The sequence below is a fragment of the Hemicordylus capensis genome, chromosome 1 (genome assembly GCF_027244095.1).
Source record: "Hemicordylus capensis ecotype Gifberg chromosome 1, rHemCap1.1.pri, whole genome shotgun sequence".
Classification (NCBI taxonomy): domain Eukaryota; kingdom Metazoa; phylum Chordata; class Lepidosauria; order Squamata; family Cordylidae; genus Hemicordylus; species Hemicordylus capensis.
Window position 1 is genome coordinate 191,750,811 of NC_069657.1, and position 123,218 is coordinate 191,874,028.

Below are 123,218 nucleotides of genomic sequence, written 5' to 3' on the forward strand. Positions count from 1 at the left end.
CCTCTGACAATCCAGCAGCCCCTCCTGTCATGAAGGACTACTGGGTTAACACAGGTAGGCTCTGTAGCGACGTACATCATCGCAATTCCGACAGCACTCCGATCATTCTGTGCGTGCATACCATCACACACTCCTTAGGAGCCACCAAGCCACCCTGACTTTGGAAGCAGTGTTGGTGGCATTTGAAGGGACTAAGAAGCAGCAAGTGCACCTGTTCCTTACATCAGTGGCTCACTGTGGAGAATGTAAGCCTATATCTATACCACGGTTAGCCCTGTGACCCAGAGGTGGTGAGGGGAAACATCATAGGGCTTGATGCGTGATACAGGCAGTTTGCTGAAGCTAAGCCGGTATAGGTCTGGTCAGTGGATAGAAGACTACCTAGGAACCCCTGTATGATGCCCTGAGTTCCACGATGAAAGAAAGGAGGGATAACAGTAATTGAAAATAAAACTTGTGATGAAGTTTGACACAGAATAGCCATTTTTCTTTGTAAAATGGACTGGTATGCAAATGATAAGTTCCAAGAATGGCCATTTTGGCTGACTCAGGTTCTTTTTGTTTCTCACCCCTGAATGAATGTGTGTGTGAAAAACTTAAAATGGCATTTGTTAAACTGAGAAATGGCTTAAGTGTAATGTGTTTGGCATGCCTGACTGCTATACATTTTTCATGTTATGTCTTCCTCTATATGCGCCAAATCTCTTTCCTGCAGCTGAGATGCATGTGATTGCCTTCTCTCCTGGGAGATGGTAATACACTTCAATTTACCCTGCTTAGGCTACTGCAATGCAATTTATTCCCTTCCTCTGCCTAAGATTCTGACAATGGGCTATTTCTTATCAGGAAAAATGAAGTATTTAATGTTACGTGAGCGAAGATACCACTCTGTATTAGAGCGGGAAGCAATACTTGTGCTCTGAGGCATCTGGCCGTGATAGATCAACACATCAAAGAGCACTCCCTCCTCAAAGTGGCTTTAACTAGCTGGAGAATGATTTTCAATAGGTTCTAGAATAAAATAGGAAGGTCATGACAAGCAGTGGTTGAAACTTAATTTTTTTTTTAAAAAAATTGTCCGCATCTACTGCCTGGCCCGACAAGGAATGAGACTACCACAACAGGTCATAGGACTGGATACAAGGGTTCCGATGCCAAAAGTGGGAGACTGAGCCTTGTAGTATAGTAGGTTGCCCTCCCCCAGTTCCAGTACAATGTCGGAAGATCACATGAGGCCATAGCAGCGGCCACTGGGAGGCGGGGCAGAGCGATACCTGAACAAGTGGGGGCCGGGGGAGATGGACCAATGTCCCTGGGCCTCTGAGGACGAGGGGGCCCACCAGCTGAGTGACACCTTGCCTTTTGCTCTCCCTCCCCCCCCACCAGGCAGGGGGAGGGGAAGGGGATCATCTTCACCTTTTGTCCCAGGGCCCACTTCAATCTTGCTGCCCCCCCTGGTGGGAGGGATGCTGTACTAGCACGGAGAGGGACAGTGGTTCTCTTCCTGCTGACTACAGGGGAGGTTCCTGAAAAGCTGCCTCTTTACCCAGTTTGCAGGAGTTTGTAATATTTAGAAACTATGTTTATAAAATATGATAAATAAAAAGTATACACACATACACTATAATAATATGTACGTAATATGATATATTTGTTAGCCTTGAAGGTATCACAGGACAGGGTTTGGTTTTGTAAATGCAGCTTGTATTTTGTATGGTAATAGCAACTTCCTTCATGCAATTCACTAACATGTGAAAGCCTTGCAAAAGGAAAAGAGGCTTCATTTACTTTTAACTCATGTATAAAATAGAGGTATTCCCAATCTGATTTATACCCATTTGCCATTTTATAGGGCTGCTTTATAGGGTAGAGCTGGTCATGTGGAGTGCCAGGATCAGGACCAATCCTGATGCTCCCCCACTGGTTTTCTACCCAGGCTCAAAGTGAGGTAGGAGGATGCATGTACGTCCTCCTACTTCACGGCCCGGTTTTGTGGCAGCATGGACAACAGCCAGTGCAACCATAGAGGCTGGGGGAAAGAGTGTCTCAGCCTCTAGAATGTGTCCCAGCAAGTGCTATGCTGCTTGCGCAGAGCATTGTGGTATTCCTGGAGACTGGGACGCTCTTTTCCCCAGCCTCTGCATTGGCATGCCACTTGTTATGTGGGCATGCAAGTGATACTGCCAAGGAAGGAGTGCTGGTCATGTGGGGGAAGGTAAGCAGGAGCCTGCCTCCCCGCCCTCCCCAGCCCAAATGGTCATGTGAACCTTTATTCTTGGGAAAACATTGTGTCATAAGGTGACCCTCGCCATTTGCTGATCTGACATCTGCAGTTTTGCGTTTCTGCAGTTGGATAATTGACACCAGACCTTGGCATATGTGCCGGGGCGGGGTTCACAAAGGGTTAATTTTGCATATCCACGGGTTTGGCGTGGCTAGAAATGACCTTGGAGGTAATTTCCAGCTTCCATTTTGAGGAGAGGAGCCAATTTGTGGCTCATTTGTTCTATCTATCTGGTGCTTTTTTGCACACAAACACCAGATATGGGACTTTTGGGGGGCATTGCTGGACATCTGGAGACCTGTGTAGCATGGTAGGGCACTTTTGGGGAGAGTTTTGAGTGCTCTTTCCCACCGATTTTAGAGTCTCCAGGAACCTAACCTCCGAGTGTCACTGACTCAATGACTCGGTATCCACGGTTCCATTATCCGCGGTTGTAGCAGAGAATGGCACCCCCATGGATAACAGGGTTCACCTGTATTGCATTTTGAAGAGGGTTCGTACAATATGTTCCAAACAATAAGAGCAGATGAAAGGAATAAAAACTTGAAAGAAATCAATGATGTCCTACCTTAATCTCATGTTTAAGGTAGTGGCTGCAATCCACTAAGTAGCTCCCACACACATTTACCTGTAAGTTGAATGTGTTGAGAAGGGGGATGTGGCTCTTTGGAACACAGCCTTGCCTTTTATATACACATATTCTTTCATGACATACTGTCTAATAAAAAATTGTTATTAACTAAAATAATCAACCAATTTTAATTCATTTCTTTATTTTTTGTGTTTCTGTGTTCGTAGAGGTCTTGGTTGAAAGTTACAATGAATGTAAAGTAAACAAAGTGACTGTGGAAAAGAAAACTACATGAATCTGAAGATAATTTTATGTACATAAATGCTGCCAATTTTTTTAACATTATTTATATATGCTAACCACATTGTCAACAGGTTAAAGAGCTTGCAGTATTCCCTATACAGTCTTGGTCTATGCCATATAGTGGCTACTTGAAATTTTCAAAGGAAAAAGGGGGGAAAAGAGCTCATAAATAATTGCAAACTATTGCTCAGTGATATGAAGAAATGAGGCAATTTCATTCACTTCACCACTTCTTATAGGAAAAAAAAAAGGACAGTGGAAGGAGCAAGGTATAGTAGTAGCGAATGCAATATTCACATGTATCAACACTCTCCAGATTATCTATAATGGTATGTAGCGCAGCAGGGAAATGCTTTACTAACAAGCAGAAGGTTGCTGGTTCGAATCCCCACTTGTACTATACTGGGCAGCAGCGATAGAGGAAGATGCTGAAAGGCATCATCTCACACTGCGTGGGAGGAGGCAATGGTAAACCCCTCCAGTATTCTACCAAAGAAAACCACAGGGCTCTGTGGGTGCCAGGAGTCGAAATCAACTTGACAGCACACTTTACCTTTACCAACTACTAGATTTTGAGACTATTCACACATGCATGCAAAACCGGGCTAAGGGAGCCCAGCCTGGTTTTGTATGTGCATGTGAACGATCAGGTTTGGGCCTGATGCTTGTGGCTGTACGGTGGCAAACCCACCAAAGTAGCCTCCTCTAAAATTAGATTAAGGGAGCAAGAACTCGCTTAACTTCATTTTTTTTAATTGTGTATCAACTGTGGCTACTTGTAGCCACGTCTGGCACACTTGGGGGTGGGATCCCAAAAATGCACCGCAGATTTGCGCAGTGCATTATTTGAGCTCGGGGGAGAGGGGAGGGGTGACGTGCAGCAGTGCGTCCTGCCACCCCAATCCCCGGAGCTGTTGGGTGAGCCGCCAGGCGTCTAGGTGGGCAATCCGTCCACCCAGGGAAGGCACAGGGATGGTCTGCGGGGAAGGTGAGTTAAACCTGCTTTCCCTGCAGACTGCCCCAGAGCTCTTCTCACTCATCGTGAGAAGAGCTCCATTACCTGTCAAGAGCTTGCAAGATCGACCCATGGTGGCACATTCGCAGAGATACAGTATATTATGGCCAGACCATCGTTTGTATGCTTAAATATGTACAAATGTAAAATGAGTATTTACATTACATTTAGAACTAGGTTTTACTTTAGAATTTAGGCATGAACTGTACTGAAAGCAGATGAATATTCCATATCTTAAGACAAAGTAGAACTTAAGCCCCTACTTCCCCATTTCTTTCCTTCTTTTTCTCTTCAGGTATTTATGTGCTGTTTAGATAGTGGCCAACTTCCTGAAGCACTGGCAATTTGCATGCACACTGCTGCTGTCTTCCAGGCTAAGACCGCATGTACACTCATGCGCCTAGGGTGTGTATGTGATATTTGCTGATCTCCCTGCCCCAGGAAACATCTCTGTGATCTGGAAATGGGTCCCTGAAGGACACACACCATCAGGGATCCACTTCCAAGCCACAGGGAGTGCTTCCTCAGACAGGGTTGCCAACATTCCACAATAAGGGACACAAGGTGGGGAGTATGTAGGAGTAACTGGGAGCCTGAATTCAGTATGGGTTTTTACCACTTTCAGCTTAAACTATGGTATAAGTTACAACTTAGATTGCATCTCCTCTGCTTATTGATATAACCATGTTTAGCCAAACTGGGTGTGATGTAATTTTGTTTTCTAGAAAGAGAAGCATTATTAGCCAGTAAAGATAGGTTTCACACATGAGCACCATCTAGTAGTCATCACTTGCATGATTTTCATGATCCTGATATCTGGATAATACTAAGTTAGCCAGTCATTGATGGCTGTTAATGTTTTGTTAATGTCCCCAATATGGGACTTCTGGCATCCCTAGGCCTGCTGCCCACCAGAACCACAGAGGACACTGGTAGGGAAGGAAAAGGGCAAGGAGTTGGAGGTCATTAATTATTTTGTTATTAGTGAAAATAACTGGTTTGATCAGAGCCATAGGTTCTTCCCATTAACTTAAAATAAGGTACAAATGGCATCCTATAAGGAACAGACAATTTTGTGCTAAAATAAGGAGTGTCCCTGCTAAAAAGGGACTGTTGGTAACCCTAGCAGAGAATTAGTGCTTTGTTAGGATGTTGGCTAGTATCTGTGCATTATCTTAGTCCCAGACCATTTCCTTAATGTCTTGAATTGCAGGCACCTCTGGTATGGGGCACCTTCTTTCTTCCTGCTTGATTGCATGCTATAATTGTGATTCTGTGGATTAACTGATACTGGAATTAACCTATGATGTAGGGGATGCTCAATATAAAGTCAATTCTGCCAAGTAAGAATCTAGAGACAGACAAATCTCTAGAACTAAGACTGTCCATGGATTTAGTGATCTGCTGAAAGAACAACACATTTGGGAATTTTTAGAAATTGCAGGCACAAGACGATTTGCCCGATCTGTCAACAGAAGGGTGTAAAACTGCTTTTTAAAAAATCACTGCCAACCAGAAATACAGAAGTGGTTCAAAACTCTGCCTGATGATGTCACGTTGATTCCATGCATGATCGGTAAGTGCAGCATGCCTTCATGCAAACCGCTTCTCTGTCTGTATGTTATAAAGAATCAGAGAGTAGAACACCTGTTCCTGGTAACCCTGCCCCCAACCCCACTCCCACCACAACGTAAAACCCATTTACAAAAATAGTCACATATAATAATAAACACCCTGTGAATTTAAAAAAATGATAAATTCACTAACACTTCTTTTTTTTGTAAAAATATGGCAAATGTGGCAGTTGAAATACACACAGTGGAAACACTTACTGAACTAAGTGTCCTGCAATATATTAAACACACAGGTTGTAGCCTCGCACACCTTATTCCCCATGGTCTGTGCCGCTGTACTGTCATCTCCTCTTCTGCAATGTCAGCCACAGTGAGAACAGCAACTTCCTGCCAAGGCAGTTACCCTGCTTTACAGAGTGACAGTCTGATGACGAGGAGTCACCGTCTTGTTATAGGCACTGACCTTTAGAGAAGATTATCTGTATATACATCATATATATATATATATTCTGTATAAAGTAAACACTGACAGTTTGGCATAAATCTCCATCAACTCTGGAGTCCTGCTGACAAATACATCCCTTTCAAAGGCTATAAACAAGTTTTTCACAAAAAACAGAATTGGAACAGTCACATTTTGCTAACCCTGACTTCTTTACCTTTATAGTCCCTGTCTCTTTTGCCCTTTTCATAGGTCTCTTTCTCTGGGTTTGTAACACTATCATAGGAGGGTGGGGAAGTTGTGGAAGAACTCTCGTCCGTCTTCTCTGGAGTGGAGTTCTCATTAAACTTGTCAGTGATCATGTCTTTGATAGGGAGAACCACACCATCTTTGCATTTATCTTTATTATACATAGAGGTCACTTTTTTAACTTTTTGTTTCAAGAGGAACCTCCTGATGGTCCGCTGAATGACAGTAGCAGATACTTCCTCTTGCTTTCGTTTCAATGTAGTTGTAATTGGTTCATATGAAACTTTGGAAGGATTGGCTGCCATAAACCGATCTTCCATTTGTACCCGAAGTAAATCCATTTCTTCACTTTCTCCCAGAACACGCTTTGTAAAGGCAAACAAGATGTCAAGGCAGTGAATTCTGTCACCACTTACCATAGGCAGATCCATTGCAATAAGCTGAACACGGTTTGGTTTTGCAATGAGAAGAGGAGGATCCAGTGAAGCAGCAAAATCAGAGAGTTTACTATACTCTATAAACTGAGATGCATCTGGATCAAACTTTTCCCAGACTTCATAGAACATCTCAAAGTCATCCTCACTCAAAGGCTCAGCGCTTTCTTCTGTAGCAACGCTGAAGTTCTCCAAAATAACTGCAATATACATGTTCACTACAACTAAAAAGGATATGATAATATAACTGACAAAGAAGAAAATCCCAACGGAAGGGTTGCCACAGTCGCCTTTGACTGAGCTTCCTGGGTGGTCTGTCTCAGGGTCACAGTCTGGCACGCCACTGTTCAGAATGGGTGCTAGCAAGCCATCCCAGCCAGCAGAGGTGGTAATTTGAAAGAGGCAGAGCATACTGTTGCCAAACGTTTCAAAGTTGAACAAGTCATCAATGCCAGCTTCCCTTTTGACATAGGCAAAGTTGGACATTCCAAAGATAGCGTAGATGAACATGACCAGGAAAAGGAGGAGGCCAATGTTAAACAAGGCAGGAAGAGACATCATCAAGGCAAAGAGCAGCGTGCGTATCCCTTTTGCACCCTTGATTAGACGCAGGATTCGACCTATCCTGGCAAGTCGGATAACGCGGAACAAGGTAGGGGACACAAAGTATTTCTCAATGATCTCAGCCAGGAACATACCTGCAAAAGAAACATATTTAAACGCACCACTAGTTTTACAGCCCAGTTGCTATCATTTGGGGAACGCGATCTGGCATTAAACCCAAGATTCAAGCTATGACTGTAAGAAATCTACAGCCAAATTATTCCCTTTTCTAGATTATCAATTGCCCGGGAGAAATAGAACACTGCACAGACACTAGTGCATGGAAATAATTTAACAAGCAGAAAGCATGGACCACAAAGCATGTGTTTGATTTGTTACAGATCTTCAGCTAATCTTTCAGGTAAATTTTAAAGCACTTGATATATCAAAACAAAATTAGTAAAATATCCTGGTTCTCTGAAAAGGAATGAGACTGGCACACTAAGAAGTATTATAAAAATTAATAACAGTAAAAAAAAAGTCAAATGAACTGCTTTGGGTCACACAATAGTGCGAGTCAAATTGTGGCTGGGACATTTCAGGAGCCAAAACTGTTTTCTCTATGCCCCTTCATACATGATGATTTTCCTACACAGATATTACTTGAGGCTGTGCACATGAGCAGCCCTACCCAGGTTAGGGCTGTCCTACCTGGGTATGGCTGCTCGTGTGCAGCGTCAGGATCGAGACCGATCACGGTGCTGCCTCCCCCGGCAGCCTGAGTTTTTTACCCAGACTTTTACCTGGGTTAATGGGCACGAGTGCACCCTTTACCCCAAGTTCAGGTAAAGGGCGTGCAGCCCTTTATACATCCCGAGCATATGCAGAGATACATGCCTAGAGCATACATGGATCATACATGCCTAGGGCGCCTGACTCATGGGGAAATCCCTAAATGCTTGGGTGATACATTTAGTGATTGCTGTAGGGCGGGACTCATTATCCCGGCCTGCAGAGATCTGTGCTGGCAGGAGCAGCAGGGATCATGTGGGTGGGCGAGCAGGGTCCCCCACACATCAGGCAGGGTTATCTGGGGAGAAGGTAAGCTTGATCTTGCCTTCCCTCTACTCCCTCCCTGCCCGCACTTGATGGCCACGTGTACAACCTTCTTATATGTCAGAAAAGGGGCTCATATCATCATGTGCGACTATCTGATATACATGTATTTCAGTGCTTGTAGTCACAACAGCCTATCATGTCTTCCTGTGGCATTTATATACTATGAAACAGGTGTGCATTCATCATGCACAACAATGTACATATGGTATAAACATTTTCCCAATCTGAGTAATATAGTCTCATGAGAAGGGTTCATCAGGGCATATCTGCATGAGGTTTGCTAGGAACCAGATTTGCAGATGTGCTGCCAGCATTGCCGTTCTGAAGGCTCCCAGAAGCCTCTCTGCTTATGTTTGGGACTACAGGCATGTAGTTCCCACTCTTAACATATTCAGGGAGTCTCATGGGATTGTGGGCTTCCTATTTGTTGGTATATTGGTGACAGGTCACTTGGCAGGCAATGGGACAATTCAACAGCCCCCAGATTCAACAGCTGCCAAGCAAATTGAAAGTGGATAAGCTTTGTGCCTTTCCCTATATTAAGGAATGTCTAAGCAAACCCGAGTTAGCTTGCTAGTTAACTTCACTTTCAAGGTCTTTCTGTCTGAAGACTGACCCTTTACTTCCCCTCATCTACAGTTCCTTCAAACAAGCTAATGCTAATCACCTCAGCAGGAAAAGCCAGATAAGGCACTGCAAACGCAACTCCCTTCCCATCACAAAAGAGCTAAGTGGGCAATAGGATCTCAGGAGGTGTGCTCATTAAAATTACTGATTGGTTTACTGGGTCCTTCTAACCTAACAAATACCATCCATTTAGTCCATTTACATACAGGTTGTTCTTGACCATTCATGCCATTGTGTTTTACTCAAGCACAGCAAACAAAGACAGTGGATCCTTTGGAGATCCACCGGAACTTCCCTCCTCAAGAAGAAGGAAGGGCTGGTATTTTGTCTCAGGGCCCATTTTGGGCTTCTTGAACCAGTGTGCTTCATTTGGTCTCTATACCATGGAGTCACCCACTGTATGGACGATAGACTTGACATCTGCCATAACACCAGGCCGTGTCTTGCTCTTCACGTCACTCACACTTTCAGCCTCCAGATTGGCCTTCCTCACTGGCCTGATATACCCAGCTCTCCTCGCTGCTATGAGAAGTTGGCTGCACAAAACCAGACACCTTTTGGATTTACCCTTGCTGCCTAACCCCCAAGCTGTTTTTAGTTCTCCACTGCTGCCTGGTTCCATCCCTGAAGAAAGAGGTCCTTCAGTTGTGCCTGAGCCACAAGGGTCCAACTAAAGGAAGAACAAGGGTGTATGATAATCACTGCGCCCCTTTGGGCTCTTCCTTTCCCTGTACTTTCTTAAATCCAAAACCTGTTTCTCTACAGCCTTCTTTAGGCTACTGCCCCAAGATTGTGGAATGCGCTCCCTGCTGAGATACAATCCTCCCCATCTCTGGCAATTTTCAGAAAACACCTGAAAACACATCTCTTCAACCAGGCCTTCTCAGCTTTTTAAAACTTGTTTTTAAATTGTTCTGATTATTTAATTGTTGTTTTATGATGTTTTTAATTGTTAATCACTGTTTTATGCTTTATAATTTTTGTTTTAATTATTAACTGATTTTAATGGTGTTTTAATGTAAACCGCCCTGAGCCTTTTGGAAGGGCGGTATAAAAGTTTTAATAATAATAACAATAATAACAATAACAACAACAACAACACACTGGCCCCCCACCCGTGCCACCAAATTGCACTATTAGGAAGCAACAACAGAACTCTTCAGACTTCAGGTACTTTACCCCCTGCAGAGACTTCATGTTCTGATATGATCATATTGAAAAGGGCAAGAGTTCTTTTTCTTGCTGAATTCTTCCCAATACCCCAGTCCATCAAGGGACATGTATATTTACATCCTCTTGCTCACTAGGAAAAAGCATGTGTGGACCAAATGTGAAATTACTTCCAGATGCAAAGCATTTAATGTGCTTCCCAGACAGTGGGTGGTGGCCTGGGGCACCCATTCCCACAAACACTGTGGTGCAAACTGGGACAGATATCCACAACCACTGGCTTGACCTGCATGCGACCATGAGCCACTTCACATTCAACTACAAACAATGGCTTGGCCTTACAAGCATGAGCTAGCTTCAGGCTTGTGGGCTCCCTCCTCTTCCCTGACTCGTCATACTCCCCCCTGACACTCAGATTCATTTAATTCCTCTTTAGCACAAAACATAGGGTGGGTTCACATGACCAAAGCAAAACCAGTTAGCTGGGAGCTGGAGGTTCCCATGGTGCATACACTTGCTCAGGTGTGTCGTGTGAAACCACATGTATGTTAATAGATAGATATAAGTATATACATTAATTCTAGTCTCCATTTATTCTTGGAAGCAAATGGTTCTTACCTACAATGGAGAGTATGACAACTACAAAGTCAAAAATGTTCCAGCCAATGGTGAAGTAATAATGACGAAGTGAAATCAGTTTGAGTACACATTCTCCAGTGAAAAGGATAATGAACACCAGGTTAATTCTATATAAAATTATTTCCATGTCTTTACTTTGGTCATCTGTTTCCACCATCATGGTGACCATATTAAGGCAGATAAGAATCATGATGCTGATGTCAAAGGCTTGTTTTGTTACAAAATCAAAGACGACACCTTGGAATTTATTCTGTAAACACCAAATAAAATGTTAATAAATATAAAAATACATCTCTGTAACTGTGTCAATAGCCCAACCTTTAAATGCTTTTGTTTAAAAAGTTAAATTCCCAGGCCCTTTTCCTTTGAGGGTAGGGCACTGAAATCTGCCTCCCAGTATTTTAGTTTTTGGCAAACATTGATTACTGTAGTTTTGGCTTCTTTGAAAAAACTTTGGAAGCAACCAGAAAAGAAATCAACAAACAATTCCCATGACATCTGGACTGCCCTGAAATTCAGGCATATCATGAACAAATATATTAAACTTGATATCATTATCTATGGTTTCATACATTTAATTGTCCAAATATGAATTATAGTAATTTTATCCTATATTCAGTCAAAACTGTAGGGGGAAAATGGCATTGGACAGGAAAAAGGCATGGAACAAACAGAGAAATCTGAAAAGAGATGAAGTAGAAAGGAATTCTTACCCCTGGTCTAGGTATTGGTTTTTGTGGTTTTTTAGAGCCTAATTTTTTCATTGCATTGTAGTATTTCTTTTGTTCCTCTGTCATAAAAATGTCCTGCCCTCCAAAGTAAGGAAATGATATCAAAAATAATTATAACCATGTTGATGGATTAATTTATGCCACTCGGTTATTAACATTAATATCAATTGTGCATTATGTAATAATACATATTATTTTGTTTTGTGCTTTAATAATAATAATCTGGGGGAAACAACACATAATTTTGGATCTATATTCAGGTGGAGCTACACATTACAAGATATATCCGCACAGTCAGGAAAACCCAGAGCCCTATAAAATGACATCATAGCCCTTTTCAAACATTACTGTATATTGAACACTAGCACCATAAATGTGAAGTGTAGGTACAGATCTGAACAAAGGTACAATAATTAACATACTGTGTTGAATACAGGTACAAAAGTACACTTCTGATCTGTATCATGTATTTGAGGGACCTGTACCCAGTTCACTTCTAAAATGAATACAGGTACAATCATTCACACACACACAAAAAACATGTGCAAGTGTATAGACATTTGTACACTCATACAGCATAATGTCTGAATAGGTCTCATACGTTCTTTTTTATTGTGTGTCACTTGGATAACGGTGAAGGAAATGTTAGCTTCCCTGAATGGTAATGGTGAAAGACATCTTCCATTTTTGTGACAGCCACACACGTTATAATGCAGAATTCCACCCAAAGATATCAATATAACTTTGGGGATGACCAACAAAAACATTGTGAAAGCAATCTGGCTATTTACTAACCTGTGTTATTTATTAACCATGTCACCTTTCCATCTTCTCCTCTCCTAAGAAATCAGTCTCCATATACAAATGGGTACCAGTGTTGGTTTAGTCACCCCCCTCTCTCCATCACAGCCCACTTATCTTCAGCCTCTGGAGATCAGCTTGATAATATGGTAGTTGTGAGATTGGGTTGTGAGACCCTTCCTCCAGCCATAGGCTGGCATTCCACTCCCCATAGGTTGTAACTGGTGCCCCTATGCCCATAGTCGTGTCTACACTGGGCCAGCATGTGCCTAGGCTACACACAAATTACAATATTGCACCTGAGCTTTCCAGCCAGTGTCTTGTGCATGAAAAGATTCTTTACTTTTCTACTTGTTTCTGTGCAGTAGTAGAAATCCTGAATGTTATGATGTCACTTTGGGAGATCCAAGTATGGCCAAAAGCAGATGACATTGCAGAAATAAATAAATAAATAAATGCTTAAAAATTAAAAAACAACAACATTACAGTTACCACAGAAACAGGAAAACCTGTTTGAAACTAGGATACGGTAAATGGCAGCTGCTTTGTTGAAGTTCAATGGAAAATAGAACTCTAATAAAGGGATTCATAAGGTATTTTATCTATGTTATTGTTGGGAGCCACCCTGAGTAGTAGTGTACCAGAGGGACAGGGTATAAATATTTTAAATATTTATACTTATTTTTATATATTTATATAAATATTTATATATTTCTCCTTGGAGGAAGAGCGGGATATAAATGTAAAAATAAATAAATAAATAAATAAATAAATAATCACATGGCCTGTGAGCAAATGGAGGGGAAAACAGGGTCCAACTCACCTTCCCCTCAGATAATGGTGTGCCTCCAGGTAAGCTGCCGTGTACCCACATGATCCACGCTTCGCTGATCTCCAGAGGCCGGGATACTGCGCCCTGGTCTCCGGGTATCCCACAATGTGCCACACAATGAGCGTGGTGCATTGGGGGATACCCCCATGAGATGGGCTTTCTAGACACCCGTCTCTGGGTGCGCTCGGGGTGCAAGCACACAATCCTGGCAGCCGGGTTAAGGATACGCTCAAGCCCTTAACCTTGGCTAAAGGCTGGATCCATGTGGGTCCCAGTGTTCCACATGAGCAGCCCAGCCCAGACCTGGCTGCTCATGAGAACAGGCTTAATATTTTAAGCTTATTTCTTCACATTAGGCAAGCTTAGGTTTGGCCCATGTATAGGTTTACTTACAAAATATAGGGGGGAAATACTTATCTTTTTTTTTTGCTGATTGAAGTTATCTATGATGACACCAATGAAAAGGTTTAAGGTGAAAAATGATCCAAAGATGATAAAGATAACAAAATAAAGATACATATACAGGTTGTCTTCATATACAGGCTGTTCTTCTACCTACAAACCATAAAAAGTTTTACAGTAGCTTAGTGTTGATACCTGACATGCAGCAATCCATTTTCTTCATAAAACAGACAATTCTATGCAAAAGAGAACCTATCTTTACGCAAGCATTGTACTGCATTGTAAATCTCAAGCCAAGACTTCAATTTAAAAAAAAACAATTGAATTGACCAACATGTCATATCATATTCATTTTTAAAGTTCATTAGCTTAATAGACATCAGTTAGGTTTGCCTATGTGCTACAGAAAAATTAATCAAGTAATACTTTGACTGTAAGTATTACTTGCTGGAATCCTAGTACAGAATAGTACTAGGTAACCTAATACCGAAATCCTAGTATAATAATGTTGCTAATGTACTAGTATTATGTACTAGGATTTCTGTACTAGTACTAGACCTACAGAATGCAATGCTCAAGCATAAACTCAGGAAATATTGTTTACAGCTGGAATGTATAATGATACTTACATCCCGTGAATCCACAGCAGCATACATAATATCCATCCAACCTTTAAAAGTGGCCTATAAGTAAAATACAAATATTAATCATAGTTGTAAAAATACAGGTTTACATAACTTGTAGCACTAAATGTAGCAATTCTACTTGTACATCGGAAATCATGGTTTGTCTAGAGTTGCATCATACCTTACAGCCTAATTCTATGCCTTGCTGTGCTATAGAAGCACATATAATCAGATTCAAAGATCCCAGAGTTGGTGAAAAAGGTACAATGACCCACATCCTCTGCAGCTTTATGGGGCTGGAGGAAGAGTTCCACTCTTGCATGGAGCCAGGGCACTGTCTGCTCTGCAGGTTTCTCTTGCAGCCCTGTTTGAAGGTGGGGGTAGAAAAGCAATTTCCATTTCTCTCATCTCCCTGAAAAAATCCTGTTCGCTTGTAGAAATATATTCTTGAGGATCATGCAAGGGAGGTGAGCCACTCTTGTGGTAGTGAGCATGAATTGTCCCTTTTGCTAAGCAGGGCCTGCCCTGGCTTGCATTTGGGTAGGTGACTCCATATAAGCACTGTCTGCTATATGATATTCCCCTTAGAAGATGGAGCTGTAGCTCAGTGGTAGAGCATCTGCTTGCATACAGAAGGTCCCAGGTCCATTCCCTGGCAGCAACTCCAGGTAGGGCTGGGCAAGACTCCTACCCGAAATCTTGAAGAGCCATTTCCAGTCAATGTAGACAATACTGAGCTTGATGTATCTGGCTTGGCATAAGGCAGCTGCCTGAGTTGCTATGTGCTGGGCTGCAAAATGTGCAGTGATGCAAAATGTGGGCTGCAAAATGTGCGCTGCACTGCACACCTGCAGTGCAGCTAGTGTTCTGGCTCCATGCAAGAGCAGAACAAAAACTGTGCAGATGTGGGCCAATGTCTCTGGCTACAGTGATGTGGCTCAGTTATTGGGGGTGGTGAATAACCACTGGTGCAGCTGCACTGGCATATTGGTTCTTTCTGTACAGCACATCACAATGGTTTGGGAGACAAGAAGGGCAGATAGGGCCCTTAAGCATCTTAAGTCTGGATCAAACTTGTACCAGCAGAACATTATATTAAGTAGCTTCTGGGTTTTTAAAAGTGGGACAACTGGACAGCTCAAACTGCCTGCAAGAGACTGTATGCCTCTTATGCCACAACAGCTAAAAGCATCAGCTTAGAGTTAGGATTTGTTGTCTTCACAACTAGGCATTAGATTTTCCAGCAGCAGTCAAGTAATATATATCATATTTCCATGTCCATTAGAGCTGGTTCAATGTTGGGCCCCCATGAAGGGGTCACCAAAAATACTTCCATGTAGCCGTGTCCACATGGATCCATACCACTTGAAAATGTGGACACCCCACCATTGAGTATTGTGCCCAATGGTACATCTAGGTATTGTACTATATATGCCAATAGAACACCTACCATATTTTCATAACAAGGGAGCAGAATAGTGAGTCAAGAGGTAATTTACATTTAATTTGCCTGATTTTGCTAATAATGTTGCTAATGCAGGGGTCCCCAGCCTTTTAAAAACAAGTGTACTCCTTCTGCCACAAACATTCAGCTCAAGTATCCCACTGAGGGGTGTGTGTGTGTGTGTGTGTGTGTTAATCAGGATGCAAGCCAGTAACTAGACTAGCCCATCTCATAACTGCAACATTTTAAACCCCTCTCTCTCTCTCTATGTGTGTGTGTGTGTGTGTGAGAGAGAGAGAGAGAGAGAGAGAGAGAGAGAGAGAGAGAGAGAGAGAGAGAGAGAGAGAATATCTGTGTTTCTATATGAATATATATATATTCACATAAAAACACAGATTTAAGTGTTACAGTTGAGGAGACTGGCTCACATCCACATTAAGTTACTCATAAGTAACCTTAGCAAGGGGAGTACTCTGTGCTAATTTTCTGAAGTCTATCAGACAGCTTGAGGGGAGGGGTATGCTGGGCTTCAGTATATAGCTAGCCAATCAGGAGCAAAAGAGGAGGGACTTTTCTCCTCCTTTTCCTTTTGCAGCAGAAACATAGCTGAGAATGCGTCAGCTTCAAGCCAGAGATCCTCTGATGGGGAACTAATAGCAGGGCTGCAGCAGGCAGGAGGGCTCCGAGTACGAGGGCCCCTACACGCTTTTCAAGTCCCCTAGGGGTACTAGTACACCCTGTTGGGAACCTATCATAACAAACAGCCTGATCGGGAGGCTAGTTCAATGTAGGTATGGAACTCCAGTACTCACAAGGACCTTTGCCCACTGCCACTGACTTTAATACTGGGGCCAGTTTTAGGCAAACACCATCAGAATGAATGCATATGGAGCATTGGACTGAAAACCAAGGAAGTTTTGCAGCAGTACACTTGCATTGTCTTAAATTACTAAAGCTGCATCAGGTGAAAAATTACTTACAACTTGAAGTAGAGCAAGATAACCAGCTCCAACATTGTCGAAGTTTACTTTCACATTTTTCCACCGGGCAGATTCATTATTGTTTGCCAGCTGCTCACACTGAGTTTTATTCTCAACCTCGCTGGTATTAAACATTTCACCCGTCACAGTGTTAACACAGTGGTAGAACTTGCCAGCAAACAGATTTACGCCCATGATGCTGAAGATTAGCCAGAATATGAGACAAACAAGAAGCACATTCATGATGGAGGGGATTGCACCAATCAGGGCGTTCACAACCACCTAGTGTGCAAATTTAAGGGGTGGGGGGGGAGAGAAAAAATAAATCTCAGTTTATCTTTTAAACCTGAAGAATACAGCTTCTTAACTTTTGTTCACATTTTTATAACCCAACATTTAAGCTATGCTTTATCCATACACACGCATGTGGAACAACAACACATTAACAGGAAATTCTATTGTTCACGAATAAGTGTAAAAAAAAAAAGAACTAAATGCTACAAGAAAAGCAAGTAAATGCAAAAAGTAAAAAAAAACCTGGTAGTAGATAAGATGGAATCATAAAATTTGTGTGCTCTAGAAAAAAAACACAGAAAGAAAAAGTTAAATATTCAGAATATAACTCAAAGAACAGTACAACATACATTTACTACAAATAGAGAATACCTGAGATGTCAACACTGAATAAGGAATGGACATTCGCCCATAAAGGTTTTGTCAACTGCCTGGGCTTCAGTGGTAACAACAAAAGATGCACCTTTGGTTGTGGCAATGCTGACAAAGCTTCATAACAGTGGAAAGACAATTGCTTTTAACTTCCTCCCTAGACAGTTGTCTAAAACTGCTTAAATGTTTTAAAATTTAAAACATTTTTAAATAAGTGTTTTACATTTACAAAAGGATGAAGGAAAGAATGCATATTTCAGTTAATCTATTATTTCTTGGCTATGTTAAATAGTTCCTTTTTGTTGAAAAAGGAAACATGTGCCACAATTTGACTTTTCCCTAAAATGAAGATAAAGCTTCTGAGAAAAAACTTTTTTGGCTACATTTAACAGTTACACTCTTCTTTTTGTAAAATATGTGCCATTATTTGACTTTGTTCTAAAATGAAGATAGAGACTTTGATTGATATCTTGACTAACGAAGCGTGGGCACTCCTAGTATCAGTGTGCATGCAGTGCTAGACCCTGAACTGGTCTCTACACTTTCTGAAGTGCAGGCACTCTTACACAAAAATGCCAATACTTCCCAGTGCTTATTCATGCTCCAGAACTGCTCAGTTGGAAGAGAAACATGTCATGGCCCTCAGTGATGTGTTTCTACTCTAACAGAGCTGTCCTGGAGGTCAAGAGAGCCCTGAAAAATACAAGAGCACCTACATCAGAAAACACAGAGGCCAGCACTGTGTGGGCACCAATGCTAGGAACGCCAACACTTCGCCAGTCAGAACATCAGCCTTCAAGTGCCAAGTCCCATTTTAAGTTTGTGGAGCTTAATATCTGGCCTATTCCCAACAGGTGCATAACATCTAAGGGAATGTGAGAAATAATTTCAATGGGCATGCTGAAGCCAGATAAGAGAAACCTTGACACAGCCCCAGTACAATGCATACAAGAAGCACCCTATGGCCATGGCTTACAGTGTCCATGGTGGCATGGCAAACCCTATCTACCTCACATCCTGGGCAACTAGAAGCCCACCCCCTCACATGCAAGTTGCTCCTGACTGGAGCACACAGGTGATTTGGAGGTTGTAGCATGATCCCAAAAAGTTGCAGTGTGGTCCAATATCTAGCCATGTTTGCCACTTCCATTATCCTGAGTTCTTCAAAAAGCAACCAAAGTCTCCCATCCATCCCAACTAAACCAAACCTTAAACCTAAATAATTTACTGACAAGAAAACCGAGATTGAACATTTAAGTTGTTGAACAAGTTGGTGAATTCAAACTGGGATAGAGAGATCCTAAATATATCTATCCTTAACCTTTTTGGGCATGAATACAGTTTAAGAGAACCGGTTTCTTTTCTATGCTCCTTACCACAGACCCTCTTTCCCAACTGATGTGAGCACTTTCAGTCTCATACCATACTTTTCTTTCATTACTACTCTCTTTAATATGCTGTTTCAATCTGTCGCTGTAATTTTTTAAATGTTTTTGGAAAGAAAGATTACATACTAAGGATTACTTAGATCAAAAAGCAGTTTCTTATCTTCACTTGGTCCACAAGTTGTGTTGAAGCTATGAATTTGAAAACCTCCAAGGGTTTGTAGACTGGAAACCCAAAGAAAAGCACATCTAATACCAACATGGCAAATTTCAATAAGGAAAATTCAGTCCAATCATTTGTTTCCAGGACAAAATTAATCAACCATTTTGAGGCTCTAAATATCACAATTGTGTCATTTTCATTGATGTATTTTCAGGTTCCCTTTCAGGTTTGTGCCAAGTGTGGCTCTAGGGGGCACAAGAGAGGCACACACACCCTCAGGCAAGTAGCCCCCCACCCCGACTTGCTTCCCCATGTTTGTTTCAGAAATCTAACATGTGGGACACAGCTTGTCTACCCAAAAATGCACTTTGCTACTTCTGTGCTCCCTCTCAATTTTCCTTCTGGTGCTGCTACTGGTTTGTATTCTCAATGTCCTGCGCTTTATGCTCTGGAATATTAACATTGATATCACTGAGAAAGTCTCTGGGGGACATTTGGTCTCAGAGCCATGAAAACCAGAACTGCACTGGTAACACAAGCAGTGTGTATGTGGACACTTTCCCATACACTCCCCTTCACTCCCCTGTTGACATGACAGTAGTATATCTGCATTGTATAAGGCAATGAATTTTACTGTTTTAAAGTGATATATAGAAAAATCCCTTCAATTTGCAAAATTTAATCAAGTTCAAACATGTGGATCATCTGACCTCAGGTTTTTATTTATTTATAGTGCAGAGCGCCCTCAGCCTTGTGTGTATATGCTCACACATATAAATACACACTCATGCATCTACATCCATGCATCTAGTACTTCTGTAGTGTCTGAATGCTACCAATGCAATCCTAAAACCACTTTAACCAACTAACATGCAAGGGATCAAAGTGGCTTAAGTAGTTTGAGGATTAGCTGAGAGGGAAACTTCCAAAAGTGTTCATAGAACTGGGTTGTCTTTTAGAGAAACTGAGAGCAGTGGCATGCAGTAGAAAAAAGTGCAACACTTCAGCAGGGATTTGTCATTCCTTATTCTGCGTGAACAGCCTCATTTCATGCACATATAATTTCAGGTTTTCATTTGTTAGTGTCTCACCCTCATTCCTTCAAATCGTGACAGAGCTCTTAAAGGCCTCAAAGCTCTCAGTGTTCGAAGTGATTTAATGGCACCAAGCTCAGAATAGCCCAAAGCATTGGCTACTAAACTAACCAAAGAAACCTGCAGGGGAAAAGAGTTGTTGGGATTTAATTATAGCACAGATATAAAGAACACAGCTCTGCTGCCCACTTCTGATTATGAACCAGGATTCAAAAAGTCTCAGAACTTGTCTTCAAATTGAGGCTCAGGCTGGATAGACTAAGAAGCGAAAACCAGGCCTGCACAACTTGTGACACCCCCCCCCACCAAACAACAACAACAACACGTGGATTGCTAGAGAATCCTCCTGGCCTTCTGCCCTTCCCTAATCAACAGAGCAGAACCTCCTGCCTTAGGCTTCCTGCTCCAGTTTAAACCCCCAGTTTCAATGCCTGCTGAAGTCCCAGCTCCAGTGTCTCCAGCCCAAGCTCATGTTCCCCACCTGCAGCCCCAGCTCCAGCAACTGGCTGTAGAGACCCTTCAGCTGGAGAAAAATACACACATTCAGGTCTGATTAGTGATTGGAACGGTTGCCACGGCCTCAGCCCTGACACAGGGAATCCGAGACAGGGTAGTTCTTCAGCTAGTTGCCTAGTAACTGCTAATCACTGCTGCTCTTTGCCATTCTCTGCGGGGGAAGAGTTTTCTCCCAGGCAAGCTGCCATTGGAGTGTGAGGAGAAGAGTGTCTGAGGGGTTTTGCAAAGAAAAACTGAGAAGAGGGAGCCTGGAATGGTGGGGGGAGAGGGGACCTATCCAAACATGAAGGAGACACCCCACTCACCTTCATCCAGTTCACAACTTGACAGGCAGGCAGGCAGTGACTGACAGATTCGGAGGCCTACTGTTGTATCTAGCCAAGTATCTAAAAATTTCACACAAGTACAGTTCTGACTGACTGAGGGCCAACCTGCTGTCAGCTCAGAGAAAAGACTAGCCCGCAGCCACTCTAATACGCTCAAATAGTCTCCTATAACTAATGTTATTTATTTATCTTATCTTTATCCAGCGTATATTTATTGTGCCTCTTGATCCCTCCCCATCTTTCTGTTTTGTTAAATAAATGCTGTTCTTTTAGTTATGAAAGTCAAATGAAAGGATTAAAATTATAAAAGCGGCATCAGGAAACTGGGAGCTAGTGGTCTAGAAACACTGTGTGTTAGTTTGGGGCCCCTAACATCATGCACCCTACACATCCCACTTGGTGTATGAATCCAGATGCTATAGTTCCCCATATTTTCTCTCCAACCCCCACCCCACAATAGAAGATGGTGGAGGAAAGTGGATATAGAGGAAGAAAGCATGTTTGTCCATTTCACCAAACCTAAACCTACTTAGTTTCCAAAATCAGATGAGACTAGATGTGTCCAGGGTAGTATGTTCAAGGAGGGATGGGGAGGGAATGGATCCAGGTCTTTCCAAAACATGCAGAAGAAAGTTAGTGGGTGTTTAGCTCCCCATTCTGCTCAGGATAAAGCAAGATGGAATCAACACTTCACTCTCAACTCTAATCTTTCATTGGAGCTATCCAGTTCTGATACCATACAGTCTAAGCAAAAACTGGGACATCAACACAAGTTTCAGATGACACATCCCAAAATGACAATCCAAGAACCGGAATACCTAGCTCAGTTATTATTGCTGTTTAACTCAACAGATCAATCTATCTGGAAGAAGTTTAGCTATTTGTTCAGTCACCCAGTTAATTCAATTCAAACTTTATTTTGGTCTCTGACCAGCAAAAGAAGAAATGTTTTTTAAAAAAGACATTTAAGCATTAAAGCATTTTTAGCAATCCATCCTGTATTATACCAGTTAAATTAGATGTTAACATCTGTCTAATTCTATTGGCCACCACACAAAATTTGGCCACATTATATGAAATGCCAGAATCCTGGTGAGAGAGAAGGAAGCAAACATAAAACTCCTCTAAACAGCCTGGGAAATTTCTTAATAAAGGAAGTATAAGAGAAATACAAGAATCTCTATAAAAGGTACAGTATAATAAAACATTGGCTATCGATTTGACAGCTCCATCATAGGCATAACTGCTCTGCATAAGGGATCCTATTAAACCTGACCTCCAAAACCACTGACAGAAGAGCACTGGAGAGTGCCAGCAAGAACATTCTTCTATACTTAGGCACCTTTGGCATAAGACACCTTGATGGTTTGGTGTTATATATTTGGATCCCAAGAAAGAATTTATTTGTAACATAGCTTAGCTCACTTTGGCGTGTGACATCTAGCAGCCTTTGTTTAAGGGCTAACTTGGCTTGCTCATAGCCCCACGCCATCAATAGCTCAGGAGAAGTAAAGTAAATCCAAGTAAATTCAAATTTTCCACTATTAACTATTTCCATCATGACTGAAAGCCATCCCTCAATATCAGAGGTGCCAAACCCTTAAGATGGAAAATGAGCTTTAACCATAAATTGCATACCGCTAGCCTGAACCTGGTTTCCACTCTTAATACGCCTGTTTCTAAACATAAAAGCACATTGGGCACACAGCATGGCACTTGAAATAAACTCAGAAACTTGGCTTGAGTTGTTTATAATGCTGCAAAATTTGTATATAAAGTGTTGGGCTAGCACTTTGGCCTCATACAATCTGATAGCTGCCAGAATAAACTGTCCACCTCTAGATCGGGAAAAAGCCAGGATTGCTGAAATGCTTCCTTGGGCTTTTTGCATTACATACTCTTTATGTGCATTTAGACTACTTTTTGCTTTAAAAACTACCCCTAAATATTTGGAGCAACCAACTTGCTCAATTTTAAATCCCTGATAGTCCAGTTCAACTTCTTGGGGGACTTTGAAAACATCATAATTTTGGTTTTAATAATTAACCTGCATAGAATCTTCACTGCAGTAACAAGCAAGAGCCCATAATGCTCTTCTTAACTCAATAGGGGGACTGGGATGGAATCATGGCATCATCATAGAGAACTGGTATGTGCTTAGATGCTAACTTTGGAGGATGATTATCTAAGTTACTTAACCTCTCCACCAGGGGGCTTATATACAAATTAAACAAAAGTGGTGCTAAAATGCAGCCTTGCTTTACACCCCTCTACTTTTACACTACTTTTCAGTTAAATTATGTGTATATTAAAATCCATTTTTTACTCAATAAAATAAATCCGCCTTGGATAATATGTAAGACTTAAATAAGTTAGTCCTATAAGCATATTAAGAAGGAAATCTTATTGCCAACTCTTCAGCAATGTAATATAGTATTATTACTTCTTGCTCTGCAAAGTGGATTTAACTATCATGGGGAAATAACTTTTATACTGCATCACTGTTACCAGATTATAAGCATGACACAATGTTGAATGAACATTACTTAAGAAACATTTTTCAATCTAATTCTGTTAGCAAATACATATTTAGAAAAACACAGCTCTTTTGACATAGAATCTACAAACTGATGTACTCTTGGTTGGTTAGTTGGCCAATTCAAGATTTAGAATTCAGCCTATTTTGGATGGGTTTTTAACTATCCTTCAAAAATCAGGTCGAAATTTGGAGATGCTTTTGGGTTTGGTGCTGCTATTAGAGTCTCAGGTGGTGGCGGTTGCTAGGAGTTCCTTTGCTCAGCTTCAGCTGATGTGCCTGCTGTGCCTGTTCCTGAAAAGGCCAGAGCTGAACATGGGAACACAAGTTTTACTTACATCAGGGTTGGACTACTGTACACATTCTACATGGGGCTGCCCTTGAAAAGCATTCAGATACTTCAGTGGATACAAATGCTGTGGTGAGGCTGTTGACTGGAGCCAGTTTAAGGAAGCATGTGACTCCAGTACTATCTTCACTGACTGCCAGTCTATTTCTGGGATCTGTATGAAGTGCTGGCTATTACCTATAAAGCCCTAAAAGTTTTAGGGCCAGGATATCTGAAGACCACCTCTCCCTTATAATCTTGCTGATTCTCTGTGATAAGCTGGGAGAAGGCCTATCGCATGTCTTACCACCGGTCAATGTTGGCTGATGGAAACAAAGAAAATTGTCTTCTTTGTGGCAGCTTCCTACCTTGTGAAAACTGCTTTGTGAAGGTCATCCCTCTTAGTCTTCGGGTGACAAGATGAGATCTTCCCATTTAGGCCTGTCATATTTGATAGTTTATTCTCCTGGTAAATTACTTTCTCTGCTATGTGCTGTTTGTGATTGTTTATGATTTCATGTACTTGAATTTTTTAATTATATATTTTATTTACTATTATTTTTATATACTTTGTATGTTGCCTTGAATGCTCTTCTTGAGTGAAAAGGCAGAATTCAAATGTGGAAAATTAATAAAATATACTTTACATATAGCACTACATGAAAGGACATATCAAAGTAGTGTCTGGGGCAGAAATCACATTGGTTTGCTTCCACTCTCCTGTGCTACCCTATTAGCTGATGTGGACCTCTGCTTGAGTGTATTTGTGTCTAAGAGACAGAAAATGAGACTGAGGGAGATGGAGAGAGACACAGCATTTTAGAATGCTGTTAAGTACATTTATTTTCTATACACTTTGCCTTTTACCCAATTTCACAAAACTTTACAGAAGCGCAATACATTCTCCTGGAAAGGCAAACAATATAATTGATGACAAAAAGTGTTCTGGCACTTTACTGACTGACTGGCTTAACCACTCAGACACAAGATTTTGTAGGGAACAACTGGAGATACATATTAAGGGTCAAACTAAATGAAATATATACTATATATACTATGTACAGCACTTGCAGATCTCACCCCCCGCCGCTACACAGCAGCTGGATAACCCAGTGTTGTTAATAATAATAATAATAATAATAATCTTTATTACGGTCGTTGACCAGCACACCCAGTGTTGTTGTTTTTAACAGACCTGGTGACCAAGGACATTTTGCTTTGTTGCTTGTGGATAATTGGATAATCAAACTGAGTGATTATTTTGCCCCTGTGATCTTAGGGGGTGATCTCATGCTGCAACCTTATGATTGCTTACTCAAGAGTCACCAAGCTCATGAAAATTTGCTGAAATTTGAACATTTCTACTTTTGTGCTGAAATGGAGACATAAATTAGGAATATCTTGGTATACCTTTTCATCAGACTTCCGCCCATAGTTCTTTGAGAACTATACTTGTTTTCTTAGGCTGCATCCCTGTGTACTTGCCTGAGGACAAGACCCATTTAACATAGTGGGATTTGCTTCCAAATAAACATGTGCAGAATTTTGACAAGATGATGAGGAGGATTATGTTTGTCTATGAAGGAGCTCCCATCTGGGAATGGATGATTTAATGTCATCAGTGCAGCCACTCCAAAATTAGTGGTTTCACAGACATGGTTAAAATTGCCTTCCATATAGATGCCACTTCACATATTCAGCTCCCAGCCACTCTTTGGACTTCACACAATCTGCATCGGCAATCAGACTGCCCAAACGACATGTGAACTTTGCCCAGACAAGGGTGGCTCAGGCTTGGGGCGGGGGGGAAGCACCCCTCAGAAAAGTGGTTGCTGCCTGTTTCTGTAACACAGAAGTGCACTTCGCACCTGATGTGTTCCCCTCATTTTTTTTCTGGTGCCAAAAGGATCCTACAACTGAGCCCAGAATATGGTAGGATCCTGCTGGCAGAAGCACCCTCACTTCACAAGAATGGTTGCTTGGCTGTGATTTTATACAGTTCCAAAGCAGAACTCTGTGCTGTGAATTCTTTTACCTGCTTCACAGCTTTAAAGATCTTCAACAGACTTGTCCCAATTGTGCTCAAACTGTAAATATTAATGATTTTCTTTGTGCAGATACATAGATAAAATTATACAAAGCATAGCCATATAAGGAGCCATAGGAAAGTAGGTTATCTTGTAAACATCTCAAAAATGTTTGTTGGTTTTCTTAATTACTGCGAAAACTACAGTGATATCAACTTTATTGTCAGTTATGGTCAAACTATGAGTGAAATATGGAACATTTTTATGACTAAAAATAAAGCCATTATGAAAATATGAGCTATTTTCTTTAGAGGTAGTGAAAAAATCATTTATCTTGGCCAATCTGATCACCTTGCAATGCCACTCCTCAAGTCTGTGGTTGGCCTTAACAGTCACTATCATAACTTGTAGCAAAAGGAGTGTGACAGGTGGGTTTTGTTCTGTGAGCCTCAAATACAAAATTTCCAGAATAACATGTTGCCTGTGGCACTAATAAATCACAACCTCTGGACAGGATGAGTAAACTGATATCAGTAAGTACACTCTTATATTACGTGGCTGCCTAGGCAGAACAAAAACAGCATGCTTTAATTCCCCACATCTAAGGGTTTTGTCATCCTGAAAGGAGAGAAAGTGCTAAGTGGCAGGGCAAGCCGGCACATTCTATGAGGCAGGCAGCAAAAACATGGAGTTTTCCAAGATCCTGGTGGGCTAGATTTGGCTTTAGCGCTGGTAGAGGATAAGCCACAAAGTGTAGGAGTCTGTAGAGAGCCCTCCAGCTATCCAGCCCTCAGATGTCATCTCTAATATCTTTCCTGTCTGGACAGGAAAACATTGGAAGATGTTTTGCCAGCAGTCTCCCCTCCATTTTGGGCATTTAGCTTTCATCTGTGTCAAGCAAATTTCTGGGTGAATCAGAGCTTATATTTTGAGGGCTATCCTCCATTTTAGGCAAGCAAGACCATCAGGTAGGCAGGGTATTATGCTCTAAGCTTGGGAAGTAAAGACTACACCCAGTGCCCTTGCATTTCAGATAAACTGCTAAACTGCCCTTCCACCAAGCAAGGGTCCTGGGATAAAGGAAGTCTTCCAGTGGACCAAATGACTATACCCTAATGCAAACACAATGACTAACTGAATCTGGCATAGTAGAGCTCTTCAGTGGCATAGCTAGGGCACAAGGGGCTGTGTTCAAACTCCCTTCCCCACTCACAGTGGTGCACCTTTGACGTGCCCCCTCTCTCCTTACTAGTATCAACCACCACTCTACCACCACTGCTGCCCCTCCTGTCACCCACTGCTCTCCAGAGAGACCACATCTGGAGTACTGTGTGCAGTTTTGGTCGCTTAAGAAGGATATTGTAGAACTGGGAAAGGTGCAGAAGAGGGTAACCAAGATGATCAGGGGCTTGGAGCACTTTCCTTATGAGGCAAGGCTACGGCATCTGGGGCTCTTTACTTTGGAAAGGAGGTGGTGAAGCAGAGACATGATTGAGCTGTATACAATTATGCATGGAGTCGAGAGAGTGGACAGAGATAAATTTTTCTCCCTCTCTCACAACACTAGAACCAAGGATGTGGTGATGGCCACTAGCTTGAATGGCTTTAAAAGGGCCTTAGACAAATTCATGGAGGACAGGTCTATCAATATCTACTAGTCTGGTGGCTATGGGCCACCTCCAGCCTCAGAGGCAAAATGCCTCTCAATACCAGTTGCAGGGGAGCAACAGCAAAAGAGAGGGCATGCCCTCACCTCTTGCCTGTGGGCTCCCCAGAGGCATTTGGTATGCCACTGTGCGAAACAGGACGCTGGACTTGATAGGCTTTGGGCCTGATCCAGCTGGGCTGTTCTTATGTAGAACAGGGCCTCCCTGCTTCTTCCTGATGCTGAGACAGGACACATTCGCACCTTCCATTCCCATTGGGCTCAGGGGCTGTGCGTCCCTGCTTCCATTTCTCCCTGAAGAGAGGAATGGAACAGGATCTTCATGCTTCTGAGTGCCCCGCTCCCAGCCTGATGGCAAGCTGCAGCTGGCAGTGGCATGGGCAGCAGGAGCTGCCTTGGCAAGTTGAGAGGAGGGTGGGGCAGCAGCGAGCAACTGAGGGGCCTTCAGTGCCTCCCCTCCAGCAGCCCGTGTTGTTTGAATGCGGGTGAACAATGCTAGCTCGGCCAAAGAAATGCTGGTTTTCCCACTCATCTCCCCTGCCCCCAATAAAACATCAACCTCCAAGTATCCCCATCTTAGGACTTCTTCAGTTCTAGAATTCAGGAGACTCAATTTCTTTGCTCTCTCCCCTCTTTTAACTTGCATTAAAACACGATTACTACTACAAGCTCCTAGAACAGTTGTGTGATTGAATACATGGGACTACAGGTGGACACTCTGCTCAATACTGTCCTGGAATATTCCCAGTTGGGTGCCTGCTTCTGCATTCAAGCCCTGCCCTTTTGGAACTCTCCAGTCTGAACTTGAATCACCAAGACTGAACTCAACAGAGTGCTCCCAGACATGAGCATATTTACAGAAAGATCTGCTCAATACTGTCCTGGGATCCCTGGAAGAGTGCTAGCCCTGCATTCCTTCCTTGCCTTTGAATTTGGTTTTGGCTGGAGCCTGAACAGGGGCACTGGGGTCCACAACTCAAAATACCCTGGTGAGTCAGAACCAAAACATGACTTGGTGTGTGGGGGCCAAAGTCAATTTTCAGCACATTACATTAAAACTAATAATATTCATGAAAGCAATTATTAGCTCCTTGAGGATTCTCAACCCCCCCACCCAGAGACCCACAATTTTAACCAACACTGTATAGGATGCCATTGTAAGACAATTTCCAGAGAGAAAAGAGGATGGCCTCCCTTGGAAAAGAGGAAACTGACTGAAAGAGTGACTCTCTGCCTCTCTGGGTTGTTGTTCTGCCTGCTGCTATTGCTGCTGCCTCTGTTCCAACCCATTCCCCCCGCAGCTGCTGCTGCTCAAGGAGCAGCAACAGGCTCACTACCTCATCATTCCATCGCTGCCACATGCATTTCAGTTGGTCTCAAGGGCCCAGCTGTCTTGAGCTGCTGCTGCTGCTCACCGGGGAGGAGAACTGGTCTTGTGGTAGCAAGCGTGAATTATCCCCTTTGCTAAGAAAGGTCTGCCCTGGTTTACATTTGAATGGGAGATGACATGTGTGGGCACTGTAAGATATTCCCCTTAGGGATATGGGGCCACTTTGAAAACACATGCATACTTGCATGCAGAATGTTCCAAGTTCCCTCCCTGGCATCTCCAAGATAGGGCTGAGAGTGACTCCTGCCTGCAACCTTGGAGAAACCACTGCCAGTCTGTGTAGACAATACTGAGCTAGATGGAGCAGTGGTCTGACTAGGTATAAGGCAGCATTCTATGTTCCTATCAGTGGGACAAGCCAAAAGCTTTTCATGGCTCCTGCTGTTGCTGCAGGATATTCCTACCTGGGAGCCAGCAAAAAAAGTCCCCGAGGGCCGGATCCGAACCCTGGGTCTTATGGTGTACAGGCCTGTCTCAGAGGCCGGAGAGTGATATGCTGCAGGTCCCACTTGTTGCTATATATGAAGTAACTGTGTATTTTTAACACCAGAAGGACCACAATTTGTGGAACAGCAGTTTTCTATTATATTTGCATGGAGTTTTATAATAAGCAATCCTTCTTAGAAAGATGCTTAACTATACCAACATTTGTACCCTGTTAAATCTACAAAAAAGGAAGACAGTAAACCATGGGTTTTGAAGTACTCACATCAACAATGAGGAAATCCAGCCAGCACCAGGCATTTGTGAAATACACTTGAAAGCCATAGGCCACCCACTTCAGAAGCATTTCCAGAATAAAGATGTATGTGAAGACCTTGTCAGCATATTCCAGCATGGTCTTAATAGTCCTGCGCTGTTCAATATTTACGTCTTCAAAGGCCTAAGGGGAGGGGGGAATCATTGCTGTATCATTCACAAAAGTAAACCAGATCTTTAAAATGCAGGTGGTGGCTGCCACATTGCTGCATCAATTTCTACTAAAATGGTCATCAAGGAGATGAAAGGTTTCACATCGTTTTTCTTTTCTGAACTCATACACAGTTATTATGGGTTGTAACAAGCATTGGTTATTAGAATACCAGTGTGTGACTATTAACCAAGCAATCTGAAAATGCAGTAGATGCTAGCACTACACACACTGTAATGTACATTTAAATATATTTGATGCTACAAACATTTTGAGAAAGGTTAGTTACTTTTTTGCTCACCAGAGCACCACTGCTGAGGAGAATCATGAACACAATGAAGGTCTCAAACCAGTTATGTTCAACGATGCTGTAGCAGGTTTTCCTAAAATTCCACCAGATTTCCCCTCTGCCATCTTCTATACTCACTTGACAACATGGAAATTTCTTGACACAGCCTATTTACAATGATATTAAACTGTTATACACTGGAATTAGTTTTATTTTACTTGTTTGACTTTTTATTGTTTAATCCTGCCTTCCTTCCAAGGAGTCTAGAGCTATAGCATGGGGTTATCCCATTTCATCTTCACAACCAACCCTGTGAAGTTTAAGCTGCGGTTACAGCTCAACATTTAACAGCTGCGACCACAATCTGATTTAAATGAACTATTTGCATTTAAGAGCCAAATAAGACATGACTCTCACAGAATGCCATGGTGTACTTGATTTTGTTCCAGCAAATTGAATGCATGCCCCCACCACCTTGAGCGGTGCCACAGTGATGGTGTAAGGAAAGGTGGGGAAGCTTTAAGCTTATACCCTGTGGTGCCAATCCAGATTGATATCCCCCCTCCCAACATATGCTAAAGAGGAAAAAGGGCAAGCATGCCAATTTTTATTTATTTATTTATTTATTTGATTGATATATCGCCCTTCCAAAAATGGCTCAGGGCAGTTTACATCAGCCAATGACATCCAATTTGGTCCCTAGGTAATAAATTAAAGTCATGTCTCTTCGGTTCTTAGGCAATAAATTATGCTGCAGTAGCAAATTAAGTGTGATTAAGCACACTTCTGTATTTGACCATGGAAGGAAGTCAGAACTGGTGGCAGCTCTCTGCACTTGTGCATTTGTTGTGGATGACAAACTGTTGGCAGCAAGATGCATGCAAGTTCCTGCACAGAAGTGATTTGTGCGTACAAGCACAAATGTGATTTGTGTGTACAAGATGTTGGCTGGGATTGAAAGAACCACACAGCTAGTTCTGCACAGCCACGGGGGCTATGGGACTTGTGACTCGTAAACAGCACCCCATCCCCAACCCCATCACACCATATAGCAAACTGATCTAACTTTCAAAAGTAGTGTGTTCTATGACATGCCCAAATCCTTGGGTATCCCTAAAATAGCTCTTTGGATGCTGGTCTTCTTCATCTTGTGTGAAGCAGTCCTAAGGACTAAACAGTACATTACATGCTGTAGGGTATTTCTTTCCCAACTGAAAAGTTGGGAAACTGATTTAATGTTCTACCACACAGTTGTGTTTCTTTCCCATGATTATCTTTTTAACTGCAAAGTGGTTGGGTTTTGGGGTTTTTTTGGTGGGGAGCGGAGGTGAGGAGAAACATTAAAATCCTCACACAGCAGAGTATGCTCTGGTGGTAAAGAAGTTTAGCCCAAGAGATTATCTGGAGACAGTAGGTTGAGAAAAAAAATAAAGATTTATTAAGAAACTAAAACAACACAGACTGAGAGACATTGAACAACATACCCAAACAAGCACTAGCCTTCAACAACAACTGAACACTTCTAACTGACTCTTAACTGACCAAGAGAGACCTATTAACATAACTTCTCATGCATCCGGTGGCCAGAAGAATTTACTGCAGTGCTAAGAGCAATGCTTTAGAATTTCCACTTTTAACACTCCCACCATCTCTCACAATGCAAGAAAACGTTCTCTTGGCAAGGGCTTTGTGAGTACATCTGCTAACATCTTTTCCGTTGGGCAGTATTTTAACACTACGAGACCCTTTTCTTATATATCACATACATAATGGTATTTTGTGTCAATATGCTTTGTTCTGGATTTTGTCTTCTCCATTTGTGAAAGTGAAATACGACTTTGTTCTCAAACTATTCAGTTAGTTTCATTTCATCAGCAACAAAGTCTTGCAACAATTTGTGTATCCAAGAGATTTCCTAGCAAGTCTGAGTGGCTGACACATTTTCTGCTTCCATAGAGGAAAGAAGAACAGTGCTTTGCTTTTGACTGCACCAACTAATTGCTCCACCTCCATAAATGAACATGTATCCACTTGTGGATTTACGCTCTGTTCTGTCTTCTGACCAGTCTTCATCCACATAACCCACTAGTCTAGGATTACTACTCGCTTGCAATCTCAGTTTTAGATGAGCTGTACCTTTAGGGTGCCTACCCAGTCTTTTAACTGTGATCTAGTCTTTTTTGGTGGTTGTGTTCACTTTCCTGCTTAAAATCCCCACAGCTGCAACAATATCTGGTCTTATTAGTGTAGCAATATATAGAAGTTTCCCAGTGGTTTCCTTATATTGCCCATTGTCTGGAAGAAGCTCGCTATCTGCATCTTGCGTCAAGAAGTACACTTCCATTGGAGTGCTGACTTCCTTGGCATCTGTAAGGCCGAGACATTCTAACAAGTCTTTTATCTTTTGTTTCTGATTAAGAAGATAACTTCCATCTGGTTCTCTTTCTATTTGTATTCCAAGATAATAGGAAACATTCCCCAGTTGCTTTATTTCTATTTCTTTGTTTAAATGCTTTACAATTTCATCAGGATCTTCTCTGTTTTGACAACAATCAAATCAACATATGTTAGTATACAAGTCATTCTATTGTTTCTAAACCTTGATTATAGACAAGAGTCAGCTTTTCCTTGAATAAACTCTTAACTAGTAGCTGATTTGCTCTTGCTGCTTGCTTTAAACTATAGAAGCTTTTTTGGAGCTTACACACGTCTCTCCTTACCAGGGTCCTCAAACCCTGGCGGTTGCTCTATGTAAATGTCCTCAATATATAAATATTCATCATCAGGGCTGTCCTTAGGACATGGCAAACAGGATGGCCGCCAGAGGCCCTGCTCTTTTAACCCCCATTAGAATTAACTGGAAGGGGCCCCCACACTGGCTTATTTGACCTGGGCCCCGCATCCTGCCAGGGCTCTCTAAGGATAGCCCTGTTAATTGTATTCATAATATCACTATGCAGAAATGCAGTTTTGATATCTAAATGGTCTACGTACAATTTCCTTGTTGCTGCAAGACAAAGGAGCATCCTTATAGAAGAGTGTTTTACTACTGGGGCAAAAATTTCATCATAATCCCTACCATAATTTTTTAGAATATCATTTAGCTACTAGCACTCCTTCGGCATCGTGCTTCACTTAAAAAACCCATTTGCACCCTACTGTCTTTCTTCCATTAACAGCTCTATAAGCATCCAGGTATTATTTATGTAGAGATTGGATTGCTTCTCCTGCAGTTTTTCTGCAATTGCAGGCTTGATCAGCTGGCATTTTATCAATATCCTCATGTACTAGGCTCTTGTACATTTTTTCTTCTTTAGTCATATATGAGTCTTTTTACTGGAACACCTTTGCTGGTTCTTGCTGAGCTCCTTCTCTGACTGAGCCTTAATGTTTTCATTTTGCTCTGGATAGTTATTTGCCACAATAATTACATCAACTTCTTTCTCTGATTTTTCTTGTCCTGGATTCTTTTGTCTCTGAATGTCCAGTTTAATATCTGGTACTTCGGCAGCCATTGGCTGTACTTCATCAACAGTTAGCTTTTCTTTTTCATCAATATACACCACATTACACATTTTTATGGTTTCCTTGGCAAGATCAAGTATGCTATACCCTTTACATCTTGGTACTAGCGCAGAGGGGAAATGCTTGACTAACAAGCAGAAGGTTGCCGGTTCAAATCCCCACTGGTAACACCTATATCGGGCAGCAGGGATATAGGAAGATGCTGAAAGGCATCATCTCATATTGCATGGGAGGAGGCAATGCTAAACCCTTCCTGTATTCTACCACAGAAAACTACAGGGTTCTGTGGGCACCAGGAGTTGAAATTGACTTGATGGCACACTTTACCTTTACTTTACATAGCCAACTAATAACCCTTCCTCATACCTTCAGTTCAATTTGGTTCTTTTAGACTTTGGCATGTAGGTATATGCTTTTGAGCCAAAATCTCTAACATGCTCCATATTGGGCTTCTTTCCATGCCACAGTTAAGCTGGTATTGTATTTATAACTTTAGTAGGCAGTCTGTTTTGTAAATAAGTAGCAGTCATAATTGCCTCATCCCCAAACTTACTGTGTAGTCCTGCATCCAGCAGCATGCATCTGGCCATTTCTATTAAAGATCAATTCTTTCTTTCTTCAATGCCATTTTGTTCTGGAGTATAAGGTACTGTCATTTGATGTTCAATGGCCTTCTTTTTCAGATATTCAGTTAACTCATTTCCTGTATATTCCTCTGCATTGTCTGATCTCAGAATTTGAGGCTTCCTTCCAAAATTATTGCAAACTCTTGCAACTTTTTCAAGTACTAGGTTCTTTTCACTAATCAACTATGTAAATGTATATCTTGAAAAATCATCTATGATTATTCATAGTTAGCAAACACTTGTTTCCGCCTTATGAATTGATCTGCATAGGCTCACAAATACCACTATGTATCAGCTCAAGAAGCTGTTGTGTCTCTCTTTCTCTTGTTGAGGAAAGGTGGGTTTGTTTATTTATTTATTTCTTAAATTTGTACACTGCCCCAAGCTTTCGTCTCTTGGCGGTTAACAATAGCATAAAACAAGTTAAAACATATACAAAAACTTAGCATATGTTTAGTTTTCTTCACCATTACACAGCATGTACACTTGGACTCTGCATTAAAGAGGGGCCTTTCATGACTGTGCAGGCAGGTGGAGGAAGGCAGGGTTAAGCCTACCTTTCCCACAGATAATCCCAGATTGGCCCTAGCCATGATGCGCCACCATGCACATGATCGCCACTGCGGCAACCAGTGTGACATTCCAGATCCTAGGGGAATCCCACAATGCACTGTGCAATGAGTGTGATGCACTGGGGAATTCCCCCAGGGGATGGGCGCTCTAGTGTCCTCATGAGCAGCCAAGCCTGGACTTGGCTGCCATGAGAATAGCTGGGATCCACATGGATTCTGGTGCTGCCACGGTGCCAAACCTGGCTTGGCAAGTGCTCTGTTAACCCAGGCTTTGGGATTGTGTGTCAGTGCAGGTTGTTTGCAACCTAGGCCTTTGGCTAGATCCTCCTTCTTCAGTTGAAGTATTTCATTAGTATCTCTGTGTCCCATTCTTCTGTGCCATAATTTTAAACATTTTTAATGTTTACATTGCTTTGCAGTTTTGGCCTCTTCATCTATACTATCCACGCCAAAAAGGCCACTCTCTTGCAAAGTCCTTTTCATAAGTAGCACACCCTTATCTATGATAAAACAGTGGTTTCCTTAGAATTTCACCTCATAATCCTTCTCAGTAGCATATTTAACTGACATCAGGCTGGACATAAGTGTGGTCACAAACAATGCATCCTCAACAGTCAGTTTAATTGTTTCTCCTCTTTGCCATTTGCAGTGTAGCCTTGAAGAACCCATGCCTTCAGCAAACATCTGCTTCCCATCTGTTAGAAAAATGGGGGCCTTATAATTTATGTCCAACGTAGTAAATATTTATTTTTCTTTAATCAAATTCTGGTTGCACCTGAATCAATACAAATTTCAGCATTACATTTTGTAGAACTAGCTGTTAAATTCTTCTCTGTATTAGCAGCATATGTGTTGTTTGTCAGACTTATTCTCTCCTTGCTTCCATGTATTTTTCGTTGTATGCCTAGGTGACTCACTCCTCTTGCAAAGTGGTTTCACCTCCTTTATAGTTGCAAATTCTTTGTTCTGAAGACATTGAACCTTCATGTGTCTGGGACTCCCACAGACAAAACACTTTTTGTTCTTTTGATAAGTTTTAAAGGCATTTTCTTCACGACTTTAGTTGCTACCCATTGCCTCTGTTCAAGTTAAAGTCTTCCAAGTGGTTTATTATAAACTCCACACTCAAATCATCTTTGGCTTCCAATACATTTACAATAGGTTCAAAATACTCAAGAAGACTGTTCAATAACAATCCAATCTGAACTGTATCAGGCAAAATTACTCCCTGTGCTTGCAGCTGTTGTGAAGTCTCCAACATCTCATTTACATGCTTAGACAAATCCTCTCCTTCCTTTAGTTTCTTATTACACCTCTTTATAATGTGATGCACCTTGGAAACAGCTGACTTTCTTTTATACAATTTCTTCAGAGTCTCCCACATTTTCTTTGCATGTTGTTTATTTCTTAAATGCACCAATATAGAGTCACTCACCGATAAACAAATTATCCTGGTGGCTTTATCATCTGCACTGTCCCAGGCTTGTCTTTCTTCTCCTTCTCTGGCACTCTGTATGTAAGACTCTGCTGATTCTGTGGCTTTTTAGGAGCATCTCCATTTTGAAAGACTTTGACCACATTTCAAAATCTGGACCTTGTAACTTCTCAATCCTCTGTAGCACTTGTCCTGTCTCCATCTTTGAGAAAACCTTGTTTTCTTATTCAAGCTAATTACTTTCTTCACCATTCTCAGAGCTCTGGGCCCATAACCCTGTTGAGGGGTGTGAGGAGAAACATTAAAATCCTCACACAGCAGAGTATGCACCCGTGGTAAAGAGGTTTAGCCCAAGAGATTATGTGGAGACAGTAGGTTGAGTTCAAAAAACAAATAAAGATTTTTTTAGAAATTAAAACAGCACATACTGAGAGAGACAGAACATACTCAAACACTAGCCTTCAACAACAACTGAGCAGTTCTAACTGACTCTTAACGGACCAAGAGAGACCTATTAGCATAACTCTTCATGCCTCTAGTAGCCAGAAAAAGTTACTGCGGTGGTAAGATAATTTAGAATTCTCACTTCTAACACAAAGTACCTTATAGGCTACTATTGGGAGTCGAAGAGTTTCAGGGAGAAAGGAGGCTTATTTTCCTCCCTGTCTGCTTAACCCTTCCCACAGTTGCTTTCCCACTCATGAGAAAATGGGGATGCATGAGTTAAGCAGGTAAATGGCAGGAGGGGAAGCATTAAGCGTCCTTCTCTCACTCATGCTATTCCACTCCCTCCAGGTTTGCATTTTATTTTGTTTTATTTTTAAAGCAAATCATGGAAAAGAAACACAACTGCATGTAATGGGCAGTTTTGCCCCAAGTTGGGCCAGTTTTGTGACACGTGACATCTGTAATCTAGATCTGACGTGTGGGACAGAAATCTGGTTCCAGACCACAAGCAGGGAGGAATATGCCAGCATTGGTGGGTTCCACATCAACCCAATGTTGGCATAACCTTCCGAACACCAGAAGTCAGGTTCATGTATGTGCTCTGGCAGCCAGCAGCTCCACCAGAACTTCAATTCAGTGTGATGTGTGAAGCCACCCAATGTATACATGAGCAACTGAAGAGGAACCAAAGCCATATACATGTTGACTATGATATTTCATTGCTAGTTCTCTCAGTATGATACTGCTGCTATGGACACTGCAATAAACAGAACCAATGGATTTGCAGTGACCTGGAAAGATGGGTCAAAGAAACCCTGAATTTATCAAATATAGATCTTCTCTGTCTCCATTACCTTCTGTAAAACAAGCTTCTGGTTCAAGTGCCTCTTCAGGTTCAATCTCTGCCTGTTCACCCTCTCCAGGTGGGGCAATATCAACTGTACTGCCTTCAGATGAGCTGGTTGCATTTAGCTTCTGAAATTAAAACCCCACAGAAAGGTTTTGTTGCCCTGTAAGTCTATGCAGCGCTCAAAAGGACATACTGATGTATTTCAGAACTCTTCATTTGTAAAACAAAAAATTGTTTTACTGTGAAGAAAATCATAGCATTAAAACTGCCAGTGTGTTTGTGCTTTCTTACAATAAATAAATAAATATTTTTCTACATTGTAGAAAAACCTTATCTGTGTACAGTCATTCAGAAATAAGGTCTTCCATTCTGTTGTTTTATATTTAACCATGTGTTAGTTCCTTCAAGTTTAATAAACCATACAAAAAAAAGAAGACAAGATTATTGCTAAAGATTATATGGGAATAATGTGGTGAGAAAGTTATAGATAATGGCCTGTTGTTCAAATGTCACTGATTAATTTCAGACAATAAATTAGCAAATTAATTTTAAAATAAATTGCTATCACATACTGTATGAATTTAGATGCCAGAGGAACTCTTCAGACCCAACTTGAATTTTATCTTCTGCAGTAGTTGCCTGAATTGAAGAACTCAATTCACAACAAATATCCATATCCATAAATAAATCTAGAAGAGTTGCTGTTAGTGAACCTGTGTGAACTGCCACAACAGACAATGCACACTACAGCTTTCTGTGTTTCTGCATTTGTAGTCTACAAAATCTACCTATGTGTTGAATGCAGATTTATACACATTCTTCTACCTCATGGAGAACTGTGCATTGTTAGTGCCATTTTAATGATGCCTGTTAGTCTCCTAACTACCAACACATAGGCGAGACACTTAGCCAACCAGTCAGCTGCTGGAAGAGAGTCTTGAGTTTCTTCCCCTCGTCAACTGCCTGCCTGGCGTTTTGTCTTATGCAGCCTAGTACAATATCTGTGCTAGGCAACCAGGCTGAACAAAATGCCATGGTACAGTCTCTGAACAGATATTCAAAAGAAAATTACTCTGCACATGCTGAGGGTACTTTATTCTCAGGTCTTACCATCTGATGGTGAACCCATGATTTGATCCAATAGGAAATCTATTTCAATATTGCACACCAGCATCTGTTCTTCAATACATCAAGGGTGAAAACTCCTCATTTATCATTTATTCCTCAATCTTTTAAATATTCATATCTGATGCTTTAACTAGAAATTTACTCAATTCAAGTATTATATTCAAACTTACGATCTTTTAAAAACCGAAAGGGTGATGGAAGACCATGCAAACAGCAATATTAATGAGAATAAACTTTTTTTATCTGCCATACAGTTTGCATTTGTGTGAGAAATGCTGATATATATTATAATAATGGAATATTAGAAAATTAGATGGAGATTGATATAGATTAATGAAAGCAATGCATTCGTTTGGTGATAACACTGGCAACTGATGCTGAGGGGGATAATTTTGTAAATATTTATCTGTCAAATTAAAATATAGAAAGAGGTATTATTTGGACCGGAAATCTGTGTGGGTTCCATAAACATGAAGTCTTTTTTAATGACCCCCCTTGCTGCTCAGCCGCTGAGGTCGATCCCAGCAAGCTCTACTGCTAGACTGTGGGCAAAGCTTTGGCATGTCAGCGGAGTGGCCACGATTGGCCACAATCTCGAAGGGAATGTGCCGAGTGCAATCATGCATTTTTGGAGCGCACCACCCTTGGCAGGGAAATAAATGACAGCACTTCTTCTGGCAGTGATAGCACTGGCAGCCCCCAAAGAACCCTGCACCCTGATCCACAGAAGCACAAAATCGGGGTTCGGGGGGGTATTTCCCTGTTACTTGGGAGGGGAGGGGAGCATTAAGTCTTCCTAGGAGGAGATATGCAGATGAGGGAGGGGAAGGGATGCTGTGGGGGGAGGTCTGTCCCACTGTAACCTGGGATGATGAAGGGTAACCCCAGCAAAGCAGTCCTTGCACACCCCAAAGAAATCCTGCTTAATGGCAGCTTGCTGCCGAGCGGGCTTGAACTCTTATGAGAGGGCCAATCTACTGGGGAGACCACTGTAACTGTCAGGGAGCTGGTCAACCCATGGACCTCATGAGCTGAGCCAGCCCACCCACCCACCCACCCAAGGGGGTCCCACTTGTGTGGGGTCCAACAACTCTCCATGGTAAAAAATAGAACAGATTCTCCACAATCTCCCCACCTCCATCCCCTGTTAAGCCTTGCACACACCCAAAGGAGATCTAGACACTCCATGTGCCATAGTTGGGTCGTATGCGAGGAGGGGAGGGGGGAGACACTGGGATGGTCCTTTAAACCCATTCGGAATTCAAGGTCCTGGCCTAGTGTCATGCCATACACAGATCTGCTGGTGTAGGGAATCACGGGCAATTTTCGAGTGACCCCGGAACAACAGGGTTGCCGTTTCGGGATGCTGAAAGGGTGCACATTTCCAGAGGGGCTGACAGGGCACACTTTGACAACTACTCATTGGCAGTCACCAAGATGAGGAAATCAGTCTCCACATCCTTTCTCCACACAGCAGCACAGAGCCCCAGTGGTCTGTCAGGGAGCAATCAGTAGGAGAAGGGAATGTTTTGCTGTCAGGCATCATGACTGAATTTGCTTGGCAATTCTCTCTGCTCCCCTCTGATGGTACTTCCCATAAGTAGTAAGGGGGTGTCCCCATGGACCGCCCAGAGATGTGAGTTTGGGCAGTATAGAAATATGTTAAATATAAACAAACAAACAAACAAATTTCACTGTCATTACTGAGCAGTGTAACCCAGGTTGGGTGCCTATCTTCTCAGCAGTAGTACACTTCACAATTAGTGGAGAACCACTGACCCAGGTGACCAGCCTTGCTCATGAGTAAGCCTAGGGAGTGCAAATCCCCAAAGAGTTTTCCCCCCTTCCGCAACCTTTCAATAAGAAAAATAAAACTTTGCTACTCCAGGATCCCTGCTTGGGAATGCACTTGACACCTGGCCAATTGCACCAACGGGGTAGACACTGGGTTTGTGATGGATCTTTGAACCCATTCAAAATTCCCAGGTCTGGTCCGGCACTGCACTGTATGCAGATCTGGCCGCGTGTGGATTCATGGGAGGGGGGGCTCCGGTTCCCTGCTGCCCCTGGATAGCCGGGTCGCATTTCAGGGGTGCTGGGAAGGGTGCACATTTCCACATAGGCAGACAAGCTGGCAGGGAGATGTTCTCACAGCTATTTGGTGGCAGTCACCAGGATAAGGAAAGCATCCTCTGGGGTACTCGTACCCATGCCTTTTCTCCTTAAAGCATCCTTGCTTGATCTCAAGTCCCCAGTTGCCTGGCACTCTCATGAGAGCGCGGTCCGTGGGATGAGTGCCAAGCACTCAAGCACCTAATACATTTTAAAGTCATGCATCCAGATGGCTCTTCTTATGAGTAAGCCTGGGGAATGCATACCCACAAAATGGGAAGGGGCTGGGGGCCCCTTCCCCAGAACATACCATGTTCTGTGATGGACCTTTAAACCCATTCATAACTCCCAGGTCTGGTACGGCATTGTGCCATATGCAGATCTTACAGCAAGGGGATTTCTAGGGGAGAGAAGCCCCAATTCCCTGCTGCCCCAGGATAGTGTTTTGCCATGGTCATTCACTAGGGCTATTCACACAAGCAGTCCTACCGGGTTAGGGCTGCTTGTGTGAAACACTGGGGTCGAGGCTAATCCCGCCGGCGCCCTGCCAGGTAGTCTGGGGTTTTACCCTGGACTATTATATAGGTAGAAGGGCGTGAGCACCCTTCTACCTTCTATCGCAGACAGCCCCAGCACACACAGAGCTGGGCGGTAAGAGCATCCAGCTGAGGAGGACTCCCTCAGTACACAGTATCCCCTGGTTTGGTACGCTGAGGGATGCAGGAGGACTCTGCTGTTTACTGTGGTGCGGCTTGTGTGCCATTTGAGTGGCAGAGCCTTAGAACTTAAGTTGATCGTGTGCAGGGAGACAGGTAGGAGCCTGCCTCCCCGCCAGCCCTTCCCCCGCGCCATTGTTTTTGATCATGTGAATGACCTTACTATTTATTAGACAACTCACTGAACATAATTCAATTTTAACATATCATGAATGTAACTATGACAGGTTATGTGGATTGGGAACACCAATAGCTTTAGCAGAGCCATTTTGTATGCAGATAAACAGAAAGAGGTGGTTTAGTGCAGGTGGGTTGTAAACTTTTTTATTATCTCATATCTCAATCTGCCTAGTCACAGATTGGGAAACTGTATGGCATAAAGCTCACATTTCTTCCATTCTAGAATCACTCTTAGCTCTGCAACCATGATATATAGATACTAGAATTCTTTTACATTTACAGCTGAATATATTCTTAATTATATATACAAGTATATTCCACAAAAGTTGCTCTCACTTAGCATTACCACAATGCAATCTCTATAAAGGGTGCAGTTTTGGTCATACCTAATCACACACATGGGCTTTACTTTATATTTTGCTGCCATTTATTCGAGGTAAAGAGAGATTATTAATTCATTTTTTAAAAATGAAATATTATGGATATAGTCCATACACTGGCTCTTTCAACCATAGCTGTGTGCATGGAAGGGGGAATTAGCCTCACTTCTCTTCCTCCCCTTCCCCAAGCTGGTTTAGCTCAATGTGATTGGCATCTTTTTACTAGTGAAATGTAGCAGGAACTGCGATGTTATTGTCTAACAGAAAAAAATAAAATGCACTTTGAGAATAAGGATATTTCGATCCTTGTTTATACAGGAAAGGAAATCTTGAGAACTCATTTTCCAACTGCATTTCTTGACCAGTTAACTATTTCGGGTTGCTTTCTTTCACTGCAATTTTGAGTTGCTAGTTCAAAGAAGAAATGGCTACTGAACAGAGTGAGGAAGGGTTTAAAAAAAAAATTAGAACAGAAGATATTTTATATTTCATTGACCTGGATAAGTCATTGGCAAAATGCCTTCTCAAGTTTTATTCAATACAGTTAATTAAGTAAATTAATGGATAATTTGTCTGGTGCTACACTATTAAAGTTAATCAGAATTTAGAACATGGATTTAAGAAGACATCTAGAATTCAATGGGAGTTTTTCCACTGACTTCAATGGTATGTAGGTTGCAGAATCACCTATATTAGTCTTTTCATTATTTTAGTCAATTATGCAATTCCTAGTACCTTTAGAAAGTTAAACACAAGTTTCTAACCCATAGAAAATAACAAGAAGTATGTTTTCAACTGATGAGAATTCTTATTCCAATAACAAAATGAGAAGAAAAACCTGTGTGTGGGATCTATTATTGCATGACAACACAAAGCAAGTACTCTTTTACATACAAATGAAACAGTTTGACAAAGGTTATGGACCATTTTTATTAGAAACTATTGTGTATGCATGGAGAGGGAACATCTTATTATTTGCAGGGATACACTAGAAAGCATTTGTTGATGATGCGGCATTCCCAAGGCCTGAATCAGCAAAACAACATGCTTGACTAGAGCAGAAGCCTGTGCAATACTAGTAAAACTGCATCAAGAAAAAAAACCCCACCTTTTTAAAAGGATTATCTGAAAAAATAATTTGAATTATAACTTGTGTTATAAATTATCATTGGCATGGATGGCAAGAATACAACCACCCCCATTTAAACAGCCTCTTTTGGATCATAGAGCATTTCTTGAGTTTGCCAGCATAATAATCAACACAAGCTTTGCCCAACAGCATGTTAATGGGCCCATTTTCATTGGTAATGCATTCACTTAAGGCCCAGTCTTGCTCCCATCCAATTTGTTTTACGTTTTCCTGTGGGGGCAGGAGCAGGCCACTATACAAATGTTAAGCTTTACAAACCGCTTCATGATTCAGGTGAGAGTAAAACAAACAAAGGGATTCAGCCATTATAAATTATTAAGAAAAGTCAGCTTTATGTACTATGTGACCATTCTAACTTTCTTTGTGACTTGATGAGCTCTCTGATAAACAATTCCCATTTTTACAATTCAGCCAAGTCTCAGACTTTGTTTACAGTTTTAGTTGGATTTACAGTAAGGAGGGGTGGTGGCGGACTCCATTGTTAAAGCCTTAATTTCAGCATTCCAGACTAATTGGAGCATACCTCAGTTATGCAGAGACAATGCTCTTTATAAAATCAGCAACTGACAATGTCATTCTTGGAGTACCTTTCTTGTCTAATAAGATATCTTGTGATATTCATCGCCAGTCATCCCCCATGTCATCATGCCTCCCCAATCCTGCCTCCCCAACGCTGTATCATGTATCACACTCTCTTCATGAGTGAGGGTCATTAAGTAAAACGGTTTGTCCATCCCAATGCACATTAATGGTGGGTGGGGGCTGACCACAATGCAATGGCCAATTCATGTGATGAGTTCTAACAGAAGAGGATACAGCCAGGAGATTGGAAAGTCACTTATTTGGCTAAAGCGTAAAGAAATGCTTATTTTAAAAATGAAACTAAAATGAAGTTAAATATATTGGCATGTTTTAAACCATAGAATCAACTAAAATGTGTTTTCATAACTATCAACTACTGTTGGGATTCTGCATTCACTGCAGTTTACCACCAGAAATCTGCATATCAATTTCTACATACCGATATATATATATAATTTTCAGAAATAAGTTTCTGCTTTTCAGTGTGTGTGTGTTTGTTTGTTTCAGGCATGCAGTTTTTTAGGACATGAAAACACTTCTTTAAAAAAAAATTAATGTCTTTTTGCCTAAATCATGTATCAATATATAAAAATCCAAAACACAGAGTATTCAAACGAATGAATGGCCCCAAATGTGGAGGAACTTGCATGACAACACCTTGAAAGAGCATCCAACAATTCAAAACAAGTAACCAGAGAAACATGGGAAATAATTTAAAGCTCCCCAGAAGACAAGTTTCATTATAGAAATATTGAATCCCACATTTATAAGGGCTGAATCAAAAAGGGTTGTTTTTAGAACTTTTAAAAACTATGCATGCTCCCCTTTTTTCCCCTTGGCCTTTTGAGTGTTCAACATTCTCATATTCTTATGATCCATCTTACAGAACCTATAGGTCATGCAGTAGCTGTTCAAAGGATTTGATAATAAAATATATCTCAAAAAACCATTAGCAGAACCAAAATGTATGTCTGGGTTGCCAATCTTGCCTGACCATGCTGTGATTTGAGTCACAGGACTCAGCAGAGAGCAGCTGTGCATGTCTGGACTATCTTGCAATGGATAGGGAAGGAAACATAGCTCAGGAGCATGCAGGCCAATCAATATCCACCAGGAAGTGATTATATATGTATAACTTGCTTAGGTAACCTGTGTAATAGTGGTGATACGTTGATCTACCTGGTTAAAAAGCACCAGAGCTGCATTCTTGATTGCTCCAGCTTGATTTTACCCCTGTGAGAAGTAAGAATGGTAGGCAATGAAGTTCATGACACAGTACTTCCAGTCTTTTGCTCTTTCGAGACTGGCATTCAAACAAGGTTTCAAAACATGTTCCGGGGACAGAAAGAACTAAAGAGATTGTTACCAAACTAGCACAGAAGGAGATACATCCTCACTGATTATAGATTCAACTGACATCCCCAAGGACCTTCTGCACAGTCTATATTTGTGTAATTGGTATAACAACAACCATTTATGACTGAAGGCTAACAATCATTAGGGTCCTATCACACAGCTAATTCCCCATCTTCTGTGGCCTACTGATTGCTTAACTATGGCCAAGAAGTTAGGAGAAGACCTCGGGACTGTGCACTTTCACCCCTATCCCTCTCCTCTGACCCATTAGCAGCAGCAGGTACGGTTGGAACCTGTCAGGATCCATGGACCACAGAAGGTCCATTGCTGAGAGAAGCTTCTGAAGCCAACAGCCGACACTGGCATGCTCTTCCTCCTTGCTGCATGTCTTCAGTGGTGGCAGCACCAGCAATACTGCCTTCAGGGAGGGAAGGGGGTCAGCCAGCTGCAGCAAGGAACATGTGTGGTGGCAGAAGAGACCGGGGCCCAAAAAAGCCTGGAGTCAGATGTGTGAATGTTAAGGTTCTGCCACAGAAGTGTTTATGCAAAGGTTAGTAGCACTGACTTGCATGGGATTTACTCCCAAGGAAGCATGCATAAAGTAAGGATGCAGCTATTTAAGTGGAGTTATCTGTATATTGCCTAGAGATGCTTGTTTGACACAGTAAAGGTAAAGCGTGCCATCGAGTCGCTGTCGACTCCTGGCACCCACAGAGCCCTGTGGTTGACTTTGGTAGAATACAGGAGAGTTTTACCATTGCCTCCTCCCGTGCAGTATGAGATGATGCCTTTTAGCATCTTCCTATATCATTGCTGCCTGATATAAGTGTTTCCCATAGTCGGGGAAACATGCCAGTGGAGATTCGAACTGGCAACCTCTTGCTTGCTAGCCAAGTCATTTCCCCCACTGTGTTATTAGGTGGTAGACATTGACACAGTATAAAAACGTAATTATAAACAAACAATTAAGTTGACAGGCAACTCATATTTTAGGGGGAGAAATCTAGATCCCTATTACTTTGTTAAAGTAAAATGTCTTTTGTCCAGGACATTTATCATCTGGCAGGACTGTAACTGGATTCTACTATCAAGTTCTCCACTTTCTCAGGATATCTTTTTTTAAAAAAAGTTTCAAAACTGCTTGAATGTCTCTTGTTAAATAATAGATCTTCTACCAGTATTCTTGGACTAGAGTCTAATTAATTTATTATTAACACATAATTGAGATAAAAGGCTGCAGAATATAACTGATTTCCCCCGTCCTCCCAGTTTCTTTTGAGAAGCCTTAACTAATCTGCCTCTTGCACAGCAAACAGAGTCCACCCAGAAGAACTGGATAAACTGAAAGTATCGGGGGGGGGGGAGAAAAAAAAAGCTTCTTTTATTCAGCAACTGAGTGTTGTTTCTATTAGAGGGAAGGAAACTTGAGTGGTGGGGGGCGGGATGCAAACTTGCACACACTCCAGTTTGGAATAAAAAGTTTTTGCTATTTGCCCAAAGCAGCTGCTTCAGGGGGCAAAAGGTGTTTGTGGCGGGGGGCGGGATGTCAGTACGAAAATGATGTGCAGGGAAAGGCGTTGACCTCTCCCTCCTCATTTGCTGTGGTTCCAAACTGGAATGTCTCCCCACTCCCAATAGCTATTTTGGAGGGCAGGGGAAAGAAGAGGTGATTCTGGTTGGAAGCACATCTCTTGAAGATCCATTTGTGTGCACATCTAGTCTGTCTTTCCCCATCAAATCTTTATTTTCAGTGAAAATCTACAGTAGTTTGCATCCTGTTGAGTTACTGTTAAATGAAAACACTAACGCATTCTACTATGCACTATATTTCCCAAGCAACCCTCACTCTTGCAGGGTGGCTACCTTATTAAAACTGATTAGATGGGAAATGAAAAGATGCTCTAGAGGTCAGGTGGGGGACACATGAACAGGCTGTTCTGTGATCTGCATCATCAGAACTCTAGGGCTGTGTAAAATCAAACGTACTCACAAACAAAATACAAAAGGTCTGGCAGATGAGTATCTGTAGCTGCACTGTGGAAGGTTTTATGAACAGATTAAGAGCAGCAGTCCATTCTTGTCCAGAGGCAACTTGGTTATTTGCAAATGAACACAACCTCCTGGCTAATTGGTGTCAGTCTTAGTTTTCAAATAGCGTTCTAAATTAAAACATGTTTGCTCAAGAGCTTTATCACTCTAGGTTAACACTGGTTAAAATGTAAATATCATGCCTATGATTCAGAGAAAACAAACTGCTGTCTTAACACACAAGCAAAAGAAAGTAACAGTTGCTTCTGTGAAAAAACATTTTCATTAGCTTTGAGGATATGCCCCAGATAAAAGAAATACATTTGCAATTTAAACATCCATTTCAGATAAGTATAATATAGAACATGTTCTCATGCAGGTACTAAGAGACAAATAGCTCTGAAGAAATTAGTATAACTAAAGCGTAACAATGGATGATTTGTCACTGGCTAAGTAAGTGTAAGGAACTTGCTCAAGTGTAGGGAACTTGTTCATGTGCAAGTTCCAAGTCAAGCTAAAGTGGAAAAACAAAGCTATCCAGCTTCCATGATATGACCTTGAGAATGTACCCACCATTTTCAAGGAAAACATCAGGAACTGCTTTGAAGTTCTGAACCTCATTGATAGGGAACCAGAGGAACTGTGGAATGAAATCAAATATGTTGTTAAGGACAAATGTGAAAAGAGACTGCCAAAGACCAAGAAACAGAAGAAAGCAAAATGGATGTCAGAACAGATGGTGGGAATTGCCAAGAAGAGGAGAGAAGCCAAAGTCAAGAAAGATAAAGACCTCAGGAAAGAATTTAATAGGGAATTTCAGAAAGCTGTTAGAAGAGATAAGGAGCAGTACTACAATAACATCTGTAAAGACCTTGAGGATGGAAATAGACACGGAAAAACAAGGCAAGTTTCCCAAAAGATCTCTGAACTCAGAAGGAGGTTCCAACCTGGAACAGGTATGTTAAGGGGTGCCAAAAGACAGATAGTAACTGATTCAGAAAAGATCAAACAGATGGAAGGAGTATACTGAAAATCTGTGCAGCAGGGACGTCAACATACAAGATACTCTAGAAGATATTCCCTACTTTCAAGAACCTCTAGTACAGGAAGATGATATTAGATCAGCACTCCGGTCATTACCAAGTCAGAAGGCTACAGGAATTGATGGAATAGCTACAGAAATATGGCAAGCACAGAAGAAGAATAAGTCAAGGCTCTAACCAAACTATGCCAGCAAATTTGGAGAATGATACAGTGGCCAACAGACTGGAAGAGGTCAGTCTACATACCCATAGCAAAGAAAGGAGACTTAACAGACTGCGCAAACCATCACACAATATCCTTAATTTCACATGCTAGCAAAATAATGCTCAGGATCATCCAATGCAGATTAGAGCCCTACGCGGAAAGGGAAATGCGGGATGTTTAAGCTGGTTTCAGAAAAGGCAGAGGAACAAGAGACATCATTGCTGATACACGCTGGATAATTGAGAAAGCCAAAGAATACCAAAAAGAAGTCAATATATGCTTTATTGACTACAGAAAAGCCTTCGATTGCGTCGACCATGTCAAGTTGTGGGATATCCTTAGGAAAATGGGTGTCCCAGAACATCTTATTGTTCTCTTGAGAAACCTATACACAGGACAGGAAGCCACAGTCTGGACAGAACATGGTGAAACAGTCTGGTTCCAGATTGGCAAAGGAGTAAAACAAGGCTGTATACTTTCTCCTTATTTATTCAATTTATATGCTGAACATATACTGAGAGAAGCTGGATTGGAAGAAGATGAGCATGGTTTTAAAGTTGGAGGAAGAATCATCAATAACTCGCACTACGCTGACGACACTACCCTGACAGCTGAGAATGCGGATTATCTGCAAGCTCTAGTAATGAAAGTCAAGGAGCGCAGTGAAAAAATGGGACTACGACTAAATGTAAAGAAGACTAAACTAATGACAATGGGTCATTACCAGCCTCAGAATTGATAATGAAGACATTGAAGTGGTGGATAACTTCTGCCCTTTAGGTTCGACCATCAACAGTAAACAATCCAGCAGTCAAGAAATATGCAGCAGACTAGCACTTGATAGGGTTGCAATGAAGGCCTTGGAAATGATATTTAGATGCCGTGATGTGTCTATACCTACAGGGATTAGAATCGGTCAAACCATAGTTTTCCCATGACACTCTATGGATGTGAAAGCTGGACTTTGAAGAAGCAAGATAGAAAAAGCATTGACACTTTTGAACTTTGGTGCTGGAGAAGACTTTTGAGGATACCATGGACAGCCAGGAAAATAAACAAATGGATCACAGAACAAATCAATTCAAAATTTTCACTCAAGGCACAAATGACCAGGCTCAAACTACCATACTTGGACACATTATGTGAAGACCCAGCTCCCTTGAGAAGTCCATAATGTTGGGAAAAGTTGAAGTGGATGACCATCAGCAACGTGGATAGACTCAATTAAGACAACAATGAATGCACCATTGAGAGACCTTAAAGGCCAAGTTGAAGACAGATCACCCTGGAGAGAATCTATCTATGTGGTCACTAAGAGTCAACACCAACTTGATGGCACTTAATCAATCAATCAAGAAAGTGAAACAATGCTCAACCAGCACGTGAGTTTATTGCCAACCACGCATGAAATGTATGATTCTAAAGCCAGAGAGAGCACTGAAGTCCTCTGAAGGATTGAATATAGGAGATTCCAGAGGCAGGAACAAGAAAGATGCTTTTCTTATAAAACTCCTTGTTACAGATAAAGCAAATACAGCTCCCTTAAAGGGGTGGTGGTGGTGCATGACTAAAATTATACCACACAAAAATTCTGAATTATTTTAAAAACTTTGCTTCTTTTAAAAGGAACCTTTATAAATATAAAGTGATTCTAGCAAAATCCTCTGTACACACTGTTAACAAGAGGTTTGGCAATAAGGGGTGGTCCTCATGCCTTGGCTTGACTCATATGCTAATTCAATGTGTCACCAGACACTGAGTTTATCATGATTTTAAGGAGGTAATTTCTTTGTCCACTATTATGAATCATGCAGAATCTTAAAACAGAGATCAAGATGACCCATCTTGGATACAGTCATTCTTCAGGAAAGTTCAAGTAAAGTCGCCAATAACCGTGTGCATCATTGAACCACCCATGTATTTAATCACTCTATACATAGTTTTTTTTAAAAAACAAAACAAAACAGTTCTTGCACATAAGAACCATGTTTACAGAAATGATAAAGTGTATAAGGAAAAAAGGATTTTTGCCTAAAATATAAAAGGCAAAGCTCTGTCGTGTACATTTTAGTACCTTCCTATACACCTCACAAAAATCCTCAATTTTAGAGGCAAGATGTCATTACAACCTAAATACATATATCCTCAAGTTTGGGTTTTCCTCAACTTATATCTCTTTTTACCTTTTCCATGAAGAATAAAATGTTTTATTTGGGAGTATATATATTTTTTTTTCCTGGAAAGAATTTTTTTTTCTTGAGAAGAATTCAGTAAAGAATCTCTTCACTGACTAGACTAGACAAGATACTACTAAAGAGAGAACCTGAATCCTTCATATTTAGGGTAATGGCTTAACTAATAGAATGCAAGGATTATTTACAATGGCCAGAATTCTGTCCACTCGTGGAGGAGGCTTCAATTTCTGCCCTTCCAGCGGCAGCCTCCCTTCCCTCTCTCACAAGTATCTTTCCCAAGCCATAGGTCATGAGGGCTGCTGCTGAAAGGAAATATCCCCCCATGCACAGAAGTGCTTCCTGCTTGCATATGTGAGGTGGTGGGGGAGCTTTGGAACCTAGCCAATTGCCACATTGAGACATGAGTCCTTCTACCAGTGATGGAAGGTTATAATCTGATCAGATGTTCTGCTGGCACTGTAGAGCAGAGCATAGGGCTGGACTGTAGGATCACATATAAGACCACACCGAAAGAAGCATTCACAATGCTCATAAATTGCAGATTCTCACCTTTCGTGGTTCCAAAATTTCACACATTGTTAAGAAATGTCACTATTATAAAATCAGATACGCATTTGCAACTACAATGGAAGTAATCACGACTAAGGGTGCTAGAAAAATATGGCAACAATGGAATCTCCCAGAACAGTCACATGTTCAGAACCCTAAATAAGAAAATTTCAACACATTTCATTCAAATCTACATTTTTCACAAGGGAATTAGTTTTCAGCTACCATATATATATGGTATGTATGTGTGTGTGTGTATAAATATATAAATTCCTACCTCTTTGCTTTCTCCAAGGTCAGATTCACTGCTAAATTCCTCTGTGTTTATATTTTCAAAATCTGACTCTCCAAGAGCAATTGGTACAGTCACAGTAAGGCCTGGATTATTTATAAATGACATATAATCATTTTCATCGAGAATGTATTTTTCCACACTGCTGCCTGTGCCTACACCACTTGTGGTTCCATTCCCATCTCTCAGATAATTAATGTCTCTGCATATTTCAACCATAGTATGGTTGGAAATGCAGATGTCCTTCTTGTTGTTTAGTTCTTCGAGTGTTTTGATATCTTCTATAGCTTTTTGTTTTCTAACAAAGGCCTTTTGGACAACTTCCCGTAATTTTTTCTTAACATAATCTATTCCCTTCTGAATCCGTGCCACAGCAATTTGAAGATTATTCATTTCGTTATCATCATCAGTGGCAGCAAGATTGTCTGAACTGAAGGAGCTCAGCAGCAAGGCTAGAAACAGGTTTAATACCTAAAGGATGGGGGAAAGAAGGAGCAAAATAAATTGGCTTTCTTTTATATAGGAAAAAGGAAGATTAACAACAACAAAACCATACACATATACAACCAAAATCATACATATAATTTGGATTGATGTATCAATTCAAACAGTCCAGCAGCTAGACCGGATAGTTAATGTCTTATAAAAGCACAGTGTACTTATTATCATGTACACTGGTGGATTAAAGGAGAGGCAGTAGAGGCAACTGCCTATGGTGGCAAAATTCCCCCAGCGGCAAATGCTGGTCTTGTGGAAGAAGAAAAAAAATTAAAACTTTAAAATTAAAACTTAATTAAACATTAAAACATCTATTTTTAAACTTTAAAACCGCCACCACGCTGCAGCATGGTGGCATGGTGGCAAAGAGGGCAGCGATACCCCTCCTTACCCAAGCTCACCTACCACTCACATGATAGCTATCATCCGATTTTCTGGGTGATAGCTATCATTTGGGAGGTAGGCGGACTTGGGTAAGGAGGGGTACTGCCGCCCTCTCCACCACCATGCCGCTGCGCGGTGGCAGTTTTAATGGTAAAAAAAATAGATTTAACTTCCCTCCTTCTTCCTCCCTTGCCGCTGGGGCGGCAAATCTTTGGCTGCCTACGGGCGGCAAAGAGCTTAATCCGCCCCTGATCATGTATGCCAGTTCCTACCATCCACTCTCTGTCCCATTTCTTTTATCAGTGACACCTTAAGAATGTGAATGGATATCTTGGACACTGTATCACACACTTGCCAATATCTCTATAGTTCATGAATTTGCCCTCTTTTTAAAACTCAGTGTTATACATTTGATTGTTCTCTAATGCTAGAAACTGTTTAGATGAGCTCAGTATATTGCTTTGTTCTAAAATAAGCTTTCCAATAAGTTATATCAGGGAGATCTTATCTGTGGTTGCAGTTTTAAAAAGCAATGCATGCACATTGTTAGTGGGGAGAAAGAACTGTGACAGTCAGGAGCTTCCTTAGACATATTAGCAGCAGCTGCAGTTCTTGTTTCCAAGAAGCAAGCAGCTTTTGATAATGAAGGACAGCTTGCCTCTTCAATAAGAGGAGTTGCAGTACAGCAAAGCAAGTTCGGGCTGTGTATACAGTTATTTGGATTGCAGGTTATATCTAACACAGGCACAGTTCCACTCCCCCACCCTTCACACATTCAGCGAATGCAGTCTGAAGGTGAGAATAGGATGACTGTGCTGTATGGGCATTTTTATTAACCATTAACAGAATGAAGAAAGCCTTGCTTGCTGCATCTTTCCCTTCCACTCCCTGGATAGAACATCACATATTACAAAGCACAATACAAGATTCATCAGGTCTTAGCATGCTATTTGTACCCATTTAATCTGGTACAGAGAGCTACTAGGTACAGTTGAAGCCAACACAGTACTCAGGAACAGCAGATTGGGAAGAAGAGGGTGGCAAGAAATGAGGATACCCCTGTCCCTCAGATATATAAGACAATTCTCATACTGAGGTCAAGTTTGGTGAAGCAGCAGCATATTCTCCCAGCAGCCTCTGCTGAAGATGCCAGAGATTGCTATGAGCTCACTGGGACTTGGGCTTCTTTGACATGTGCTCCAACATCCATGGTCCCCGAGGGCAGTGGAAAGGGAGTCAATGGGACAAGCCCCAGACATCTTTCAAAGAGCTAAGCATTCAAAAACCATTTTCTTAAGATTGTGAGAAGTCTAATAATTCCTAGTCAAGTTCTTTACAAAACACACACATTTACTGGACATTATAACATTGAACACTATAGTGTATTTTTCAAAAAGACTGATTACTTACCACTAAGTTTCCAATCACCATGACCAGCATGAAAACAATAAGGCACATGGTTTGGCCCGCAACCTCCATACAGTCCCACATCGTCTCTATCCATTCTCCACAAAGTACCCGGAACACAATCAAGAAGGAGTGGAAGAAGTCACTCATGTGCCACCGTGGAAGTTCACAGTCTGTGGCAATTTTGCAGACACATTCCCTGTAATTTTTACCAAAGAGCTGCATACCAACCACAGCAAAGATGAAGACAATGATAGCCAGCACCAAGGTCAGATTTCCCAGAGCACCCACTGAGTTGCCAATAATCTTGATCAGCATATTTAGTGTTGGCCATGATTTTGCTAATTTGAAAACTCGGAGCTGGAAAACAATAGCACGGACACATTGTTACTACTATTCAAAATTATTCTCATTGCATTTTGCACTTTAGTTTAGAAAATGGAAACACAATGCAAGTTGTCCGATTTAGAAAGAAGGGAGAACGGTAGTATAAAGCTACATACAGTGGGAAGACAGAAATTAGGAGTTCCAAGAGCCAAAACTAAAAGCATATTTTTCATATCTTACAGACAAATCACATAGTGAGCATAATTCACATATACTTCCAGCACAATTCACATTTTCATGGTGTCCACCAGGCCACATCTGGTAGAAATGTAAAAAATATCTTTAATTACATTTGTGATTTCAGCTGGAAATACACATTCTAAGAGCATGATGGAATTACGAAACATTTAATTTCTCAACTGATACTTATGAAAGTTCAGCAGCTAAAAAGTTTGGTTTCATTTGCACATTCTATCAGATAGAGAAAACTGATTAAAAGTACTGTCTACCAAATTTGTAAGTTTCCCCCACAAAACCCGTCAGAAAGGGGCATTAGTCTCAAGTTAAGTCCTTGGCACCTTCAGGGATGAGAACCTGGAAAGTCAGTGCTAGTCAATGTAGACAATGCAAAGCTAGAAGGAAGAAAGGACTGACCCTGTAAAAGGCACTTCATGTGTGTTTTACTTCTTATTTTACAGCACCCTTGTTTATCACTGCTGCATACATACACATCTGGCTTGGAACTCTCTATTTTAAATCCTAAAATCCACTGAAATATTAGATGCTTTGTAACATTAGAACAACGGAAATGTAAAATGAATGTTTAAAATGTCATTAAGCAGCTCACAATGAATATGTTAATACTGCATTCTACATACAAACACTGTAAATTCTGTGAAAATTAATGTTACATTTATGAGTTTATTTACCAGTCTGAAAGATCTCAGGACTGACAATCCTTCCACATTTGCAAGACCCAGTTCCATTAAACTAAGGCTGACAATGATGCCATCAAAAATATTCCAGCCTTCTTGGAAATAATAATAAGGATCCATGGCTATTATTTTGAGAACCATTTCTGCAGTGAAGATCCCAGTGAAGACCTAGTACAAATATGATGAATTAGCTTACTTTTATTTGAGTTATTTTAAACTAAAGTATGTGAGCAATGTTTTAACCCCAGTCAGGGGTCTTCCATATCTTATTATTACACACGAAACACTGTAAGCATATAAGAAAACGCAGTCTGCTACAAAAGCATGTAAGCTGTTAAAACCTGCTGTCATCACAGGCTGCTGTATTGCTATATATATATATATATACACTAACACTGCTATCCTAAAACATTAGGGACATAAATATCATCGATTCAAAAGAGTCTAATCATTTTAATGGGGTGATTTTAGGTTTGTCATTTAAGTGTCACTCATTCTGCAGGAATCAGCACTAGAAAAGTTTTCATCCAGTACCAAACGGTACTACTGTTTTCACATTCTGCAACTGCACAACTATAGCTGCAGATATTTCAGATTATGTAGCTTATCTTTCCCAGCTAACATATATATCATTTTCATCATTTTTCTTCAACTTAAATTTATGTAAAGGTCTCATTCTTTCATCTTTGATGTTCAAGTAATGTACCCTTTTTGGCAAAAGGATAGTATGTCTAATTCTGAATTATGTAGAAGCAAATTGTGGTTTTTCATCATAACTTCCTTTGACTAAAAATAAAAAGTATGACATACCAGATCATACTTAGTTCCCAAGCTACAAACAGGTCACAAAAAATGGCAAATGAACTTTGGATGGAAACCAACAACATGAGGTTCGCAGATTAAAAGAGCAAAAGACCTGAAGTTTCAAATTAGTATAAGCAGCAAGGACATTTTGACCCAATACTCAGTCTTAATTAAAGTTAATAAAGTATGAAGACTGCTTTACAGATTATGCTGTGCAAAAAACAGTGTGCTCTCCTGTACAACTATATGCTGCAGAACCCCCAGCTAGTCAAGTGTATCTGTTGGGAGTACCCTGAAGCATGAACCTGCATCACATACATGTTTTAAAGCAAGGGATTTGTAACACACATATTACATCTTTAGCATGGAGCCATACTGAAAACATACTGGCTGACATGCACCCTCAGGGACACATTTTCATGACATACGGTGGACTTCAGAGGGAAAGGGGGATTTATGGCAACGCACCCATTCCCCCACTGGCACAATGGTGTAACGTTAGTTTGGAAGTCAGTGCTGTTGTATGAGCGCAGTGCTAGTCTGGATGTCAGCTACTGTATGTAAGAGGCCCTAGGAAAAGCCACTGTGAAGCAGCTATATGAACAATGCTTCTATGTGAGCGCGTCTGAAATATGAGATCAGTAGCCCTGCATGCTTCTGAAGTGCTCAGATTGAGTTCACCGACTACTACTCTGAACTGGCCATATAAACGAATGTCACAGTTGTCCAGCCATATAGCAGTCCTGCTGAAAACTGTCAAACTCAGTAAAGGCTTTGGGTATTGCAGCCTGTGGTAACTTTCTAAACCTCTCCGCCATATCTGCATCTTATGCTGCAGTGTTGGGGATTTAAGAATTCTTTTGATATCCAAAAGAAAAACTGTGATTGACAAAACAGATAGGACCCTCAGGGACATATTTTTGGGAGTCACAGTCAACTTCAGATGGAAAGGGAGGTCACAAAAATTGCCCATCCCTTGTAGTGTGTGAGCAGCATTGCTGCACCACTGCTTCATTAGGCTGGACATCAACTGCAGTGTTTATACACTCCGAACAAGGACAACTAAATCAACCGATCAGTCACAAGAATGCAAATCATGTAGATTATATATGGATACATTTGTCTTCTATCCGGGCTCATCCTTCATATGAAAAGATGACTTGCAGCCAAATATATGATTGCTGCTTATGGAAGCCAGGATGACACTGGGGGAGGGGGTTAGGTGATATATTGAAAGATTTAATTACAGTTAATTTCAATTAGCAGAATGCTAGCATTCACTAAAACAAACAACCCCCCAACTTATGATTCTGAGGTAACTTTTAATGTGCTATAACAAAACACTTTAGCACTACTGAATAATTGGTCCATTATTAAAGTGGCAACATTATGATTACCACCCATTTTTTCAAAATATATTTTTAGAATTATTACCTTCTCAAATAAATTTAAGTGAAGATTATCCCAAGTACTATTGAGATGGCAACATGATTTAGAAGCTTTCTAGTATTAGAAACATTTCTGTACAAAATGCACCAGAACAAAGGTGACACCACTAAATTAGCTTCTGTCAATATGTGTAAGCTAAGCCTAAGAGTTGCTACAAGTGATTTCATTAAGCAGCTTAGCTTCTTCTAAGATGCTATAATATTGTCAAAAAACATTCTGTAATTGCATCTTCACTCATAAATGGGAGCCTAAAGGAGTGGACATACTAGTGGCCCCAATACTTGGAAAACAGTCCATGCAAGAGCTTTATACAATCATTTGTTCCTTTCGACAGTTTTGCTAAGGATATGCACCAACAGAATTCTTATCTTCCAAATCCATTTATTAAATTTACTCCTTAAGGGTGTAAGTTTATAATATTTATTAGCTACTATATTGTCCGTATACTATATAGCTGGCATCCACTGCCAGCAATTCATTAGTAAATTTCAAGTCATCTGCTGGTGGGTCTCAACCCACTCTTTGGAAATCTGTTGTAAAATTATTTCTTAATTATTTAGAAATTATTAATTCTGAGCATTAACTCTGAGATAAGCTTTCAAAAAATTTATTATTTGCCTGTGTGTTTTCCAGATCCAATTGAAGGATCTAGTTATCATATCTCCCATAAGATGCTCCCTAAATCCTTGCGCTAATCAAAAGTTCTATAATGAAGTTTCATTTTTTGAGAAAGCAAATCTTATAGGCTTATAGGGGGCCTTTTCAGTACTTGTGCCAGAGATGTCAAGCATTCTCACCTGAGAGGCACAGTGATTTCCCTTTCGTCTTGGTGGTGAGGACCCATTCTGGTTGCTCAGGCATTTTAAAACTTAAGAGGGCACTGATTATTTGTATTCTGGAATATTCTACTACAGTTTTACATTTTAAAATCCTGTCTATTTTAGTATTGTACATTGCCTAAAAGATTCCTAGAAGAATGAACAATTTATTTAAAAAATAAGTTATTACATTCCAAATACATACCAGGTTTCCCACCAAAAGCACATGGTTGAAATAGGGAGTCATCGGATAATGCTCCATAGCCATAAACAGCGTATTTAAAACTATGCAGATAGTAATAGCAAGATCAACAAATGGATCCATCACTATCAAATTCACAATGTGTTTTACTTTTAACCAAGGACTCCAGCAATCCCAGATCAAGAAAACGTTTGCAAATCTATACCAGCATGGTGGACACTTCTGTCTGGATTCTTCAAGTTCTGGGGAAATGAAAATAAAAGTAAGGCAACAATATTGTAACTCCAGAAATTTTAACTTTTATTGAATATAAAAGCTCATACTCCATATTCTGCAATGGTCTGGAGGAGTATATATCTCACAGGTATATAAACATTTTTTTTAAGCAAGTACATGCATAAGCATGATAACTCTTGTTGCTCCTGTGTATCTTTCTTATTTATTAAATTATTAACATTAATGAATGAATAATTTATTATGGTCCATGACCAGATAAAATTACTAACATCAAATTATTAACATTACTAACAGAAATGTGTTGTCTGCCATTATGCAACATAATGCAGTATTATTCTGACATGATAGATTTCAGACAAAACAGTTTGGCTGGTATAGCTTTAACATGGCCAATTCCTCTCCCAATGCCCTTCTTACAAGAGTATAAGAACATTCCTCTGCTGGGCCTAACTGTAGTAAACCGGCAGCATTACGGGGCTAAGAGTCAGGGCTAACTTTGGTTCCCAATTAGCCCACATTCGGAAACGAGCTTATTCCACGGTTTCAGATCCTTGATCAAGCAAGAACCCTAGTTAGTCCTAATTACAATTTACATTGCTTCCAGTGTAACAGTTAGCCCTGGATAGGCCTGATGGAGAAACTGTGTACACCCGAAAGGAGTATTGGGAAAGGAGTAGGTGAAGCGGCACATGATCCCATGGGAGTGGCCTTAACCGAGCCCTACTTGTTTTTAAACATGCAAACTATATTTGAGGTTTTCAGGACCATAATTCATTTTAATAGAGCAATGTATTATCAACAGAACATGTTTTCTTCTTATCCGTTAGCTTTAAATAACCGCTGATCCTATGGAGCTGCTTTAGCTCCGAGAGTATAAACAGGAGCCATCAGTCTCAACTTTACTTGAGAGGCAATCTTCCTGCCCTTTGCATTATTCCTATATGAGGCTAGAATTGTTCTTCCCTAATCATCAACACCTGTCGTTCTGTAACATCCGCATTTCGATAATATACTGTACAAGATCAGGTATGAATTAGTTAGCAGCCACATAGCCAAGATCAGTAAGAAATTTGTCCTCTGGTGTATCAGGAAAAAAATCACTACTGAGGATGGCCAAAATGATGTAATATGGGTCTACATGAAGGTCCATTTGAAAACCTCTTGATGACTGCCTGATAGCAAAGCAGCAGAAAAAATAGGCAATTATACAGGATTTGGATCAACCCATATCTGGAGATATCATGAGAAGAAGGAGGAAATCCACACAGAATCATGGAAATGCTCAATGGATGCCTAAGGCTTAGTACCCAAGAATGCTTACTTCCAAGTAAGTTCTACTGAAATTAAAGTGGGTGGCTTTCATACCACGCAGCAATCTACAGAGGCGTGCTTACTGCTGAGATGAAGCCTAAGCCATGCCCACACTGCTTGCAGAGGAAGGGTTGCTCCACGGCTACTAAGCAGTGAGTAAATGCAGTTGTGATGGTATTCCCATTGGGAATGATGAGAGCATGATGACAACTGCATTTACACACTGCTTGGTAGCCACAAAGCAGCTCTGTTCCCGCAAGCAGTGTGCTTCATCGCAGCAGCAAGCATGCATCTCTCTTAGAGTTACCAATCACTGTGCAGTATGGAAGACACTTTATTTCACATTGGAATGCAACTTCACTATAGTCTGTGTCTTGCCATACCTTCCATTGTGTTTGTGAGTATGCTGGCTATACTCATGGCTCTTTGCCTTGCTGCAGACTCTTCAAACAGCTCCATAGAAATTTGATAAGAACTTAATCTTCTTTTTCGTATTTCTGTTTCAGTAGTGGTACCCTGCAAATACAATGGTGGTTAATAATTCCTAGAACTCCAAGTTCTGTCGTACTGCTGTTTAATGTTTTTTGCTAAGTATCTGTTAAAGTTATAGGTAATTAATCAAAGATCTGAAACTCCCCAGTTTCCAAACTGGCTTGCTGTGTGGAATGGGTGGATAATGTTCAGCATGCACAAGCCGAGATCCCCCTTGCATGTACATAAACTAGTTGCAAGAATCTTTGGATCCTGGACAATGAGATTATTGACACAATCAAAAACTGTGTTCTACCCAGGTTTGGGAGCTGTGTGTGCTCCAAATTTTTGGTTGTGTGGTAGCAAGGTAGGAGGAAAACCTGGGTAGCTTTTCCTCCTAGCTTGCTTCCACAGGAGCGAAAAATTGGAGCACACATAGCTCCCAAACCCAGGAAGAACACAGTTTTTGATTGTGTGAATGACCTCAGTGTCCGTTGGAGAAAGCATTAACTATTAATACAATTGTATCTTGGCAAGAGGGCAATCTTCAAAAAGAAAGACTTGTCATTTCACATATTATACAGAGACAAACTTTGGTTTGCCACAGAATATACACCCTGCAGAAAGCTGTAGAAATAACCCTGACAAATATATAAATGTGCAATGCACAATTGCTGCATGTACACAGTGCAGGATTAAACAGGATGTCAGGCAGTGCATTGCAGCAAAGGAAGGGCAGCCATTGCCAAACAGCTGGATCTTGAGCAAGGGCATGCTGCTTCAGCTTACATGGCGGAAGCCTAGCACTGTCGGGAATGGGAAACACAGATGGAGGTTCCCAATGGGGTGTAACTGGCTTGCACCAGCATGTTACACAGAAACAACATCCTTTCATGAGCACTTCGTTAGTCAGGATGTCAGCCACTGGGACTTAATACTAGGTAAGTATGGCTAGAATTGTACTATCCAGATGTTAAAACAAGAGAGGCTAGAACTCAAACTTATAATTTAAAAGGAAGGGGGAAAATAATTTCTTAATTTTGGAAGACACATGGTTAGACATATTGATTTAGTATTTCAATAACAGATCTAGGAAATATGTTTGGGGTATATATGTGTGTGTGTGTGTGTGTGTGTGTGTGTGTGTGTGTGTGTGTGTGTGTGTGTATAAAGTCACAGTGATACAAAGGAACAATGGCAAAGTAAAATGATATAATAGAGCCAAAATCTTAAATAAAAAAGTAATAAAGCCAAGTTGTTGCAAGAATAGAAGATTAAAAGGAAGTAGCATGAGACATAAATGGAGTACAGAAAGGAACTTTCCTCTCAGGAAGGCCTGTGCTGAAGATTGATACTGCCAGAAGTGAGGCAGTGGCCAGAAGTGCTTTTTATCAGCTTCGGTTGATACGCCAGCTGCGTCCGTTTCTTGAGATTGATGACCTCAGAACAGTAGTACATTTGCTGGTAACCTCCAGACTGGATTACTGCAATGCGCTCTATGTGGGGCTGCCTTTGTACGTAGTCTGGAAACTACAATTAGTACAGAACGCGGTGGCCAGGTTGGTCTCCGGGTCATCTCGAAGAGACCATATTATTCCTATATTACAGGAGTTACACTGGCTGCCAATAGGTTTCTGGGCAAAATACAAAGTGCTGGTTATAACCTATAAAGCCCTAAACAGCTTAGGCCTACGGTATTTAAGAGAGCATCTTCTTCTGCACGATCCCCATCGTCCACTGCGTACATCAGGGGAGGCTCATCTGTGGCTACCTTCAAGTCGTTTGGTGGCCACTCAGGGACGGGCCTTCTCAGCTGTTGCTCCGAGACTTTGGAATGCACTTCCCATTGACATAAGACTCGCCTCATCTCTAGCGATTTTTAAAAGAGCTTTGAAGACTCATCTTTTTAACCAGGCCTTTTAACTTTTAACTTCTGTAATTTTAAATACTGTAAATTGTTTTTAGGCAGCTTTTTGGCATTTTAATTGATTTTAATATTTTGTGCTTTTGTATTGTTTTATTATTGTGAACCGCCCCGAGACTTTGGTTTGGAGCGGTATAGAAGTGTATAAAATAAATAAATAAATAAAAATACTGGCTAGCTTTTCTCTACAGTCTCTCTTTTTGTTAAATGTCTTGAGTTTTAATTTTATTTTATGGCTATATTACAATGTAATGCATTATAAACCACTTTCAGAGTGTATTGTTGAGGTAATCAAGTAGGTTATGCATATTAGAAGATAAAGAAAGTAAATTTAATAAAATGATTTAATGTGGCAGCTCCACAGTTTAATCACAAGATGGACAGGACGACAGAGGAGCCAAGATTATGCCATTCTGATACAATTATAGCACCATCCAGTTGTTCTTAAACTGGTTACATGTTGTATCCAGCTCAACGAGGAATGGGAGCAAGCTAGCTAGCCTCATTCTTCTGCATGGATGTGCTCCTTAGCCACACACCATGCTTCCCCTGAGTCCAGCTTTTGTCTAAAGAGGGCAGTGCTGAACTTGGAGACACTTCTTTGCACAATTTAGAGCCCTGAGTGTTCAGTGTTCTCTACTGCATGGAAGAAGTGTCTTTCTTCAGAGCTGCCCTCCTCAGACAAGTGCTGAATCCAGGGAGAACAGGGGCCATGGCCAGAACACTCAGGGGAGGGGTTGGCCAGAACACTCATATTCCTCCTCTCCCTGGGTGCAGTGTACAACATTCCAGAATGACTGAATGGGGTTTAAACAAGGTCGCATCAAGAGTCTGTTTGTGTGGTGTTTTATCACTGTTTAGGAGGGCATGTGTGTATTAGTAAAATACCACACAAAAAGAATCTTGATGCAATCACAATACAGTTACATCAGGTTTGCTTTCTTCCACTGGTTCAGATCTGGATTACTGAAGCAGGTGTAGCACAGAGAGCTATACACCCACTTCAGCAGCTTTCCCACTAAGGTTGTGCACAGCGCACAGTAGGAAGGGCAAGTTTTCAGCTTCTCCAATCGCTCTGTACCTAGATCTGTACTCTCAGATCACAGTTCCCCTCGGATCACTTTGTACGTGATAGAAATAGGTCACTAAGGGTTATGCAGCCCTCAGGAACATGCTTCCATATGTCACACAGCATTCGGGGGGGGGTTGAATATCACCCATCGCTCCTTCCCCCAAAAGCACTCTGCAACACATGGGAGTATGTTCCTGAGGGCTGCATAACCTTCAGTGACCCATTCCTACCAGTTACAGAGTGATCTGAGGTTGAGGTATCACCCTCCCTGCAACTAGCTCCAGGCCTCCAAAGCAGGAGCGCAGCTCACATTATGCACACACTTCGATAGGCTGGATCTGAGCCACAGTCTTTATCAGTGTGCACATGCATGCCATTAATGAAGAGTGAAGAGGAAGATACAAATGAATTAAAAGGAACTACGAACTGCAGCAGAGTTATTTTCTAACTCTGGTATTTCTTTTGGAAGATCTCCAAGTCGAACTGGGAATACCCAGCATACGAGCAGAAGACAAATTGTGTCACGTGGATTTTTTTTTAAAATCCAACCCTTCACTTAAACAACATTATAAAGAGAAGGACAGTGAAAGATACAGTATAAGATATTTCATTGTATAATAAGACTCATGCTGGACAAGACAGATGAGATAGAGAAGAATAAGTAGTTTACAACCTCTGGCAGAAGCTGTCCAGGAGATGAACTGAGTGTCGGAGGACCTCCCACTAAGGAAACCACCCCATTGCAATCCACAGTGCTGTGCATCTTCCCATTGGCTGGAAGTGCTGGTACCATCCGTGATGACAAACTCGCCTGACTGGCATTACTGTTGCGGCGCTCACTGTTGTGTCTGTTCGGAACAAAGAGAGAATCCCTTCTGCTTTCATTGTCTTCAAGGGTACTGTGCTCATCATCAGCAAAGTCATTCTCTGATCCTATATCCTTTGCTCGGCCTCGGAAGCTGAAAATACTTGTTCTGCTATTGCGCCTTGGGGAAAACAAGGAGCCACGAAGGCTCAGCAGAGACTGTAGAGAGAGTGGGGGTGGGGGTGTGTGGAAACAAGAACATAGTTAGTGTGTGGAACAATTCAGGTTTGTTTTTTAAAAGCCCATAGATCTATAGTTCTGTCTGTTTAAAGGAATGTGCTTTGTCCAACCATACCAGTTTAATTAAAGCCATGAGCCTTAAATCACTTGCTCACAAGTCTTTTACAGGATTATTCATGAACATGTGATACCAAGACTGTGCTTACAAGTTTCAGGGCACCCACTTGATTCAGTCCAGAAACCCAGGCCCTTTCTAGAGAAACCTGCTTGCCTTCACAGTTCCACTGAGAAAAAAGGCAGGGTATATACTGAATCATATAAATTGTTGTGCTACAAGTTCTATGTTCCTCAAAAGAAAATGTGGCTCACTCTCCTCTAACCCATCATGTGAGACAGTATGAGTAGGCATACCTTTGTAAACCATCCTTTAGCCATTTATCTATAGACATGAATTACTATCATGCTGTACCCTCAAGTGGGCCACTAAAGCCATAAGGGAAAGGCAGAAAAATAGCCAGATGTAGGCAATGGCTATGGGGAAAGTCCAATGACTGTATCCATTTAATGAGAGCTCTACTATTAATCTGTCATTTATTAATCACACTGTCTCATCAATTAATGCTTTCATCAACATTCAGCCACAGGAGACCTGAAGATGGTGACTTTACCAGTGAGAACAAGAAAAATCAATTTTTGCTAGTTGTATTTCTGTCTAATTGCACTACAAGAAACTCCTTAATGGAACCCTTTGCTCCCTCTTTGCATATTTCATTAGCAGCACTCATGAATAAATAAAGACATCACAAGTGCTGAAGAAAACAATCCTTATGTTAAGACTTACTTACTCTGCCTTTAAGCCTACTTCAGATACTTTAAATCTCCTATAGTCTGGATTTGATCCTGTTGTTTCAAAATATATTTGAAATATATTGTTTAACACTTATAGCTCAACAATCTCATTTTGAACAACCATTTTATATATTTCTGATGCCAAGGCGAGACCTAGGAACTCAATTCCTGCTACTTTACCCTGCCTCCAAGCATCAGCTCAGTGTCAAAACCAGTCTCTGGCTTTCATGGCCCACACACTGTAACTGTGTGCCAAGGGGACCCTACCAACCTGCTGGTCAGCATGGGGCTGATGAGGCCTTCAGCACAGGGTTGCTGTGTTCTCTTTTGACCCAAACAGTCCTCTATATGAACAGCTGTCCAGGTGCTGGTCTGACATTGGTTTACATCTAGTATGAAGTGACTTTCAGAGCCAAGGTTTCATCCATAACTATAACATTATTTCTTGTCAGAATGAGATGAAAGCTGCAGGCAGAAAAACAGGTTGCTTACCTATAACTTATGATCTCTGTGGGGATCCATGGTCACTCACAACTGGGTCTTCTGTGCCTGCACAGTAGGCAGCAGAAGAATCTTTAGTTCTCTTTAGGTGCTTCGGCCCTTTAAGGCGTAGTGATATCAGAGCCTTCAAAGGGTACCTATAGAACTGGCTGTAGAGCACCTCCTTCTTCGGTTCCTGAATCGGCTGCTGCAGATAGACTGAGGATATCCAGAAGCAGAAGAAGACAGCAAACAATCACAGCAGCACAGGTACATAAACAGATCATGCCAAAAATAAGCTAACGGAGGGGACGGCTGCGCGGGTGTTGTGAGTGACCATGGATCACCACAGAGATCACAAGTTACACATAAGCAATGTCTCTATCTCTGTAGGGATCCATGGTCCCTCACAACTGGATGAGTGACTAGCTCCTGAATAAGGAGGTGGGTGGTAGCAGTTACAGCACTTTCTTTAAGAATGCCTGACCAAAATGGCCTCTGAAGCAAAGTACAAGTCCACAACATAGTGTCAGACAAAGGGCAGGTCCGAAGACCATGTGGCAGCCCTGCAAATGTCCTTCATACTGATGCCCAACATGTGGGCAGCTGAGGTAGCCATGGATCTTGTGGAATGCGCCCTGATCTTGGAGGGCGGCTAAACACCTTGCTTCCTATAACAGAAGAAAATCAGTTGCACCACCCAGTTGGGCAATCTCTTTCTAGAAATGGTGAAACCTTTACTAGCTCCTGCATAGGAGATGTATAGTTTGTTTGAATGCCTGAATACCTTTGTGCAGTCCAAGAAGTGAAGGCTTTGTGTGGTCCAGGAAGTAAACTTCCTTTGAACGTCAAGGGAGGGCATAGAACGTTCGAAGGATGTAGACGAGTTGCAGAAAAATGTGGTAGCACAATGTCCTGGTTGATATGAAAGTCTGATACAACTTTAGGATGAAAGATAGGATCCAGCCAGAGGATAACCTTGTCCGGATAAAACTTGGTATAAGGGGAATCTGCCTCAGGGCAGCGAGTTCACTAACCCACCTTGCCAACGTGATGGCAACTAGGAAGGCGGTCTTCTAGCACAGTAATTTCATGGAGGACAATGACAGCAGTAGCTGAAAGGGGGCTCTGTAAACATGGACAGTACATGCAAGAGGCTCCAAGGCTCAATGGATGCCCGCACCAGGGGTACAGGTTGTTAACCCCCTTTAGAAAGAGTTTAGAGTCAGAATGGACAAAGACCAACTTGCCATCCCAGCCCTGGTGGCAAGCTGAAATGGTGGCAAGGTGAACTTTAAAGGAGGTGTTTGAAAGTCCCAATCCTTTGAGATGGGCGAGATAGAGGAGTATTTGACAAATCAAGGCCTGGAGTGGGTTGAAGCTCTTCGAGGAAGTGTAGGATTTGAAATGCTTCCATTTTCGCATGTAGTTCCTCCTTGTAGAGGCCTTTCTCTCATTCAACAGGATTTTGTCTAGAAGTTCAGCCTCCACGTTGTCGAAGAGTGTGTTGGCCTGAATGCGTTCTGCAGGTAAGTGCGCATGCTTCTTGCCCACATCCAGGATCACACAATATACTGGATGGCACGCTGAGGGTTCAAGACTGATTTCTTCAGATTGACACTGAGCCCCAGATCTACCAGAAGAGAGAGAGTAAGCTGAAGGTTGAACAAGAGAGTTTATCTCTCCTTTGCCGTTATATTCCAGTCATCCAGCTAGGGAAAAACAGAGACTGCCATGCACTTAGTGAAAACTCGGGGCAGTACAAAGGCTGACCGGGAACACTTTGTACTAGTAGGCCTGAGTGCCCAGGCAAAAACTCAAGAACTGGCGGTGGCGAGGACGTATAGCGATGTGGAAGTAAGCGTTCTTTAAATCTAAGGATGCAAACCACTCTTCCTCCCACAGCAGTGGCAGTATTGGTTGTAGGAAAATCATGCAAAACTTGGAGGTCCAGACAAACCTGTTCAGCTTTTGCAAGTCCAGGATGGGGTGGAGTCCACTATCACGCTTAGGGACCTGGAAGTATCTGGAACAGAACCCAGTGTGCATTGAGGAAGGTAGAACTGGTTCTATAGCATCCTTTTGGAGCAGCGAAGAAACCTCTTCTTCAAGGATAAGAGTTGAGTGAGTGTATTTTATGCCCACATGGACAGGTAGAGAGTCAAATTCAATAGCATAGCTGCTGGTCACTATGCATAATACCGAGGTGTCTGATGTCACTTGACAATAGGAAAGGAGGAAGGGGGCAAGACGGATGCCAGCTGAAGAAACAGGGAGAGATACTTCCAGGTCTGAGACATTAAAACGACTGCTTGGGTTGTTCCTGAGGTTTGGATTTTTGTTGGCCCTTCTGACGCTGATAGAAGGGCCGCCTGGAATATGGCCTAGATCCTCAACAGTAACCTCCCCTATCTTGGGAAGGCTAAGGCTGGTACCTCTGTTTGAGAGCAGGACGATACTTCTGATGATAAGACGATGACTGGGACTGCGCAAAGGTCTTAGCAGTATAATGCGACTTCTTAAGTTTTTCCATTGTGTCATCAGTGTCTTTCGAGAACAATCTCTCACCACTGAATGGGAGATTTTCTATCTTTTCCTTCATACCTGGCTCCAGAGGTGTAGATCGGAGGCAGGCATGGCAATGAAGTATGATGGATCCAGCCAACACCTTCAAACTCCATCTTGGTAAGGTGTTTAGCTTTGCTTAACTGTTGTCTAGTAAGGTCTGCCAACCTAGAAAGAGTAGACAGAAATCTGACCTTAAAAGGCTCAGGCAAAGTATTTACCTCATCTTTCATACTGTCACATAATGACTGTTGGTATTTGACCATGCAGGCCAAGTAGTTCGCCACCTTGAGGGAGAGATATCCCGAGTAGTAAAACCCCCGTGCCATGAAGTACAATTTACAACCATCATTATCTATTGGGGGGGGGGATGTTTCCAAGTGGACTTGGTTTGCAGTGTGCAAACTACTAGAGAATGTGATGCTGGATGTTTGGAAACAAATGAGCAGGAGGCCTCCTGGACCTAATACAGTTTCTCCAGCTTTTTACAAGGGAGAGTAGAAGTTACTGGGATCATCCAAGCAGCCTTAGAAGCTGCCACCAGGGACAAAATCACTGGAAACATGGTGGGATGCGCCACAGTTGTGGTAGCCAGGTAACTATACACAGGGTCTGTGATAGTATCTTCAGGAGGAGGAATCTCCAGACCCAAGGCCCTCCCCATTTCTTGGACTTGTATTCGATAAGATTTAGTTTGTTTGGAGGGGGAGTTCGATGATTGATTCCCCACATTGCCATTGGGTGAAGTCCACAGAGGCACCTCAGAAATATCAGAGTCCAGAACGGAGGCCTATGAGGATTCCCCATAGGAATCAGGGTCCTCAGGAAGAGGATCCCTGGGAGCAGGCTGTGAAGGAGGAGCTGATGATGCAGGCACAGACAGGGCTGCAGGGCACACAGGTCCAGGGGGTCACTGGAGGAGCAGGCATCTGAGGGGAGCGTGCTTGTCCTATTTCTTGTGGGGCTCACCCGACAAGGAGTGATGGAGATCATGTTTATGCTTCTCACCCTTTCTCTCTCACCCTTTCTCCATAGGCTTCTTAAAAGCAATTGAGGCAGAAGACATGGACGTTGATAGTATTGATGTGAGGCCAGTGCCAACTGCACTGACAGTCTTCGGTGGCAATGGCAGGCTTGGGCTTGGCATCCCTGGGCAAAGGATATTCTCATACAGACATGCTTTAAGGCGAAATTCTCAGCTTAGGCGGGTTTTCTTTTTAAATTACAGATAAACTTCACAGGCAATGGTTTTGTGCAAGTCCCCCAAACAGATCAGGCAATCAGAATGCCCATCTGATGAGGGCATAGTGCCCTTACAAGTTGCACAACATTTAAAACTCTTAGGAGTAGATATAGCCAGATTCAAAAAAATGGTCCAAAGTCAGCCCAAAAAATCAGAAGCAGAATGCCTAAGCCAATGGGAGATACTAAACAAAGCCCAGAAACAGGCTGAGGTCAGAAAGCCGAGTTAAAGTTAGTCACAGTCCAAATCAGCACACAGAAACAGTCGTCAAAGAACAGTCCGTAATCAAACCCGAGGCAGAGCGAGCAGCGAACAAGGAGGAACTGAAGAGGGAGGCACTCTACAGCCAATTCTACAGGGACCCTTTGAAGGTTCTGATTTCATTACGCCTGAAAGGGCCGGAGCGCCTAAACAGAGCTAAATATTCTTCCGTAGACCTACTGAGAAGGCGCAGAAGACCCAGTTGTGAAGGACCATGGATCCATACAGAGATCTCCAAGTTTCCTAAAAGCCAGCATGGTATAGTGGTTAGAGTGTTAGGGCCAGGGAGACTGGTCCTTCAGCCATGGAACTCACGGGGTGACTCTGGGCCAGTCACTTTCTCTCAGTCTAACGTACCTCACAGGGTTGATGTGAGGATAAACATAATCATGTACACTGATCTGAGTTCCTTGGAAGAAGTGCGCGGCATAAGTGTAAAAATAAATAAAATTCAGGCAGACAGGTCCAAGGGTTGTTTTGCAGGCACACTTTACATTTCTGCCTTTGGAATTTGGCAGCTGGAAGTCAGTTCTCACTTACCATGCACTCCTTAGGCCATTGCCTCAAGCAGGGCAAGGAAAGGGGTCAGAGTTGCTTTTTCAACTCTTGTCTTTTTCATTCCAATGTCCTCCCAAATTGAGCACAGTCTCCAGCCCTGAGAGTGCAAGGAATGTACTACTACACACACACACACACACACACACACACACACACACACACACACCAGCTTCATTCAAAGGCTTCATTCAAATTGGAGAAATCACTGAAAGTAGATTCCACCTCCCTGGAACCCATACATTGCATTCAGAAGGGAGAGGAGTTGCACTCCTCCCTCAGTGGGGTCACTGTTGGTTAGAAACCGCCTCCACCATACAGATGTCCCCAATGCAAGGCTTCAATCCCTCACAGGAATGAATGACAGCCATTCACTTATATGGACACGTATATGCACTTAGGGATACCGTTTTAGTGTGGGCTAAATTTGTCTCCTTACCCTTGGTGAGGTGCAAGGTAGGTTTTTCTTCCTCTCAGTTCTATCCCAAGACACCTTGTTTATCTTGGCCCACAGAATTCAACTGAAGCCACTGCAAACAAGACCAGCCCCTCTTTGCACACCCTATCCCTGAAAAAAAAGTCTTCACTCATTTTCTAGAAGTCCCTAAGGATAGAGCTTATCAAGCGTCTTGTGGGAGGTAGTTCTGTAGATTTGGTGCCACAGGACAAAAGCTCTCTCCCATTTGTTACAACAGCCATTTTGTATTCCTAGCAACCTGAAATATACCTTTTTAAAAGTCTGCTTGAAAGGGGATCACCACATTTAAATGAGAATTGTACTGTACCTGGTGAGGCGAAGTCCTCTTTTCATAAGACAGGTGGCCTCCCCTTCTGATACTGTCTTCTGATTCTGATTTAGGAAATTTTTCACCTTCTTCCCTATCTTCAGCTTCTGAAAGCTCTTTCTGCCTTCTTTTTTTCCTTTTGTTTCGTCTTTCTTTAGCACTCTTGGAGCTTAATTTAGATGCCTCTGAAGAACTTTCCAAGAGCTCCCCCAATCCGCCCACGCCACTGAAATCTCTTGAAGCGACTGATGCTGCTGCCACAGCTGCTGTTGTCTGTTGGGTTACAGTGTCAGGTAATTAGCATTAGTTGGATTACCACATTAATAATCCAAGATAAATTCATTACTAGTTACATGGGTACACAGTTACAAAATAATTAAGTATGAATGCCAATAATTAGTGGCCCCTTACTTAGAATGGAATTTAAAAGAATGCAGCATGCTTCCCTGGAAACATGGCTGATCTCAGCTGTCCCTAACATTTTTAATAAGGTTGCTATCAATGGAATTTTTCCTTGGCTTAGGACCTGTCTGCCCATCCTATAATATGACTTAGAGGCCACTTGTGAAGCAAGACTATTCACTTTGTTGGACCATGCAGAAGCTTCCTGTAATTATTCCATAAATTACTATTCTCTTAATACTGTCAACTAGCATCCCATATAAGGGCATATCTCCAAAATATAAACATGGTGGAGGGTGGGGACAGATTGAAAGCTCTTTTCTTCTAGAGAGTTCTTCTCTTATAGTCCTCAAAGCATATTGCAGTGTCACATGAAGCCATGTAGAGAGGCAGGAGGGAATGTGTGGAATAATGTTAAAGTGGCAGAATTGCTGCCTAGGAGCTCCTGGGACCCTCTGGCAGACTAACCGAAAAAGTAGGGAGAACAGGTGACTGGGTTCCAGCCAGACTGTGGAGGCTTTTGACCAGTGGAATCTTCTTTAAACAGACTGAGCTGGTTCCAAGTATTTAAAGGAGCAAGTTATGGAGGAAAGCTACGTGTTGAAAATATGAAGCTGCCTAATGCTGAGTGAGGCCATTAGTTCCGTAGCCATAAGCCTAAACACTTCTAACTCAGCACACTGTCTAAACTCACTGGCAGTGGGTCTCTGGGGTTTCAGAGGGAACTTTCCCAGCCCTACTTGGAGATGCTAGAGATTGAACTTGGGACCTTCTGTGTGCAAGGCAGGTACTCTACTACTGAGCTACAGCCTCTCCACATAAAACATTTAAATTGAAATAAAGCCCCAATACCTAGCACACATACTTGGTACTAATTATATATTATACAGCAGCTGTCGTTGTAGCCATTCTAAGGCTAACTACTAGTTTTTGTGCTGCACTCATGGGAGTACACTGGGGGGAAATCTGAGAAAGTAGGATAGGGCCACAGTCCAGTATTAGAGCACCTGCTTTGCATGCAGAAGGTGCCAGATTCAATCCCTGGCATCTCCAGGTAAGGCTGGAAGAGACTCCTGCCTGAAATCTTGGAGAGACCACTGTCAGTCAGCATGGAGAATACTCAGCTAAATGGACCAATGGACTGATTCAGTACAAGTCAAAAAACGAAAAAGATCCATCAATAAATAATAACAGTTACATTTAATACCTCATATATAAATAGACACAAATACTATATGTGAACCAAAAGCATGTACATAGAACCATAAAGTAAAATAGAAAATATCTGCTACTAATAACCCATACAATACAATAATCTCAATGATACAAGTATAAATTCTGAAAATGATACATAAATAGAATAAAAACAGGTTGCTTACCTGTAACTATTGATCTGGTAGAGATCCATCAACATCTCTAAGAATGGGTAATGCGCCTGCGCAGAACCCTCGCATTAGCTGAGGCAACCAAGCCCCGCCCCCATACCTACAGGTGCTATTTGAGGGGGGGCCCACACGAATGCTACGAAGATGGGCCTGCCAAATGGGCAGCAGACAGAGCACATGCTGCTGGAGTGTGTTGGTCTGGAGGAATACCTTTGAATGTCGATGTCGAAGGGGTGCTTGACTCAGAATCCAGTATGGAAAGTAAGGTCTGGGCAGTGGTAGGATCCAATAATGCCTCGCTGTCCTCTTCCTCGACATTGAACATAGGTATCGGGGCATGGTGTTGTGGAGACACCAATCTTGATGCCGACAACACTGGAGTATTTAAAGTAGAGATCAGACCTTGCACAGTCGGTGTCGATGGAAGATCGATGGAAGGCATCGACAGGGCCAAAGAATCGACTGGAATGGGGGCTGGAGACAGAGAATGAGCCCTCGATGTCAATAGTCTCAGTGTTGAAGGGTGGCCGACATTGGGTGGCTTCTCTGACACCAGCCGTGCCTCTTTCATCTATGTCGAAGTTTTTGATGTCGAGCGATGGTGGTCGGTCTTGAATGCTAGTTTTGAGAATTTTGATGACAAACATTGTAGACCAGATGGGGACGGCATTCTTTCTTTCATCAAATCCACAGTCTTTGACTTTTTAGGTCGTGGAGAAATCTTGAATGCTTTTCTTTCGACTTCAAATGTCTCAGTGTCGATGTTGGAGTTGACTTTGAAGGAGCCTTTGGGCTTTTAATAGCGGTCAATGTCGACAGTTGTGTCGGTTTCAAGGAAGCCAGCTTAAAAGCTGAAGCCAGGTCTTTTGATGCCGATGTTGAAGTTGCAGGGTGGGGTTCTCCCGATTTCGAAGGGCTTAACACCTCATCATAAATGGTGGAGCAAAGCCACAAAGCCAGATTTTTCCGCGTTTGCTTAGAAAATGTCAAGCATATCTTGCAAGAGGAGACATTGTGCTCCTCTCCTAAGCAAATCAGACACAAATTGTGCAGATCTTCCAAAGGAAGCTTGGCATTACAGCCCATGCATCTCTTGAAAGTCCATTTCTTCTCAGCCATGTTAGGGTTATTCAAAGTCGTAGTTCAAGTCCATTCAAAAGGTCGTATTAACGCCAGCCAAGTTTGGAAGCCGTTCCCAAGTCAAATACCAAAATTACCAGTAGGTTGTTCTTTTAATTTAAAAAAATAGATTAAGTCACACAAAGAACGAAGAGTGACAGCCCAAGGACTGAATGATACAGCAATCAGAAAACAATGGAAGAACATGGCACCCGGCCCACCTTTAAATAGCTGTAGGCGTGGGGGTGGGGCTCTGTTTCCTCAATGAGCTGCGGCATGCTACCGCAAGGGTCCTGCATAGGTGTATTACACGTTCTTATGGATCTTGACGGATCTCGATCCAGATCCATGAGATTCCACAAATCAACATGTTAATCCATGAACAGATGAATATCCATAAAAACCCACAATGGTAACCTGGTGTATATCTGTTTCGAAAGATAACAGCTTCTTCAAGTGAATAAACTACCCATAACTACATCAAATGTCCAATGCTCCAAGAAAATGCCTCTAGTAATGTATTCTTTTGCTGAAGATGTCTTGGTCTTCCTGAGGCTTCAATTGATGGCAGTGCTTCTAGAGAGCCACAATCGCTATATTACCTTATGGAAAATTCCTTGGCCTTCCTAAAAAAAATGCTTAAATGAACTTCATGCTTCAAAATACAGGTGGCCCTCGTTATCCACGGAGGTTCCATTCTTGCCTATGGGTTAGGTTCTTACACAGAAAAAATGGACTAAGAAGCTGGGGTGAGGGAAGGCAGAAACAAGATAAATAAAGTACTGTACTGTGCTCTCCAGGTCTCCAGCAATAACCCCCAATTCCTCTGATTTTTCATGAACAATCGCAGGAATTTTTTTTAAGAGCCACAAAATGGCTCTGAACTGTAATGGCAGCCAGAAATGACACTGGAGATAATTTCCAGGTCACTTCCAGCCAGTCAAAACCGTGAATAGGTGACTTCAGGAGCGGAGCCACTGTAGTGTGAACGGGTTCAGAGAACCCAGGCTGCTGTGCTCAGGGGCAGTGACTCGTGTCCTAGCCATGGCCCCTACATCTGATGTCAGACACAGGGGGTGTGGCTGGGGCCGCCGATGGCTTCCCTAAGCCACTGGGTGACTTTTGCCTATTTTTTTAATACCGCGGATAAAGAAACTGGGTCTCTAAGATTCATCTGTGGATACGCGAAAATGCAGCTGATGAAACCACGGATAACATGGGGCCCTAGTTCTTCACTCCTTGAAGCCTCAAAGAAAGTGAGTTTTGGTTTACATATAGTATTTGTGCTTATTTTTATATAAGGCATGAAATGTAACAGTTATTTTTTGGTGGATCTTTTTCATTTTTTTGTCTTGTTTAGTTTCTAGAATCCGGTATGCATTGTTTTTTGTTTGTCTTACTCAGTATAAGGCATATTCCTATGTTCCTAAGATTTATGCCAGTGCATTTTAGCAGACTCAGAATGACACTTTTCAAAAGTAAGATACCTGAGCTTCTTCTTGTTGTTTTTTTAGCTGTTCCAGCATCTGCTGAAACTCTGCCTCTTTCTGCTCTGCTTCTTCCATGGTGGCTTGATTCTGTTCCTCATAGGCCATGGCAACAACAGCCAAGATCAAGTTGATCAGGTAGAAAGAGCCCAGGAAAATCACCAGGACAAAAAAGATCATGTACGTTTTGCCAGCAGCTCGTAATGTCTAGGAGAAATACAATAATGTCTCATTTGTTTGGTTTCTATCAGTTACCGACCATACAGCATTGCCTATTTATTATCTTAAAAGTGTACCAACACATCAAATATGCATTGATGATTATTAATTGTTTAAAATTTCTTACTGGATTAAGCACAACAACAAAAAGATGGGCAGCACATAAGAAAGAGAGAAAGCTTCAAAAGGTGCTTAAAGTAATCTACTTGAGGAACAGAAAATATCATGAAGTACCTAAAAGGTTCTGAGTAAACACATTCTTCCACATATACATAAAAGGCATGAAAAAATCTCGCCTCCACTACTTTATAACTATGTAGAAACCATCCACATTTACCTATATGTTTGTCCCAGAAGAAGAGTTTTTGCTCTCAAAATGTGTTAGGCATTTTCGACGAGAGCCATTGTGGCATAGTGGTTGGACTAGGACTGGGTTCAAATCTCGACCACTGAGTATCTGTGGGCCAGTCACAATCTCTCAGCCTAATCTACATGTAAGGATGGTTGTGAGGATAAGAGAAGTGCAATTGAACCATGTACACCATCTGATCTCCTTGGAGGAAGAATGTAATTAATAAACATTTTCTTAATATTTTTCATCCCTTAAATAAACTAGCCAGAGCATCTTTAAGATTTTTGCATCTCTTCTGGACAAAGTTTCTTGCATCAAAACAACTGCCTCTGCTTCACTATCACACACAGGACAGATTCTCACCAGTTGATAAAGATTTTCCCAGTAATCCTGAGTCATAAGACGAAAGAGTGATAAGAAGGCCCAGCTGAATGTATCAAAGCTTGTGTAGCCATAGTTGGGATTTCTACCAGCTTTTACACACATGTATCCTTCTGGACATTGGCTATGAAAAAGGAAAGCATATAAGACATGATTTAACATTTATTTCGCTCACAATTTGGGATGTTTTCAAAGCGATGATTCAGTCTAAAATGTTATTCTTCCTAAACTGTTATTTGTTAACTGGTATACAAAATAACAATGACAATGGAGTTATGGTTCTAAAAAGAGGGATTGCCACTACACATGAGACAGAAGTATGCTTCATGAGATACTTTTTAAAATTCTAAGATGTAGCTTCTGTTGAATCTCCTCAAAGGTAGATTATCTAATAGCCACAGTGTCTAACAGTGCAATCCTAAATGCACTTCCTATGGAGCAAGCCCTGCTGAGTTCAATGCAACTTGTGTCTAAATCTACATGATTAGGATTGCACTGTACACACTGTAAGATTGGCTCAAGGATGTCCATTCAGCGGGTCATGAAAACTGATAGTTCTATTTGTCTAAAATTGATTTTTCAGGTATAATGTAGGTTCACCAATTGATGCAAATAAGCAGCTCATGTCATAACATCTGTTGCCTTTGTGGTAGCAAACATGACCTGTCCCCTTAGCTAAGCAGGATCTGCCCTGGTTGCATATGAATGGGAGACTTGATGTGTGAGCACTGTAAGATTTTCCCCTTAGGGGATGGAGCTGCTCTGGGAAGAGCAGAAGGTTCCAAGTTCCCTCCTTGGCATCTCCAAGATAGGGCTGAGAGAGACTCCTGCCTGCAATTTTAGAGCAGCCGCTGCCAGTCTATGTAGACAATACTGAGCTAGATAGACCAATGCTCTGACTCAGTATATGGCAGCTTCCTATGTTCCTATGCCCTTTAAAGATATCATAGCACTCTTGATATTTTTTGCTGCAACAGACCAATGCAGATTCACTTCAAGACTAGTAATGAGACATTTAGGATTACTTCCAAAGATACATAGCCATGCAATAATTAAACACTATGCAAATATTGGTTAGAGAGAAAATCCTGCCTACTTTGACACAATTACTTTAACACAATTACTAATTGGCTCTTGCACAAACATTTTGCTATATATGCTTATATATATGCTAGATATGCTTCCACAATGAAATTGCTTTGGTGCCTCTTATTTCTTTGCCACTTAAACTTTTGCCATTCATATCCTTGATTCACTTATCTACATTGGGCTGTTTTCTAGAGCTTCTTGTACTTGGCGGGGCGGTGGGGGGAGGGGTTCTGTTTATGCAAAAAGTGAGAAATGACTTTTGTTGATCCCACCTTCCCTCTGCAGGCTCCTGTAAATCCGCTCGTGAGGGTGGGGGACCCGGCCAAGCAAAGGTCAACTCTTCCGCACCCAGTATTGTCTACACTGGCAGGGATTCAGACAGGATCTCTCCTAACTCAACCTGGAGATGCCAGCAAATACTCTACCATCAAGCTACTACCCAGCCCCTAAGGGGAATATCTTACAGCACACAGCACTCACATGTAGTCCTCCATCCAAGTGCAAACCAAGGCTAACCCTGCTTAGCCAAGGGGACAATTCATGTTCACTACTACAATACTGGCTTACTCCCATAACTAGCATAACCCTATCCTCAAGCTCGCCTGATCCTCAGGATCAGCTTTTGGGGAGCACAAGGGGATGAAGCAGGAAGGATGAAAGCAGGGAGGAACTGCTTAGCAGAGTTCTAACAATCCAACCCCTTGTCTGTAGCACAGAATCATAAATAGTGATCAGGATTCAAAGGGAAGTGTGCACATTCAACTTTTTTTTAAAGGGGGTAATTTTGCAGAAGGTGACCTCAAGAATTAACCAGCTCCTTCTGAAATTCCTCAAAGTTCAAAAATCACAAAGGCACATTTTCAAAGAAGAGCACAGCTAATGGCTGCACTTTATTTCCCCTCAGTTTTCCCTTGGAAAATCTCTAGTGCCTAATTGCCAGACTGCTTTGTTTATTAACTTTCCTCTTTTCTATACACTTCAGATGTAAACAAAAAACAGTTCAAATGTTGCTGACTCTCTAATATGGTATTTTGTAAAGATGTGAAGGACTTGTCAAAATCATGTTATTTTAAGTACATGCTTGTTTTCTAATATTAGATAGCAGCTGGTGTCAATGATAATTTTGCCCCTTGGCAAAGAAGCAGTTGCAGGGCAAGGGCCCAGTCTGGATCAGAAATGCAGTAGGAGGTAGGGTTAAAGCCCACTCCGCTGTGTTCCCAATACAGCTGTTATCTATCTATCTATCTATCTATCTATCTATCTATCTATCTATCTATCTAATTTGTACACCGCCCCAAACTTTTGTCTTTGGGCAGTTAAAAATAACATAAAACAAGTTAGAACATACACAAAGATCTTAAAACAATTTAGGTAATCTAAAAATCAAAAACAGATTAAAACTTAAAATTTAAAAAGTTGAAAAAGCTTGGGTGAAGAGATGAGTGGGTAATTTAACATTAAAGAAACAAGCACATGCTTAAAGGAACATGTAGGTTGACTGTAAACATTTCTGTGTTATAACTATTGTTCTGAATAGCTTTAAGTATTATTCAGCAGATTTCTTGCCACTAGCACAATTTTAAAAATTGTTTTAATTTATGACTGACATATAGATTTAATCTGCATGTCAGCCTATAGGTTTTTTTAAAAGATATGTTTAGCCGGTGGAATGCTAAAGCACCTCTTGTTCTGTCACATTGTACTCTCTACTAACAACACCAATCATCTGTAATATATAAATGAGATGTCTCATTTATTTTAGATTGTTACTGAACCCAGCTGGAGCATGAAAGCATGGGAGTGGAATGCACATGTGGATCTCCCCTGCCTCCAATGGCTTCCCAAAACACATGCAAAGGTGGGGGGATGCATCTGAGATTGGGGGGGTTCATGCACACTAAAGCTCCATGTGAACACTGGAGTGTCCATGAAGCTATGGATAAGGGGTTTAGCGTTCTGCAGCTTGATTGATTCTGTAAGGAATACGTTGGATTATTAAACATTCTTACCCAGCATCTGAGCTGTTACCACAAAGCAGAGCATCTCTCTGTCCTTCCAAAACATAAAAATGATCTGATTGGGGAAGGAAAAAGAAGAAATATCTATGTTTCCATGGTCACTGGTGTTAAACATAGATCCATATACAACAAGTATAACAAAGGAATGGTAAGGCAAAAGATTATGAAGAGAAGAGTCTGTAAGTAACTTTCCCTCTTCCCTGTCCCTGCATGAACTTTCAAAGTCTGGAAGGGTTAGTTCTGAAAGGGGGCTGACCTCCACCAGAGTCCTGGGGCAAGGCCGCATTTTGCACCTTGCTTCAGATGCCACAATACCTTGGGCTAGCTTGGCTTATGGGAAGATGTTGCACTCTCAAAAGGACGTTGTGAGGCAAGTTCCACTATATCAGGCACTTGTGTTCCAGATGCACTAGTGTAATGCTGTTGTGCGAGGATACATTGCAAGGATGCTACTCAAAGAAAGGAATGTCTGATACTAGTCCTTGCACTAGCAGATGTTAACAAGTTGTACAGCACTCGTTCCACAACACCATTGAGCAACTGCTCAACATTGTTGCTCAAGACTATTGCACATACTCGTTGTGTGACCTTGTAGTACAACTTTGTATATGTCTTCTACTAGCAGCTGCACAAGCTAATGGAGCACCACTTTGTGCGAGTGCAACTTTATTGGTTGCACAAGTGCACTGTTAGTCAGGATGCCAGGCACTTTCTTTGGTTTTTAGATTATACATACACATATCACCATCTAAAGATGCATTCTCTCCTATGTCTGAAAGAAAGAGTGCTTTTTCTGATGGCATTTGTTGCTCTTGGTTTTGTGAGTAAAATAATTATTTTGTAAAATCAAACACTTGTAAAGCATGCTGCCCAGTTAGTGAGGTTGAACTTTTATAACTGATCCAAAATCTTGTATTATTAATCTGACCACCGTATTTACCCAAATCCAAAATGAGATTTCCCCCCTCATTTCTGTTCTGTTAAATATAGGGGAGGTCATCTTGAATTCAATCTTCTTTCTTTTGGGTAAATACAGATATAACCTGTATTTCACCTCTATCTTTTAAGGCATTGTCTTAAATTCAGAGTCACCTTGTATTCAGTTAAATAGAGCAATTACTTGGCTACACATTGAATCTCTAATCTTTACATTTTATTTTTAATTACATATTTTATTACAGCATGATATACTGGGGCACAGGAAAAACATTTTATATATACTGGTTGTACTCAAATCATTCTTACTTTCATTCTCAATGTACTTCTCCCAGTCAAATGGGCTCTCTGTAGTGTTAACAAAGGTAACATTTTCCCCCATTGTGCTATTGATGTAGGAAGTAATGTTTCTTTCAAAAGTAGAATTGTCTGGAGGCCAGAGCAAACATTTATGCCTCAAGTTGCCCATGAACAGCTGCAACCCTATTAGTGCAAATACGCTCAGACAAAACACTGTCAGGATCATTACATCTGAAAGCTTCTTCACTGACTGAATTAGGGCTCCCACAATGGTCTTCAGGCCTGCAAACAGAGAGGGATCCAAAGACACATTAAGACATCATGCATCCTTCCAGTGTATTTAAGATGCCATGCAGAAACAGCAAGTTGTCTGTGAAACAGTAAAGCTTCATGAACAGCACCAGAACTTATGAAAATGTATGAAGAGCAAAAAAACTGCTCATAAATGTACAGTGTACATTTCACTAAATGTACATATTTTATTGCAAAACAGGAAGTTTTATCAGTCATTGAATTATTTTCCTGTTTATATTTTTTTTCTTCCCTTAAAACTGCATTTTTATCTATCACAATTTTGATGCAGTTCTCAAATAATTAAGGAAGAAAAAAATGTAAATAATAGGATCCCCGGTCGTGTTCATCCGGACATCCATTAATACGCTCCCAAGCAAAGTCCTTCTTTCTCTATTTAAATAATTCACTTTAAAAAAAAAAAAAAGACAGAACTTTTCAAAATTTAAATTCAAATATGAGTTGAAATAAAAAATGCTTAAATATATGTCATTGTGGAAGCCATAATGCTTAATGAATAATGCAGAAGAAAAAAACCTGTCAATGTTAAATGCAAAAGAAGAAGAAAAACAATAAAAGAGACAAAAAGAAAAAAAGCAACCCCCCCAAACAAAATATAAGGCATAGGCTGCGCAATCCGTAGACGTCTCATGCAATTATCTGTTAAACTCAAAGGCTGATTTTGCAAATTAAAAGATATGTTACATTTGAAAAGACAAGGGATCTTTTGATGCCTGCCTTTTTAGTAACATTGAGCAGTGATTAACAAGGCTAGAAAAAAGTGAACTTGACTTCAATGGAACCAAAAAGTCAGCCTCTGTGTTTAACCTAGCTCTCACCTGGAATGACTGATATAGTTTTCAATGCCCGGAGAACTCTGAATGTTCTCAACGCTGAGACATTGCCCAGGTCCACAAACTCTGTCACATATCTGTAATAGGGGAGTTTACACACAAACACAATGACAGGATAAAAAGGAACATTGGGAGGTACAAGGGACCTAACACCTTACATCTCTGACTTCTTACCTGGGATTACAGAAATAGTTTTCAAAGCTCTTAATACTCTGAAAGTTCGAAGAGCTGAAACATTGCCTAGGTTTACAAATTCTGTTACATACCTGTAGAATTAAATCACAGTTATTCAGAATTGAGGCAGCGCTTAAGCTAATTACAGGTGGTCTTTTATCAAGTCTACTTTGGTGATTTTACTTTTCACAGTACTGTATTTCAGCTTACATGGCTCACATTTATTATTAACTGCCATCTATGTATAAATTTCATTGAAGTGAAACTCACATTTTGTATTTGAAAAGCTGAGCTAAAATAATTTAATACAATGGCATGAAGTCAAATGCTACATTTCCATTCTACTACACATAAAGAATGCAGGACATGAAATTAGCATCCCTAAAAAGAAAACACATTACTAAAATATGTCATATCATACACACTTTTGCAGGGTTGTTTGTTTTTTTAAAAAACAATGAATTGGAAATGTGTGAACATACAGGACAGCAACTTTACAATAAGTTGTTTTTTTTAAAAGTTATGTCTTGCTGATCAGATCAGCCTTTATTGCGGTCATAGACCAGTGCATAGTTAAAAGATACATACTTACAAAAAAAACAAACTCAACATGATAAAACAGATTATGACACAATACTGAAAAATTTCTGATAATTAATGCATGCCTGCTGATATGGTATACACTGACACTAATTTTATGTCCTTATATTAACAAAACAAAAGCATTTAACCACTTACGCCATCAAAATGACACTGAAGTCAAGCCAGTTCCATGGGTCTCGAAGAAAAGTGAAACCTTCTAAACAGAAGCCCCTTGCAAGAATTTTTATAAGCGATTCAAAGGTATAAATTCCAGTGAATGTGTATCTAGAAGCATGCAAACAAGAACATTAGCACCCCTACTGCTTGGACGCTCAGCATAGTTCTTCCACTGTATGTGGAAGGCTCAATATATAACAAGCATATCTTTTGAAATGTTAAATAGTCTCATGTTACAATGGTTAAAATGCTGCCCTAAGCTTGCAGCACCTTGGGCTTAAATCTCTACTCAGCACGTAGCTCACTGGATGACCTTGGACCAGTCACTGTCTCTTAACTTTTGAAGGGATTGGGCAGTAGCTCAGTGGAAGAGCATCTACATTGCATGCAGAAAGTCCCAAATCCAATCCCAGGCATCTCCAGGTTGGGAAAGGTTCCTGCCTACAATCTTGAAGAAACCACTGCCTGTCTTTGTAGGCAATACTGAGCTAGATGGATGTATAGTCTAATTCCTATAAGGTGGCTTCTTATGTTCCTATCTCACCAGGTTGCAGTGAGGACAGAATCAGGGCCAGATTTAGAGGGGAGCGAGCTAGGTGGTTGCCCAGGGCGCGTGCCTGAACAAGGTGCTGAGCTAAACTTGATGGCTCATAGTTTGCTACAGTGAGCTGGGTAAATATGGGTAAATATGCTAAATCATTGTAAACCGCTTAGAGAGCTCCGGCTATAGAGCGGTATATAAATGTAAGTGCTATTGCTATTGCTATTGCTAAAAGAGGGAAGAAGACTGAAGAAGTAGCTGAAGAAGGTCTGTGACTCCAGTGGGATCCCAGAACTGGAGCAGAAGAGCACCGGCAGCAAATCAGCAAATTACTGAGAGGTAGCTTTAGGCTCTTTTCATGGACAGTGCTAGAAAAGCCTGGGAAAGTAGGGCTATTGCACTACTAGGTTTTGTTTAGTTTCTTTAAAAATACAGTCAATGACCAGACAATATAAACAGCAGTAGATGTCAAACAAATCATCTAAGACTTTAAGGAAGCTTAAAATAATGATATTCCAGCTAACTCAGGTCATAGCTTGCAGACAGCAAAACAATATTTTGTAACATTTAAATAAATGGCATCATCATTATCCGACAATAAAATTTGCAAATAGAAAGCATCCAAGTGCCCTGGATATTTTACAGCAATGGTAAAATTAAACGAGCATGAGCATCTCTATAATATGGACAGTACAATAAAACATGAGAAGAAGATTCAACAACCCCAGCTCCACATGGGCAAACCCTGGCCCCATAAGGAACCTTCTTGAATTTGCCTTCAAGAACAGCTGTAGGTAAAATATTAAATCTAATGAATGTCAAGTCTCTTCATTGCTTGGAAACCGTGATAGAATATAGATAACTTGCAGGTCTCAGCTGTGGAGAGCCACTGCTAAGAAATACACATCTTGGGTGAGAGGAGAGCTGGTCTGGTGGTAGCAAGCATGACTTGTCCCCTTAGCTAAGCAGGGTCCACCCTGGTGCATATGAATGGGAGACTTGATGTGTGAGCACTGCAAGATATTCCCCTTAAGGGATGGAGCCACTGCTCTGGGAAGAGCAGAAGGCCCAAGTTCCCTCCCTGGCTTCTCCAAGATAGGGCTGAGAGAGATTCCTGCCTTGAACCTTGGAGAAGCCACTGCAAGGCTGTGTAGACAATACTGAGTTAGATGGACCAAGGGTCTGACTCAGTATATGGCAACTGCCTATGTTCCTAAGCTGGCTATATCCTCTTGGAGATCTAAATCTATCAAATATTGCACCAATATTCTCCTGGCTTTTTCATAGCCCATTGACAATAAAACCTCGCTTGAAAACCCAATATAGGGCAGCTTAAGCTTCAGTGCTTTTTTCTAACTCGACTTAAAATTATCAATTAATATCAGTGAAGCTAGGCCAGCTGAGGAAAAGTGAAGTTTAAAGCAATACACAAATGTGCATTTTCAAATCTTAGTCTCCATTTTAAGAAATCCCACCTCTCTGCGTAGCACTGATGAGAGGACACATCGCGCTACCTGATACTAGGTTTTGTATGAACAACGTAACTTGGAAACTGATATAAATTAACCAAGGTGGGTGCCAAAGGCACTCTTCACCTAGGGTACTATTTATCTTAGGGCCTGGATACAATGTGGGGGCAACTATGTATGAAAAGGGTGAGATAGAAATGTTACAAATATAATACATATGTATGACAGCTCCAAGTATCACTTTTACAGTAGCTGCTCCAAAGCTATGGGACCTATTCTTAATAGAGTTTAGTTCGGCTACTTCCTTGTTTTCTTTTCAGAAGACGTTCCCTTTTAATCAAGTTTTTGCTTGAAGTTCTGTGCTGCGGCTGTCTCAGTTTTTCAGCCATTTGATATTGTGAAGATATTTCCTACTGTTTTTTGTATTGTACATTGCTTTATAAACCACTTTGAACACTGACGGAATATTGTAAAACATGCATACTTAAGAGTTGCCAGCCACTTCTCCCCCTGAAGGAGTGGTAGAATTTGTTGCAGCACCATCATTCTGAACTTTTTGACATGGATAAATTTGTTCAAGAGGCGAAGGTCCATGATGGGGCGGATGCCCCCATCCCGCTTCCGAATCTGAAAATAGCGGGAATAGAACCTATCCCGCCTGTCCGCCCACCACACTGGGGCAATTGTCCCTTTCTCCAACAGTTCTTTGACTTCCTCCTGTAGAGTAGCAGACGGAGGGATGGCTACCGCGGGGTTTCCTGCGCAGGCGCAGAACCCACTCTTATGGCTGTCGACGGATCTCGATCCAGTTCATTCTATTATGAATTAATTGTATGCTCTATAATATGCATTAATAATAGATAGAAGTAGTGGCCAACTTTTTTATTTTAACTTTTGTAAACCACCTTGGGTTGCATTTTTATGAAAGATGGTGAATGAATCAAAATATAAATAAAATATAAGCATCTGGACTAACAAAGCAGTAGTACAGCAAGTGTGCAGCACATTCTACAGGAGCGGGCTGATTTGCACCAATCTCCCCTTCCTTCTGAAGCCCACAGTGACTCCCAAAAATATGTCCCTGAAGGCTGCGTATCCCTCAGGGACATATTGTAAGGGGACACAGTAGGCTTCAGAAGGAATGGGAGGTTATAAAAAATCCCTATAGCATATGCTGTGCAATCACTGCATCCGTGCTTAATTAGTCTGAATAGCATCCAAAAAAGTTCAGGCATTAAATGCACCTGAGTCACCAAAAAAAAAAAAAAAGCACCTCTTTTGATCATTTAATGATCTGGCTGAACAGCTAACATATTGCATTGGGCTCCTATTCAAGAGCCATTTATCATCCATTGAAGTCAATAGCAGCAGTCAAAAGCATGCTATAGAATGTCTTTTATAATGTAGTTGCTGAGGTGTTCCTACAAAATGAGGAAGGTGTCAAATCAGCTTTCCAACATTTATGCTTGCAGCAAAATAGACGTGTGTCTAGGGATGTGCAGAATGTTTCACAGTCAAATGTTCTGCCTCAAAATGGGCTGTTTTGAGTGTTCTGTGCTCAACAGAAATTCTGTGCTCAGCAGTTCTGTGTTCGCCCTAAAAGAGGGGACTGTTTTTAGTTCAGAACGTTCCTACCTGTTCCAAGTGCCATTTTGGAATCCAAAATGGCACTCTTCTGGCCTCTGCACACACATGGCAGCTGTTTGGTCAGTACCACCATGCAAATGGCTGCTGCGCATGTACAGAGCCCAGAAGAGCATCGTATTGGAATCCAAAATGGTGCTTGGAACAGGTTGGAATGCATTTGTTCCACTTATTGCACTCTGAGCTTGGATCAGAACACAAAATGTGTTTTGTGCACACCCCTGGTGTGTTGCTTGTATATATTTTCTTATATGATTACAATGAATGTATCTCCTTGTAGAAAAATCACATATAAATAAGCAACTTCTCACACGTCACAAAATCAATCTCTATATCCATTCTCACTAAATTTCTGGACAAGATTCCTTTAACAGTTTTACCTTCTCCTATATCCATGTCTTCGACTATCTATTTCAGATAAGTCTGACATTAACCATAGTAGCCTCATCTTAACTGCACCTCCATTACTGCTTACACATCTCTATTATTTATTTTTTAACCTAAGCATCCTTTGTCTTATCCCCTGAACATTAAACATAACATTCCTCTGACAAGGGAATGAGCAACTTAGATGTTCAACCCTGAGGGCCTATGTGCCCTTTTCACACTTGTAGCACTAAGTAATGTATTATTATTTATATTCCGCTTTTCTTCCATGGAATTCAAGGTGATATAAATAGGGTTTCCAGGCAGTCTCATATCTAGGCATTGACCAGATCCAGAGTTGCATGAGAACAACTCTATGTACACTTATTTGGTAGGAAGGCCAGATATAAATGTAAGTAATCAAATCAAAACATACAATATCATGTTTTCATTTTTGATGATCTCTGGAGCTTTGGTAAAAAGAGATAGAAAACCTTAAAACCATACCATAATATGAATAATCCTTCTGGCACGGCAGATCAAAATACACAACTGAAATATCAACATGGATTACAAATTTTAAAAGGCATTGACTTACTCTACATTCTTTGTCCATTCTGGAGGATTACTCATGGTCATAAACACACAGTTGGTTAAAATAGTGCACATAATAAGCATGCTGAATAATGTAAAGTGTAGTCAAGGAATGTCGGCCATTAAATCAGATACGATTTAGTTAGTTACATTCCTAATTGTATTCTAGAACAAACTTAATAAAAGTGCCCATATAAACTATCACTTGTAATGTAAGCACCTGCATAGATAAACCTTTTGAGTTCTAACACAGTAACCAAATATAAAATTCCAGAAGAATAGCCATGTTATTCTGTTGCAGCCAAAAAAAGATAAGAACTGTGGCACCTTTAAAGGCTGATTTATTACAAGCATGAGCTTTTGTAGGCAAGAGTCTACTTTAATTATGCAGAAATTGCAGAAGTTCCTGCCAGTTCATCATGGCTATCTTAATCAAGAGATTATACATACAGACTTGCATGCAACTAAGAACAGCTCTATTTGCATCCTGATCATGTGAACCCATCCTAAAATTGTGGCATAAGTGAGTTATTTAAAAAAAAACATCAAGTAAACATAATATCTTCATATATTCTAAATCTATACATAGTTACTTCAACATACACAACCCTCAGGGACATATTTTCAGGTGGCACAAAGGGCTTCCTGGAGAAAAGAAGGGTGTCAAAAACTTCTCCACTGTACCAGTGTAGTTAGTTGGGACGTTCTATTATTTTATTTTATTTATTTATTTATTTATTTATTTATTTGATTTCTATATCGCCCTTCCAAAAAATGGTTCAGGGTGATTTACATTAAAATAAAATCAATTAAAATCAATTAACAGTTAAAAACAAAAACTATAAAAACAACATAAAGCCAATTAACAATTAAAACACTTAACACAGTTTGAAAACCCTGGAAGGCCAGGCCAAACAGATAGGTTTTAAGGGCTCTCCTGAAAACCAATAATGAATTCAAATTACGGATTTCTGCTGGGAGTGCATTTCACAGCCCAGGAGCAGCTACAAAGAAGCCCTGCCTCTGAGTCTCCAGCATTAGGCAGGCAGAAGAGGCGAGACTCAGAGGCCCGCCTCTGAGTCACCACTATTAGGCTGCTCTCTTATTGCAACAGTGTCTCATTGCTCGGTGTGCAAGCCCTTCAATGCACATTGAACGTAACATGTAAATAGCCCTTCAGTAAGAACTGTTGACCAGAATAACTGCTCATAATACTTTATGTCATGGGTGCTTCTTAACTGAGATTGATGCTCGAAACCAGGGGTAGTTGCTGAACTACAATTTATTGAGGCTGAGGATGATGAAAGTTGTAGTTCAGCAACAGCTGGAAAACCAAGGTTTGTCTATCCTGCACTAAACATGCATATACTTCAGACTACCAACAAGGGCCATATTTTTAAATTCCTTTGTAAAAATGGCAGTAATTTTTCAAGAGAACATTGAAAAACATTTCAAATTTCACCTCAAACATTTTAAAATCAGCTACTTCAAAGGATATGAATGTACCAAAATTTTAATAGCAATTTTTCTGAGCGGATTGAAAGGAGTTAAAATGTACAAGGCAGATGTGGCACTGAATCGGAAAATTGCCTTCCCTCTATTCAATACTATGAAGGTCTGGAAAACAAAAGAAAGTACAATGAAAAATTCATCATGTATTACATGCAAATATTTATACCCTCAGTTTGTTGTTGGAATCAAACTTTACTGAATTTGTTCAGAATTCTGAGAAAACATACAGAGGCTCACACTGCATGGTTGAAAGTCTCCTTTGCTAATCTGCAGCGAGGGGCCCATTTTAATAATTAGTGTTTCTAGTGTGTTCTAGGCATTAAAAGTAGCACAAATATATAGTATTCAATGTATATCAAATATATAGTATTCAATGTATATTTGTGAAGTGTGCATGTGTATATTCAGTGACATGTATTTCCAGGCAGCATACTTATTTTGAAATATCAGACTTAAATCCTTGGGGGCCTTGGGTGTGAGGAGGCCCTGGACTTTGTGGGGGGCGCATTTTTAAATCCCGTCTCTTGGCACAATCCAACCTTGTTACGCCCGATTCCAAGCATAGTCCCTTATATGAAACCGTTCATATCAAGATTAAACAGTGAGACAATTACTAAAATCAGTAAACAGTAAGAAGATATCAGGGATGTTCTTAATGGTAGAAATGTGCAAATGCTAACTGAGCCAGGTAAAATCTATCCAGTCTTAATCAACACTTACTTTTTTATTGCTGTAATATGGGTCCAAGTCCTCCAAAGGTTCGGACACCATTCCTGGAGGAATGTCTCCATATATAAATGGAAGTGTTTTTCCTGCTTCCAAGTCGCTATTTGGCTTTGGGCCATTTTCATCATCCTCATCTGTATGATCTTGTTTGGGCTTTTTAGTTTTCTCCCCTGCACAACGTTTTTCAATAGCTGCAAGAGATTCTCTAGTAAAATAGCGGAAGCTGTCAGGTCCTGGTGGTACCAGCAATGCCTGTGCCATTTTTTCATCCTGCACATTTAAATTACTTTTAGCCTATTGCATAAGAATGACCTGCAGAAAAAGAATAAGATAATGCAAACAAATTAGGAAAACATTCAACGCTAATGTATTCATCATTGCTTACTTTTCAAAGCCTAAAACAAAGTCTAAATATAGTATTAAAATACAGAGAGATTGTGCTCTTTTGCTTAAGGCAATTGGCTTTTCCTAGACTTCAGTTCCTACCAAACAGAGAGAAAAGGATGCCTGAGAAACTGCTTATAAATCAGGGGGAGCGGATACTAGTTCCTATTGGGTCAATGGCAAAATTCAAACTCCTATTTCAGAGAATGTTTTGAAAAAATCCGACCCAAGTATATTAGAAACCAAGAAGTTATATCACTGGCTTTGCCATTGTGAAAAGACAGCAAAATCTTACAGCTCATTATTCTAGGAGGTAATGCTCAGACCGTGACAATCCTGCTTCTATTCTGAATGGTCACAACTGGAGTCGTATTTGTGTTTTGCCGGGACAGGCCTGTCACTGCCACTTGATTTCTGGCTTTTGATACAGCAGCAGAAGGGGGGTTTTCCTTTCTCAGAACACTTTGTTACAAGTGCTTTCAGTGCTTAGCAAGGTCAAAATAAGGAGGGAAGATAGAAGGCCTAAATCTGTAGTGAGGGTAGGGAAGACGAAGAGTCTGAAAGACAGGGAAGGAAGTGCTGGTTAACAGGAAGGGGATCCAACAGGAAGCAAGAGGAGTACGCGAGGAGTTCAGAGCAGGTCTGAGGATAGGAGGATTCAAGATATGATTCTCCAAATACAGAGGGAAGAGGACAAACGTCCAAATTGCTTTTATGGATGTGGGAATGGGAAGCTGAAGCACACACCCCAAGACAGAAATAAAACATAATTGAACAGCTGAGAAGGAAATTGTTTCTTACCTTTATATTGTCTGGGCAATGTCGGATCTTGAAATAAATAGAGACACTGGACCCACAGGTATACTTCTTTGGGTGGAAATACAGCTGCGGGTTACAAAATCTTCTCAAGAGATAAAATGAATTCAAAGCATCCCATTTTTAGCACTGGTACAGAATGTTTTTCCTGTCAGCAGACTCTGGCCATTATGACACATGTGAACAAGGTACTGAAAAAGAAGGAGGGGGTGGGAGAGAGAGAGAGAGAAGGTAATTTGTATGGCTTCTAGTTTCTGGTCACATCACTGTATGTTTCCCTGAATTCAGTCTGAAGAACTTTGGTTATTTTATTTTTTTAAAGTTGATTTCACATACAGTATGGTATCACATGTCTTGCTGCCACAGATTTCTGAAAGTGCTCATAAGGTTTGTAATACCCAGTTTACTAAAGCCTCTAAACAGGGACAGTTGCAGCTTATGGGCTCACAAATTCTACCATTTTGTAGAAACGCAGTTCACAGATTCTACCATTTTCATATTTACAAACATCCAATATAAGGTCAGTGGCTTTTGATGTATATTTTGCTGTGGCATGAAACCTCAATATAATTTTTCTGTGAAAAGAAACTTCCCAAACCTTGTAGGTATATACAAATACATCAAATATTTATATACCGCTTTTCAAACAAACGTTCCCAAGGCAAAGAGCTCACAGTCTAAAAACAAAAATAGAAACATAAGATAAACATCAACAACAGCCACTGGAGGGATGCTGTGCTGGGGATAAATATGGCCAGTTGCTCTCCCCCTGCTAAATAAAGAGAATCGCGACTTTAAAAAGGTGCCTCTTTGCTCAGTTAGCAGGGGACTAACAGGTGTAATCAGCTTTTCTTTCTCATCAGTCTTGTGGTGGCAGCTCAGTACTGCAAAATGTGTGACCCACCAAGCTGAATGCAGCTTACCAGTCATATATAATGGGTTTTGTTGTCTATCTGCAATTGCAAGAATTGAGCCAGGAATTCTGATGATAGAACAGAAATCTGTAGAGGCCAATCTGATATGCAGCTCTTTCACAAGCCCACCTCTCTTTGCTTGTATGGTTTATATGCAGGGGTGGAGCTGTAATTGTGCACACGGGTTCCAAGAACCTGTGCACAGCTGCCATTGAGGCCGCTGCACTCGCTATGATGAGAGCCCGGCAGCAGTACCCCTTTTCTCCCCACTGCACAGAGGGTGTCCCTTTTCTCCCCACCACACATACGGTGGCAGCAGCCTCTCTGATGAAGCAGCCTGAGGCAGGCTACCCTGCTCCCTCTGCTCAGCCACCACCACCGCCACCATCATACATGGTGGGGAGAAAAGGAGTGCCCCATGCACAGTGGGGAGAGAAGAGGCACCTGGGGGCCACCATCAGGTGCCCACCATGGCAAACACAGTGGCCCCGATGGCACAGAAGAGGAACCAGGGGAGGTGCCTCTGGGTTGTGGGGGGAGTCAAGGGCAGCCCGAACACTGGCCCTCCCTACACCGCTGTTTATATGGGCACCTGTTAAGTCATACACCACTTCCTTACTGAGAAGGCCAAGGAACCGAAAAAAGAGCCTCAACACATCACAAATATGAGAGAAACATCTTACAAACTGGGTTGTGCATCTGCTAAAATTGAATGGTTGAAAAGGCTACATGTTTACTTTACTTCTTTATTTTTCCATCTCATGCACACTGAAAAAATGTATATCAGGAAGCTGAGCCGGTAGTGGTTTCCTGCAAAGTGATTCCAGGGAGCCCTTAGGAGAAAACAGTTAGTTCTAAGTAGAACTAATGGAGCCTACTTTCCGCTTCTTTGAACATGGTGCCTCTTACTTAGACCTACACCACCCTTCCATGTGGTGTAAATTTGGTTTGTATCTGACTATAAGCACAAAACCTATTAAAGGGAGAAACACACACACACACACACACACCCCTCTATCTCATAAGTTTTACCTCATTTGCCTTTTTTGTAAAGTAGACTAAAGAGTGTGCTTGAATTTCAAATGCTACTGTTTTGAAGGGTATATAGCATGAGGCTGTAACAAGTACCTGTTAAAATGTTAACAAAAACTGGGTCTTCAACAGCCAGAAAAGCTATATTCACAACCGACAGGGCGGGCAAGAGGGCAGGAAGGCAGGGATGGACCTACCTTCCCTCCAAATTATCATTGCTGCTCCCAATGGTGCACCACCACGATCCATGCTGCACAGAACAGCACGGAACTTTGGAGGCTGGAACTAATTTTCCTGGCCTCCAGGAATCTCTCAATGCTTCCTTAATCTAGGTAGGGCTGCTCATGTGAACAACCTCGGAGAATGAAAAAGAAGTATGCTATTCTCTTTTCCCCACACATCCAAAGAATCATAATGCTTTTTCTCCTCAAACCCTTTAACACAATTCAGTGCATCAGTTTATATTGAAGAGTTATCCCTTGGAACGACTCCCACATAGTATCACTGGGAGATGGACAATGTATTTTATTGTATACCAGTATAATGTAATAGAACCCTGTTAAGCTTTATCACACACACACAAATATCTTGGCTTAAATTGTGGTAATGAAGTAGCTATCATTGTATTTGGTTGTTTTTAAATATAATTCATCGAAAAGGAATTGCAGGGTGGGGGAAGTAACCCAAACTCTTACATTTATAAATGGTTTGTTAAAGAGTTCTATAAGGCCTCAAATGGGGCCTTATAGAATTCTTAAACAACTAGCTGACCCGCACAGAGCATCTGTGCGCTTTTTGGGGCTGGCTGTACCCCCCTCCCTTCTGCCCCACTCTCCCTCCCCCTCTCTCCCTCCTGCCCTACTTTCTTGCCCCCTCCCCCTGCCCCACTCTCTCTTGCCCCTCCCCCCCCCTGCCCCACTCTCTTCCCCCTCTCCCCCTCCCTCCTGCCCCCTCCCCCTCCCTCCTACTCCACTCTCTCTCACACACTCCTTCCCCACTCCTGCCCCACTCTCTCTAGCCCTCCCCCTCCTCCCTCCTGCCCCACTCTCTCTTGCCCTCTCTCCCTCCATTCGCACTGAGCAGAATGGCAGCTATTCTGAGGAGGGCAGCCATTTTTGCCAGACCTCACCGCTGCCACAGGCCCTCCTTACTGGGCAGTGGCTGGCCGAAAAGGACCCTGCCGCCACCATTCCTCCTCCCGGGCGGCGAACAGGGAAGTCCTGCCGCCCATTTCCCTGCTGCCCCAGTCTCCAACGGGTGCCTGGCCTCCGGTCGGTCCCACCCTCTGGCCTCCGCGGCTGGGCCCATCGCTGCTGATTGGCCTCCGAGGCCAGACCCACCGGCAACCAATCCTCCTGGGTGCACCTCAGCCAATCAGGTACCTCCGCCACCCAGCCAATCAGCTGGGTGCTGGGATGCACATTCCAAGGCACACCCAGGAGATTTATTTATTTATTTATTTATTTATTTATTAGATTTCTATACCGCCCTTCCAAAAATGGCTCAGGGCGGTTTACACAGAGAAATAATAAATAGATTATATATAATTATATAATTAAAAATATAAATTAATGATAGATAGATATAATTCTATATATCTATAGATATATAGAATTATATATATATATATATATATAGATTCCTGACATGAAAGGGTTTTCACTTAATATCTATACTACCCCTGTTTTTTTAAATAATGCTCAGGAAATCGTGTAGAGCAGTGAGATATCTGAATATTGTAATACATACAAATATATGATCCAGACTGACATTTTCAAAAGGGTTCTAGTGGTTGATAAGAGTATTAAGGATACTAGCTGTTCATCTGGCTCCGCCTCCAATATCTGGGTAACAACTCTGGTGTGATATAAATTCAACAGAAGTACACAGGAGCGCCATTAGGGGAGAGCCCGTGAGGCTTGGGCCCCTACTGAATAGTTCAGAGCCCCAGAGCCCCTTCCTCTGGGGAGGAGTCAGATGTAATTATCCTTGGAGGGTATGATTAAGTTTAAATATCAAATCCTGGGGCTTGGATCTTTTGAGCACTCAGCAATGCCCCTGATAGTGGATCTTTTTTGTTGCTGTATGTTTTGGTAGTAAGCTCTGGGAGCCCTTTCCAAAATAATGTTGGTAGTAGCAACCCTCATATCCCCCTGTAGTGACACAATAGGGAAATATCATTGTATCATGAGGAGGGAAAATTTAGTAACTCGGTAGCTCAGAGGGTCGAGGTGCTGGGACACGTTGTCCTGCCCCTCCAGAACTCCCATAATGCACTTCAATATATATAGGAAATATATATGTATGTATGTATTTATTTATTTATTTATTATTTATTAAAACATTTTTATACCGCCCAAAAATTATGTCTCTGGATGGTTTACAACAGAATAAAAACAAAGTAAAACATTTGTTAAAACAAAAAGGGGGGGGGAATAAACACATTACAACAATTTGAAAACTTCAAAACAATACTTTAAAACAGCATTAAAACCATTAAAACATTAATTAAAAGCCTGGGTGAAGAAATGTGTTTTTAAAGACTTTTTAAAAGCTGTCAGAGATGGGGAGGCTCTTATTTCACTAGGGAGCGCATTCCAAATCCTCGGGGCAGCAGCAGAGAAGGCCCGTCCCTGAGTGGCCACCAGACGAGCTGGTGGCAGCTGCAGATGGACCTCTCCAGCAGATCTCAGTGGGTGCTGGGGTTCATGCAGAAGAAGGCGTTCCCTTAAATACTCGGGGCCCAAACTGTTTAGGGCTTTATAGGTTATAACCAGCACCTTGTATTTTGCCAGGAAACATATCGGCAGCCAGTGTAGCTCCTTCAATACAGGAGTTATATGGTCTCTCCAAAATGACTCAGAGACCAGCCTGGCTGCCGCATTCTGGACCAGCTGTAGTTCCTGGACTACGTACAAGGGTAGCCTCACATGGAGCACATTACAGTAATCCAATCTGGAGGTTACCAGCAGATGTACCAATGTTTTGAGGTCATTCACCTCAAGAAACGGACGCAGCTGGCGTATCAGCCGAAGCCGATAGAAGGCACTTCTGGCCACCGCCTCAACCTGGGACACCAGGGAGAGGCTCGGATCCAGAAGCACCCCTAGACTGCGTACCTGTTCCTTCTGGGGAAGTGTGACCCCATCCAGAACAGGCAGATCAAAGTCATCTCTTGAGTTCCAACTCCGGACAATGAGTACCTCTGTCTTATCTGGATTCAGTCTCAGCTTGTTATCCCTTATCCAGCCCATCACCGACTCCAGGCAGGCATTTAGGGAGGTTATGCCCTCTCCCGATGATGCTGACATAGAGAAATAGATTTGAGTGTCATCAGCATACTGGTAACACCCTGCACCAAATCTCCTGATGATCTCTCCCAGCGGTTTCATGTAGATATTAAACAACATCTGAGACAATATGGAGCCCTGGGGCACACCATACAAAAGTTCAGATTTTGAAGAACAGCAGTCTCCAAGGGACACCATCTGGAACCTGCCCGAGAGGTAGGAGGGGAACCACCGCAAAGCCGTGCCTCCAACTCCCAACCCCCTCAGACGCTCCATAAGGATACTATGGTCGGTAGTATTGAAAGCCGCCGAGAGATTCAAGAGGACCAACAGAGTCACACTTCCTCTGTCAATTGCCAATTGGAGATCATCCATCAGTCCGACCAAAGCAGTCTCCACCCCATAGCCAGTCCAAAAGCCAGTATGAAATGGGTCAAGATAATCAGTTTCATCCAAGACTGTCTGGAGCTGTGAGGCCACCACCCTCTCAATTACCTTGCCCAGCCACGGAAGGTTGGAGACAGGCCTGTAGTTGTCCAAGTCCGAGGGATCCAGGGTAGGCTTCTTCAGAAGCGGTCTAATAATTGCCTCCTTAAGACAAGGAGGCATCCTACCTTCCCATTTATAATGCATTTATAATCTCTACCAGGCCTTCTACAACAACCCCCCTGCCAGATAATATAAGCCATGTCGGACAAGGATCAAGAGAACAGGTGGTAGGCCGCACCATTCCAATCAGCTTGTCCACATCCTCAGAAGTCACAAACTGGAACTGATCCAACCTAATCACACAAGAGGAGTCGCTGGACACTTCCACATCAGACACTGAGGTAACTGTAGAGATGGAGTCCAAGTCGGCCCGAATACGAGAGATTTCCCCCACAAAGAATTCATTAAACACATCACAGCGGGTAATCGATGGTTCCAGATTCTGATTCAAGGGAGGAGGGGCACTCACTAGCCCTCTCACAACCCTGAACAACTCCACCGGGCATGAACTTGCAGATGCAATACAGGCAGAAAAGAATCGCTTCTTTGCCGCACTTATCGCCTGAGCATAGGTCTTGAAATGAGCTCTATGCTGCAATCTGTCGGATTCAAGCCGAGTCTTTCTCCACTTGCGCTCCAGTCATCTACCTTGGTGCTTCAGCCCCCGTAGTTCTTCCATATACCAAGGGGCCAATTTTGAAGCAGGTCGGAGAGGACGCTTAGGAGCAATCATGTCTACTGCCCCGGTGAGTTTGCTGTTCCAATTCTCCACCAGGGCATCAACAGGATCACAAGCAGAGCCAACACTAAATCCCTCCAAGGCCTCTTGAAATCCTATTGGATCCAATAACCTTATCAGGCAGACCATTCTAATAGGTCCCTCGCCCCTATGAAGGTCGGAAGCGATTGTCTGTCTGACCTTAACCAGATAGTGGTCCGTCCATGACAATGGGGAAATCACAGGATTCCCCACCCATGGAACACCACCCTGATCAGAGTGAAAGACCAAATCATATTCATATATATATATATAATCATAGAGGGGGGATCTTCTATACTTTTAATCAAAAATACAGATATGAACCTTGATTCAGTTTGTTCCTGCTGCTTGGTGTCCGGCTATTTTGAAATCTCTTTGCTCATCAATAACAGTGAATGTTCTGGTGAAATTCACTGCGTAAGCTACATGGCTTTACCACAGAAAAAATAGTAGTAACTGCCTTGCAGTCTAAGTTAGGCAATGACTTAGATTTATATCTTTAGGACACACATAGTTAGCAAGGGCAAGTCTACTACCTTGATGCCTCACTGTAATCCAATATATCAGAGAAAAGGGGATTTTTATTTATGCATCTGACCAGAAGAAGTTATTCTGGTTTCATTATGGGTCAGTTGGATGTTATTAGAGCCTCTAAGCAGACAACAGACAAGAAATGATCCCTTTTATTTTTGGAAATAATCACAAAATAGATGCGGCCTGTCTGGCATTGGACATCTAATTATGATATCATATGTTCCCAATTTACTTTTTGCAGGTGTTGTGATTCATAATTATCCTATATGACATCTTCCTAATTAATAATGGGAGGACTTAGGGGCCTAGAGCACCTTCCTTGTGATCCAACAACCCATAGTTATATTTTGGCTATTGGGAAATGGGGAATAAAGAAATTCGTACAAAACAAAACTTTTGATGTTGCACATGCAGCTAAGATTTGGAACTCAGTGTTTCATCAACTGGGTGACTTGCCTTTCTAAGGCAAGCTAGGCATACTTGTTTAAACAGCCAATACACAGATTATAAAAATGAAAATAATTGCACCAGTTCAAACTCCCACAATCACTCAAACAGTAAGCAATGCAGTTCTTTTTATAGTGACTTTTATTATAGTGTCTCCCCCCGCACCCCCGTCAACTAAAAAGAAGCAGCAAGCAGTAGTACATGTGATCAGTTTCTGCAGTGCAGAAATGAAATCACTAGAATGAGAATTGCAGGAGTGGGGCAAGAAAACTGGTATTGAAATTAATAGAAAACACCAGCTTAAGTCCATAACCACATCTGATACAAGCAATTATGAAAGGTCAGTTTGAATATCTTTACACACTGCTGTGCAGCACAATCCTATCAATTTTTTTCCTTGGAATTAAGTCCCACTATGTACAATAGAGCTTACTCCCAGGTACGTGTGCACAGAATCGCAGCATTAGATTCATAATGCACTTTTTTCCAAGGGCACACTATAAGCCAATGTGGGTATTAAATCACATTTGTTATACAATATTCTTATACCACAGTTCATCAAAAGAGTTTACATATCACAGCGGTTAGCAACAAAGTAACAACAATAACCAGAATAATAAAACAACATGTGCCAGTGAGATCCTTGAATCCCACTTGAGATATTATAAGAGAAGCATGGTTTACTCATATTTCTATAAGATACAATTCTCTAATAATGTCTAAATAGGTGCTATGATTCTCATTTCTTGGTTCTCCTTCTATTTCCCCATGTTTCTGGATAAGATTTACTGCTATTTAAAAAAAAAGACCTTGTCTGTTGCCAAGAAATGCAGATTCATTTTAACATTTAATGGAAACAATAATCTCTATCCTCTTAGCAAACACCCCACCCTAAATAAGTGTAGTACTACAATGGTGGATTAAAACCGGCATTTAGGCCCTGGCAGAGTGCTAAGGCAAATGCTTCACCACCTCAACATTCAATCCATGCCAAAAAAGAAAGGCTCCTTAATGAAAAATCCCTATCAAGGGATTGCATTAAGGACTACTAAGGGTGCATTCATTTTCTTTAGATGACCATAACTTTTAGACCACGGCTGCTCAACTTCAGCCCTCCTGCAGATGTTGGCCTACAATTCCCATAATCCTTGGCTATTGGCCACTGTGTCTGGGGGTTATGGGAGTTGTAGTTCAAAAACAGCTGGGGGACCTAAGTTGAGCAGACCTGTTTTAGATGAACCAAAAAAGTTGCACAGCAGCAATCCAAAACCATATAGTACCTGGCCAGTTAATATGGCTGCCAACCTGATCTCTCATAGGTAATTGTGAGGTTTAAATGGGGATACCATACCTATACCTCTCTGAGATCCACAGAGGAGAAGGGTGGGGTATAAATAAGATAAACAGAAACACAACTCACTCTAAAGGTAAAGTCGACTTCTGGCAACCACAGAGCCCTGTGGTTGTCTTTGGTAGAATACAGGAGAGGTTTACCAATGCCTCCTCCCACTCAGTAGGAGATGATGCCTTTCAGCATCTTCCTATATCGCTGCTGCCCGATATAGGTGTTTCCCATAGTCTGAGAAACATACTCTACCAATCACTTTTTTGAGTGAAGAAGTTTGAAAACTGTGTGCCAGTTTGGCCAAACATGAGCATTACTGTCATGGCTTTCAAGCAGTAACCAAGGAATAGATTCTGAAGGGGGGATGCCCTCAAGTTCTGGAGAGCCCTGGAGAGCCCTGGAGCAGGGCAGCACAAGTCACAGAGAAGTGAGGTACAAACCGCAACACTACTCCAGCAGTGTTCCCTGTTCACAAGTTTTTGGATGTCCGCTCAGTTAATTTTAGAATCTGCTCAGGCTGAATCAGGAAGGTCCCACTCTGAATGCATGTAAGCACCCACTGCCTTGATACTGCAGCCCAGAACAAGACTCATTCCGCACAGTGATGAAAAAAACTAGAGGGATGACTGTACTCCAGACCACGTTCCTCAAAGCCCCCAGGATGGATGTTCCTGAGCCAGAACATTCTGGGACGGCAGCACCTTCCGGATTGGAGCCACTGCTCTTGCCCGCAAGGCCCAGCTCATCCACATCCCCCACCAGGTGAGGATGACAATGCAGCCAGCTAGTCACAACTGAGCAGTGACAGGGTGCAAGAAAACTGTCCTTTTAAACACCTTCATCCATCCAGAGGGTGTGAAGACTGGGCTTCATAGCCAGGCCAGCAGGTAATAGAAGCGCTCAGTTCTGCTCCAGCACTTGTGGAACCAGGTTGCCCGTTTGGGAGCAGCCCAGGTCCAGTTGTTCCAGTCCATTCCAATCTGCTGGCTAATGGGCCTGCCCCTCTCCATCTGTGGGCTCTGGTTTGCAATCAGGACATGGCAATTATCTGTAACTCCTAAACTGTAATAAATATTATAGACGGCCCTACTATCACAGATATCCTTACTAATAGTGTGGCCGCAGACAGAAAATAAATTGCATTTCTCATGGGAGGCCAACAGCTGCAAACATAAAGGAAACTGCATTTCTCATGGGAGGCAAGAATTAAACAAGAACAGTCAATGTTAACTAGGCCTTGGTGCCTGCCAGAGCTGATTTAAGTCATATTCACATTGTTCTCTTGATTCTGGACTGACTATGCACGAGGGTAGTGCTTCATTTTAAGCTGGGTGAGCTTCAAGGCATGTATAATTTGCATCAGCTACTAATGGTCCCTAGAGGGCAACTGCTACAACCAAGAGTCACTAATCCCAGCAGCTTTTCCTCCAGCAAGAGACTGGATACAACTCTTAGCACAATGTATTTTGAGTCTCTAGAATGAATGATGGTGCTTCCTTATAAAACACAGTGAGTGCAGTCACCTTGGCTCTCTCCACCAATGCAATAATTCTAAATACTCCTCACACAAATGATTTGTGGATCAGACTGGACCTATGCAGGGACACACAATCTAAGAAGGTTCCCACCTCTATGCTGACATTAGATAAATCAAACATATGAAACTGTCTCATACCAAGTCAGACCATTGTTTCGTCTCGCTCAGTACTGTCCATGCTGACTGACAGCAGCTCTCCAGAATGTCAGACAGGAGTTTTTCCAAGCCTACTTGGAGATGACAGAGACTGAAAATGGGACAGTCTGTATGCAAAGCATGTGCTCTTCCATTGAGCTACAATGGTAGCTCATATGTTCCCATTAAGTCTGTTCTACCATGAGCAGGGGACTCTTGTTTCAGAAGTACAAGGGCCGACCATCCATCAGTATAAACCAATTTCTTTATGACATCAGCCCAAGGTTTCAACAAAGTGCTCTTGATTCATACTGATAAAGGCAATGGAAAGATTTGTTACTTGTTAGTAAGACCCAAGGGAACAGAAGAAATAGAATGGTGACATTAGCTTGGTCTTTGGTCATCTCTTGCCCCTACAAGTACTTTGTCTCATGCTCTTCTTCCCACCTTAAGCCAACAAATGTTGCTCTCTGGCATATATAAAGAGGCTGTTCATACATGCAGCCAAGACTGGGCTTAGGCAGCCAAGTCCGGTCTTTGCTGCACATGGGAACTGTTGGGAGCCGCGCAGCTCCTGGTGGCGGCAAACCCCGTAGGGAGCCCTGGCTGTTAACCAGGGTTAAGGGCACAAGCCCGCTCTTATCCCTGGCTAACTGATCGTGTGTTGGTGCCACGCAGCTCTGTGCACCACCTGTGCAGCACGAGTAGCCTCCCGGCCTGCGTAAGTAGGTGCCCCATAATGCACTGCACAAGTGGGAGTTCTGGGGGCCTCCAGCCCCCCAAGCCTCCACATTGCCAGGAGCAGCTGGCAGTCGGCTGCCCAGCAACGGCAGAGAGATTGTCTGCAGGGGAGGTAAGCATTTCAAGGCTTCCTCCCCTTGCCCCCATTGAGCCCTTTCTCCCAATCATGAGAAGAGGCTCAAAGTATTATTTGATAGGTTCATGGCAAGTTTACCACGATTACTACCACTATTACTATTTATATACCACTTTTCAACAAAAGGCTGGCAAAGCAAAAGAATAATAAAAAGAGCTGGTTCCCTGTCCCCAAAGGGCTCACAGATGAAAAAGAAACTCACTGGAGGAAGTGGTGTTGGGGTTGAATAGATCCAGCTGCTCATTCCCTGCTGAATATAAACAGAAACACTTTTAAAAGGTGCCTCTTTGCCCATTTAGCAGGGATAAGCTCTTTGCCCAGTTAAGAAGGGGTAAGCTCTGCCATAAATCTGAACAAACACCCATGAAATTTCATCCACTCTGGAATACCTGGATGTCGCATATCTCTTTCCCTACAATTCAAGAATGCTGACCTCACACAAGATTTAACTAGGAGTATCGGTCAAATGTACACAGAAACAGCAGTTCCCTTTTCTCACTCTCACAGTGCACAGGACAAAAAGTCCACTCCCAAATATAAAACGCAAACTCCACATCCCAATATTACCACAATAGGATTTTTGGTGATAGTAGCAACAAGAACTCGTGCTGCAGTAGCGTGCTTTCAAGTAGCTTCTATGTGCAAATACCTTTTCAAGACTGCTTCCTTCCCAGTTAAGATTTCTACCTTTTCCTGCCACCTTTCACAGCTATGTGACAAGCAGAAATCTGAAAGGAACAGGCTTTTTGGAGTGGAGATACAATAAAGAGGAAAACCTTACCCATTTAACGTTTACCTATCATGCAGTTGTAAAAACCATAAGTAGCCCACACAAGGGAAAATGTGACCACCCTTTCCATAATAAACTTTTTTATCTGCAACATGTGGACAAGAAAAAAGATGTTCTAATGTGTAATCCTAACAAGTAAAGTCTCTCCAGATCCCAAATATGTGTAACATTTAAAGATACACGTACAAACCTTCTGCAATGTTAAGGATCAACCTCAAGATGTGTCATATTTTGTCATACTTCAAAATTATGCTTGTGATCTAGAATATATTTATTTAAACATTACAAGCATTTCCATCCATATTCCAGGAAGAAAAGGTCATAAAATAAGTTACATTTCCACAGCTGGTCCTAGTCTGTAAGCTTATCAACCACATGAGACGTGTTAAACTAGAGGAGAATGTCAGACAACCAATAGATGCAGATATAAAATAAGCCACACAACTAGAAAAAGCAAGTTTGAGAAATCTAAAGCACAGACCATTACACTTTTCAAAGACCTTATACTACATTGTGTTAGTGGCAATGAAGCCATGCCATGAACAGCATGTGTGTCAGGCAGGGGGTGGGGGTGGGAAGGTAGCCAGAGATGGGCACTGCATGAGAGAGACAGACAAGGGATGTTGTTATGGCCCAATCCAGTTCATGTTTCTTCAGAACCATTCCTTTCAATGCAAAGGGGCTTACCTACAACTGTGCATAGGATCATGACCTTCACCTACCTTATGTTCTCTCTTGGAGAGAAAAGGAAGTGAAGCTGCTGCAGTATCCCCTTCCTTTGGTCCTCAGCAGTCGAAGCCAAATTTGTGAATAAGCTACTTGTTGCTTGCTCTGACATTAGCTACCTTAAGAGCCGCTGCTGGTGGAGAAAACAACTTCTTTTCAAAGATCGCTGCACCACCGAAGACTGGACTGGAAGGGAGGGGTGGAGCAACTAAGGTCACATTTACCTATGCAACAGCTATGCAGTTACATGGAAGTAAGGTTCATTGAACTGAATGAGACTCCTGAGTAAACCTGCACGGGATCAGACTGCAAGCCTCTCTTGTGGGATGCCACAAGAGGCAGGAGACGTTTATCAGCCAAAACATTGGCTCTAGGCCTCTAATTATTTGATATTAACATACCACATGTCTGTGAGTCTGCTTTTCGATCCACTTTGGTACTGTGCACAGAAGAGATATCACTGATAAGCTAAATGTGAGGGGAAGGCAAAAGACTCTTGGGGCTCCTGCAAACGTTCACTTGAGAGGAAGCATCAAAAAATGCCCCTTTCTCTAGGAACTGCATAAGGGAATATAGCACTAGCTTCCAATGGGTCCACGAATGTACTCACCAGCTTGCAACTGAGGAGCACATTTTTTGTTCTGGCAAGATTTCCCACCACTCCTTTGAGCTTAGGGAAAGTGTGGGGGAATCTCCCTGGTCTCCTGCTGTGCCCTGGAGAAGTTTAGAAACAGGAAGATATCTCCTTGCTCTCTGAAGCCCAGCACAACAGGTAAGGGAGTTGGCCCTGGCCGCTCTATCCAGCTTAAGGGTACAGTAGAGGGCAGAAGCTCTCACAGTTACAACACAATCAAAACCCTGCCCTGCCCCCCCCCCGCCCACCATTGAGGAAGAGGCAAGGTACACAGTGAACACAAATGTAAGATCAGCAAAAGTTTGTGGACCTCCTGATTTTTCCTTGTTTTAGGGTATCATAAGGTTCCATTAACTGCCACCTTAATCTAAGGCTGATTTACATGCCTCAGGAGTGCAGACAGCAGGAAAGGTCGAGGAACTTAAATTTGGGGGAGGGAGAAAGATACTTTTGTGGGGAGAAAAACATGCTTTTTGCAGGGAGTTCAGCAAATGAGGATAGATCTCCTTAAATACTTAGGGGAGCTCTGCAACGCCAGCCTGTCTAATAAACAATAAACTAATACACTAACAATAAACTAATAAACTAAGCTGAGGAGGTTTGGGAGCAAAGAATCAAAACTGAATGTGGGCATACAGAGCTGAGCAACTGCTCTGTTTCCAATTAGTGTCTAGATGGAAACTAACGAGTAGTAGTCCAAACTGAACATAATGTCCAAAATGCAGGAGAAATAAGAACAAATCCTACTTATTGTTCAAGGACACCCATCTCTAAGTCACACTTCCACAACATTCTCAGCAAATGGTGGGCACTTGAGAGCAACTTCTAGTGAGGGACAAGGTTTCCAAAAACCAGCTTCCAGTTAACTTACTGTATAAAACAGAAAAGGCTTTAATTAGTGGCATTACATACTCTCACATAACACTGGAACCAGGGGTCATCCCATGAAATTGATTGCCAGAAAATTTAGGATCAACAAATGGAGGTACTTTTTAACACAACGCATTTCAACTTGTGGAATTCTTGTGGAATTCTCTGCCACAAGATGTGGTGATAGCCAACAACCTGGATGGCTTTAAGAGGGGTTTGGATAACTTCATAGAGGAGAGGTCTATCAACTGCTACTAGTTGGAGGACTATAGGCCACCTCCAGCCTCAAAGGCAGGATGCCTCTGAATACCAGTTGCAGGGGAGTAACAGCAGGAGAGAGGGCATGCCCTCAACTCCTGCCTGTCGGCTTCCAGCGGCATCTGGTGGGCCACTGTGTGAAACAGGATGCTGGACTAGATGGGCCTGATCCAGTGGGGCTGTTCTTATGTTCTTATAGTGTGCAAGCTATAATATGGCTTGTTTTCACTTATTTATATGATAAATGCTGAAAACAAGTAGCTGTTTTCACTATGTTGAATAACATGCAAAACTACTAGTCTATTCACCTACCAGATGCTCTCAAAATGTACCGTTTTGAGATATTAAAGAGTTTACTTGAGATTAAAGTTGTTTTGTCTTTTTTTGTCTGTAACATCCTGCAAAATAATGAGGAGAATTTACTACAGTACTGCCTTGCTTCTCCAGTTTCTATGTGGATGTATAGTAAAACCCTCCAGTTAACAGGATGTTGTGGACTCGAGGCTTATCACACAGTTACATGCACACCATGGTGAATTGCAATTTGTTAAGTGGTTGTGTGTGTTCATTCTTTGCCTTGAGAAAACTGCTGCTATGAGAGTCTCTTATCAGGCTGAGCTCTCCCTCTCTTATGGTCCATAGCACGCACACACACTTAGTATCCCCCCACAGCAAAGCTAGACTTTGCTGCCATCCATTGCATGTGGGCTGAATACCACCAAGGGCTACTACTTTTAAATCAGGACTTACAGATCTATCCTGAGAAGGATAAATATGGTACGGCCATGCCTTGAGCTGATCATCTAGATAAGCCTTAACTACACTAATTATCCAAGGAGTAATAATCCTCACTCAGGATAAGAATCTGACAGAGAACAGACATAACTAATTAGTGATGGACTCCCAATGCTGATCCATGTTGCTTATGACACATTATCTCCCTCTTGCCCTTGGCTAAAATAGAAGCCAAGACATTTAGTAGAATGAAAGCAAGAAAAGCAAGAAACAAGAAATCAATACAGACATGTAGGCCACAGTCTTCCATGCCTATATTCCAGAGTAATGGCACAACTGAACTGAAGAGATCAAATAAGCAGATGGAAAACTGAAGCCATAACCTTTGTACATTAAGATAATGTACAAGATATTTGTGTGTGTGTTTTATGGTTTTTATTGTTTAACTGATTTTAAGGTTTTAAATATGATTTTTATGGAGTTTTATTGTATTTTTTGTAAACCGCCTTGGGGTGTCTTATGAGAGGTGGTATAAAATTGAATTAAAAAAGAAAATAATAAGAATAAATGAAGCACCACAAGCGGCATCAACTTCATAACATAAGCAGGCCTAGAAGGCAGATTTACCAGGATAAACTGACATTCTCCAGGCTGTTTCTCATTCTTTCATGAGACATGGTGATCCATGTCAACCAAAATGTGCTCAAGGGTAAGTGCACATAACTTTAGAAATGTGTGTGTGTATATATATATAAAACATTGGATTATTTACAGTAATCAGGAAATATCAAAAGTAAGACCTGTGTATCCTACCCAAAGGTATCAGATGCTATGCAAACACAAATTCCATTCATCTACACAACCCTATTTTGTTTGGGAACTAATCTCATTCTTCTGGTACCTACTATCCAGGCCATCATTCAGAAAACTCCTTCATACATAGGATAGCCCCCGATTTTAACACACCATTTTCCCCAGAGTGAATCCAAAGAAAATAATCATTCCGAAATTACTACCTTTAAAGAGAAAACAAAGCAATATACATTTCTATTTAATTAGCAAGCCCACATATTCAATACCCACTACTCACAGGTAGAATCCACTGGATATTATCAGCTACCTGGCCCCATCCAACAGGATGCTTTTGGAATCAATACTGAATTACTTGATTACAACAAAAAATCATGAATACCATCAAAGGAGGTACATTAATTGAGATTAACACAAAGGATATAGTAAAAATACTTGGGATGGCTTGTTTTCCTAAAATGGGGTGTGTGTGTGTGTGAAATTATGGGTTGAAATGGGGCCTCCTTTTATTATCCGAAAGTCTGGTTTTTTGGTTCTCATATTCTTTCTCTCACAAAACCTATGTCACAATGGAAAAATAGTGATATATTTATGTGCATGTTATTATAACACTTTGGAAATATAGGAAACTGTATCCGTCTTCTGAAAACAATCTGGCTGAACATTATACGGAAAAGATAAATACAATATACCTCTCCTTTCTGGGGCATTTGGATGTGAGAGCTTCATCATCATACTAAAGCTGCTGTTTTTTAATGCTAAGCACCAGTACATTCATATTTTCCCCCTCAGGAGCAACATGACCTTCACTGGAGATCTAAACCATTCTTTGTCTCTCTTTATTGTCAATACATTCTCATTTTAAAATTTGAACCACTACACAGGGAGACGAGGTGGGGGAGGGGAGAGAAAGAATGCTATATTTACAGTCCTAGGCCACTATGAGGTTTTAAGCAGGTAGAAAGGGGGGAGGGGGAGCACCCACAAGCACAACATCACTACAATTGGGCAATTCAAAATGGCTTTATATCATCCCGGTTCCTCGTTTGATGTATCTCTACCACAACCAAAGGCTAACATCTGTTTCACAGTTTTCTGTGAAGATGTCAGGTTGCTAAGATCCATCATCTGCATGAGGAAATGGCTTGCCAGCTTACCTGATGAAAAGGGAGTGACAAATCTCAGCACAGCATCCAGCCAACAGGACCATGTAAAAACGCCACAAAATGTAATTATCCAGGTTTCTGACCACAAAGCTTTATATGTTCGTTATTATTTCTGCATTCTCAGTGGTAAAGAAAAACACCGAGACCTTTCCAGAATCCTCGTTGCTTCTGCCTCCGCTTCCTGTTCTGAATCTCACTCTATGGTACCCAACCTATATCAGAAAACAGTTCATTATGGGAGGGGGAGGGCGGAGGAGAGAGAAAGATGAGGGAGGAAAGAAAGCACCTAACGTGGCAGCTCCATCTACTGGTAAAGAGGATAAATAAATGAGAACTACCAGTTTTTAAAGCCTTAGCTTAGTGTTGAATCAACAGCTTCATAGCTGTGTTCCTCTCGGCAAAGAAGGAGTAAGTGCGGGCACACATAAACCCACACACACAGAGCTACAAAGCCAGATTGACTGCATAGATAAGATGACAAGAGATACTGCAGAATGCCTAAAAGGCATACATGTTTACACTGAAATCATTTAAATCACTGCTCCTGCCAAACTTCTCAGCACAATGCTTTTTCTTCTTCTTTTTTTGCAAAGCAAAAGACATGGCCTCTGTTTTAAAAATGGTAAATAGGAAAACAGGAAAGTAGGCCATATATTTCAGAGCTGCCTGACCAGGCATGGTCCTCTGATTTACTTTGGGATTGCCTTTCCATTTCATGTGCCCACTCATTATTATTGACTGATACTCTGCTGCATATTCTGTTTAGCCTTATGCTACCTATGGACACAAGTAATTCAGGCAGACACTGATGGGTTCCTTAACCTCAGATAATGAATATAATATGCATTTCAAGCGGGGTACAAGGAACCATGATTTGCCTGCTCAGTACTTTGCTACAGTGACATAACCTTGGACTTGCTTTCAGTTGGACTCAATTACCAATGACCCCTCATAGGTTGTTACCAAAGAAAGAAATGTACCAGAGACAAATAGAAGCCACTGTCTACTTTCTTCTTGTCATTCTTCTTATGTTGGATGCCAGTTTATGAATTATGAAGGAACAGTTACAATAGTCACGCCACAGTGCCCTCTCCACTGATAGCATTGCTTCTAAGCCCCATCGATTGCAGTGGGATTTCCAAGTACATTTAGGATTACAGTCTAAAACTGGCATTTAGCAGGGTCCCTAAGAGGGAAAGCTGGAAAGCTTTCTCCCCTCAACCAGGAACTTACTTAGATAGCCTGAAGTATATTACTGCCTCTCAACTTCAGTGACCACCCCCATGGAGTCATATGTGAATGTTTAATAGATTTCAGTTGCATTGGAGGAGACAGACACAAAGAGTCGTGTGAATATTTCATCTGGGATGTGCCAAAACGATGCCATGCCCCCATCAGCATATACAGGAAAATTTAATGTAAAAGCCAGATCTGCATAACAAATACATGTACGAGCTCTGAAGTTCATGATTTTAACAGTGCTGGTTTAATTTTCAGAGAACTAAAGGCCTTGGCCTTGAATCTCTGAGGGATCATCTTACCAATACGATGAATATTTATATACAACTTTTCAGCAAAAGTTCCCAAAGTGGTTTCCATATAAATTAAATTAAATAAATGAACGAAAGAAAGAACAAATGAATGAATAAATAAATAAAATGGCTTCCTGTCCCCAAAGGGGTCACAATCTAAAAAAGAAACATAAGATAGTCACCAGCAACAGCCACTGGAGGGATGCTGTGCTGGGGATGGACAGGGCCAGTTGCTCTCTCCCTGCTCAATAAAGAGAATCGTCACTGTAAAATAAACATTGGTAGACTTACTGTAAAGGGTTCTTTTTCAAGTATGGGGAGAGCATCCATCACGTGACGGGTATAATGTTACATTCTGCATGCTCCAAGACAGGGCCAATAAGAAATCAGCACATCCAATAGCTCCCTGGTAACTTCCTCTATAGCCCCAGTCTGGTTCTGTTGAGCGAAGCTATATTACCACCTAAAGAGCATTACCTCAGCCGTAAAGCACATGGACAATAAATGTAAGTATGCAAGATGTACATTTGCCAAGAATGAATAAGTGATAAGAAAAAAGGTACAGCCAGTAATGGGAAATTGAAAGATATAGGTAAACTAAATCACCCTGAGTGTCGGCCCACCAACCACAGATCATCTCCCATTCATCCGCGGGCGGGTCCAATGCCCTCCCCATACCTGAAAAAGAACCCTTCACGGTAAGTCTACCAATGTTTCTTTTTCCAAGGTATGGGGAGGGCATCCATCATGTGATGGGACATACCCAAGCCCACAACCGGGTGGGGAGCGGATGTACTAAATGACCTTCTGCAACACCGTCCTGCCCACTGCTGCCTGAGCATCAAAAAAGGGCGGAATTTTGTAATGTTTGACAAAAGGTGATGAAGATGACCACGTGGCAGCCTTACATATGTCTTCCACAGGGACTCTAGCAGAAAAAGTTACCGAAGTAGAAGCACTCCTGGTCGAATGAGCTGTAATGCCCAATGGAACAGGTAAGTTGTTAGACTCATATGCTAGTGAAATGGCTGCCCTAATCCAACCCACCAAGGTAGGACCTGTAACCTTATTCCCCATAGAAGAAGCCTTGAATGAAACAAAAAGAGAATCAGATTTGCGGAAAGACTGGGTCCTTTTAATATAAATTCTCAGAGCTCTTCTAAAATCCAAAGTATGCCATGCTTGTTCCTTAGGATATTTAGGCACAGGACAAAATGATGGAAGCACAATCTCTTGGCTCCTATGAAAAATAGAATTTATTTTTGGAACAAAGGTAGGATCCAAAATTAAAACAACAGATTCTTCCTGAAAAACGCAAAGCTCATCCCTAATGGGCAAAGAAGGTAACTCCGAAACCCATCTAGCCGACATGATAGGCACCAGAAAAAGTACTTTTAAAGATAGGAACTTCATGGAAACCAAATGTAAAGGTTCAAAGGTCTTTTGGTAAGGGAATTTAGAACTTTATTCAGATCCCAAGTGGGAAACCTGTGAACTAGAGGGGGTGCCAAATTGGTTACGCCCCTCAAAAAACGTTTAATATGAGGGTGGAGATTAGATGACCCTGTAACTGACAACTCCAACACAGGCCAAGGCCGAAGTCTGACACTTTAAGGTAGCCGGCCGCAACCCCTTCTCCACCCCGGTTTGTAGAAACCCCAAAACTTCTGGAATGCCTGCCATACGAGGTTCAACGTTATTTTTCTTTCCCCATTTACAAAACGCCCTCCAAGTCAAATGTGTTTTGTACAATCTCTTCTGGCCACTAAAACAGTATTCTGCACCGAACGAGAGTACCCCTTCCGCTCAATCTCCACACGTGATTGTAGCCATTCCGGGTCCGGATGGAGAATTGGACCCTGACACAACATGTCTTGTCTCATAAGCAGCGGCCAAGGAGGACGAGTCGATAGAGCCACCAGGTCCGAAAACCATGGCCTGCAAGGCCCATATGGTGCCACAAGAATCACCTCGGCCTTCTCATAAATCAGTCTGCGAAGGACCGCCCCGATGATCATTATAGGGGGAAAGGCATACAGTAGCCCTTGTGGCCACTGTGAGAAGAGGGCGTCTACCTGCTCCGCAGTTCGACACTGATGTCTTGAGAAAAACCGGGGCACCTTCCTGTTCTGTGGAGAAGCGAATAGATCCACAAGTGGACAGCCCCATCTCCTCATGATCTGCCTGAATATCTCTGTGTGTAGCGACCACTCTCCCGGATCCAGCCACTGGCGACTCAACCAGTCCGCCTTGACGTTCGCCGTTCCGGACAGATGTTCTGCTGATAAGGATTTCAGATACTTCTCTGCCCATTTGAATAGGAGATCTGATTCCCTCATCAAGGCACGTGATTTCATACCCCCCTGATGATTTAGGTGAGCTTTTGTGGTCACATGGTCCGTCCGGACCAATACGTGTTCCCTCAACAGTAAAGTTTGAAATTTGATAAGAGCTAGATGGACTGCCTTGAGCTCAAGCCAATTGATGCTGAACCGCCTGTCCCTCTGATCCCATGTCCCTTGGGTATGATGAGACAGACAATGAGCTCCCCAGCCTGAAAGACTTGCATCCGTAGTGATTATGGTTCTCCTGGGCACATCTAGCGACACCCCCTCCTCCACTGCTGGTGACAGCCACCAATGAAAGGAGTTTCTGACACTGGCAACTTGACTATTTTGTGTGCCCTCTCCATGATGGTCTGCTGATGGGGTAGTAAGAACCATTGAAGAGGTCTGGAATGCCATCTGGCCCAAGGGGTGGATTCCAGGCACGCTATCATTAAACCCAAAATATGAGCCAGAGACATCACGGATCCTTTCTGGGTGGTGAACCAGGGTCTGATGGCTTTCGCAATTTTTTCTTGACGTTCTTGTGGAAGTGATACTGTGCCCAGCTCTGTGTTGAACAAAATCCCCAGGTGAAGTAGGGATTGCGACAGTAGGAGGTGGCTCTTTTTCCAATTGATGACAAACCCATGACTTAGCATGATATGGACCGTCAGTTGTATATCCCTTGTTGCCTGTCGACAACTGACCGATCGTATAAGGACGTTGTTCAAATACGGATATGTATGTATGCCCTTCTGTCGGATGTGAGCAGCCACTGCCACCATTAACTTGGAGAAAACTCGAGGGGCTGAAGACCGACCGAATGGTAGGGCCCTGTACTGATACTCTCTCTGATTGTAGGAGAAGCGCAGGAACCGACGTGAATCTGGATGGATCAGTACATGTAGATAGGCCTCTGATAAATCGATAGAAGCCAGCCAATCTCCCGTGTATTAGTGATGTGCATGGTCCGGAGCAGTCCGGACCAGCACCAAAGGGGAGCCTATCTTTTAGGGCGGGGAGGGCTTGTTTACCCCTCCCGCGCCTCTTTGCCCCCGCCAGTGGCCGTAATTTACTGTAAAATTGGGGCGCTGGAAACCAGCCGCCCCAGCCGCCGCCGCTTCCGCCGCCCCCCCCCCCACGAGCAAATTAGAGGGGAAAAAGGCTACTGCCTACAAGGAAGGGCTACTGCCGCCCTGCCGCCGCCACCCGCCACCCCCCCACGAGTGCTCACCAAGTTAGAAGACTTTAGAGAGGAGCTCGCGAACAGAGCTCCTCTCTTATCGAAGCCTCTGGCCCAACTGGGGCCTTGGGCGCGTGCGCACGCGCGCTAGAGCTCTTCTTCCACTAGAGCTTTTGCCGGAGGCCCGGTCTACCCGCCGGGAGGACACTGGCGGGGGCAAAGAGGCGCGGGAGGGGTAAACAAGCCCTCCCCGCCCTTAAAGCAATACCCCCCCACCCGGACCGGACCAACCAGGGCAGAACCGGTCCGGCAGTTCGGCCATTCTATAGAATGGCCGCCGGACCGGTTCGGACACACGCCTACCGTGTATACAGCTGTCTTGATGGTTCATAGTGACTCCATCCGAAATCTGCACTGTTGCACAAAGCGATTCAGTCGCTTTAGGTCCAATACAGCACGCCACGAATCGTCCTTCTTTGGGACCAAAAAGAGCAGCGAAAATATACCTGCGTATGTCTCTGTCGATGGGACAGGCTCTATTGCTCGGATTTCCAGAAGGTGATTGATCGCTTGGTCCATTAATAGTCTTTCGTCCAACAGTTTGGATACTGGAGTTTTGTAAAAGAACTCGGGGGGGGGGGATTAAGTCGATCTTGTACCCCTGAGATATTGTTCGAAGTACCCACCTGTCTGAAGTACTTTCCCCCCATACTTGGGCAAACTCCTGCAGTCTGCCCCCTACCGGCACTGAGTCACTGCTTACGGTTTTGTGGCTCCAGGGAACCAGTGAAGCTTCGAGGCTTGCCCCTGGCATTACCTCAAGACTTGTTACCCCAGGACTATCACCAAGGTTGTCTGAAGGAGGCTCCATGCTGATCTACGTCTCTGTTACCGTCCCTGGATCTGGAACTGATGTATTGGTTAACGCTTCTGAAAGGATGAAAGGAACTTTGATTAAATCTGTTCCCTCGAAAGGGCCTCCTTGACTCCTCTTGTCCCACTGGCATGGCCTTCTTTTTATCAGCCGTTTCCACCAGGACCTGCTCAAGTGAGTCTCCAAAAAGCCTATCCCCTTTAAAGGGAGTAGCCTCCAAGGCAGACTTTGATTTGAAGTCTACCCTCCAATGTTTCAACCACAGTCCCCTATGTACAGCCACCCCAGCAGCCATGGATCTGGATGCATGCTGTATACAATCCACACTGGAATCTGCCATAAGAGCACAAGCTCTTGCAATTTTGTTTAACCCCTGATGAAGTTTAACGTTTTCGGGGGGCACCAACTTAGCCAGTTCCTTAGTCCAAAGTATGAACGCTCCCGCAAAAATAGAATTAGTTGTCACAGCCCTTATAACAATAGCAGATGCCTCATGGCTCTTTCTCAACAGGTGGTCTGCCTTCTTTTCCTCCGGTGCCTTCAAAAACTCATCACCACCAAGGCACCGGACACCAATTGTGCCACCAGGACATCCACCACTGGAACTGCTAAAAGAGACATAATATCAGGCGGCAGTGTATACAGTTTTTTAGGAAAGGAAAGTGCAGGCTTAGTCGCAACAGGTAAACCCCATTCCACAAACATCACCTCCTTAAATACTGAAGGAAATGGTACTGTAGCCAAAGATGCCGGGGAAGACGAAAAGACCTCCTGATCTAACCCTGAACCTGTAAGTGCGTCTACCAAAGGGGTCACATCCTTGATAGCTCTCTTAGCTTTAGCTAGAAGTATCTCAAACTCATTAGCGGCAAACAACTGTGTCGTAGTGGGTTTCTCAAGACGGGTTTGTTCACTGGAAAATTCTCCCTCCTCATTTTCACTGTCCGAGAATGATGACTCCCCCTCAGTCTATCTAGGTCACAGTGCCGGTTGAGAAGGGCTGGCCGGTAGCGTATTAGGCTGCGCAGCCACAGCTGGAGTGGAGAGGGCACCTACAGGTACAGTGGGTAGAGTCCCAGTCATATAAAACAGACCAACTGTTTGAAAGTTGTTAGGTCTCTTCAGCGCACTCGTCCCCTCCTCAGAGGAGGAATGATGGTGAGCTCCCCTTCTATGACAGTGCTTCCTGACCCGCTTAGCCATACTAATTCTTCCCCCCACTGGGATAGGCCATCTAACCGGACTAGAGTCTGGGGAAGATGAAAAGGAAGGCCATCTGTGTCTACTTGAATGCAGCCGAGACCGTTCTGAGAAAGGTGCGGGCAATTCTGGGCCCAAGGAGGCGTTAGTGACAGGTATAGCCATAGAAGTAGATGGCACAGGTTGAGGTAGTAAGGGAGAAGCCAAAGCCATAGACTGCTTTTTAACGAACTCCCCCAGCCAGTGCAACTCAGCACTAGAAAGTTGCTCATTATTGGGACCCAAAATTATTGGGACAGCCCTCATTTACCGCTCCATGTGACAAGCTCTGTTGGACTGCTACAGGAATCAGCAATTAATCAGCGCTATTTGTGCTCGTATCCGGAGCTAAAATGGCGATCGGCATTTTGGCGGGAATGAGCGTTAGCTCCGTTACCGGTTGCTGCTCTCTGACCGCCTGAATCTGAAGCCTCTCACTGAACAGGGTGGATGGAGGCTGCTGCTTCTGCTTCCTCTTACGCTTTGCATCCTTAGGCTTCTCATGTTCGACTTTTTCCGGCACTTTTTAAATCACTGAAACCAAAGACGGCGTCTGTGGGGTAAACAAGCTGGTGCTGCCACAGTCAAACTGTTCGGCACAGCCAACGGGGCGCTCCCTTCCGCCGCAGTTGAGCTGCTTGGCAAAGCCGATGGGCCATTTCCCTCAGCCACAGCTGATCTGCGCGGGATAGCCAACTGGCTGCTCCCATCTGGGTTGGGGATTTGCGGCATTTCCGAGAGCATGCAGGGAGAGAATCACCAAGGATGTCTAACACAGACATTTTGAATTGCAGAGAGGAAACTTCTCCAAAATGAGGAGTATGGTAAAAAGAAAGCTGATGGGGAAAATCAGGAGAGTCACTTCGCTCTGGAGTGCATGGAGTTTACTCAAAACCACAATACTAGAAGCCCAGTTAGATGGTATACCCAAAAGGAGGAAAGGTACCACTAAGTCCAGGAGGATGCCAGCATGGCTAATGGATACCGTCAAGGAAGCCATAAAAGGGAAGAAGACTTCCTTCCGAAATGGGAAGGCCTGTCCAAACGAAGAGAACAGAAAGGAACACAAACTCTAGCAAAAGAAATGCAATGTGACAATAAGGGAGGCAAAAAGAGAGTTTGAGGAACATTTAGCCAAAAGTATCAAGGGGAATAACAAAAACTTCTTTAAGTACATCAGAAGCAGGAAACCTGCCAGGGAGGCAGTTGGACCATTAGACAATGAGGGAGTGAAAGGGATTATTAAGGAGGATATGGAGGTTGCAGAGAAGCTGAATGAGTTCTTTGCATCTGTCTTCACGGCAGAGCATACTGAGCATATACCTGTTCCTGAACTAGGCTTTTTAGGGATGGAGGCTAGAGAGCTGAGTCAGATAGAAGTGACAAGGGATGATGTTCTAAACTGTCTGGAAAAACTGAAAGCTAACAAATCACCAGGGCGAGATGTCATCCATCCAAGAGTCCTCAAAGAACTCAAATGTGAAATTGCCGACCTCCTTGCTAAAATATTTAACTTATCCCTGAAACCGGGCTCTGTACCAGAGGACTGGAGAGTAGCAAATGTAACACCGATTTTCAAAAAGGGATCCAGGGGCGATCGGGAAATTACAGGCCGGTTAGCCTAATGTCCGTTCCAGGCAAATTGATGGAAAGCATCCTCAAGGATAAAATTGTAAAGCACCTAGAAGAACAGGCCCTGCTGGGAGTGAGCCAGCATGGCTTCCGCAAAGGTAAATCTTGCCTCACCAACCTTTGGGACTTCTTTGAGAGTGTCAACGAGTGTGTGGATCAAGGTGATTCAGTTGACATAGTATACCTGGACTTCCAAAAAGCTTTTGACAAAGTTCCTCATCAAAGACTCCTGAGGAAACTTAGCGGTCATGGGATACGGGGACAAGTACATGTGTGGATTGGTAACTGGTTGAAAGACAGGAAACAGATGGTAGGTATCAATGGAGAGTTTTCATAATGGAGGGAAGTAAGAAGTGATGTCCCCCAGGAATCTGTACTGGGACCGGTGCTTTTTAATTCATTCATAAATGATCTAGAAGCAGGGGTAAGCAGCGATGTGGCCAAATTTGCAGATGATACCAAACTCTTCTGGGTAGTGAAATCCAAAACAGATTGTGAGCAGTTCCAAAAGGATATCTCCAAACTGGGGGAGTGGGTGACAAAATGGCAAATGTGGTTCAATGCTAGCAAGTGTAAAGTGATGCACATTGGGACGAAAACCCCCAACTTCAAGTATATGCTGATGGGATCCGAGCTGCCGGTGACGGACCAGGAGAGGGATCTTGGGGTTGTAGTGGACAGCTCGTTGAAAGTGTTGACTCAATGTGCAGCAGCTGTGAAAAAGGCAAATTCAATGCTAGGGATAATTAGGAAGGAGATTGAAAATAAAACGGCTAACATTATAATGCCCTTATACAAAACTATAGTGCGACCACACTTGGAGTACTGCGTACAATTCTGGTCACCACATCTTAAAAAGGACATTGCTGAACTGGAGAAGGTACAGAAGAGGGCAACCAAGATGATCAGGAGCCTAGAGCACCTTTCTTATGAGGCAAGACTACAACACCTGGGGCTTTTTAGTTTAGAAAAAAGATGACTGCGGGGAGACATGATAGAGGTCTATAAAATCATGCATGGTGTGGAGATAGTGGAGAGAGAGAAATTCTTTTCCCTCTCACACAACACTAGAACCAGGGGTCACTCCATGAAATTGATTGCCAGGAGGTCTAGGACCAACAAACGGAAGTACTTGTTCACAGAACACGTGATCCACTTGTGGAACTCTCTGCCACAGGAAGTGGTGACAGCCAACAACCTGGATGGCTTTAAGAGGGGTTTGGATGACTTCATGGAGGAGAGGTCTATCAATGGCTACTAGTCGGAGGGCTGTGGGCCACCTCCAGACTCAAAGGCAGGATGCCTCTGAGTACCAGTTGCAGGGGAGAAATGGCAGGTGAGAGGGCATGCCCTCAACTCCTGTCTGTGGCTTCCAGCGGCATCTGGTGGGCCACTGTGCGAAACAGGATGCTGGACTAGATGGGCCTTGGGCCTGATCCAGCAGGGCTGTTCTTATGTTCTCATGAGAGAGGGTCCTCCCAAAGAGAACCTCTTAGTATATCACCCGTATGCACCAATTCCATATCAGACGCGGCACGATAGATGGTGGGGGGAGGACTTTCAGCCCACAGGAGTCGACAACAAGGGAGAACGGAGGGAAACACTGAAGGAAAGCACACTAGGATGCAACAACAACAAAAAATAAAGGACTCACACACTGGAGACAAACACGACTCTCTTCCCCCCCTCGCACACAGAAGAAACAAGAACAGTTTCTCGGTAAAAGTAGAATCTGAGGTAAATGGACGAAGAGCCCTGTCTGCGGAGACAGGACCATACTGGGGCTATAGAGGAAGTTACCACGGAGCTATTGGACGTGCTGATTTCTTATTGGTCATGTCTCGGAGCATGCAGAACGTAACATTATACCCGTCAGGTGATGGATGCCCTCCCCATACCTTGGAAAAAAGGCACCTCTTTGCTCAGTTAGCAGGGGATCCCCACCACCACCACACAAACGTTGAGGTCTGCCTGAGAGATCTCAAAGGAAAATCTCTCTGCAAGGAAGTGATTCTGTAACCCTGCCAGGAAGTAACTCTGCCATCTGAGGTATAGAACGGACATTACCCACTGGAGGGCCTTCTCCATTATAGTATCCTCCCTGTGGAACTTCCTGCCCATAGAACTCTATCTGGCCTTCTAGTTTCTAGACTGCCCTAGGCTGCTGCTAAAAGTGGCTGAGGTTCTTTGTTTCATACCGTAGTTGTTTGTTCGGTTTTCTATTTGGAAAGACAATGAATTGTCAATGCAGGTATATCTATCTATCCATCCATCCAGGCATACATACATATAAACACACTTTATTTTATGAAGGCTCATAAGCTGCTGCCGGGGTGGGGGGGGGTGGAGGTATTGGCTGGAAAGCAGGATAGAAATGCAATAAATAAACAAACAGAGGTGCCCTGTATTTGTAATAACCACAATTACTCATAGCTGTGACTCGTAGGAGAAATGAAAAGATATACCACATATGCATTACAATCTTATGCAGCCTTACTCAGAAGCTCACTGTGTTTAGTGGGGTTTACATCATGTGTGCATAGGATTGTAGCCTTATTTGCCTGTATTCTTTGGAATTATAAAATACTGAAAATGGCTTTGGGCATCCAGAATAGTTTGAATGCTTGAAATTGTATGTTCAATTGGCTAGCTACTATGTCCAATAGCTTTGCGGTTCTATAAGTCTACCATTGGCATTAACATTCTCAATTCTCCATAGTATTGAGAGAGACTGAATTTGGCTATTCATAAGAGCAATTTGACAAAGGAACAAGAAAGCCAGAGATGAGTATCATCAATCCTTTGCACAATGTTGAGCAATAGAATATATGCTTTATTTATCCAACACTGCACAAAGTCTACTTACAAAGCATACTGGAGCAGAGTCACAAGAGGTAATCCCTTTAAATCTGACATGAGGTAATGCCTTTTGCATATTATAAAATTAATTAACCTATCTGGCTTATTGCTAGATGTAAATTAATCCAGGGTTTTACTCAGTCTTTTTTTTAAGTCCTAGTAATTTACATAAGAAACATAGTTCAGGGTTAGAGCTAAGGTTCAAGAAATCTTGTTCAATTCCTGGGATTGCTATAGATTTCATTGTGAAAACTGGAAAATTGTGTATACATCTCAGTGTTGCATTTTTCTGGTATTACACGAATGCAGTCGTGTGCTGGTCTGTGCGTGCGTGCGTGTGTTGGGGGGGGAGTGTTTCAGTGAAGCGGGGGTTAGCTGATGTGCCTGGATCACGAAGGCAAAATGAGAATTGCAGGCAGAGTCAAAATACAGTGAAGGAAGGAACATGAGACTGCTGAGTGTGATGAGACTGAGGAGTCTTACAGCGAATACCAGAAGAGGAACTGTAACAGAAAGGATGAACAGGCTCTGGAACTGGCACAGCATAAGTAGCTGGGTTGTAGAGAAAACATTTTCAAAGGAAGGGAAGTTGATATAGATAAAGGAAGGGGCAGGAATCAGTCATGGATGAGGAAAAGCGGGGTGGGGTGGGGGAAGCTATGTTACATACTCTTCTTCACAACTAATGGTGATCAGGTCCAGGATTAGGATTAAGTTTTGTTTCAGTGAGAGTGTACTGTGGACTTGCAATGTCTTTGTAAGATTTATCTAATTTACAGAATGTAAGCAGAGCACATTGGAAGCAATTATAGACACCTTCAACAGGTGCTTTCCAGATTAAACCCTACAACAGTGCCACTACGGATCTGCTAAGTGTGCTTCCGTACTTCTTGCGATGTGACACCACTGTCCCTGCGCTGACAGCATGGTGCTGTTCACATTGCTGATACCTTATTTCAGATTTTATTTTTGTGTTATAGTGCTACAGTGTTGCAAGTCTGTTGTAGAAAAATAGCTGTATTTTCCCGTTGTAGAGTCCGAGATTCTGGAGATAGTTCTCAATATAATCCTGCCAAATTGAAGCATTTTACCCCAGTTGCAGCGTGTAATCTGGAAAGTGCGGTGCCCAGATATCAAATCCTCAAAGAGCAACTTGTGCAGCACCATGTCCACATACAAGAGCAACTAATTGGGACCCCAGTTCTAACTACTTCCAGCCAGAACTTCTCTTCTCTCTTTCTTTCAGTTCAAATGGCTTTTTTACTGTCTCTCTGACCTCTCCCATCCAGAGTTCATTCTCATGCACAGCTAAAATGTGCCATGCATATGTGGCTTAATAAGGACAGGCTGTTTTTGTTTGTTTTTAAGAAATAAAAAGTTAAATGAGGACTGTTTCCTTTTAATCTTCATAACATTATATTCGTAGTATATTATTAATACTCTACCTATTTCCAGCACCTGTGGTCCAACAACTATCTCCAGCAGCTACAGTTCTCCTCAACCCTTGAACTGACTTTTTCCTGTTCTACCCTTCTGCAGAGGTTAGCTCTGGGTAGAACAGTGTAGTGATCAGACACCCCTCCCCCTAAAGAGTTAACAGGGAGTGAACCTTTGTCTTGACCAACATGCTGGTGAACTTCAGGGCAGCCAATTAGTACACCAGGTGGGTGGGACCTAGAGAACAGTTGCGGGGAATTCTGGGAACAAGAAAGGCAGGTCTTTCTTAGAGAAGAAGGACACATGTGGCCACGGAGGATTGAGTCTCAACTGGGGTTTGCTGAATTCAAGGGAAAAGGAAGTCTCAGCTTTGGCTTTGGGAAGTTTAAGCTAGGGAAAAGTGTGTTTAGTCAGACTTTGCGTTAGAATCTATGTTTGTTTGGTGTGTGTTTTGCATATTCCTGATACTGTTTTATTTTAGTCTACCTGCAATGTATTTGAAATAAGAAACACTAACCTAAACCCATTCTACCTAGGGTGTTGCAAAAGACTCTATAAATCTTTAAACATGCCTTGGACAACCTATTTTTGTAACTTACTAAGTATTTTTGGGTGTATCTAAGAAAGCTAGAAAGCTTCAGACAGAAGCAATCTGTCGTAACTGAATAAAACTGTTTTTCTTAGTTCTTTTCTTTTTACAAGCCTCTCCGAGTTGATTTTTAACTCAGGAAAGGGGTGTGTGTGTGTGTGTGTGTGTGTGTGTGTGTGTGTGTGTGTGTGAAGGGGGAGTTCTCTGGTGCAAGCACGTCCTCAGACGTTCAGCAGCTATCCATTTTCTCACCACGTTTAGGCTTGCACATGGAAGATTTTTGTACTTGTCCAAGAGCCAAATTAAGAGATTTTCCCTGGGATTCCACCCCAAGAGCAAGGAGGTTCAAGCTCTTTCAATAAGCGGGGTGATGGTGGCAGCCATTTGAACCTACTGATATTACAGAATAGTTTTAGGCGAAGCCTAGGCAGGCAGCTCTTCAGGGATGATTCAGCATTTCTTTCCCTCAAGTGAGCTCGCTCTGAGGCAAAGGATTTAATACACAATTATTTCTTTCAGCAGGCAGGTCAACACAGGGTAGCATCCCTCTCCACCCCACCATTCCCACTTTCTACTCTAATTCACTACTAATTACTCTAATTACTCTAGTTTCCTCACTTTAGCCCAAAAGCATAGCTGGAGCACCTAGCCAATCACTCCTGTGCCGTTCTGGTAACAACATATACAACTGCATACAGTGCATGGATGTACAGTTCTGTACACATGTATAGTTTTTCACAGGTTATGTTCAACACACATATTTGCTGGTATGTTTCCCAGACTATGGCAAACACCTCTTTCGGGCAGCAGCAATATAGGAAGATGCTGAAAGGCATCATCTCATACTGTGCGGGAGATGGCAATGGTGAACCCCTCCTGTATTCTACCAAAGAAAACCACAGGACTCTGTGGGCGCCAGGAGTCGAAATCCACTTGATGGCACACTTTACCTTACCCTACATTTGAGGGGGGCTGTGCCCAGGTTCACTGATTCAAGTTGTTCGCAAACAAACATAGATGTGTATGGACATCTGCACACACATACAACATAATATCTGAACAGAGCTTGTTTCTATATCCATGGAGAGTGAGGTGACTGGTTTAAGAGTGCATTGTCATGAGGAGGCAGGGCTTACCATCATCTTCTACCTGGGTACAGCACTAACAGATGTAATAATGCCTGAACAGGGCTTATTTAATTGTCCAGATCCCCTCTCTCCCTTCTCTTATGGTAAACTGTTTGGCTTCTAAAAGGTTCACCAATTCTTGGTGGTTGTAATAAACCAAATATTTTATGTATATTT

At 42.1% G+C, this 123,218-nt stretch overlaps 1 protein-coding gene across 5 annotated transcripts; it reads right to left on the reverse strand.

Moving 5' to 3' along the window:
- Positions 1-3,037: 3,037 nt before the first annotated feature.
- On the reverse strand, positions 3,038-108,480 carry LOC128330828 (sodium channel protein type 3 subunit alpha). Of its 5 annotated transcripts, none has more exons than XM_053264203.1 (28): positions 108,234-108,480; positions 90,879-91,084; positions 89,688-90,005; positions 88,952-89,072; positions 87,460-87,547; positions 82,821-82,949; positions 81,894-81,985; positions 80,773-81,045; positions 79,519-79,582; positions 76,403-76,544; positions 75,469-75,675; positions 71,076-71,348; positions 63,966-64,316; positions 60,209-60,341; positions 58,281-58,519; positions 54,999-55,172; positions 53,746-54,102; positions 51,439-51,924; positions 37,542-37,662; positions 30,083-30,249; positions 29,593-29,766; positions 20,092-20,214; positions 16,787-17,068; positions 14,366-14,419; positions 13,752-13,889; positions 11,684-11,788; positions 10,950-11,220; positions 3,038-7,570 (listed from the first exon to the last, which is right to left on the reverse strand). In XM_053264203.1, the coding sequence occupies exons 3-28, from the start codon at positions 89,952-89,954 to the stop codon at positions 6,378-6,380; spliced, it is 6,024 nt and encodes a 2,007-aa protein (XP_053120178.1). In that variant the 5' UTR covers positions 89,955-90,005; positions 90,879-91,084; positions 108,234-108,480; the 3' UTR covers positions 3,038-6,377. The 5 variants fall into 5 exon arrangements, with proteins under 5 accessions (XP_053120178.1, XP_053120185.1, XP_053120171.1 ...); XM_053264210.1 differs by having other exon boundaries at positions 30,095-30,249; positions 108,234-108,479; XM_053264196.1 differs by lacking the exon at positions 81,894-81,985 and adding an exon at positions 82,083-82,174 and having other exon boundaries at positions 108,234-108,479.
- Positions 108,481-123,218: the final 14,738 nt, after the last annotated feature.

Coding starts and splice junctions, on each gene's coding strand:
- LOC128330828 (XM_053264203.1), bottom strand. CDS start 89,954: ATGGCACAGGCATTGCTGGTACCACCAGGACCTGACAGCTTCCGCTAT. Junction 79,583..80,772: donor GAAGTACATTGAGAATGAAA/GTAAGAATGATT, acceptor TTCCCCAATCAG/ATCATTTTTATGTTTTGGAA. Junction 76,545..79,518: donor GGTAACAGCTCAGATGCTGG/GTAAGAATGTTT, acceptor CCTTTTTCATAG/CCAATGTCCAGAAGGATACA.